General features: G+C 42.1%; 2 protein-coding genes across 3 annotated transcripts in view; both read left to right on the plus strand.

Annotated features, from left to right (window-relative positions):
- The window catches only part of LOC117493165, a 7,392-nt gene extending 6,907 nt beyond the window's left edge, over window positions 1-485 (plus strand). Inside the window, exon 4 of the mRNA XM_034143597.1 lies at window positions 75-485. Coding sequence (XP_033999488.1) covers window positions 75-419 — 345 coding nt within the window. The 3' untranslated portion in view covers window positions 420-485. The remainder of the gene's footprint in view (window positions 1-74) is intronic.
- A 41,735-nt stretch (window positions 486-42,220) lies between these two features.
- Window positions 42,221-112,425, plus strand: phf2 (PHD finger protein 2). Of its 2 annotated transcripts, none has more exons than XM_034144072.1 (22): window positions 42,221-42,575; window positions 76,865-76,950; window positions 78,406-78,520; window positions 78,811-78,971; window positions 80,085-80,226; window positions 80,306-80,492; window positions 80,587-80,749; window positions 86,366-86,453; window positions 86,751-86,857; window positions 88,016-88,107; window positions 88,194-88,283; window positions 90,204-90,575; window positions 90,783-90,899; window positions 102,724-102,839; window positions 102,925-103,103; window positions 103,735-103,802; window positions 106,138-106,304; window positions 108,113-108,399; window positions 109,054-109,149; window positions 109,232-109,341; window positions 109,421-109,730; window positions 110,534-112,425. In XM_034144072.1, exons 1-22 carry the CDS (start codon window positions 42,478-42,480, stop codon window positions 110,620-110,622), a joined length of 3,240 nt encoding a protein of 1,079 aa, XP_033999963.1. In that variant the 5' UTR covers window positions 42,221-42,477; the 3' UTR covers window positions 110,623-112,425. The 2 variants fall into 2 exon arrangements, with proteins under 2 accessions (XP_033999963.1, XP_033999973.1); XM_034144082.1 differs by having other exon boundaries at window positions 108,134-108,399.
- Window positions 112,426-144,179: the final 31,754 nt, after the last annotated feature.

Below are 144,179 nucleotides of genomic sequence, written 5' to 3' on the forward strand. Positions count from 1 at the left end.
AACTGACAAGTAAAGGCACACACTATAATAAAAATAGTTATCCTATTAAATGTGAAATTGTTCATGTATTTTAGGTGGAGACTACTGCCGAAATTCTACAACCATCACCCCCTAGAAACAGTGACCTTTCAAATGAGGAGCCCAATACTTCGATGTTTGTGACTATGTCCAACCCAAAATGCATAGTCTTCACAGACAGTGAGCTCGAACTGGCACGGCACTCATACTTCGAGCAGAAACGGCTCGGTAATGAGCATGTACCCTTATCCAAGGAGCTCTTCTGCAGACTCATAAGAAACACAATGACAAACATGATTTCAATCGCAAGAGCCTCCGAGGACTGTAGATACCCCAGCAAACATGAGGTCAATACCATGGCAAAGAGATTGGTGGAGTATTATCCAATGATAAAAAACTAGGGATGCTCTGATCGCCAATTTTGGGGCCGATCGCCGGAATCAGTATCGGCCGATACCGATCGCCGATCCGATCGAGTGGGCGGGGCCTAAACTCAGTTAATGGGGCTCATTCACTGGAGCTTCCACAAACAACAATCAACTTAATTATTACATTCAAATTATGTATATTATTCAAGTTTACATTCACTTTGGATAATACCACGGGAGAAATTAGCGGAAGCGCTCTCTCCCTCTCTCTCCCTCTCCTGACAGCCCGTCAGTATCGTCTCATGCAGCTCGCTGATCCAGTAATGTGTGAGGCCGACAGTGAAGAATAAACATATTTATAACTAGTTTAGCTTGTTCCAGAGGTAGATATAATAGCTAAGTGTGTTAGGTCTAACTCTTGTGTGTTTTGCTCCGCTCACACCGCCCATCACAGCGGGTGGAGCTGCAGGATTTCTGCTTCACACACGTTGCATACCGCTATTTTACTGTCTTTTTCGGACACCTTAAAATAATGCCAGACCGGTGAAGCCATTTTGGCGAGCTTGTTTTGCCGCGTACAGAGAAAAGTGTCATGTATTTTACGTCATGCGATCGGCCCTCGCGATCGGCATGTTTAGAGAGCACCGATCGATCGGTAGAGAGTGAGTATCGGCAGATCTCGATCGGTGACCGATCGATCGGAGCATCCCAATAAAAAACAGATCATCAAAAAATGACTGGGTAAGTGGGTTTTTAATCACAATGGCTTGATTTTAAAGTTTATGGCAAAAGTGTGGGTCTGTTTTGTCATTTTAAAGTGTACAATTTGTTTCCACCAGGAGCATGTTGCTAAAAAGCTCCAGAAGAGACTCAAATGTCAGAAGCCCAAGGAAGTCCAAAGTTCCTCCTTCAAAGAAACCACGTAGAGATCAAGAAATGGATGCCGATATTACAACAAGTGACTACGATGGAGATTCCAGCGCATCAACAATTATTCTGGAGCGGTCCCCTGCACCAAACCCCCCTGCAGCAAGCCCCCATGCTAGAGCGAGCACCTCTTTTTCAGCCAGCCCCCCTGCTAGAGCAAGCATCCCTGCCCCCCCAGTGCCAGACCGGGATAGCAGTGACAAAGCATGTATGTATTTCATTAAATACAATCAGTATGCATTTAGTACAAACCTGCATTTTTCTGGTCTGTTTAAATCAGAATTTTGTCTGTTATTCCCCTTGGTGAAGTAAGTTTGGGCAGGTGTTTAGCAGAAGTACAGGCATCAATTAACACATTCTGTGAATTCAGATGTTCCTCCACTGTAATTTGGAAAGCTAATAATTCCCCACCCTCCACTCTTTATGCCTTCAGCTGGTTCCGTTGACCTTTTCGACAGCCAGAAAACCCAGGCAAGACACTACAGGACTCTCCAGGAAATGTACAAGTCCAAGAGGCCAAATAAAGCTGCGGTGGCTCATTTGATGAACCTGGAGTTTGAGTCTAGAAGATGATTCATTACCACTGAGGTTCTAAAGGAGCAAGACAAACCGACAAAGATTCTGGAGGCTTACCCATGTTTCAGGGAATTGGATCATGTAAGTAAAGATTTTCAGCATTTACAAGTGCACATTTGAAGATGATTTATATGAAATGATTTTCATTTCCATTTGTATTTGAATGCTTCTTCCAGGTCATGGATGAGCTGCAAATAATCATTCAACCCAAAAACTTCCGTTACATCTTGGAGTTGAAGGACAGATGGGAAACTTTCTACTCAAAGGTACAGTTTTATGGTGTGATGAAGAAAGCCATGAAGCCTCCAAAAACCTTGAATGGAGGTAAGGTCTCAATACTTAGATAGATTTTTCCAAGTTTCATTTTGACGTATCATGATTAACTGATATTCATACTGCCTTATTGTGCCTTTTCTGTCAAACCAGTGGAGCATGCCACAGCCCTGCCACTTCTCTTCCCATCGAACACTGTGCCACCAAGGAAGCTGGGCACCAGCAGGGAGGCTCTCTTCCATATCCTGACGGTGAGACTTACTGTACTGAAGTATTTTTTGTTGCTGTATAGTATGTTGCAGTTATTCATGCTTGTATCCTTGTTCAGGTAAAGGGGTTTGTTTCTTGTGACGCTTCTAATCTTCTACCTTGACTTTTTTTTTGCCCAGACTTCAGAAGACCCAGCAACGTTCCTGCGCCAGCGGTCCCTGTCGTGTCCAGTTGTGCTGGTCTCTGAGGAGAACTGCATGATCGCCGTAGGAAGCACGCCTCTGACCACCTTCCAAAAAGAGCAGTTTGATGAAGGACTTCTCTACCTAATGGCTTATTATTATGCCATGCACCTTACCTACCCAAAGTGCATATCCACACTGCTGTCTGTTCTCCAAACAGAAATCCTCAAAGATGTCATCCATGAACGCGACACAACCCAAAGCTACAAAAAAGCAATAGGCGAGTGGAAGGCCTTTATTGAGTGAGTGAAATGTGCCTAATTCTGCTCTGCAGGCGTTGTTAGTTGTTTTCCTATGTAACTGTAGGATGCTGCTAAATTCATTGTGAGCAATTTCAATTGGATGGTTTTTCCATTCATCGAGGTTTAGGTTTGTTTGTGGGCCCCACACTTCACTTCCATAGAGTAGAATGGGTTCTATTATTGATTGGAGTAACTTAAATTAGAATTTGTCTTTTAATCGCATAAAATGCCCTGCCTGCTTTCTCTCTCTCTCTGTTTCTCTCTCCACCTCTCTCTCTCTTTTTTATCTTCTCCTCTCTCTCTCGCTCTCAGCTCGCTTCCCTCTTCTCTCTCTCTCTCTCCGACTCGCCGTCAATCTCTCTCTCTCGTACTCTGCATCTCTCGGTACTCTCAATACTCTCTCTCTCTCTCTCTCTCTCTCTCTCTCTCTCTCTCTCTCTCTCTCTCTCTCCACCTCTCTGTTTTTCTCTTTCTTTGATAGAATCCTTTTTATCTGTTCGATGTTAAGTGGTCCTGGACTCAATGTTGTTAAATATGTAATTGTTTAAAGGGCCCATGTCATGCTTTTCCGGTTATTACCCGTCCCTTTGTGTGTTATGAAGGTTTTTATGCATGTAAACGGTGTGCAGAGTCAAAACCCTCAAAGTACACCCTGTAGCGAGTAAAACTCTAACACAGAAAATACCTCCCCAAAACGCCTCGTTGGAGATACGTCACTGCCCATTTGAGTCTTCCATTTAGTTCCGGGTACCGCATGATGTCATGTGGTACCCGGAACGAAATGGACCAATCCCGAAGAGCTATGGCCACACCCAGCGGCGCTGGCCGCACCCTCTGCCAGCCTAACATTTACTGTTGGAAGCTCTGGTTCAGTTCACAATCGATCCAGTCATGCCAATGCCAAGGACCTGTTTCCTGAAATGTGAGGAGAAATCTGAGCTGTTTGTCCTACCGACGGAAGAACCACGACGAAGTCAGTGGTTGAAATGTCTTTTTAACACTGTTCCTTCAGAGGTTCGAAGAATGTTACTGTGTGCGCGGCATTTCACAGACGAAAGCTTCCAAAACATTGCCCAGTTTGAGGCCGGATATGCACAGCATTTGAAACTGAAGGACGATGCTATTCCTAGTTTGTTTGGACCGTTTGGAGCAGGGGAAGATTCGGGTACACAACCTGTAAGTTTGCATTGTTATTTGTGTATTTATCAAACAAGGTATCTACCACGACTGTTTAAATGTGTAAACATGTTTCGGACTGCTAAGCCAGTGCTAACTGTGCTAACTAAGTTGCTAGCGTTTCCATATCAACTCTAATATCAGCAGATGGCCTTATGGCGCGTTTCCACTACAGCGCGCAGCCCGGTTTAAGAGGGCTGTGACGTCAGCGGCCCGTCTTTGGTTGCGTTTCCACTTGGCCTAGTACCGGCCGGCGGGTCCTAATTCACAGTTTTTCTGGCCTCATAAAATCGTGGGTCCAGGGCCAGAGGCAACGAGGCTGAGTCGGGCTGAGTATGCTAAACTAGAGAGAGCGTCGCTGGCAAAGGGGCTACAACTACAACAAGATGGACATATTTGACCGTGATTTAATTGTAATACACGTTTCAAAATGATGCCGAAGTAACAACATACTGATACCGGTTAGTAAAAACCATGAATTAATGCTTTGTCAAGTCTGCAGACAGACGGCAGGGGAAAAACCTTTTAAAATGCTTGTTTTCTAAATGGAGATTGGCTAAGCTAACGCAGTATATGCTCCGACCGTCCACACTCACAACAACGGCCTATACAGACATAAATAAAGCAGCGACTGTATTCACCATGACACAGGCAGTCTGTGGTTTGTACTTGTTTAACTTTTGTCTAGTTTCTGAACATATATGAGGAGCTGTGAGCTCTGAGTGCTAACAGCTAACGGCTGTGTTGTTTTTCTGGGGTCCTCTGAAGATCACGTCACGGCTCCGCCTACACTGCGTTACTATAGATACTGCCCCAGTTCCTAAACTGTAATGGAAATGCGCCATAAAGTGAGCCAGTCCTAACGAGGCCCAGCCATACCGAGCGAGGCCGTGTAGTGGAAACGCGCCATTACATACATGTATCTCATAGCAGGAGAATGTCTGCATTCACACACGAAATACTCATAGACAGTATACTCCAGGTGATTTATCAGTCGCGAAACGTAATTACATTATAGCTGGCGTTCCGAGCGTGTATGCTACCGAGCTAAACAACAAGGCTACTAAGAGCTAGACATGAGTTTGCTCGGAAAAACATTGTTTTTATGCCAGCTACAATGAATGTAGCAGACTACCCATATAAGATTGCAATTGTAAACATGTGCTTGATAGCCTAATATGAACCACTATCTGTTGTTCATAGTATAGTATAGCATATTGAACAACTGAACAACTAGCAAACGTAGATTAGCATTGTAATCCAGCTGGCAAGCTGACGAACATCAAACAACTACGTTTATTTCACACTTCCAGCAGAGACAACGGGGAAATCCCCTCTCTTTGCCCGCTCACAGACCCCCAAAGGATGGTACATTACAGTTGGCTTTCCTCCAACGCTGATAGCATGTATAGCTAACGAGGCTAGCTATACATGCTAGCGGGAAACATTGTATTCATGCCAGTTACAATGAATGACCGAACGTAGCAGACTACCCGTATAAGATTGCAATTATAAACACGTTATTGCTAGCCTAATATGAACCACTAGCTTTTGTTCATAGTAGTTTTATTACACTCCATTATAGTTGCCCTTCCTCCGAGCTAACGTTCATATCGTGTTTGCTAACAAGGTAAACAAGAAAGCTAGGTTAGCATATTAGCTGGCAAGCTTACTGTGTTGATTAGATAGATGGATTAGATAGATCCACACTCCTACCACAACTACTACTAACGAATCTAAAACAACTAAGTTTCTCTAATATTTTGTGATTTGCATTTGATTTCGTCCAGCCAGATCCTGGCCGACAATACATGACGGGGACGGGTATCCACACTGAGGCCTCGTCCTAAAAAGCCCCGGCTGCGATAGGCAAGATGCCGACAATGGGGAGGAATGGATGATATACTGTGTATATATGTATATTTATGTTCATTTTGTACATTTCTAAAAATAAAGTTTGATGGAAATACTTAGTAGGCCTATCCTTTCTTCCCTGAATTATTTGCTCCTATAACGTATCATTCATATATAGCAAACCATGATTTGATTTCTCATCAAACAGTAGTAGTTTATTACAGGTAAAAATAACTTACTCTTCTATAACAACAGTTGTAGGTACAGTTCGGTTAGTTAGCGTATAAAATATACGGCTGTACCGACGCCATTATAAGACTGATGTTCCGAGAGCGAGCCGAAAAAAGCACTGTTAGACATGGGCGGAGCCTCTCTGGTGGTTGACTAATCAGAACAGAGTGGCCAAGCTGACCAATCGGAGCACACTAGGCTCACAGGGAGGGGGGGGCAAGAGCTCCAACGAGCCGTTTAGTGGAGAGAGTGAATACTGCTGAATACACATACTTTACAGAGATGCTGTATGCGAAACCAATGTGAGTTTGGAAAATTGCACAGTATAAATCTATTTTAGTATACCTCAACAATGTAATTATGATCAGTGGAAATGGCCATGACATGGGACCTTTAACGCTAATGTTATAATAGTCATATTGCTCTGAAGATGGGAGGGGATATTCTATTAATTTTCACGTTCACACAGTCAGTTGATTTTTGCCGGCCGTCTTTCCTGCAACGGCAGTTTTTCTGTATTTCCTCTATCCTGTAATATGACTTGATAGCTTTAAACTCCGCACACGGAGCTCTGATCGGTCAGCAGGCGGTGCTTTCACTGAGTTGATCTCTTAGCCTGCAACCTAACCTGCTCCGGAGCAGGTTAGCCGCTCAGCATAAGTTACCATGGAGATCTAGCCCGCTAAAAAGAGAACCAGCGTCGTAGGACCGGAAACCCCGAGTTTTCCCTGAAGTTAGCCCGCTAAGCGAAAATCCTGCTTCTTAGTACAGGCCTCAGGAGTTAATAGAGGTGAGATCTTGCTGACGTTGGTGGATCTGAGCCAAGCAGTAAACTTACATAGACTCAATAACTTATGTTATTATAGACACATGCATTTCCAAACATTTGGTCTACCTATGTTGTAAATCAGGGCCGAATTCACCATATACATTGGGGGGGACACATCCCATATACCCGGGGGTGTATTTCGCTGTCGCACGTCCGAGTGCAGCTTCAGTTAGTGTTGATGCTCCAAGCATAAAGAAAAAGTAAATCTGTTTACAGTTCTGTTTCAAAACTGTAAACAGATTTGGGTGTTGAGAGATGTATCCATAGATCTCTTCATTTTGCTCTCAAAGTGCACCAAATTGATGCTTTTAACTTCAACATTTAAAAGAAAATCTTCCCGGGGGAGCATGCCCCCGGACCCCCCCAGAGGAGGTTAGGTCCACCACCTGCCCACACCCCCCGTCAAATTGTCCCAACCACATTGAGGATGCTTCCTACACCCATGCCTGAGACACAGTTTCGTGAATATTGTTGTTTTTTGCCCCCACGGTCCTTTGCTGTGAAGCGCTTCGAGATTTGTCTTGGCAGATGAGAAGCGCTATATAAATTCAATTTATTATTATTATTATTATTAATTATATGCAACAGACATGGGAATAAAGCGAAATGTTTTGCACAACTGATCATGAACACTGGATAACTGAAGTCAATACCAGGCTATAAAGCACATTAGAACAAACACTATATGCAGCATATCAGAGAAAGAAAGCTTTTTTATTTTAAGAATATACTACAAATATAGTAAAAACACTGAACAGTTGTGAAATGGTCAAAAATAAAGTTTGAAACACATTATCTACCAGCTGGTAGTCAATACCAGGCAAACGGAAATAAATCACTGCACTGCAGATTTGAACAGTTTAATAACTATAAATAAAATAAACAACGACACCTGACCAACAGAAGAACATTAAATTATTGATCTACCCTGAGGCCAAGGTCAACCGTTAAAGGTATAATATGTAGGAATTTCCTAAAAAACAATGTATAGATAGAAGTGTGTGATGGTGTCTGTGGGTGTTTCTCAATCGCGAGTACGCTTGCTTGGTAGCACATGTCTGCCGAGCATCTTGCTTCAGAAGCGAGTCAAGAATACTTCCTGGCATTCGGAAAACGAAGTGTGGAACACGCTAGCAAGTGTGCTGGTGTGCGTCATATGAGAGGCCCCGCCTTACATCTTCGGCCACAGATTTGGGGAAATTGGTCCGTGCGCAAAGCATTGTGGGGATTTTAAGACCGCGAAGTCTACTCATGTGCAGACTCGATATTTCTCCAAACGGAGTACGCCGGGCTCGGTAGATTTCCAAGTATACTGGAGATTGGAACAGTACTTCGGCGGCACTCGATGACGTAGTATGCTTGAAATAGTGGCTCTGAAGCAGCTTTACTCGCGATTGAGAAACACCCCCAATCTACAGAGACCCTGCCCTCTGCCTGTATTTTCTCTTCTCCTTTTATTTTGCTGTGTTCAGGACGTTTATGGGCGTCAGCAAAGAGCCTTTGGCTCCAATGTGTGTGTCTAACCCCCAGCCAATTACCAGGGTGTGCAGCTCCATCAGTAAACAACAGCAATTAGGCTACAGAAAGGTCCTAAACTGATCTGTGGTTACCATCCCGTATGTCCTTGATAAGTCTTACAAGTACACCATGTGTTCTTGCTAACCAGTAGGTCCACTCATAAGGAGAGCTGTTTTTTTAAGGTTTTCTCAGAACGATTCCCCCGCATACGCCAAACTTCCCTCTTGTATGTCTGCCATGCTCTCTCAATATTTTGAGTATGTAGTCCTGTTTGTGGATCAACATCATTCTGGCTGTGGTTGACCCTGCCTGTAGCCCTCCTGGGAAAGACTGGCATATGCTCTCCACTCATCACTCACAACAAGACTTTGAGGCTTGATATGCTTCTTGATGATGGGAACAAGGGTCTCCTTGTTTCTTCTCTTTACTAGGCGAAGAATGGGACGTCTGCTTGCAGCTTTGATCTCGAGTATACCAAACACCCAAGATCTCTTTCTTTTCCAGGTGTTACCAAAGCGTCCTCTTCCATACTACCAAAAAACAGTGTGAACATTATTACAAAAATAATCTCTTGACTTTATGTTTAATCAATCTATTGTTAGTCAGGTGTAATTACCTTTTCATTGAAATCTGTTTTAAATTCCTTTTAACACAGTAAACATGCTTACAAAATGATTTGCTGGAAATGGATAATCTTCTCAAGGTCTAACCCGAAGGTTATCTTTTTTCTCCTCGACAGTTCATGAATTTGTGCTTTTATTTTTGTCACAATGACCACATTAGGAACCACAAAATCTTGACTGAAATTGATTGAAAACAAATCTTGTGACACTGCAATGCAATTCAATTTAGTCTTGACTCTGGCTTTGTGTGAATATTTAGTTATTTATTCAGAATGTATGTAATTTTTGAGTTAGGAACACCTGTTCCTGTTTTATTTGACTAATATATAAGATAAATACAGAAGCCTAATGCATTCACTTGAGGAAAAAAGGTTTTTCACAAGAACTTTTTCTGGAATTCTGAGATAATAATCTTGTTAATTAAGAAAAACATTATTTATGTAATTGACTTGCCCTAAATTACTTTTTTTTCAATGTGCATTTAAATAAGTAACACTTAAGCAACAATGAGAACATGTTTTAAGAACTCATTAATTTGTAAATTAATATCACATTTTCCTGAACTTTCTTATAAATACGTTTTGGAAAACTTCATGAAAATGCTTTTGTCAACGCCACGGTCATGCCACGCCCTCAAACGAGAATACCGCGGTGTGAGACTTCCTGTTCCTCTTTACAGCGATTCTTCGGCAGTTGGACACGTGTTTGCGTTGGATTCTCTTCAAATCATCTAAAACAAGTAAGCATACCACCTGAGTTATTAATTACTGCTTTTTAACTAACAAGTGTTATTTACTTTTCTTGTATTCACTGTTTTGAACGGAACATCGACATGCCAGCGCCATTACTGCTGTTAAAGTTAGACTCAGCCCTGTTGTGCTCATGTAGTCTATTTTTTCGCGCAAATGGTGTTGGGCAAAGTTTGCATCAAATGCCTACCGACACAATTATGTGGTTAAGTTAAAGGCCCTGACACACCAGGCAGTCACCAGAGAACTCGCCGACACCGACAGTTCCATCGACGAGTTCTCCTGCGTCTTGGCCATGTGTCGCACTGGAACACACCGCAAAGACTTCAGCCGAGCACGTACGAACTGCGCATGCGTGAGTGGCAATAACTCTCCTTACCAGCAGGCGGCGGTAGTGTGTATTCGTCATTCAAAATAGGCAACAACCGGAAGACAGAGAAGAAGAACAGACTGATATAAACAAACAAATAGCGTGTGCGTTCCATTTTCACTCTCGTCCATCGAAAACATGTTTTAGAATATAAAAATACATGAATGATGAAATGAGCACATAAAGTGCAGACATACTATAAAATCACAGTTAATAGACCTGCATCTGATGATCGCAGTGTTCTGGCGGGTGTGTAGTTTATTGAGTCAGCAATGTAGTAATGTAATAATGGCCACTTCTTGCTAAATTTACATTTCCATGTGATGCTTTTATCCGAGGCGACTCACAATAGGTAAATGAACAGCAGTAGACAGTATCTCATTTACTTAGACACTGTACTTAAGGACAATGTTGAGGTACTTGAGACTAATCCTGCAACTTTATACTGACAAATAAACCGATGAAAAACCGGACTTGACCAAACAAATCACGGAGCTCTCAGCAGAGGACAGCCGGGGACGTTCCCGCCAATATCAGAGATGTCCCTGCTATGTGTGGGAGGTAAGAGAGGACATTTAAGGGCTATGTTTGATGTCTTTTAAGTATCACCTGCTGGGGTTTAGCTGCTGTCCTGTGCCTTTTTAAATCGTTTGTTTACGTCCCTCACTTCCGTTTCGCTTCTCATTTGCTAGCTGAACAGCTGATCAGAGTGGTTTCTTGGCCCGATAGCTTTTGGCCGATTCAACATGTTGATTCAACATGTTGAATCGGCCGGGTGTCGACCGTGAAAGGCCAAATAATGCGGCTTTCACACCAGCGCTTTTCCCTTTTCAGCTCCCGCTCTGTTCACACTGCCCAGAGCTGCCGCTGCTGCGTCATGACGTCGCAGTTTACGTCGCTGACTTTCTCCCACAACAACAACGGGGGGGGACTGCGTCGGGTCGATGATCGTGTTGCTTTTAATCATACGAAGCCAGATTAAATTAAATAACGACTTCTCCAACCTTATACTTTTCTCCAGAGTGCCGTGGTTCATTGTTTATTAATGTGTTTCAGCGGCATTTACCGACCGCTGCAGTGCTGGCTGCACTTCCACGGGAGTTTATTGTCCCGTTAGCGCCGGGTTAGCGCACACGGCTCTAAACTATTCACTGTCTGACTGTCACACAAGCAGCTGATACATATCCCCAGTTCCCCTTAAGTGAATGTGTGTCAGTCTGAATTGACGCTGTTTGGCATCACAATGCTGTTATGAAAGTTTCTCTGGTATAACATGGGTGATGTTAGCATAGCAACCGAAGCTAAACTGACTACTTGCTAAGCCGTTTTCTACAGGCACATTTTACCGGCGTATTTTTCATTATGATTCTACTTGTGATAGTCGGACATGACAACCTGTACAGCCCATGTATCTCCACAATGATCAATAACAGCGAACGGATGGTCAAAGTAAGGTTTCCTGCACGCCTCGACGTAAGAGACGTAAGCGACGCCGCGTCATAGCTCCGAAGCTCTTGCCTCTGGACCGACAATTTTTTGGAGCTGGAAGTGAACCGCATTCCGGAGCTATGACGCGCCGCCGCTGCGGTGTGAACAGGAAAAACCGGCGCTTTTCCAGCTCCAGCTCCGAGCAGGAGCTGGAAAAGCGCCGGTGTGAAAGGGGCATAAGGCGTGTCACGGCCGAGGGTTCGGGACACACCAAATTGACTTTGGGCGATAAGGAACGCGTTGTCGCCAGACAACCGAAGACGGCCGATATCGGCCTGGTGTGTCAGGGCCTTAAGAGCACGTATTAAGAATCAACTCCGCAAACTGTTCTCCTGTGCCGCTCTAAGCGTTTGCCGGGCACCGTGATACAGCCGCGGGGCTCAGAGGCTCTGCTGCATGTTGTGTGGTAAAATACCTCGGCTAAAGCTATTCCCTACTACTTTATAACCCAGCGGTTAGGTAAGAGTAAGTCACTAATGCGCCGATTTGATATTTATTCCTTTGTATGTATTTCACCGTTTGTTTTACTGTGAGCAATTAATTATCTTTCTACAATCTTAGATGTGTACCCAATTTAAACTCATCGTCTGCAGTTACAGCATCGAGTTGTTATTATACAATATGAAGTGCAACTAAAACTATATTTTTCATGCTTATGCAACGCTATAGATGCAAATCCATGTTTGAATCTGCAGGAGAGAACGTTAGCTCTCTTCAGTTAAGGTGCATTCAGGCGCAATTCAGTAAAATTGTGAATTGGGCGAAGATGGATTTATAACGTCAGCAAGATGTGTTCTATGTAGTCCAGTAAAATGCAGTCTTTAGCGAGAAATATCAATAAATACAGTTTTATTAAGGAGATGTTTTACTACAACGTAAAATAGATATTAGACAGTATGCAAACGAGATAAAGGAGTGTATATTGAAGTAATTAGGATCTGCTGTGTAGAGAATCATGAATTGTACTGGTATCTACCAATACTATCCTTAATATATGCCATCCTTATAAATGTATATAAATACAATACCGTTTTAAATTATACTTATATTTTAATTATGTTTGATTCAATTAATTGAATTAAATATGTTTTAATGAATTCTACTGAAATGATTGTTACATTTTCATCATGTAACTATTTTGTTCTTTTATTTGCCTCCCCAGAAAACAGTCCCACCTCCTCTTGAAGACATTTAGCCTCCTGCTATGGACTTCAGGTTCACATTAGGTAAGCCCTTGAGTGTGTCAGACTAAAGTTGTTGTTTCAGAGGTTAATTCAAGACGTGTTATGTTTACATACTAATATAATGAGCATCAGGTAAACGTACCCATTTCTATTTTTTGAATCACAGGTGGGATGGAGTTGTAAACTATGCAGCACTAGTGTCACCACTCAAAGTGATATTTTAAAACATTATCGACTCCATCATGGAACCTTTGGACAGAAACGTGCCTTGCCCTGCATTCATGTAGACTGCCTGCGCTCTCACTTATCAAGATAAAAGTTGAAATAATCGTCTGTTCTTTTTATTCTAGGACCCATGTGCCACTTTATATAAATCTCTGAGCATGAGGTGGGGTTAAAAATATGTAGTTGGACATTTTATGAACTATATCAATATCATGACTATGTGGTTCATTTTCTTGCAAACCAGCCTTTTTTTTGATGGCTTAAACCCCTTGTAATGCATGTGAATAGCACCTCTGTTACCGTCTGTTAACAGCTAATGTAAACTGTCTCGTTATGATTTCAAGACGGATGTGATTTTTGTTGTTGAGGAAAACACATGGTGTGTCCTGATTTGTACTCAATTTAGTGTTTCATTTGTATACAGGGAACAGCAGAGGTCTAAGTGCAACAGGCTCGTGATGCACAGCATGAAGTTATACGTTGCCCACGAGCCAGATGCAGTTGGAATAACCATCAAGTAATAACCATGTGTCTCCATGTATGTTAATGTGTTGTGCTTTTAAACAAACTGGAAATAATCAAATTTTAATAAAATGTATTAACATATTCTTAAAATAAAAAAAGCTTTCTTTCTCTGATATCCTGCCCATAGTGTTTGTTTTACTGTGCTTTATAGCCTGGTATTGACTTCAGTTATCCAGTGTTTCTGATCAGTTGTGCATTCAATTAGTGGATGAATGTATGTGTTCTGTTGATACAGATGGAGCGTCTTATTTTGGACAGTTTGAAACGCGAGGGTCGTGATTGGTCCGTGATCGGCCCGTGATGAAGAGCCGGCCCCCAGTCTGACTTGATACCGCCCCCGTGATAAATACATTTAATTATTGTGAAGCCAGCTGCAATGGATCATTGATCCACCAGGGGGTGCAGTGGGGTTCCACACTGGAGCTCATGTGAAATCAACTTCTATACAGTAAACTGGATGTTGTGGTGCTGAGAGACGGGAGTCGGAGGCGGGGTATCAAAAGTACAAGCTAAACTTTTATTTAGCATCTGAACACACATGTAAACAACTTCATGCCCGGGAAGCGAAGACCGGCGGAAACAGCTGGTCTGGTTCACTAAAATGTCCGTGCGGAACAATACCCCAACCCATAGATCCGTGGGTGAATAATGTCAATCACCACAATGTACAGTATGTCTGGTACTAATGTATAGCGGATCTTTGTTAAGATCCATATGTCACGGATAGGATCATAGTCTGTGCTAAATAAGACATGTAATCATTTACAAAACATCACCATGTTGTTATTTAACAAAATAATGTTGTTTAGTCGAAAAAAACGAACGAGAGGAAATGCGGAGGGATCTTGATCCCTGGGTGTTATTTTTCCCCATAATGACCAAGTCGCTGCAAATTATCCCGCTTATTACATGGCCACATTCTCAACAAAGTAACGACATGACTCCCAATATTAATTGAAATGCTTTTATGGATTTAGAAAATGTTTTTATTGATTTAAAAAATAGTTGTATGTATTGATTTAAATTGACATGCATCCGCCAAGAAAAATAGTCCGTTGTTACCGTTTTTTAAACAGTCAGAATGAAACGGCAGCTCTCAGCTGTGTGTTTACACACCTAATGGCCCATCACCCACAGCTCTCTCCCCCCCCTGATCTTTCTTTTCCAACAGTTAAGTTAACTGTAGGTTACTCTGAGTGACAAGCTTACATATCACATCATAATGTATCATATATTCCTTATCTGAGTCAGCTTCTTGAGCCGTATCTGGCCGTGCAACACACAGTGTCACATACTGTATGCAGAAGTATTATTTTAAGCAACACATTAAGTTGACGAAACACTCGAGTCAAATGTAATTAAAGTCAGATCCACTCGTGTCTTATACGGGGCAGTGATATCATAAACCTGTTAATGTACGCATTCAAACGCTTTTTCTTTTACCAGCTGTATTCACCTTGCAGGTGCAGCTATGTGGCTTTTATCCTGAATAAAGTGTTTAAGTCATGGATGTTTAAAGTTTAACTTCTTCATATTTGACTAATATTAAAGTTCACTTTTCATTCAGGAAGTATGACGCTGCGCTGTCAGTACGCTTGTCCATGTTTGAGATTGGTCGAATGCTCCAAATACCACCCCTTTCATGTGAACGCGCACCTAACTAGATAGGACACGGCTGGCTTAAGCGATCCACTTGATAACCAGCGTCGTAGTACAGTTTAGCGAGAGCGCGTATGTTTCCATGGTAGCGTGTCTCTTTAGTAGCGTGCACTCCTTTCCTGTAAATTACTAAATTAGTTTTTAACTGAAATGATCAAATAAAGTCAAAATGTCACAGTGTTTACAAACATTGACCATACCGTTCACCAGCCCCCACCCCCCTATGTTGAGTAGGCTACTCTTTGTTTAAAACGAATTGGCCATCGGAATGTGTGTGTCCCAACCCCCCCTGTGATATCTCTTCTCCAGCAGTCTGTAGGTTTGTGTTCGCATATTTATGCTGTCGCAGTTCCTCTTGTTTCTATCGCGCATTGCCGGTATGAAAGGGTCTGTGCCGGAAATATCAAGATAACACGGCAGGGTCCGTTACAGTTTGTTTTCATCTGATTTCAAATAAACAAAGTCTTGGCTTTCAGAATATTAAACTTGTTTCGGCAAATTTAGATGATAAATACAACTATGAAGCTTGTAACGGCATAATTACTTAAGCGGAGAACGGAGTAATTTAACGTTACAGCAGGCATAACAACAGCCGGTGTTTATTTTATTATTATATATATAGTCGTTATTCATTTGTTTTAAAGCTCAATAAGGAAGATTTAAACTTTCACACACAGCTTTTTCCAGCGGTATCCATAAATCTCTTAATTTTGACCTCAAAGTGCACCAGATTGATGCATTTAACTTCAATATAAAGAAAAACATCTTCTGTTGTAACAACAATAACATTATAAATAGTAACATAGCTGAACATGACTGAGGCTTTTTAACATATACTTTTCCAATGTCTGAGTGTAATATCTGCATTTTCTATTTTGGTTTGATAAGGACACATCCTGGGGATTGTGTTTACAAACATTGACCATACCGTTCACCATCCCCCACCCCCCTACTGTATGTTGATTTTGTTTGCCTACATGTAAATGGGTGGCATTTAGTACCCCCCTCTGAGTGAATACTTGTTGTACCTGTCCGGGGCTAAGCCCATAGGACGATGCTCTGATGTCAACCAGTTGACAATTCACGAGCGTCTAACTCTCTCCCCCCTCCCCCGTCGCACCTTCTAACAGAGCCCCCCCACATATCAAATCCCAATTTAACCCCTGGCCTCTGGAGCAGAAATGAAAGAGTTTTAAAAATGTTTACGTTTTGGTAAGTTTTTAGAGAAATGTTGTAATATTGCAACGTTGGCCTTAGGTGGGAGCAGAATTTCTGTATTTCTACTCACATAGTCTGAATAAATATATTGAACAACTAAGGGTTAATTTGCAGGATTGATTGCTTTCTTAGCCCTATATCAGTATATAGCATGAATAATAATCACACATCACTCATATTTGTTATGAATAATCATTTATCATTTATTAAATAGTAAGTCGCTTTGGATAAAAGCGTCAGCTAAATGCAATTTATGAAAGCCTCACTCAGGATTTTTTTAACAAGTGTTTTTATTGCTCTTGGGGCATTAAAAACAAGATTTTAACTGTAATTTTTTATATAATATCTGCATTTTCTCTTGTGAAAAACTAAGTCTTAGTTTGGCCATAGTTATTTAATATATGGCGCCATCTCCTGGTTAAATCCTGAAATTGAAAATCTGGCAACGCCCTCTTGGAAAATAGTGGGAGGGCTTAACATTCCCAGATACTGGTCTTTGGCAGGTCTTAGGCAGGTAACTGGCTGGTAGTAGGCAGGAAGCTGTATGCTGGAGTCTGAAATAAGATGCTCCATCTGTAGGTTATAGACTTTCTACTGTTCTCAACTGTTTTTCACTTTAATTGGATAGTCCTAACACATGCCTACAAACGCTCAGTGGAGAACCTACTAAAAGTATACTGATAGTCAACTCTAGATTAGTTGACGATCAACAGATAGTCAACTAAACTCTAAAGTTGCTTATCTGTTGATCATCAACTAATGGTTAATGTAATAGTCAACTAAACTCTAAAGTTGCTTATCTGTTGATCATCAACTAATGGTTAATGTAATAGTCAACTAAACTCTAAAGTTGCTTATCTGTTGATCATCAACTAATTGTTAATGTAATAGTCAACTAAACTTTAGTTGCTTATCTGTTGATCATCAACTAATCAACCCCTACCTCACCGACCTGATCCACCACTACAACCCTTCCCGCAGCCTTCGTTCATCAAAAGCGAACCTCCTCTCTATCCCCACACGAACAAAGCTCCGAACCTGGGGGGACAGAGCCTTCTTCATCGCTGCCCCCACCCTCTGGAACTCCCTTCCACAACACATCAGAGACTGCACCGACCCCCCCACTTTCAAAACACTGACCAAAACACACCTCTTCAGATTGGCTTTTAATTTGTGAATTATGTTGTGTTGCTGTTTTAATATGTTTTATTCTATTTGATCTTGTTTTATCACCACTGTAAAGCGTCTTTGAGCACCTGAAAAAGCGCTTTGAAATTAAATGTATTACTATTATTAATGCTTAATGTAATAATCAACTAAACTCTAAAGTTGCTTATCTGTTGATCATCAACTAATGGTTAATGTCATCTTTAGTTGACATCTTGACTCAACAGATAGTCGACATGACCCTGTTGACTTTCAACTGACAGATTGATTTTGAGTAGTTGCTTGTCAATTTTGAAGATGTTGACACAATCTACAGATAGTAAGGTTGAATATCGGTTAATAACCTGTTGCAAAAAACATGTTGACAGTCAACAGAGACTTTTTGTAAAATCTATAGATCAACACTTGAGATGTACCTTATATTCTACTGGCAGTTAGTTAAATGCATGTTACTTGTCTGTTGAAACAGTGTTGTTGAATGTCAACTGATGACTTATAGAGTGTTAACTATGGACTATCAAAATAAAGTGTTACCAAAATGCAACACATTTGTCAAATTTAGAGCTGCAGTATTGTGTAAGTACTGTGATCGTTTCCACACTAGCAAATGGCTAATATCAGTGATGGCCCAAAAAGTTGTTAACTGATAGCAACAAATGTGTTCTTGATTCTTTTGTGTACACCCACTCTTTGCTTTTTTCTCCACGATTAAATATCTAAAGCATGTTAAACAAAAAGCTTGGATCAAGAAAACCTCTTTAGTAGCTCTAAAGGCCCTGACACACCAAGCCGATTTTGGCCGCGATAGATGTCTGGCCGTCGATGAGCATCCTGTCGCCCTACTCAGATTGGTGTGTCCCGCACCGTCGTGTCTTTTCGGCCGTGCCGACACCTTCCGCCCCCGATTCGGCAAAATAAATCACTCTGATTGGCTGTTCAGCTTAGCGAATCAGTGCATGGGAAGCGAAACGGAAGTGAAGAAGGCACACACGGACGGCTATTATTTTTCATTTTCATCTCACCTGGACGCAAGAATTTATTTTACATCATGGCGATCTGGAATGAAGAAACCTAAGACCAACTCAGTTGCCACGTAATTTGCTGCCACTCTTCCTGCATGAGGTGGACAATAGCTTCTTCAAGTATTTAACGGACAGGACCCTGGACGATGTGGCTATTCTTTTATTTTATTGTATTTTAGTCGATTGTTTACATTGTAGGCTACAGTTCTACATTTAATAATAAACCACTTTTTACCGCTACTGCAAAATACAAAACTTTATTTTGTACCTTCATACTACAGCCATTAGATAACACAACATTATAATGATGTACATGATGATACATAATTTGCCTGTCAGTGTTATGATGTTGTATATTCATATAATCTTGGATTATAATTACTGATGCATGGAATGTGGTAGCAGCAGTACTTTAAGGTTGCCAGCCACAATGCTTAAATAGTTTATTTCTGCTTCAGAGAGCTGAAGTTTGTATATATCACGCAGTCTGTCTTCCGGTTGCCTCTTTTGAATGACGAATACACACTACCGCCGCCTGCTGGTAAGGAGAGTTATTGCCACTCACGCATGCGCAGTGCGTACGTGCTACTTGGCCGTCGGCTGAAGTCTTTGCGGTGTGTTCCAGTGCGACTTTTTGGCCAAGATGCAGGAGACGTGAGGCGACACAACAGTCGGGTCCGTCGGGACCAAGCGGCAAACTCTGGGGCAGAGCCGGGAGGCCAATAAGGAAGTGCCACAAACTGCAGTTCATCTATTGGCCGATAAGCGATGACTGCAGAAAGATCAATTTCCATAGACCCCCATGTTAAAATGCCCAACTTTACAGCAGAAATAAACATGTTTCTACCCCTGGATGCAATAAAAATTATTCGGGATATAGTTAGATTCCACCTTCATGATTATGAATTGTTGAGTGAATTGTTTTCTAACATGACCCTTTTATTTATATTAGGTCTTAACGTTTTTGCATAAATTAGGGCGTGGTCACATTGAGTGACAGCTCTGTCAAGTGACTGCTGCTGTTAGCTTCTTGTCTCTGCTAGCAGCTCCGTGATGCATGCTACAGGGACTCTGCCTGCTCAGCTCATCCAGGGAACACAACTTGACCCCGGCCGTGTTTGTTTGTTCTTCATGCTTATATCGGAATATTGTGACTCGCTCTGCGGTTAAAACAGACGGTGCATGAATGCGGTTTTGCGGCAAGTGAAATTCGAGTACTTTTTGTATGTGTTTATGATTTTAATCAGCTACGTGATGAATGTTAAAGCTCCCATGTCATGCTTTTCCGGTTATTACCCGTCCCCTTGTGTGTTATGAAGGTTTTTATGCATGTAAACGTTGTGCAGAGTCAAAACCCTCAAAGTACACCCTGTAGCGAGTAAAACTCTAACACAGAAAATACCTCCCCAAAACGCCTCGTTGGAGATACGTCACTGGCCATTTGAGTTCCGGGTACGGCATGATGTCAAGCGGTACCCGGAACGAAATGGACCAATCCCGAAGAGCCGTTACGTTACGTCCGCGGAGCCGTTACGTTAAGCCCCCGCTGATTGGTTCAAATTGACCAATCCACGGACTTCCTCACACACACACACACTCTATGTGCAGGCAGCAGCTCTGCTGATTTCTCCTCCCTGGCTGCAGGCTGATAACAGACAGTTGGGATCGCGGCGAAATTCTCTCTGCAGACCCATTCTCACAGCGTTTATCAACCTTTTTCTTACTCAATATCAAGCCACACTTATTGTTTTTACTTCGGCTGTGACTTTGTGTGTGCTCAGGATGAGTTTGGCTGTGTTTCGCTGTGTATCCTAAACAAGGAAACAACACCTCCACGGAGCTCAGCGCGATTCACAACGTCCCGACCAATCAGAGCACACTGTGCTCACAGGGAGGGTGGGGGCTGGAGCTATTGGAGCTACAACGAGCCGTTAAAGGCAGAGAGTGAAATTCAGTGAATACACGTAGTTTACAGAGATGCTGTATGAGAAACCAATGTGAGTTTGGAAAATTGCACAATATAAATCTATTCTAGTAGACCTCAACAATGGAATTATGATCAGTGGAAATGGCCATGACATGGGCCCTTTAAGAATGACAGGGAAAAGTACTCCGGTGAGAAAGCGCTGTTTTAATAAGGGCCGTGTGTGTTCAGCGCTCTGCTTCCACTCCCTGCACTGCAGCCGTGCCTGCAGTCCCTCCCCTCTCTCAAGCACGCTCTAATGGCGCGTTTCCACTACAGCGCGGAGCACGGTTTAAGAGGGCTGTGACCTGGCCCGTCTTTGGTTGCGTTTCCACTTGGCCTAGTACCGGCCGGCGGGTCCTAATTCACAGTTTGTCTGGCCTCATAAAATCGTGGGTCTAGGGCCAGAGACAACGAGGCTGAGTCGGGCTGAGTATGCTAAACTAGAGAGAGCATCGCTGGCAAGGGGGCTACAACTACAACAAGATGGACATATTTGACCGTGATTTAATTGTAATACACGTTTCAAAATGATGCCGAAGTAACAACATACTGATACCGGTTAGTAAAAACCATGAATTAATGCTTTGTCAAGTCTGCAGACAGACGGCAGGCGAAAAACCTTTTAAAATGCGTGTTTTCTAAATGGAGATTGGCTAAGCTAACGCAGTATATGCTCCGACCGTCCACACTCACAACAACGGCCTATACAGACATAAATAAAGCAGCGACTGTATTTGCCATGACACAGGCAGTCTGTGGTTTGTACTTGTTTAACTTTTGTCTAGTTTCTGAACATATATGAGGAGCTGTGAGCTCTGAGTGCTAACAGCTAACGGCTGTGTTGTTTTTCTGGGGTTCTCATTGAAGATGACGTCACGGCTCCGCCTACACTGCGTTACTATAGATACTACCCCAGTTCCTAAACTGTAATGGAAATGCGCCATAAAGTGAGCCAGTCCTAACGAGGCCTAGCCATACCGAGCGAGGCCGAGCGAGGCCGTGTAGTGGAAACGCGCCATTAGTGCCTCCCCTCTCTCATGCACGCGCTAGCTGCCAGAGCATGTGAGAAAACGAGAAGCATGGCTGCAAGTGGGAGTGCAACTGCCGCTGCGCCTCGGCTTGTTGACAAAAAAGATGCCAGAAGCGCCATTTTTAAGTATTTGAGCTATATCTCTGACAGTGAGGGCAAGCCTACGGACACCACGAGGCCGGTCTGTAAGAAATGTTTTAGATCCCTGCAAACCAAGGGAGCCAACACATCAAACTTGGCTAAGCACCTCGCCGACCGGCATCCAGAGCTGTTTAAAGAATTTAAAGACAGACAGGCTAGCGAATGTGATAGGTAACATAATTACGTCATGCTCAAGCCCATGCCCTCAAATCTAAGTCAAACAAGTGTAATTTATTTTGTGACAAACGAACGTTTTCGTAGTTTGACGAGGCAATTAATGGCAATGATAACTGTCTAATATGGCTATCTTTTTAGCTAACTTACCAATGTGGCTAACATCTGCAATGTACATTTTGTCAATAATTATTTATATTACTGTACTATTACACGTTAATAAAATATAAAGTTAACTATCAAAGAAATCACATAAACTCAAGTATAAAGAAGAGACCATGTTGTAAGAAAACACTTAACAGATAAACTACAATTTTATTGATCATGAAAATAATAAAAGAAAAGTATCGAAAAAGAATCGCAATTCTTGACTTGGTATCGGTATCGAAACCAAAATGTTGGTATCGTGACAACACTATCCCATTGAGATCATCGTGAGTTTTTGGTATCGTTACATCCCTAAATAATATATTGTAGGGCTATACCTATATAAAACATGTCTGTGAAGTTTTTTTTTCAAAATACCAAACAGATCATGCATTTTAGCCATGCCTCATTTCGCTCTATTTGCTCTTTTCCAGCCCTGTTTTTGCAAGGGCTGATTCTGTGAGAAGTCTTCTTCGCTGCTTTTGTGGCAGCCTACAGCGCCACTTACAGGCCTGGCATATGTACTACAGCGTCTCCAGCGCTTTCGAGCGGCAATGGCCGTGGCCCAACCCCCCATTCCCCTGATAGGTGGAGAGTTGCCCATATAGGCGGAGCACCCCTTTTCTGACGTCAGAACAATTTCAAATATGTATCAGCTCCGTTGCAGCCCCGTTTTTAGAGATTTGGGTATGGAGGAAAAGAGAGAGGGTTGTGTTTTCTGACACTTGGTGAGTTCCCTGACACACCGGGGACACATATTCATGTATAAAAGATGTACAAAAGTGCATTTTGCATGATAGGTCCCCTTTAAAGAAGTGTTTCTCAAAGTGGGGGGCGCGCAGAGGCATGACAGGGAGAGACCAGGAGGAAAAATGGTTTTGAAAAACCAAAAAAAAAAGAAATCATAATTTGAAAAATTATTGATTCGAAAATAATATGATACAGTACAGTACAAGTACGTCTGGTTCTCTGTGTTTCATTCAAGCTCGGCTCTGTGTGTGTGTGGAACGAGCCATTTTGTGTGCGTGCGCGAGCGAGAGAGAGAGAGAGAGAGAGCGCACCGGTACCGAAGATCGTTGTTGTTAGCTTCTGGTGCTAGCGAGCTAGTGGCTGGGTCTCAAACGTTTTGGTCTTCCCAGGCGAGCATGCCCCCGGACCCTCCTATGTTAGGTCCACTCCCCACTTATAAAAATAGCACTTTACCCCTGCTTACACCTGTGAGCTGATTATCGAGCCTTCATTGTAACAGTCGTGGGTACACTGTGTATTTGCGTGTGGATTGTTGCAGTAGAAAATTCCACTGTAGCGCCCGGTACATTAATGGGAAACCCTAAATGTTTGAGCACCCTCTATGAAACGTCAAGCTACCCCACAGCACCCCCAAAAGAAATCTCTGGCGCCGCCACTGAGCCTGCAACCCCGTTTTGAAGAAATGTGCAGTGCAACACAGGCTCATTGCAGCCACCATAAGACACACTTTTTTGCCAAATATCAGCATTTTCTTTCTTTTCATTTTTTTGCACAGATTGCAAAGTGGCAAAGTATTATAACTTATTGTTCTAGCAAAGGGATTGCACAATACAATTGTGCAATCCCTTTGCTATGTATGTATGTATATTTTTTGGCCACACAGACTTATGGAGCATTGTTTTATTATCACTGTTCTAGCAAAGGAATGCACACGTTCATATTGATGTATTTTAATAAATGTTAACTTGGCCCATTACGTGACTATTTGTGTTGGGGGGGCCCGACTTTTTTTTTTCTCCAAAGGGGGGGCCTGACAGAAAAAGTTTGAGAACCACTGGTTTAAAGTGTCCAGGTGATGCAGACAGGCTGGACCAGAGAGTGAGAGACAGAACTGGACTGCTCACAGCAGTGAACTTCAGCACAGGTACAAAGACTCTTTTTTCATACTGTACAAATAATCAAGACAGATATTGGTTTAAATAAACGGAAGTATTGACTTGAATACGCTGATATACATTCCATTAAACAATACTAAATACTAGATCACCTACACATAAATGAAGTTGAGGTTTTTTTTCCATGCAAAAGGTTACATTTAGATGTTAACAAGCAATATGACTTTGTCAGCTTTCTAATTTAATGTATTGAAGGCAAAGATATTTGACACATAGTGAGAACTGCTATTTTATCTCTCAATATTGTCTGTAAAAAACTTGTTAAAACTTATTCTTTCAGTGAGACAACAGAGCAAGATTCTACAGTTGCACTACGTTTTGATAACAGTTAAAGTGGACCTATCATGCTATATTTGAAACATATATTGTAGGGCCATACCTATACAAAACATGTCTGTGAATTTTGTTTTTCAAAATACCAAACAGATCACCCATTGTAGCCATGCCTCATACTGCTCAAACCCCTCTTTTGCAGCCCTGTTATGCGGCTTTCACACCAGCGCTTTTCCCTTTCTAGCTCCTAGCTAGAGCTTTTCTGGTTCAGCTCCTGTTTCCCTTTTCAGCTCCCGCTCTGTTCACACCGCCCAGAGCTGCCGCTGTTGCGTCATGACGTCACAGTTTACATCGCTGATTTTCTCCCCAACGGAGCTCACAACAACAACGGGGGGGGGGAATGCGTCGGGTCGATGATCGTGTTGCTTTTAATCATACGAAGCCAGATTAAATAAAATAACGACTTCTCCAACCTCATACTTTTCTCCAGAGTGCCGTGGTTCATTGTTTATTAATGTGTTTCAGCGGCATTTACCGACCGCTGCAGTGCTGGCTGCTCTTCCACGGGAGTTTATTCTCCCGTTAGCTCCGGGTTAGCTCACACGGCTCTAAAGTATTCACTGTCTGACTGTCACACAAGCAGCTGATACATATCCCCCAGTTCCCCTTGAATGTGTGTCAGTTTGAATTGACGGTGTTTGGCATCACAACGCTGTTATAAAAGTTTCTCTGGTATAACATGGGTGATGTTAGCATAGCAACCGAAGCTAAACTGACTACTTGCTAAGCCGTTTTCTACAGGCACATTTTACCGGCGTATTTTTCATTATGATTCTACTTGTGATAGTCGGACATGACAACCTGTGCAGCCCATGTATTGATTCCATCCGATAGCTGCTATAATAACAAACAAAACGTCTGCCTGCTCTCCACAATGATCAATAACAGCGAACGGATGGTCAAAGTAAGGTACAAATAAACAGAATCACACGAAGCCTGGTTAGTGTTGCCTGACTTTATAAAGTGTGTTTTTTTTTATAAGTGTGTGGTTGCCTTCTAGTCACTTTGCTCAGCGCTACTGCTTGTAGGCAGGCATGACGAGACTCTTCAGTCGACCCATGGCATGTTCAGGTGAGGTGGGTTTAGTTTCCTGCACGCCTCGACGTAAGAGAGACGTAAGCGACGCCGCCTCTAGCTCCGAAGCTCTTGCCTCCAGACCGACAATTTTTTGGAGCTGGAAGTGAACCGCATTCCGGAGCTATGAGGCGGGGCCGCTGCGGTGTGAACAGGAAAAACCGGTACTTTTCAGGCTCCAGCTCCGAGCCGGAGCTGAAAAAGCGCCAGTGTGAAAGGGGCATTAGAGAAACGCGGATCTTGAAAAAAAAAAGAAGAGGAGGCGGAGCTAATGCCTGATCAGAATTCTACCGGAGATAAAGTTAAATTCGGTTGTGATAAAACGCCCTCCTGTTTAAACCACGTCAAGGATTATTTCTGAAATAGTATGGAGCTCAAATGCTTTTTCTCTTGCAGGTTTATCACAAGGTGAGTTCTTTTTTTATTTCCTGCTTTTTAAACACATGTGCTCTTCAGTACAGGTTAGCTCTGAGTGTTAGCGAGGCTTGCTAATGTAAACAAACATACGGAAGAAAAGAGAGAGGGTTTTATTTTCTGACGCTGCGTGAGTTCCCCGACGCACCGGGGACACATGTTTATGTATAAAAGACATCACAAAGTGCATTTTGCATGATAGGTCCCCTTTAAATATTATTTTGATAATAAAATAGGGAGGCTGTGGCTCAGTGGTTAGTGTGCTGGACTTCGAATCAGGGGATAGCAAGTTCGAGTCCCACGAGTCAGCATGTCGTTGTGTCCCTGGGCAAGACACTTCACCCCAAATTGCTCCTGTGGGGATTGTCCACAGTACTGAATGTATGTAAGTCGCTTTGGATAAAAGCGTCTAACAAATGACATAATGTAATATATTTCAATGTTGATGAATTGTATATTGTTATTCATTCATAATCTGATTGTCTTTGTAGCTCACTGTTGAAATAAAAAAAAAACATTACAATTACAAAATAATTATATATACAGCCCCTAAATACACAAACACACCTCTTTCATAAATAACACACTTGTTCTGTAATAATATGTTTTATGTTTCCTGTAATTTTTGTTAGGAAAGGACATGCCTGAAAGACAAGATTCAACATTTTCTCCTTCTCTGAGGGTAAAGAAGAACATCCAAGAGGAAAATTAAAAGCTGATGTTATGAGATTTTAAGACCAGTACATTCACTAAGAAACTACACTTTTATTTTGAAAACAAAGATCTGCACACCGAATATTTTTGTAGTCTATCAGGACCATCATTTGTTTGTGACGCTGCACCTCAGAGAAGGTGTGGTTATTGTCAGGCTTATAAAGTGTGGCAAAAAAAAAACATAGTCTGATCGAATGCACCTATTTCCACATCTACACTCCATCAGCTGATTATTTCTATTTGCCTCACTTTATGAGCTTCACAACACCTGTGCCTTGTACCGCAGAGTTTGCAACGTCACAAATAAATGGGGCCAATCTTCAGTCAGATGTGAATGTGTAATCTAACATTTTCAGTAAGAATAATGGACAAAAGGAGTGCAAATACAAATACAATTTATTGAAATGTGAACCAAAAGTTAATCAAAAATGTTTTAAATAAAAAGCACATATGGACAGAAGGTGTAAACCTATTAAATGTATAAGTAAACACATTTAGTCAAATAAAGTGACAGACTAGGCCTGTGCAGTTGGTATCAGCTATGCCCAGCATGGGCTCCTCCATCAGGCCTGATCCTCCTCGCAGAGGAAAGACCCTCAGTCCTCTCCAAACCAACAGACAGGACGTCCATCACACGGAGGTTTCTCCCTGAAGTCTCTGCAGCTCTCTGGACACCACGCTGTCTCAATCCGTCCATCACACGGAGGTTTCTCCCTGAAGTCTCTGCAGCTCTCTGGACACCACGCTGTCTCAATCTGTCCACACTGAATATGAGAGGGGAAAAATGAAAATATTAAATGCTTTAGACAATAAGAAATATCAAGTTGACTGTTGAGTTGCTCAGTTTTTTTAGATTGTTAATACTATTACTGTATAACTAATATCTCAGGTTAAGAGGCACATTCAAATAAAGATTGGTCTTTAAATACATTTTGTCTTTTGAATTATTTGTCTAAAGTCAAGGATCTAGAACTGGTACTTGTAGTTTTAATGATACAGTCTGGTTATAATGCTGTTTGGAGGAGGCATCACAGGTAAGAACACTAACTAGCTACCATCACATGTACCTTAGCTTGACTTAAATGTATTACACGTATAATTAAAGGTGGGGTACAGATGTAGCACTCCAGATAGGACTCCAGCTTACAGCTTCCTGCCTGCTTCCTGCCTAAGACCAGCATCTGGGAATGTTAAGCCCTCCCACTATTTTCCAAGAGGGCGTTGCCAGATTTTCAATTTCAGGATTTAACCAGGAGATGGCGCTTCATTCACAAATACAGAAAGACAACTTTTCATGGACTTTCAGTTTTGTTTAGAAGAGCATTTGAACACATCAATATGTTAGATCAAATAAAGTATATCTAATCTTGTAATTCAATAATATATAGTCTTTATATATTAAATAATCATAATAATAATGTAAATGTTTACATTACACTTCTTTATTTGTCTTGCGGTCTACCTACGCTGTAAAATGTATTATCTCTTCGATTCACACACGGCATCTATTGCACTTCTGTCCATCCTGGGAGAGGGATCCCTCCTCTGTTGCTCTCCCCGAGGTTTCTCCCATTTTTCCCTTTGAAATGTGGGTTTTTACTGGAAGTTTTTCCTTGTACGATGTGAGGGTCTAAGGACAGAGGGTGTCGTTTTCTCATACTGATATTCTGAACAAACTGTGCTGTTGTATTTGCTGTAAAGTGTCTTTACTGTAGGGTATTTTTATTATATGTACAGCACTTGCGATTTGATGCTCATACTTTTACCTTTACAATCGTTTGCTTTAATATGCAGTATATTTTTTGTATATTTTTGTGTTTGCTTCCTCCTGCTCCCTTTCGGACACATACTGTATGATTTATTATTATTATTAATATGAAGATATTATTAAGATAAGATAAGATAAGATGTTACTTTAATTGAACATTTTAGTTTAGAATGTGCTATCCCACGGTAATTCAGAAGGCTCACAGGTCACATTCCGACCATTATTTAAAACAATAGGTGCTTTCATAATAATGATGAGAAACTATGAAATAAGAAATGAATCAAATTAAAATGTAATTATCATATCATATATTATATAGTGTATTGTATTATTAAATAATATCATACATTAACCCCATTATAGCAGATGCCACATTGAATGGATGAACACATTTATGCATCAATAATTACAACAGAGTATTTCTAAATACAAGTTGTAAAAATACTTATATGTATTTAATACTAATAACATAATGATTAATTTCAGATGATAATACTTTTCAGTGTCTGTCTCATGCAGCAGCTGATCCAGTAATGAGTGACCCGGCCGACAGTAAAAATAAACATGTATAACTAGTTTAGGTAGTTTGAGAGGTAATTAAAATAGCTAAGGGTGATGATCTGACTTGAAGTGTGTGTTTTGCCCCTCCCGCTGCATCACAGCATATACTGTGTATATCACCATTCTTTAATTAAATGTTTGATAAGTGCATGCAGATCACAGTAAAGTCCCCTGGTTTGTGACAAGTTGTGAAGTCAACAGATAGTCACTTAGAGGGGGGTACTATTTCTTTTCAAATGCATATAGGCTATGTAGGCTACACTGCTATTCCCGTGAATAATTTGAATGGGATGGGGAGACGTGTGTGATTAAAAATGAGTGGCCAAACTAAGACTTAGTTTTTCAAAAGAGAAAATGCAGATATTACACTCAGAAAATAAATGGTAGACATATCAGTACTCTTAGGCCACATTTACACGAGAACGAAACGGCTTGTATCTGCATAGTTTCTCTTGCATATAGCCCTATTATTTACACGAGGCCGTAACAAACGGACCCCACATACGATAACGGGTCCCAAGGTGGATAGATTTGCAAACTAAACGCTCTGGGGGGTCAAACGAGTCCGTGTAATCGCCTCTATACGAATATTTCCTGAAAAAATAACGATAGCCCCACCTCTCCCCGCCTCTGCTGCTCACTGCTGTAGCATGGTCAGTAGCTACTGTCAGAAGCTACTGCTAGTGCTACTGCTACTGACCATGCTACAGATGTTAGTACAACATCTACAGCTCGACCATGCTACAGATGTTAGTGCAAAATCTACAGCTCCTCTACCACAACCATCAGCAACAAGTGGACATGAAGAATTACATGAACTACTACATGTGGCTAAATCCACCGCGCGGCATAAACAGAAGGGTAGCCATGGCAACATTGCTGCGGGGCTGCTCCGGGGTCTTCTTTGCTGCTTTTGGTGTATTTTGTGGCAGAAGTTACAGCGCCACTTACAGTCCTGGCATATGTACTACAGCGTTTCCAGCGGTCTCGTTTGAACAGACACGTTAAATGAAACGAATGCATGTGAACGGAAGACTTTTTTGAAAACTGTGCATAAACGCAAACGTTCCCGTGTAAAAGCAGCCTTAGTGCCAAGTTGTCTCAGACAAGAGAGAAAGAGAATTCACTGCTCTAAACAAAGTCAAAAATCAACATACAGTAGGGGGGTGGGGGATGGTGAACGGTATGGTCAATGTTTGTAAACACTGTGACATTTTGACTTTATTTGATCATTTCAGTTAAAAACTAACGTTCATATTTCTCTTTTTGAGAAGAGAAATATGAATATGTTAGTGGCTGACCCAGCCCCATGGTCTGTCACAGTAGTGCGGGAAAGAGAAGTGCACTGTTTTGCCTGGCTGGACCTGTAATTTACAGGAAAGGAGTGCGCGCTACTAAAGAGACGCGCTACCATGGAAACCAAACAATGGTGTAGCTGTATTGAAGTCTGAGTGGAAACAGTAGCATTTGGAGCGTTATGTTAGAATGAAACAGCCAGGTCGTGACTCACAAAAAAAAAAGTGTTACTTCACTAACTGTAAGCTTGTCACTCAGAGTAACCTACAGTTAACTTAACTGCTGGAGAAGAAAGATCAGGGGGGGGAGAGGGCTGTGGCTGATGGGCCATTAGGTGTGTAAACACACAGCATTCAGACTGTTTAAAAAACGGTAACAACGGACTATTTTTCTTAGCGGATGCATGTCAATTTAAATCAATACATACAACTATTTTTTAAATCAATAAAAACATTTTCTAAATCCATAAAAGCATTTCAATTAATATTGGGAGTCATGTCGTTACTTTGTTGAGAATGTGGCCATGTAATAAGCGGGATAATTTGCAGCGACTTGGTCATTATGGGGAAAAATAACATCCAGGGATCAAGATCCTGATCTGCCTGACAAGGCTCCATTAAAATATAAATATGTTTAGTGAATTACTGAGTTTAGGCACGTTAATAACGTTTTAATGAAGTTGAATACAGTATATTCATATTTGTCAGTGATTTCATGTCAATTCGGCGAACATAAACATAAATGATCGTGGTGAAGATGATGATTAAATTAGGATTAAAAATCGAGAGCCGGCTGCATTTCCTCTCGTTCGTTTTTTCCGACTAAACAACATTATTTTGTTAAATAACAACATGGTGATGTTTTGTAAATGATTACATGTCTCTTATTTAGCACAGACTATGATCCTATCCGTGACCAGAGTTGGGTGTTACTTTGTAACGCGTTACTGTAATAATATTACTTTTGTCGGTAACGGAGTAGTGTAACGCGTTACTTTTATAATTCAGTAATCACACTACAGTTACTAACATTGCCCCGACACGCGTTACTTCGTTACTTTTATAAAATCAGTCATAATCACACTGACAGACAAGAGGGGTTTCCGCCGCAGGTTTATATGTACGTAATCTGCGCGACTTGCGCGTCCACATATCCACGTGCAATGCTGCTTAAACATGGCAGAGTCAGCGATAACTTTCGAGGGGTGGAGGTATGCCCATTATTTTGAGTTCGTCCGAAGAATAGACAGGAATGTGACGGTGAGGTGCAAACTGTGTCCAGGCCAGAAGCTGTTATACACTGCTGCAAACACCACGTCAAACCTCAACAAACACCTGTAAAGAACACATGCTAAGGTGAAGCTAATAGCTAAGGACCGGACCCCCGAACCCAGAGTGAGGATGTTGTGAGTCGCCGCCGCCGACTCCAAAGCGGCACAAATTAGAATTTGGAGGACCGGTAACCAAAGCAGAGATGGACAGGCTTGTAGCATCCTTCATAGTAGAGGTAATGTTGCCCATTTGCACAGTGGAATCACCATCGCATCGTTCAGAGATATACTGCGCAAAATACAGATAGCAGGAGACAGAGGACAGCCATAGTCAGAGCTATCTGGATCAGTCTTATGCGACAATGGAAACTGAACTAAAGAGAACATTTGAAACTTTAGCAGTCTGCGTGATCTGCCTGTAGGGAGGGGCGGGCCGGCCCTGCGAGTAAAGTAACGAGTAAAGTAACGAGTTACTTTATGTAGAGAGTAACGAAGTAGTGTAATATATTACTTTTTTTTAAAGTAATATGTAATATGTAATATATTACTTTTTTTTAGTAACGACCCCATCTCTGTCCGTGACATATGGATCTTAACAAAGATCCGCTATACAGTAGTACCAGACATACTGTACATCCAGCGTACTGTATCGAAGTTGATTTCACATGAGCTCCAGTGTGGAACCCCACTGCACCCCCTGGTGGATCAATGATCCATTGCAGCTGGCTTCACAATAATTAAATGTATTTATCACGGGGGCGGTCTCAAGTGAAACTGGAGGTAGTCTCTTGATCACGGGCAGATCACGGGCAGACCCTGTGCCGACCACGGCCCTCGCGTTTCAAACTGTCCTAAATGAGCTGCTACATCTGTAGGTCATTTTGGAGAAACTCGCTCGAGTGCGCTAGAATTTGAAAATACACAGCCAGAAAAAATCTGCCACTTCCTTACAGAGCCCCTCCTCCAACACACACGAACGCGAACATGACCAATGAGGGCAGGAGATAAGTTTGTGCACAGATGGAAGGCTGACAGGCAGGTAGGCCATCCAGTTATTTTAGCCGGGCCGGCTAAAATGATTGGTCGTGCTTTTTACAGTACTACGGCTTCCACAGATTAAATATTTTGTCAAAGCACTTAAGATATTCATTGCTATCGGGATATTAAGAGCATTGGAATATAACAAAAAGTGTATCTCGAGCCGGTCTCTCAAACTTACCTACCCCACCTTTAAGTGATAGCAAAATATAAATAACTAATGTCATGCAAACATATTAATATTTGCTTGATTCCAGTGTTGAATTTAGCACAATTGCATACAAACGTCAAGGGATTTTAAGATTCTGAAGTATTATGCTAAAAACTCAATAACTTAGATTATTATTTATAGTTTTGCTGAATAGTTTCATGTCCGCTTACCTTAGAAACGTAAAATGCGACAGCAGTGTGCAGACGGGGAGCATGTTAGCTTCGCTTGGTAGCTTCAGCTAGCTCTGGAGCTTCCAGCTCGGTGGCAGCAGGTCCCGCCTCGGCTCCGCCTCTTTGCCCTTATTTGGATCAGGCTGGAGCAGGCGGGAGTTGGACTCTGACGTCACTGTCGAGCCGTTAGTGGCCAACTCCGCCTACTAAGGGCCTCTCTGCAACTCTGCAGAATCCTATGGGTGACGTCACGGACCCTACGTCCATTTATATATACAGTCTATGGTCGGGACGTGTTCTTTGGTGCCAGTTTGGTGTGTCAGGGCCTTAAGCGACACGCACGAGTTGTCTGTTGTTTGGGTATTAATCCCTCATTATACTGTCACAGCATGTAGGAGTTAGTGTAACACCTCTTCCCAACTCACTTTCTGCCTATTTAAATCCCTGCATTAATTTTTCAAAGCAGTAATGGCCCATGCACACCTTTAATGTCTTGTAGATGGGAAAGTAAGAGGAAATGTCCAGCATAGTCTCTTCTTTTGTGGAAACAGAAAGTATATGTTCCGCTGAGCTTAGATGCCCCCCCCCAAAAAAGAACTGTGGCAGTACCAAGTTTAATGTATACATAACTTAAACCAGAGTTCCCGTTAGCCGGTAATTACCGGACAATGACCGGTAAAATATGCTGAAGTCCGGCAAATCTAAATCTCTCCGGTCAAAATGTCCGGTCAAAATAATTTTCCCTTAGCGCAATACCGCATCAGTTGCGCCACTTATGTGACAGACAAGAATAGTATGTGACAGACAAAAGAGTATGTGACAGACAAAAATTGTCAATTCTAATGTCTAACACTTAATGTGGAGAAAGAGATGTCCTGTATGGGTTGATTGTGCGTTGATCTGTTGGTAATGCCTCGGGGTTCCGGTGGGCATGTAAACAAATGCATAATGCTGCGCTATACTTTGTGGCCTCATCCGGTTGCATAGCGACGCTTATTGTTTAGGTGTCTTTTAACAAGCAGGTAGTCATATCATTAGCTAGAACTAGCTAGATCTGATCGATATGGACATAAATGCGAGTAAAGTCTAATCTGACAGGAGAGAGAGATCGGCTGCTGCTGACGAGTCGACACGCAGCTCTGCATGATCCCCTGCAGCGGCGAGCAGAGCAAAACACACTTCAGGTTAGAAAATCACACGTAGCTATTTTAATTACCTCTCAAACTACCTAAACTAGTTATAGATATGTTTAGTTTTACTGTCGGGTCACTCATTACTGGATCCGCGAGCTGCATGATACTGACGGGCTGTCAGGAGAAGGAGAGAGCGCTCCGTTTATTATTCCCGCGTTTTTGTAAATTACTGTACACTTTTGAATAATGTAGTTAATCTACTATAATTAGTTTGTTTAATGTCGAATCATATCAATTTGTTTTAAAGCTCAATAAATAACAAAGAAGACCTTTAACCGGCACTTATCTAATTTTGTCCGGAAGATTTCAACTTTAACGGACATGTTGACCGGCAAAAAAATATTCTAACGGGAACTCTGACTTAAACACAGTTCTGATTCTTCTCATAGTTCACTCAACCACCATACAATTGATTGATACATTTATTTCGAACAAGTAAAATAAATAATTACAAAACAAAACAAATGTTGCAGTGCATAGTCATGTAAGAGAAATCAAAACAAAAAATGACATTTACAACAACAACAACAGCATTAGCAACATAAACAGTTCCACATCTAGTGTTCGAAAAGGAGTGAGAAGAAGTATAATTTATTTAATCTCACCCCCTTGTCCCTAAATGATTTATTTATAATCTATAATCTGCAATAATTAACATTATTATTATTGTTATTATTATTATTAATCTGCTTTACCTGTTGATTGACATATATACATATACACATATGTACATACACACATACACAAATATGCACATATACATACCTACATACTCACACATATACACATACACATAGTCAAACACCTTCCCCATCCCTGTACCTTGAGAAAATAATTTCTCTGTATTTCCACTTGAACTGGTTAATGTCTGGACATCGCTTTAGCTCCACATTCACACTGTTCCATAGTCTCACTCCACAGGCTGAGATACAAATGGCGCATTTCCACTACAGCGCGGTTTAAGCGTGCCGTGCCCGGCCCGTTTTTGGTTGCGTTTCCACTTGGCATAGTACTGGCTAGCGGGTACTATTTCACAGTTTTTCGGGCCCCATAAAATCGAGGTTCTTAGCGGGCTAACAACCAGGCTGAGTCGGGCTGAGTATGCTAAACTAGAGAGAGAGAATCGCTGGCAAGAGGGCTACAACTACAACAAAATGAACATATTTGACCGTGATTTAATTGTAATACCCGTTTCAAAATGATGCCGAAGTAACAACATACTGATACCGGTTAGTAAAAACCATGAATTAATGCTTTGTCAAGTCTGCAGACAGACGGCAGACGAGAAACCTTTTAAAATGCGTGTTTTCTGAATGGAGATCTGCTAAGCTAACCAGTGACGTGCGGTGAGGTTCATGGCTGGTGAGGCACTGACTCTTTCAGAGTCAGATTTACAAATATTATATTTTGACCTTAATCGAAATATTCGGTTATTTTCAAAAGCTTTTTTAGTCTGATGCTTCGATTCATTTTAAACAGACCGTTCAACAAAAGGATACCCAAAATCTAAATATTGGATTGTTCTTTCTTAGTAAGATCCCATGTTCATTACAATTGTGGTCTTACCTTGACTTGAAGATGAAGTCCATGCTATCCTTCTGGACAACAATCTCATTTACTTTTTTGTAAAAGTCCTCCTTATCTTCCTGTAGTTTCAAAAGTCTAGTTTGTTGTTTGCGTCTACCGTCTCTGCGTAGAATTACAGTAGCAACAAGAACCTGTGGGCTCACGTGCGCCCCCTTCTGTGCGGCAGAGGTTATGGCTGCCTCTCCTGGTGCTTTTTTCATTGCCGTTGTATGATGAGACCAGCGAGCCTAAATATCATATATACGTGAAATAAGTTATTTAGAGACTATGGATGGCGAGCATAAATGTAATAAAGGGATCTACAAACATTACATTGGTGACCTATAGTGAGATGGTAACAGGCATGCGCTTTGGGCCCGCTTTCCAGCCAGTTTCTGTGGGGTGACGCATTCTGAGGTGAGGCAGAGCTCATCTGTGCCTCACCTCACCCCCACAGTAAGCAAATGAGCCTGGCTTGAGCGCGCTCACAAAATAAGTGCCCGCGCTACATTAGTGCCCGTGCTCCAGTCAGTTACTGTGGGCTTACGAGAGGCAGAGCTCGTCCCTGCCTCACTCCTCATCGCTCCCATGTAGTTGTAGCGAAGCTCGGCCAATTCGCAGATTTTTACTATAAAAAGCGATTGGAATCATACAGAAATCACACTTACAACACAGATCAGTGGAGACATTTTATTATTATTACTATTTAGTTTTTCTTTAGTTGTTTTTCTGTTACATTGGAGTATGACAGGTGAGGCTCTGCCTCCCCTGACTGCACATTGCTGAAGCTAACGCAGTATATGCTCCGACCGTCCACACTCACAACAACGGCCTACAGACATAAATAAACCAGCGACTGTATTCACCATGACACAGACAGTCTGTGGTTTGTACTTGTTTAACTTTTGTCTAGTTTCTGAACAGATATGAGGAGCTGTGAGCTTGAGTGCTAACAGCTAACGGCTGATGTTGTTTTTCTCTGGTTCGCATTGAAGATGACGTCACGGCTCCGCCTACACTGCGTTACTATAGTTACTGCCCCAGCTACTAAACTGTAATGGAAACGCAGCATAAAGTGAGCCAGTCCTAACATGGCCTAACTATACCGTACTAAGCCGAGCGAGGCCCTGCAATGGAAATGCGCCAAAAAAGTTCTTCTGGTTGTACGGACCCTATGAATTTCGAATTGAAATTGTCTCCTTGAACTATGTCCCCCCACTCGTTGAGTGAATACTTTTTGGATGTTTCCTGGTAAAACGTTATTATTTGCCTTAAACATGATTTGTGCCGTTTGGAATTCTACCAGGTCTGTACATTTTAACAATTTTGACTGCAGGAATAATTTGTTAGTGTGATCAAGATATTTGGCATTGTGAATGATTCGTATGGCTTTTTTTTGTAGAATAGATACTGCCAGTGGCGGCTGGTGGAAAATATTTTAGGTGGGGCTGTGGAAATGGTGATCAAACAATACTAGAGGGGTCCGGGGGGATGCTCCCCCGGTAATTTTTTTTGAGAAAAAACCCCTTAAATCATGACTTCTGGTGATGTTAGAGGGGGGGAGAGGAGAGGGGGGGGGGGGGGGGGGGGGGGGGGGAGGAGAAGGACAATTTGAGGCTTAAAAATATGAGAAGACTGATCAATACCTCCATAACTTCAGTGTGGTTAGCTATGAATCTTCCAAAACTTCCAAACACCTTGTCCTGGACATAGTTTCTACAGCATAAACTGTGCAACAGTACAGTAGGCCCACACAAACTGCAGAACACCGGGGCTTTGGGAACACTGATTTAATTCCCATTTAACCTGTTAAGGGGCTTTTTTCCCCCGTTTTTTTTCTCACGAAACTGTGTCTCAGGGCTTCTTAAAATGTAATAAACTATTCATGTGTCCTACTCAGAGGAAACGCATCGAACTGATGATATGAACCATGTTTACCGAAACAAAACACAAGTCTCACAAGAAGCGTCTCAATGAGCCCTGAGCGGAAAAATGCTATCGATATACTTATCGGATATGCACAAACAAGCTTACAAGCTGAGATTCCACATATTCTAGAAATATAAGTATCATCACTGAGCGATCAGAACTCGCGACAGGGGAAGCAAATACAGACATCACACGACGTAGCTTTAGGTAGCAAAACATGGAGATATGCTCACCTTTTGCAGAATAACAATTCTGATCAAAAACGAGAAAAACGCAGCTGAAGGTTAATCCATAGGTTAATCCAATGTGTCTGTCACTTTGAAAAATGATTGATGATCCATAATTCCATTTTTATGTCAAAAACGGAGTTTTCATGAGCTGCTAATGGTAGCTTCCAGAGTGTATGACAGCTTCCTGTTTTGTCTCCTTGGATACGAGTCCAAACAACTCACAGACTGCACCGGGCGCTCACGTAGGAGCCCTGTGACCATCATATTTGACGACGCTGATTGGCTGAAATTATGTTTTCGCGGCATAGTTTACACGTTACAGATAGCAACAGTCAGCTGCTAGTGGCTGCTGCTGCACTGGTTGAGGGCTCCTCTCTTAGCGCCCAGACGAGAGAAGGTACACGGGCAAGGCCAGGCAGGAAACATGTGACTTATCAGTAACTTTAGACATCGTAACACAATTTTAAACGAGATTTTATTGTAGATTATACATTTTACTGATACCAATTATATAATATTTACCTTGTTCATTAAAAATAAAAATAAAAATATATATATTTTTTAAAATATATTTTTTATTTTTATTTTTATTTTTTAATATGGGAAGAGGTGGGGCGGCGCCCCTATGGACCGGCCGCCACTGGATACTGCATATATAGAACTTTTGTAGTTATTGCCCCAGATTTCAGCACAGTAAGTCAGATATGGTAAGACTAGTGAACAGTAGAGAATGAGAAGTGATTTCTGATCTAGAACTTGTTTTACTTTGTTTAGTATGGAAATGCTTCTTGACAGCTTTGATTGTATATGTTTTATGTGTAATTTCCAACTTATTGTGTCATCAATTATTACCCCAAGAAATTTAATTTCATGGACTCTTTCAATTTCAACCCCATCTATTTTTATTTGCATTTGTGTTTTTGTTCTATGTTTACCAAACAGCATTAATTTTGTTTTACTCAAGTTTAATGATAGTTTATTTTTGTCAAACCATGTTTTTAATTTGTGCATTTCATTTTCTATGTTCTCCACTAGCTGTTCTAAATTCTCCCCAGAACAGAATATATTTGTATCATCAGCAAACAAAACTAGCCTCAGTACATTGGATACTCTACAGATGTCATTGATGTACAGTATAAACAATTTAGGACCCAACACTGACCCCTGGGGGACACCACAAGCAATGTCCAAACATGAAGAACAGTCATTTCCCAACTTCACATACTGCTGTCTATTGCTTAAATAGCTTTTAATCCAGTCTAAAACTATACCCCTGATACCATACCTTTCTAATTTATATACTAGGATGTCATGGTTGATTGTGTCAAAAGCTTTTTTAATATCTATAAAAATCCCTACTGCATATTTGTTGTGTTCAAGGGCATCTGCGATATCCTCAATTGATTCCATAATTGCCAGTGATGTTGATCTGTTTGATCTGAATCCGTATTGACTGTCCGTGATTAATTTGTGCTTTTCTATGAATGCGTCTGTTGTTGAATACTTTTTCTAGTATTTTTGAGTAAAGAGATAGGTCTGTAGTTTGTGAAGTGGTGCTTGTTCCCAGTTTTGTATACAGATATGACTTTAGCTATTTTCATTTTGTTTGGACAAGTACCGGTTTGGAATGACAGGTTACAGATGTACGTTAATGGTTTAGAAATCCCCCCAATGACCATTTTTACTAATGTCATATCAATGTCATTATAATCAGTAGACCTTTTATTTTTACATTTTTGAACAATATCTAATATCTCTCTTTCATCAACTGGTTTAATGAACATTGAGCAGGGGTTTCTCTCCAATACATCGTCTTGATGTTCCCCAGTTGTCCCTGGATCAGGGAGTTTTCCCGCCAAATTGGGTCCAACATTCACAAAGAATTGATTGAAGTTGTTAGCTACATTATATATATATATTATACTTTTCATTATAGTTATCAGTAAAATACTCAGGATATCCTTTTTGTTTAGAGTTATTTCTTACAATACTGTTAAGTATATCCCATATTCCTTTAATATTGCTTTTGTTTTTATCTATGAATTCCTTATAATAGTCTTTCTTGCTTGTTCTTATAATATTAGTCAACTTATTTTTATATTTTTTATATTTATCCTCTGCACCTTGAGTTCTTTGTTTAATGAAGTCCCTATATAGTGTATTTTTCTTTTTTGCAGGCATTTTGTAATCCCTTTGTGATCCATGGACAATGAATATATTTTTGTTTTCTGCTGTATTCTTTAATTGGGCAGGTTTTGTCATATAATGACCTAAATATCCTTAGAAAGGTTTCATAAGCAGTATCGATGTCTCTTTCTTGGTAAAGTTTGTCCCAATTCTGTTCTAGCAATTCATTTTTCAGTGCGTTGATTGATTCCTCTGATCGCATCCGTCTGTATCCTTTTTCTTTGTCTGGCTTATTTTTCCTGTAGTTACTGTCATAGACTGTGAACACTGGCAAGTGATCACTGATATCATTGATTAATAAGCCACTTACTGTGTGGTTTTCAATGTCATTGTTAATATATATTATCTATTAGGGTGGCACAATGGGATGTCACTCTACTGGGTCTAGTTATTTTCGGAAATAGGCTCAGACTATACATTGTATTGATAAATTCATCAGTAGTTTTGTGCTTGTTAGGATTAAGCAGGTTAATATTAAAATCTCCACATATGAAAATAGCTTTGTTATTTATTTGAGAAAACATGCCCTCCATCCAGTCTGTGAAAGTTTCAATGCTTGACCCTGGCGTCCTATATATACAGCTAATTATGACATTTTTATTTTTTTCCTTGTAGATTTCTAGTTATACTTTCTAATAGGTTGTCAACCAAAGTTGTCATACTGTCCACCACACTAACGTGCAGAGTTGCATCCACATAGATGGCAACTCCTCCTCCTCCTCCCTTATTTGGTCTATTTTTGTATCTGAGCTCATATCCATCCAGCTCAAAGTCTATGTCCTTTTCGTTGTTGATCCAGGTTTCAGAAATAGCAATAATGTTGAATGGATTAGTAAATATTCTCTGATGTTGTTAAAGTTTGCATACAGGCTTCTGCTATTAAAATGGATGATTGATCATTTGCCATTTGATTCGATGTTCTGGTTGTATTGTTCATCAGTGTAGTAGTAACAGATGTTGTTGTTGACGAAAAAGTTATTGTCCGGATCAGTTTCATGTTCCAAGTCATGTAGCTTGTGATCAGTGTACTCGAATGTTTTTAGTTCCAATTGATCATTATCCTTTATCCTCTGAGTTATGTCACTATTGACTTCAGATGTATATGAGCAGGTGTCGTCAGTGTGCGCCATGGCTTTGTGTGTGTGTTACCTCACAGTCCGGTGTATGATGATGATCACTGGTATCTGTCCAAATCCATGACGTTCCTGATGACCAGCACTTTTGCTTCCTCTGGTGTTCCATTTAGTTTAATAAATATTTTGCAGTTTGAAGTCCAAGTGTTTTGAATTTTTCTCTGTTTCTTTAGGTAGCGCACTTTTCTAGCTATGTCAGCGTTGCGCTTAGTTAAATTATCATTCATATAGACATCTGATCCTTTCAGCTTTCTTCCCTGTTTTACAATAGCAATGCATACAAAAATACTACATATTCTAGAGTCTAGAGTAGACTAATGGGTGTGGGTGAACTTTGATCTGCAGCATCATTATGAGACCCAACTTTAAAACAAACAAATCATTTCTGAGGAAACGTGCAGCAAGGCCATTCTGTCATATAGAGGTTAGATATCATAATGCCTCTAAAAATGAATGCATATTAATTATGAAGCCAGAGATGTGACTACTTTTCATTTAATAATTCCTGATCAACTCTTAAACTGTAACTCAAAACAATGAGGATCGCACACGTTCTTTTTTTATTTACCTATAAAAACACATAAGAAACAAATATAGCCTAAGTGCTCAGCTTTTAAAAATAACAATGCAGACTGTATAAATCCTAATGGTACAAAGACCCTATGAGAAATCATTAGAAAAGTAAATGACTTAGATTTTCCCATATTTAACAAGCACGACTAAACAGTGAATGGCTTTTGTAATTACATCATGTCATATTTTTTCTTAATTGAAGAAACATTATTATAACTAATCTAACAAATTATGATATAATGTAGGATTTCCTACTTTTTTATTAATTTGCTCCTTTTTAATGAAATGTAGATTGATTTAAGATTCATCACGTAATAATAAAAGCAATTATGTAATTGCAAATTATTTATTATGATTTGATTAAGGCTACCGTGTTTTTTTTTAAGCAGTCTCTGACGTAACTTTTACTTTATTTCTTTATGAGTCGACGATACATTTTCTAGTGGCTCCTCTTATGAGCGCCTCGGTGCCGCGCAGTCACCAGGGGGCATGCACATAGTAATAATACAAATAATAATAATGATGATAAATGCATTGAGGAAAGCCTTCGACACAAGCCTCCGTCGTTTCCAGCCCCCAGCCGTGTTGTGATGGAGTGGTGCGTTTAGGTTCATGTGTCCGACCGGCGGCTCTGCCCCTGGCTTTTTTTCTGGGGGACATCATATTGGATCATATTGTTTGCAGGACGTTGTTCCTCCTGCAGCCCCCCCAGTCTATCCCGACGTAGTTGTGAATTGAACATGGCGACTGTAGCAGTATATTGCATCTGCAGATTACCTTACGACGTGACCCAGTTTATGATCGAGTGCGATGCTTGCAAGGACTGGTTCCACGGCAGGTAAGCCCACATTGCTCACGTTGTGTTTTTGTGGCGGGTTGCATTTGCTGGAAACAAACAAAAATGGCGAGCTCTCGGCGCGTTTGACAGCTTTGTGGCTCTCGCTCGGCCGTGTACATCTGAAGAGAGGCCGCTGGAGAAGAAGGGGAAGGCGGAGTTAAATATAGACAGACCAGGCTGTGACATTTTTTCGCAAATTAGATTCCCTTATTAAAAGTTCCGTTGAGTTATAAAGCTCTGTCGCTGTGTGCTTTGTCTATTATCTGCACTTTGTGTGTATTTGACATCCCGCATAGCCTACACGAACCCTCCCCTGTTAGAGAGCGGGCGGGCGGCAGAGGCAGCGAGGGAAGCCTCGGCACACTCGCTGCTCATTTGTCCCCCATTCCCCCTCTTAATAGCCGCTTTCATGCCGCTTTTATTTTGTGTAACCGTTGTTCTGTGCGAGCTTTCACCGAGGAATTATACAGCACACGGATGGAAATCACGACCCGAGTCTGAACCGAGCCTCTGCTGCCTTCCTGCCAGGCGGTAGAAGCAGCTATGGCTGACAATAGCCCGGACTGGAGCCCTGAGCTCCAGCGGGAACAGACAGGCTCAGTTCTTATCGTCCAGTAAGCAGTATTGACACAGTTACGCTATTTCGAGCTGCAAATAATGACTGTTTTGTTTTACTGTGATGAAACGGGCTCATCACTTTCCCCTCCGTAACGTGAAATACAGTAGCCCGCGCTGAAGCCTGTGTCAGCGGGCTGTAATGATGCGTGTATCGCCGGGCTTTATGCCTTGCTGCCGCTGTATGTTTGTTGCCTTTCGGCGGCACTCTGCTAGTGTTTTTGGGGAGACATCAGGTGTTAATCGTGCTTCGTTAGGTGAACAATCCCCTTCAGATCAGAGGACAGTAGGCTATTTACGCGCCTGAATGTTAACCCTTTAATGCTCCCCCTGGCTGCTTGGCTGTACTGTATAGCTTTATCACATTAAGAAGTGAGGAGTTAAACGCTGGGAATGAGCCATGACCTCCACTCATGCATCAGCAAAGCCAAACAAGCAGTATGATAAAGAAGACCCTTCTACAAATGTTCCCACATCAGCTTGATGCTGTTATTACAGAAGAGTTCAAGTCTGAGAGGTTTACAACACATGATCAATAGGAAGCAAAAGGAAAGTGTGTTAAAATATATTTCCCTTACATCCCTGCTTAGAATACAAAATATAAAATATCATTCAGCAGCATCAAACTAAATGAGGTTATTTAACTTAAAATACCTATAACTATAATAGCTGTGTACGTTTAAAATGAAGACAAACAAAGTTATCCTTACTGCACTAACTTATTGTTCTTAAAGGAACTGAATGTGTGGATCTCAGTTCAGAGATAGTCGCTGAATGTTATTGTATCATTCCTTTTTAGCGTGGTTCATGTTCAGCACAGGTCATGTGATGTAATACAGAGACAAAGTGTCACCGATGACATCAACAAACCCAGAAGCATTGAACCATAATGAACCCTGGGGGGTCTCATCTACCTAAATACTCCACATACAACAAATGTGGCAAAGAGTAGCACTTTGTTGGACGATGCGTTTTGATGTTTGACACATGCATGTCACAAGAGGAGGTGACATGCTAGGGTTGACATCATATCAGAAATGTAGTGGTCAGTACCAGTTTCACCGAACGTCCACGATTCTCCATACCAATTTGAGCATGCTAAAACAAACAAACACACAAATAATCCAATGTACTTTGACACACTCCTCAATACCAGTTTGCATTCGGATTTTTTGTCTGTTAAGAAGTTAAAGATGCTTCAAACAACAGCTATATTTATGTTTCTTCCAGATTACATTTTGATCATATCACAAATGGTTTACCTTCACCAAATGCTACATTTTAGTATGCCACGTTTTCAGCATTTTGGCATTGAGGAGCGATTGCAATAAGGTTGTTATATCTTCTATTTTGGATGAGGAAATACGTAATTTGCATTAGTCGCCTTTTGTGTTTGAACATTTACAGTCAAAACCTGTGTTACTGCATTAGATTTTTCGGTAACCGAAATATGGTTCAAAGTAAGGTTCTGCTTATCAGTTTCTAAATAGGCACTTTCTCTGGACTGGGTAGCACTCATACGTACATTTTGCTTATGTTTTGTCTCAACATTATGGGAAGATTAATAAGAGTTGCGTGCACCAGGGGCTTAAGGTTTTTATCTGAACCCGTCTTTGATTTTGATTTGTGTGCGATGTGTTCTGGGTTAAATAGTTAAACTAAACTAAATAAGAAGGAGGCAGTACTGTGTCTCTTCTTCTTTACATCTTTTAAGTATATGAACAAATCATCCACCTTGTATTTTTTTTTTGTGTGACAGTCTGCTCTCCACTCTGTCAGCTTCTTTACAATAAATACAAATACAAACTTAGATTTAATAGATATTATAAAACGATTCAATTTCATATGCTTAATAATAATAATATCATAGCCAAATGAATCACAAAATCTGAAATAAGTTAAAAAAAAAAATTATACAATTAAACTCTAAGATTAAATTGATGACTAGAAAAAACCCTAATATTATTTATTACTGTGTTGTTTCTGTGTGACAGTCGGCGCCCTGATAAATCATCAAAATAAAAATATTGTACTAGGACAGTGATTGGTAAACTAGTTGGGGAACTTCTTAAAGGGCCCATGTCATGCTTTTCCGGTTATTACCCGTCCCCTTGTGTGTTATGAAGGTTTTTATGCATGTAAACGGTGTGCAGAGTCACAAACCCTCAAAGTACACCCTGTAGCGAGTAAAACTCTAACACAGAAAATACCTCCCCAAAACGCCTCGTTGGAGATACGTCATTGTCCATTTGATTCTTCCATTTCGTTCCGGGTACGGCATGATGTCAAGCCGTACCCGGAACGAAATGGACCAATCCGTGGAGCCGTTACGTTACGTCCGCGGAGCCGTTACGTTAAGCCCCCGCTGATTGGTCCAAATTGACCAATCCACAGAGTTCCTCACACACACACACAGTGCAGCTCTGCTGATTTCTCCTCCCTGGCTGCAGGCTGATAACAGACAGTTGGGATCGCGGCAAAATTCTCTCTGCAGACCCATTCTCACAGCGTTTATCAACCTTTTTCTTACTCAATATCAAGCCACACTTATTGTTTTTACTTCGGCTGTGACTTTGTGTGTGCTCAGGATGAGTTTGGCTGTGTTTGGCTGTGTATCGCTAACAAGGAAACAACACCTCCACGGAGCTCAGCGCGATTCACAACGTCCCGACCAATCAGAGCACACTGTGCTCACAGGGAGGGTGGGGGCTGGAGCTGTTAAAGGCAGAGAGTGAAATTCAGTGAATACAAGTAGTTTACAGAGATGCTGTATGAGAAACCAATGTGAGTTTGGAAAAATGCACAATATAAATCTATTCTAGTAGACCTCAACAATGGAATTATGATCAGTGGAAATGGCCATGACATGGGCCCTTTAAAATAGCCTATATTCTCCATTTGCACAGAACTAATTGGATATCAGTGTTTCCCCTAGGATGAAGTCATAACAGCGGTGCTAAAGCACGCGGGCACAGCAAAATGTGAGCGCGGACCGCGTTGAATTTTTTAGTGTGCGCGCGTGCGAAGTGCGCCCCGCCAATATGTTTCTATGTGTCTGCCAGCACAAGAAAGGCTCTTGAGGCCTAGTACATACAGTGGCAATGTCTCAAGTCATTGCCACTGTATGTACTAGGCCTCAAAATGTGTATTTAGCAAAATCTTGAAGATTTTGCAAAATACACCTTTATTGAACATACAGTAACACAAATACTACAAATCCACATAACAAACAATCAAAATAAAATGTATGCAATTTAATTATTTTAACCTGCTTTATTTGGGGGTGGACCTCACATCCTCTAGGGGGGTCCGGGAACATCTTTAGAATATGATCACAACCAATAACAAATCATTTAAACTTGTTTATTCTTATCTTATGTTACCTATAGCATTCTTTCTTTTTATTTATGCATATTTTACTAATCACTCCCCTTTTAAACTTAATTTTTTTTACTGTCCTATATATATATATATATGTCCTATATATATTAGGGCTGTCAGTCGATTAAAATATTTAATCGCGATTAATCGCATGATTGTCCATAGTTAATCGCGATTAATCGCACATTTTTTATCTGTTCTAAATGTACCTTAGAGGGATATTTTTCAAGTTTTTAATACTCTTATCAACATATGAGTGGACAAATATGCTGTATATGTTTGTTTATTATCATTTGAACAATGACAAATATCCTCATGAATATTAAACACAACAACCTCTGAACATTACAAATATTCGCCTCAATTCAACCTGGAACCTCTCTCATACAATAATACTGTGTGTGTGTGTGTGTGTGTGTGTGTGTGTGTGTGTGTGTGGTGTGTGTGTGTGTGTGTGTGTGTGTGTGTGTGTGTGTGTGTGTGTGTGTGTGTGTGTGTGTGTGTGTGTGTGTGTGTGTGTGTGTGTGTGTGTGTGTGTGTGTGTGTGTGTGTGTGTGTGTGTGTGTGTGTGTGTGTGTGTGTGTGTGTGTGTGTGTGTGTGTGTGTGTGTGTGTGTGTGTGTGTGTGTGTGTGTGTGTGTGTGTGTGTGTGTGTGTGTGTGTGTGTGTGTGTGTTCAAGGTTTGAAAAGTGCTTGAATTTTGGGAATGGTGCTTGAATTTGGGATAAAGTGCTTGAAATTGTAAATGCTTTACTTCGCTTTTTAGATTAAAAGAAAATAAAGAAGTCGGAGTGCGCTTAATTGCTTCGCTTTTACATAAAACAGCTCCGCTCCGGCCTTCCCGCGCAATGCGCGTGACCGGCAAGTGTTTTTGTTACGTGTGTGACCTGGGCATTCTGATGAGAGTGATAGATGACAGTATGCCAGGAGGTTGCCGTGTCAACGAGCGTTGGCTAGCAGAAGACAAATACAAGCCATGGCTAAGACGAGGGTCAAGCGAAGCCCAAGAGTAGCCTCCTGCAAAGTGTGCAACAATAACGATGCGAGAGTCTGCGCTGACGAGCCACACACCACACGAAAGGTACGCCATCGTAGAGCATTTTAGATTAGACTATCGTTGCATGTAAAATACATGACACTTTTCTCTGTGCGCGGCAAAACAAGCTCGCCAAAATGGCTTCACTAGTCTGGCAGTATTTTAAGTGTCCGAAAATGACAATAAAATAACGGTATGCAACGTGTGTGTGAAGCAGAAATCCTGCAGCTCCACCCGCTGTGACGGACCGGTGCGCAGAGCAGAACACACATTAAGAGTTAGACCTAACACACTTAGCTATTTTATCTACCTCTGGAACAAGCTGATTCCGGCGATCGGCCCCAAAATTGGCGATCGGAGCATCCCTAATAATTGTATATGATATGTTTTATAATGATTGATCATGAAAGTGTTATCAAAGCTGGTAAAGGTGCAGCTAGTTTGAATGACGTTGTATACTACAGAGTAGCTTGTGAATTTACTCCAGGTGGAACTAAAGTCTGATTCAACACTTGATTATATTTCACATCATTCATCCACATCTGTAAAGTAACTAAAGGTATTACATACATGTAGTGGAGTCAAAGTACACCATTTACCTCTGACTTGTGTTTACTGCCAACCTAAAAGTACCTCAAAAATAGTAATCAATAATATATTGAAAAGTTATTTGGCTGATTGTTTTATATTGGCTCAGCCAGGTTATATGGGATGCCCAGTCTACGTACAGATGGGTCACTCATTTTGAAATATTAAACTTAGTTTTCTTTTCTAAAAATTTAAATTGTTCATCCTCATGTAGAATGCTATTATGAAACACACATTTGGTTGTTTATAGCATAAAGAACATCAGATTTAATGTGAGGTAGGGAAATAATCATTTGAGTATAAGTATGTGTATATAAATATGTAATTTACAACAGCTGTAAGATGCTTGAAAAGCTTGAAAATGCACCTTGAAAATGCTTGAAAAGTGCTTGAATTTGACTTTGGAAAAGGTGTAAGAACCCTGTATGTGCAGCTCAAGGCATCTATGCTCGAACGGGAGCTGCCTGGACGCTGCAATCATGTTGCGCGTACTATCCGTGCTGAGTGTGCTGACTTTTCGTACAATGTCCCACTGTCTGGCTACCTGCATAAAGTCAAGTGCTCGGCGCAGTTGTCGGCGAAATGTCATTGAAACAGCTCCTTATATCCGTTAGCGCAGCTAGCTAGCACCAGATGCTAACAACAACAACAACAACACGTAAGGTGTGCCTCGCTCGCGCGAGTCGCGCCACACATACACACTCCCTCCCGGTCCTCCCGATGGCCAGTCCGGGCCTCCCGGTGAGCGTGGAAGTGTGGTCTGCCACAAGCGGGCGGCAGACCGCTTGTAGATGGTAGATGGTAGATGTAGATGGTATTCTACACTCGATGCGCTCTGAAACTACGGCGGCCGAGGACAAAAAATACACATGCGTTAATCGCGTTAAAATAATTAGTGGCGTTAATTTTTTTTTGCGTTAACGTGTTATTAACGCGTTAACTTGACAGCCCTAATATATATACATTGGAATGATTTCTTACTTTATTTTTCACAACTATATTAAATAGATAAAGGTGTGCTCTCTCGCTCTCTCTCTGTCTCGCTCGCTCACAGAGGCTGTGCTCCTCCGTGGCGATGACGGCTTGCGTTAAAAATAATAATAAACATATTTGTAAAGTGGGGGGATACAAACGGGATTTCGAAAAGTGGGGGGGACATTTCCCCCATGTCCCCAGTGGAAATAACGCCATGTGTATGTGTGCGTCAAGTGCAATAAATATATATGCAAGTTGCAACACACACACAGTAAAACTGCCCCTCATGTGCTGTATAGGCTGGCATGACTAGGTTGTGTTCAATGGGGCTGATGTGTTGTGGAGATTCTGCCAGAAGGAAAGGTCAAACTCGCGTCAAACGTGAGCGCCACTTATTATTATTCTAATTTATTTAAAAAAAAAAGAAATATATATTTTTTGGTACCTGGCTGGCGCCCCGTAGCGAATGAATGTGAATGTATATAGGGGAAACACTGGATATTATATACACCTAGATTAAACCTGTAGATTACATTTGCATCACAATAAAAACATTTACAACTCACTTTATCAGACGCAGACGCACCCCACACACAGCTTAGCTTACACACACATATTCATAACACGCACACACACACACACACACACACACACACACACACACAGGTAAGAGATAAAACATACATAAAAGCTTAAAAATAATCATCGGGATTGTTTTAAAAGGGCATGCCAGAAATGCATGTATTTATTATTAAATAAATATATGCCTGAAATGGCTACTATTGTGATAGTGTAAAAGCGAAATTCAAATTAAAACAAACCCTGACTGAGGTTGGTTGAAACACTGCATCTGCTGAGAATTATATCATTTGTGATTTTTGTAAGTGCAGTTCCTGTGCTGTGTTTGGAACAGAAGCCCAATTGAAAGGGTTCATAAAAGTTATTGGAGTTGAGATGAGATGAAATTTCAGTTGAGCAGCAGCTGCTCCACCAGGATTCTGGACAGAAAACGGATGTTGGAGATGGGCTGGAAGTTGTAGGGAATGTCAGGGTTGAGTCCTGTTTTTTTAAGTAAGCAGCAAGCTTGAGGGAAGAGGTTACAATGCCAGTGGACAGGGAGGAGTTGATTATGTCTGTAATGATTGGGGAGGGTGAAGGGAGGCAGGTCCTGAAAAGGTAGGTGGGAATAGGGTCGAGGGGACAGGATGAGGAAGGATTAGTTGCTGTGATTTCTCGGAAGGATGAAAGTGAGTGGCTTGGAGGTGTGGGGGTTTGGGTTGAAATATAGTTGTGGTGATGGAGGAGCAGGCGGCCAGTTGTTTGTGTATTGTGTCAATTTTGGAATAAAAAATTGAAAGGAAAGACTTGCATTTGTTAGTTGTGAAGGAGTTGGAGATGGGCTTGAGGAGTTCTTAAAATGTATAAACGAACAAAGAGTGCTCAATAGAAAGAACATAATTGAGAGAAGAAAAAGAGATGTTCTCTAACAAAACCCAGTTTGATTAACATTCCCCGGATTGCACACTTTGTTTGTGTGTGTGGATATGTACGAAAAAGCTGTTCCTGCTGACAGACATTAAATCTGTCTCTCTTTAATTTGATTGTGTTCATAACAAAAATGAATTGGAGATCATGAGAAAATGTTCCCTATAAATGAATAATATTATTTTTGTTCAGTTATATCACATATTTTCAACTAGATGATACATTAATAACTAAAATAACAGTATAAAATGAGGAGTGATTACCTTATAATCTGTTATATTCACTTGACTGTTAGACTGCTCTCATGTTAAGAAGCATCAGATCAGTGCATGCGCTGCACCATCCAATCAGTGACGGATACACAGTAAGGGGGCTGGGGGAGTGGTTGAGGATTTCACTGAAGGATGGTCTGGTGGTTCCTCAGTTATCGCTCCTCGATCCTCGCTCCTCCGGGCACAAATAAGCGCCATGGGACGCTCCTTAAAGGTCTCCTATCATGCAAAATGCACTTTTTGATGTCTTTTATACATAAATATGTGTCCCCGGTGTATCAGGGAACTCACAAAGTGTCAGAAAACAAAACCCTCTCTCTTTTCCTCCGTACCCACATCTCTAAAAACGGGGGCGCGACGGAGCTGATCCAGATTTGCTGCCGATATGACGTAATATCGGAAATGTGGGCTGGCTTTACACCCACGGCCCTATCAGAAACGACGCTATCAGTAACAATGTGCAACGTTTTGGACGTAATATGGACTTTGTTTACATTAGCAAGCATCGCTAACACTCAGAGCTAACGCTGTGCTGGAGAGAGTATGTGTAAAAAAAGCAGGATATAAAAAGGTACTCGCCCTTCTTGTGGTAAACTCGCAAGAGAAAAAGCATTTGAGCTCCATATTGTTTCAGAAATAATCCTTGATGTGGTTTTGAACATGATATGGCGTTTCATCATGGCAGCATTTAGCTGAGTATCTGCCAGTAGAATTCTGAGCAGGTATAAGCTGCTCAGAATTCTCTATTTATTTTTTTTTAAATAAGATCAGGGGTTTGGGAGCTGACTGTTTAGACAAGGTGTCCAACTGAGGATGAGGTGGGAATGGATATTGCTGTGGTTTCTATTGAACTTTGCACAGTGTTTTATCTTTTGTTAGTTTTTTCAAAATGAGATCAACTTTACACATTAATTAAAATACCTTGAAAAAACAATCTTATGATTCCTAGGCTCACCTCGCGTCTGACTAGTGCAGTGGTCTTCACTATTTTATACATGCGAGCCGCATTGATAGGACAAAGTCAATAGGTGAGCCACTTATACCGCAAAGTATGAAAAGCTGCATACAGTTATAATAAGCATGTCTGTCTGCTTATTAATCTGTCATCCCACCCAGAACATACAATGTGCAATGCAGCCAACCAATACTGTAATGTAAAGCATCTTTGAGCACTCGGAAAGGTGCTATATAAAATAAATGCATTATTATTATTAATAAGCAGGGGTGCACATAACTTTCTTAGTGAGTTACTCAGATGAGTACCAGGAGACAGCGTTTGGTACTCACCCCACACGTAGCGTGGTGTTAATAAGTGCAGTCTTCCTCACTGTCCTCCTCAGTGTCTCCTTCACTGTCCTCTATTTACACTTCTTGCATGGTAGATGATGAAGATGCACCTCCCTGTCCCTGTTTAAGCCTCCAATTTGCTTTCTCCAAAACTTGTTGCCAAAACTGTGAAGTCCTTGCATTTCCTGAGGCCAAGTTGAAGGATCAAATACTAATACATTATCACATGACTTGAAGTCATATCCGATTTCAGATGTGGGAAGTAACTAAGTACACTTATTCAAGTACTCTACTTGGGTACAATTTTGATATACTTGTACTTTACTTGAGTATTTTTATTTTATGCTACTTTGTACTTCTACTCCACTACAGTTCAGAGGTAAATGATGTACTTTTACTCCACGACATTCATTTCATACCTTTAGTTACTTTACAAATTTGGATTGATGATGTGAAATAAAATCAAGTCTTAAATCAGACTTTAGTTACACCTGGAGTCAGTGGCATAACAAGGTTGTGATTGGCCCCGGTGCAAATATTGTTTTGAGCCATTGAGCTGTGGTCCACAATAAGCATCTTGGTCATATCCTTCACAAATGGTTCTTTAGCTATTTTAGTCTTAAAGCAGGCTCTGAATGCAAGGAGTTGCACTGGGAAACTCGGGGATAAATCCCTGCTGTAGTGGTCCGCAAGGTGCTGCGCGTGCTGGTGAAGGGCATTATCCTGCGCACGGTTCAATGTCCCGGGGTGGATAGCCTGGAACAGTTTGTTCGTTTCACGCATAGAAGTGAACCTCTGTGACAGCTGGCTGTTAATGATTTCCAGGCTGGCGTTGAACACTTTAATTCTGAAACGGCTCTCGCTATCACTAAGCCTCTCATCTTGACTGAGTTCATCGAAGTGGCGTTTTCATCCTTCTTTTGCGAATTTCCGTGGACTCGCTCTGCGCTCCCCATCTCTCAGCAAGATTTTGAGCGGTGCGTTTGACCTGGTTAAAGTCATCTCGGTATGCAGATAGGGACTGGATTGTGTTTTGGAGGAGACCAACAGCTTTGTGGATGTCTACATCCTTTGCCTGCAACATCTTTGACACTGCATTCACTTTTTCCAGTGTTTTTGTTTGTTGCACGACGAGAAAAATAAAGCTGAATTTTTCCATATGTTTTTTTAGGGCTGTAGCCTCATCCCGTTCCTCCCTCTTTTCGCTGACCAGAGCGATTCTAGTTAGAGCTTTCATGATATCTACATACCGGTATCTAATGGCAGCAATTGCATCATGTCTTGAGCACCACCTGGTGGGGCAGAGGCGTTTCATGGTAACGTTACCATGCTCTGAGAGTTCTGATGAAATGATACCGGAAAGAAGTGACCATCTCTTAATACTTTGGCTGTATAACAATTGTATTTTTAAAAATTTAAAAATTGTATTTAACCTTTATTTAACCAGATAAAAAGCATTGAGATAAAATCTAATTTACAATGCTGACCTGGCCAAGAAGGCAGCAACGTTACACATTATTACACATAACACAGACATATAAAATACAGAGAACACAACTAAGTCAACAAAAAGATGAAAAGCAGTCACTACATTGTGCACATTAGGGACAGTAAGAAAGGTACACTACTTATTACTGCAAGAGCAGCTGGTGGTAAGGACCTCAGACAACTTCAATTTAAAACAGGCTATAGTGACAAGTGCCATCAGTTTGAGGCTTGATTGAAGGTCATTCCAAGACCAAGGACCATAATAAAAAAAGACTCCTTTTTCCAGCCTCAGTCCGCACAGCAGGTACCTGGAACCGTATCCAGGCACTGGATCTGAGGTTGTAAGAGTCACAAACTAGAGCAAATCTGGCACATATATACAGTGGAAGCTTACCTAAAATGGCTTTATACATTAATAAAAACCAATGCTGCATCCTACGCATACTAAGTGAGGACCATCCAGTTAGGCTATACAGTTTGCAATGATGAGTCCTATAGGGTGCATTTGATATATAACGCAGTGCAGCATGGTAGAGTGGGTCAAGTTTGGCCAAAACAGTGGGACAGGCAAATTTATAAATTGTATCACCGTAGTCCAGCTGGGACAGGAATAAGCCAGAGACCAACCTTTTACGGGAAGAAGTTGAAAAACAACGTTTGAGTCTGTAAAGGAAGCCAAGAGTAAATTTCAATTTCTTTGTTAGAACTTCAATATGGTGTTTAAAGTTCAGATTACTGTCCAACCAAAAGCCCAGATATTTGTAGGTATCAACAAACTCAACAGAGACGCCATCAAGGGTGTCAATGGAGAGGCAAGAGGACGCTGACTTGGGAGCAAAAAGCATTGCTTTGGTTTTCTTACTGTTCAATAGCAGTTTCGAATCAAGAAGCGCATGCTGCAGCGTGATACAATCTGATTTTAAATTGGAAACGGCCATATCCAGAGAAGGAGCACATGAGTATACAATAGTGTCATCAGCATACATATGATAGGTAGAAAATTGCATCTGATTACAAATATTGTTTACATATAATAAAAAGAGCAAGGGTCCCAAAATAGAGCCCTGTGGAACTCCCTTCTCCAAGGTGACAGGGTCAGAGACAGTACTACCCAACCTGACGCATTGAGTACGGTCGGTTAGATAACTCTGAAACCAGCAAATGTTATGACCGAAACGAGACACCAACATAACATTAGACAGAATGTGGTGATCTACAGTGTCAAATGCTTTGGCTAAGTCAATAAACAATGCAACACAAAAATATTTTGTATCCAAAGCAGCCTTAATATCGTCTAAGACTTTCAGACTGGCCGTCACAGTACTGTGCTTTGATCTGAATCCAGATTGCATAGGGTTGAGGATGTTGTGTGAATTTAAAAAAAGTTTTAGCTGAGTAGAAACTAGGGACTCAAGAATCTTTGATAACACAGAAAGATTTGAGATAGGACGATAGTTATTCAACTCAGTGGGATCACCAGTTTTCAAGAGGGGCGATACAAGAGCTTGCTTCCACACAGTTGGCAGTGTGTGAGTGGACAGGGAGAGATAAAAAAGACTTTTTAGGATGAATTGAGTGCAAACCGTGTAAGACTTCAGAGACCGAGAAAGAAGCGAAATCAAAAACAGGGGAGTTCATCTCTTGACTAGGGCTGTGAGTACGGCCATGCAGAGAGTCATGACTTTGCTCATCAAAAATGTGACCAGCCTTTTTGAAGTGAGCATTAAAGGCATTAGACATATCATTTGTATCTGAAATAAAAGAATCACTGACCTTCAGTTTTTGTGGGAAACTAGAAACATTCTTGTTCTGAAGTGATTTAATTGTTTTCCAGAACTTAGAATGGTCGTTAAAACAATCAGTGGTTAAGCTCATATAGTAATCAGCTTTAGCTTTTTTAATAAGGGCTGAACATTTATTTCTGAGGACACGAAAAATAAGCCAGTCATCACTAGTGTTAGACTTTCTAGCTAAAGACCATTGCTTATTTCGATCATGAATGAGATCAGATAGTTCTCTAGTAAACCATGGAGTGTTCCTATTCTTAACTCCGAATTTTCTATGGGGGGCATGTCTATTAATAATCGATAAAAAGTGATCAATAAAGAATTGGACAGCAATATCGACAGATGGAATTAACGCTATGAAGTGCCATTTAACCTCCGCCAGATCGTTTAGGAAAGCCTGCTCAGAGAAGTGTTTGAAGCAGCGCCTGAGCACAATAAGGCCCTTGGCTTTGGGCAACTTAGTGCTCCTAACGCAAGCAATAGTGCAATGGTCACTGATATCATTAGGAAAAACACCAACAGACACATACTTATGAGCTGCATTTGTTAGAATGACATCTATAAGGGTATCGTTTTTGGGTTTGGCAGTAAGCTGAGTTAAGTTCAAAGAATCACAAACCTGCTTAAACTGTGAAGATTTATCCCTCAACCAGTCCCAATTTAAATCACCCAATAATATGATTTCAGAAGAAAACTTAGAGAACAATTCAGTAAGGCTAGTAGTTGCATCAATGATGTTCCGATGGAGGCCTATAACAGTGAGAGGAGCATTTGCTATAGTTATTTGGACTGCTAGCAACTCAAATTGCCTTGGAATTGAAATCGAATGAAGGACAGAGCACTGTAGTTTCTCAGCAGTGTATATTGCAACACCACCAGCTCTGCCCTTACGATCCATTCTGAATACATTATATCCATCAATGTGAATAACAGTGTCAGTGACAGACGGTTTTAACCAGGTTTCAGAAACTACAATAATATCAGGCTTAGCAACTAAAAACCAGGTCTTGAAAACATCTAATTTGGGCACTAGGCTTCTAGCATTAACATGCAGAAAACCCAATCCTTGCCTACAGCTAAACTTATTCGGAGTTGGCAAATGCTGCAAGGAAGCAGAGAAACACTCAGGACCAGGGTTAATGTTAACGTTACCAGAGAGTAAAAGCAGTAACAATATTAACAGTCTGGAAGATGATTTTTTCACATGGGCTCTGGACGCGTCACTCCTCAGGGGGGCGGGGCTGCTCCGATCCTTCGTTATTAGCGAGTCCAGAGTCAAAAGGGCATGCGGGAGAGCGCATTTGGTGCCATAAAACGTCTGATGGAGTCAGCGCTCCAGAGGTTCCACCATCCGAAAGTCCGAAGTGAACAGAGACATCACTGGGAGGCAATCCCTCAGCTTTGCCGACATGTGGGCTGACAATTAATCCCAGAATAAAAGCGAACACAAGGGTAGCTTTAGGCAACATTGTACTGCAGGGCTATTCAATTACAAATTCAGTTGGGCCAGATTTTATAACTACTAAATTCAGCTGGGCCAGACATTCAGCGGCCTGTAAAAAGCGGGTAATGACACATTTTAAACCAACACATATTACTGCGATGAAAAACATGCAATTTTTATTCATCCTTCATCTAACAAAGGCACGTCAAAAAGTGCATAAAAACACAACAAATTAGCATTAATTTAACAGAATCTGAGGATTCTCAAAGTGCATAAAAAACAAAAAGTGCACAGTTGTAGCATTACATTTGTTCGCTTTAGAAGTAAAATATTCAGGTTTTTTTTTTTTTAACCAGGCACATCACAAAGTGCTTTTAACCGAATACAATAATAGCAGTCTTAATAAATGTCTTCATACATACAAAATAAAATTGGATACATATGACACATGCACATCAAAAAGTGCATTAACAAACAGTTAAAGAGCTCCAATGTAACACAAAGAGGTAGTACTGTAGCTAGCAATACTATTTTTTCACTTTTCAAGTAATAACAAAAAATCATAAGTTTTGGTCACATTTGACCCAGACACATTACAAAGTACATTTAAATGAATACAAAAAGAACTGTCAAACCCTTCAGTGCACAAACCCATAACAAGGGATAAAGGCAACTAACATGAATGAATACTACACTACACGTCTACTTTAATAAACTAGGTGCTTACTATCACCTCATTTGTGATTTGTCATCGCTGACTTTCTCAATGGGAGAAGTAAAATGTTTTGTTTTGAACAAGAGCAGTGATTTTTGGCTCATAGGATGTCAATGCAATCCTAAAACATTGGTGAAGAGTGCTGTCAGTCAGGGAGCAGCGAGTGGTACTTTTTATTGAGTTAATGTGTGAAAAGCTTGATTCACATGTGTATGTTGATCCAAACATACTGAGCACACAGATCGCTACTTTCTGAACGTTAGGGAACTGCTGTTTGTTGACGTCACTCCAAAACTTTGCTGGCCCGTTAGTGCGCTGCTCTTGTGCCATGGTTACGGATGACTGCATGTCAATAAGTTCCAGTATAAATTTCCCCTCATCGATGGAGGGGACCACTTCCTTTGCTCTGGTGGATACGTCCCCCTCTATTGCAACAGTGAAGGGGTCTCTGACAAAGCCCATCACCTCTGTGGGCAGAGCAAGTCCATCCAATCGACCGGCAAAGTTCTCTTTCAACCTCGCAATGAAATCTGTCATCACATCCGTGATTTGTGCCGGGGATGTGATGTGTTTGTGGACCGTCGGAAAATGCAGTATCCGACCCGTGCTCAAGTCGGTCGCGAAAAGGTCCAGCTTGACTTGGAATGCGCGCATCTGCTCCACAAGATCAATGACCGTTTTGTCTCTGCCTTGCAGTCCCACATTTAGGTCATTCAGATGTTTGAATATGTCGCTCAGAAAGCAGACATCTGCCATGTAGCTGTCGTCCAGTATGCGTTGTAAATTTGCTTCTGCCTTCTTTTGTTTGCTGCTGCGGAGAAAAGTTATAATCTCTTCTCTGAGATCACAGAAACACTCCAGTGCTTTGCCTTTGGACAGCCACCTGACATCATTGTGCAAAAGCAGGTCGTGGTGCTCAGCTGACATCTCTGACAGCAGCTTACGGAATAAGCGGTGTTGGAGGCTTGATGTGCAGCGTATAAAATCAATAGTAGCCATCACATTGTTCATTGTCGTTTTGAGCTCCCCACCGAGTTTTGCGCCGTCTGATGCACAATGCAGTGTAAGGAAGTTAACCGGGGTGCTACAGCGGACCAACGTGCTGCTAAACCACTTATTTTCCCTGCCATGGATGGAGCCCCATCTGTCACAAGCATGCACACACGCTCCATATCCAGACCATTGTCTTTGAAAAAGGCTGAAAAGACTATCTCGCCAGTTGGGTGTCCTTCTAACGGCAGTAAGCCAAGCAATTCCTCTCGGAAGCATTTGCCGTCGAAAAAACGGACATATATGCACAATTGTGCGGTATCACTTTTGTCTGTGGACTCATCGACTGCAATGGACATGACATCGGCTTTCTTCAGTTCTTCCAACAGCGTTCAAACACATCTGTAGCAAGAGTTTCAACCCTACAGATGTTTGACGTGTCAGACAAAGGAACATTTTTAATAGCAGATGTCACACACGTTTTAATTTTGTCGTCATTTATCACTTCATCCACGACGGCCAGCATACACTCTTTCATGGTTTCAGAGTCTGTGAATGGCCTTTTATTTTTTGCCAAGATCCATGCAACACGGAGGGAAGCAGCTGTAGCTCTTTCTTGGGCTGTGAATGTTCGCACCATCGTGGTAGAGCTCCGGTTGTAACATGAAATCAAACTCTGCACTTTTACCGCCCTCTCCTGAGATCCTTCAGGGAAGTTTGTTCGGAAAGTTGGGTGTTTCTCATTGTGGTGCCTCTGGACATTGTAATCTTTAAGTACCGCAACGCACTGATTGCAAATTAAACACATCGGCTTGGCGTTTGGATTTGACGGCTGAATAAACAAGTATTTGTCGGTCCAGGCTGGGTTAAACTGACGGTTTTCATCGTCAAGTTTACGCTTCAGAGTTGAGAGAGACATATTTTAGAGTTGCTATCATAGGACCACTAGATGTACTTTCAAAAAACGCGCTGCGTTGTTGTTGTTTGGTGGTTTCTAGGCAACACTGAGTGTTGCGTTCATGGTCTGTACTAGTGTAGGAATTTGGCCACGGGAGGCTGGGCCACTCGGGTGTTGCGTTCATGGTCTGCACTAGTGTAGAAATCTGGCCACGGGAGGCTGGGCCACTCGGGAGTTGGTTCTGGGCCGCATCTGGCCTGCGGGCCGCCATTTGAATAGGCCTGTTGTACTGCAACACACCTAATTCAGGATCAGCAGCTCAGGTCGATCAGCCCCCGACAGCACGACAGGACAGACAGCAATCCAGAGTCCGAAAAAGCGACAGCTCAGGCAGAGAGCAAACAATCCAGTCACAGCGAGGCACCGGCACAAAACGACGCAAAACAGCCCAAAAACCTTTAAAAGCTTTTAAAACTTTTAAAAGCGCAGCAGACCAATTAAAAAAACGGGTCTAAAAAGCTAAATATAAATGATAAAATGTCAGTATGCACAAGAGGTAGTCAATGCCAAAAAACGAGAATGAGACAAATACTAACAGAGACAGAGACAAATCAACGTGCTGCCATCTTGGAACACACACCTGTGTCTGATAGAATAAACAAGTTATTTGTTTATATACAATATTATAAAATTGGCGCAGCTCTGCTATATTCTTTATGGAGTCATTCAGTGTCAGATTTAAATTGTGTGCAGCACAGTGTACATATTTGGCAAGCGGTTCCATCTCCATGATCCCGACCTGCACACCTGAATAGACCCCACTCATGTTCGCCGCACCATCGTATCCCTGGCCCCGAGACTTTCTCAGATCAAATCCGTTACTCTATATGCTGTCCAGGATTTTCTTTTGGAGTTCACGGGCTGACGTGTCCACTGTTTCCACGAACCCCAAGAAAGCTTCGTTTATCAGAATATCGTTTGCGTTGTCGTTTTCATCCCTCTGGATTGTCACATATCTATACACTTGGCCAATTTGGTCTCTTTTGGAAATATCTTGGGTGGTGTCCATGATCGCAGACAAAAACTGAGCATTATTTATTTCTACTTGAATGTCGCACTGCACCCGCTTTGCGATTATGTAGATTATCTCATTTTGAACAGCTGGACTCAAGTATTTCACAGAACCTTGAGGTAGCTCAACAAGTTCTTTCAGAACCGGATCGTAACATGCTAAAAGTTCTATCATACTGAGAAAGTTCCCACTGTTGGGCTGTCCCTATGTCCTCTAAAAGCCAAGTTACAAGTGGCCAGAGTGATTGTAACGTTGACAATACACTCAAGTACCTGTCTCCATTCCTCTCCATGTTTGCATCGATTCTCCCGTTTCTCTTCCACTGTTCATATATGACACACGCTCCGACATGGACCTGAGATTGTGCATGCGAGTCAATCCTCGCCGACAAATGTTGCCAGTCGCGAACTTCTTTGACCTACGCATCAGTGTAGAACGGTGCACCTCGGTCTGCAAACAGCCAACACGGCTCACAATAGGCACAGTCCAGGGTGGGGGAGTAACACAGCCATGTCCGTGGCAGTTTGATACCTGCTCTGGTAGTGGTGGTGTAATACGTCTAGGAGAAACACCTGTTTCCTTGATGTTTGTCTCTGGGGAATGGGCCGGTAGGCCTACATGGACCGGTTTTGATCTTGGCGTCGGGGGTCTCAATAGCGCCATAGAGTCCCCTATCGGTTGGGGCCCATGGGGGGACTGTAGGACCACCGCCGGGCACAGCCAAATCCAGCCTCTCCTCCTGGCTGGCTGGAGAAGAAGGTCGCACAGCCACGGCCACGGATAGAGGGTGTTTCTCAATCGCGAGTAAAGCTGCTTCAGAGCCACTATTTCAAGCATACTACGTCATCGAGTGCCGCCGAAGTACTGTTCCAATCTCCAGCATACTTGGAAATCTACCGAGCCCGGCGTACTCCGTTTGGAGAAATATCGAGGCTGCACATGAGTAGACTCCGCGGTCTTAAATCCCCACAATGCTTTGCGCACAGACCAATTTCCCCAAATCTGTGGCGGAAGATGTAAGGCGGGGCCTCTCATATGACGCACACCTGCACACTTGCTAGCCTGTTCCACTCTTTGTTTTCCGAATGGCAGGAAGTATTCTTGCCTCGCTTCTGAAGCAAGATGCTCGGCAGACATGTGCTACCGAGCAAGCGTACTCGCAATTGAGAAACACCCACAGCTTCACTTGTGGAGCTAGATGGCAATAATGGTGGTGAGGCTGGTGAGCTATCGTTAGCCTCCGGCTCCGGCTGCCGCTGCACGTCAACATTGACATTAACGTTAGCGTTCGATTTCGAGGACGATGTGTGACAAAAAAAGAGTCTAATTTTGTCAGTTTAGCCATTACATCTCCTTGTTCTCTCTGGTCCTTTCTCTTTTGAGTGCCGCTCTTGTGCTTTGGTTTGCTGTACATTATAAATGCAAGCTATTCCGTTTTTTATAATGAACAAGCTTCACAAGTCCATCGGTTATGGCCTGCGCGGCTCGGCCAGCACCCAGTTCAATCAGTCCAAGAAAGTCAGAAGATTTTTTGCAGGGAGCTAAACGCCAAAGTGGCTGCTTAATGTATTTTTGTTTTTTGGACATGTCTAATAATATGTGTTTTGTTTTGATGACCTATCAGGTACGCAAAGGCGTGTAGTGACACAAGTGACGTTACGCATTTCAGATGTTTGCAGCGCATGCGTACCTGCGTTATGTGCAGTCGGGAGGCTGTGGCGCAGTTGACAGGTTCAAACCCCACTGCAGTCAGCATGTCGTTGTGTCCCTGGGCAAGACACTTCACCCCAAATGGCTCCTGTGGGGATTGCCCACAGTATTGAGTAGGGAGGGGTATCATTAGGATTTTATCGATACCGATACTGCTTATCGATACCGGTATTTTTCGATACTCTTATCGATACTTCTCAATAATTTGGTGCTCAAAATTATAGACATGAATACAAGATGTGAAGATTAAACAGTCATTTTATTGTGATTTTCTTGCAGAAATAACTGTATAACTTATACATTAGCTTCTCAGAAGCAGACAAAAATAGATAAAATAACTTAAAGGGCCCCGCCCTATCATGCTTTTTAGGGTTTTCCCTCAGACAGAGGATGAAAAGAGGTGCTGCTGCACAGGCAGTATGAGACAAGCATTTTTTAATCATTAATACATGGAAACATGTCGAAGAATGGAAACTAAATACCCCCAAAAAATGAATGCTGCACTCAACAGTTTTTGTTTAAAAAGATAAGCATGTTCACTTTCTCCGGGAGAAGCCGAGATCTCTCCTTACTGAGAATGTCGCCAGCTGTGGAGAACACTCTCAGCAGGTGTTGAGGAAGCCTGAACACAGAGGTAGATGGTGGAGAGCCGAGAGAGGATAGGAAAAGTTTCCTTCTTACTCCACCAGTGGGCAGGGTCTTCTGATGTAGGGATGGGAAGGAGGCCTCTGTAGACTGACAGCTCATTCCTGATGTTCTCAAGGATTGTTGGCGCAGTTTTTTGCTGTTGAATAAGGCTCCTCCGCAGCTCTTTATCATCTTCAGCGAAGAGTTCCTCCAGTGCAGAGACCCTGGGTTTCTTGACAACATGACGCTGAAATATAATATTTACCATGTAAATGTAGTCAGGCTTATTGCTTTTGTTAGAACATATACCATTGGTATTACAGAAGCATGTCTTACTTGCATTGTCCTCCTCCTCCTCTTCATCCTCTTCCACTTCCTGAGCCTCCACTGGCACTGCATCCTCCTCCCCTAACATCTGAGAGGGATATCAACATATTAATGTTGCTATGCACATTATTGCAATACAAATAAAAATACACTTTGTAGTAAACATTGCAAACTTTTTCTTAGATATGTAATTTTGATAAATACTTACTTCCCTCAATGCTGCTGCCTTCAGTCGTTCCCAAACTTCATCAGTTGTCAGCTTTCCCTTGAATCTTGGATCCATAAGAGTGGCCTCCTCCAGAAAGGCCATTATGTCATGATCCTGTACACAAGAAAATAATAACACTTCACATAACACTTCACAGTGAGTGAGGGTATATATTGTTACTCATTATAAGGGAAAGATATGCAGCTGTGCCTGGTAACGTTTGGAGAGGTCACCCCAGACTTTTTCTTTTACCGTGGCCACAAATGTGGAATCCTCCTCTTTAATGGTTAAGTGGGTCTTCAGTTTTTGCACAATAGGAATGATCTGGCCACATGTAGAAGACTTGTTGCTTGACACACACAGGGTACTTGTATACTAGGGATGCTCCGATCGCCAATTTTGGGGCCGATCGCCGGAATCAGTATCGGCCGATACCGATCGCCGATCCGATCGAGTGGGCGGGGCCTATGGGGATCTTCCATTTAAAGTGATGTTTAAAACTCAGTTAATGGGGCTCATTCCCTGACGCTTCCACAAACAACAACCAACATAATTATTACATTCAAATGAAGTACATTATTCAAGTTTACATTAACTTGGGATAATAACACGGGAGAAATGAGCGGAAGCGCTCTCTTTTCCTCTCTCCCCCTCTCTCTCTCTCCTGACAGCCCGTCAGTATCTCATGCAGCTCACTGATCCAGTAATGAGTGACCCGACAGTGAAGAATAAACATATGTATAACTAGTTTAGCTAGTTCCAGAGGTAGATAATAGCTAAGTGTGTTAGGTCTAACTCTTAGTGTGTGTTTCGCTCCGCTCACCGGTCTGTCACAGCGGGTGGAGCTGCAGGATCTCTGCTTCACACACACGTTGCATACCGCTATTTTATTGTCATTTTCGGACACCTGACTGGTGAAGCCATTTTGGCGAGCTTGTTTTGCCGCGCACAGAGAAAAGTGTCATGTATTTTACGTCATGCGATGGGCTCTCGCGATGGGCATTTTTTTAGAGAGATTAAAATGTATTTATTCTTCCTGTCCTGTCTGAATTACACTAAACAATGAGGCAAAGTTTCGTACCCAGGAGACGCTGCTTTTCTTTGAAAATTGTCTGCCGGTCCGCTGCAACTCTTACTACTTTTAAATCCAGGCTGAAGACTTTTCTTTTTGCCGCTGCTTTTAATTTAACTATTCATATCTTAAACTGCACTGTAACTTTTATCCATGTATTTTTTCTTTTAATGTTTATTTTATTATCTTTGCTTTTTAATGACTGATTTTAAATGCCATTTTCTTAATGTCTTTCATTTTTTGTAAAGCACTTTGAATTGCCTTGTGTTGAAAGGTGCTATATAAATAAACTTGCCTTGCCTTGCCTAATGATTGAGGATCTTTTGATCCAAACAATCACATCTCAAATCCTTGCTGACCACTTAGAGATAGCTTGCACATTGTACACCTTTTGAGCCCCAAGGTTTAGAGCAGGGTTACTCAAATACAAATCTTAAAGGTCCAAAAAAATGTTTTCAATAAGACAAAGGTCCGTTTATTACGGTCATTCAAACTTTTAAACAATTGCAACAAGATTCTTAACACGAGGTTGCAAAAACAAAAATAATCTGTATGCAGCAGTTTTCATTGTTATTGTGTCTGTGCTTGATCCCTCAGAGTCGCAGTGTGAGAGCTGCACAGTTATGAATAAAGGCAGCTGCACCCTATTTCATTCAGCATTCCCATTATTGCTTTATAAATGTCTTGCCCCCTTGTGTGTCCACTGAGGTTCGTCAGGCCCAACACATCTTCAACAAACTCCCCCTTTGCCTCATCATAAAAACTCACAAACACCAGAAACTGAGCATTGTCAGTGGTGTCAGTGGACTCATCCACAGCTAAGGAAATGCACTGTGCATTTTTTATTCCATCACAAAGCTGATTAATCAAATCACCAGCCAGTATTTATGTTCTTCTGGTTGCTGTGGAATCTGAGAGGGGGATTTGCTTGATTTGACCTGTTATTTCCTCTTTTTGTTTGCCTTCAAACATGGTCTCCATCACTTCAGTCATGCATTCTTTTATACTTCAGTTATTATCCAGTGGAATGCCCTTACCTACTGGCCTAGTTCAATCAAAGTGGTTACTTTCTGTTGGCTGGGCAGTGTAGTTTTACACACCGTCTTATTTGACAGGGCAGACCCCCACAAAGAAAAATATATATTTACACACGTAAGGTCATCATCTTAATAGTTTTGTATGCTCATCTGTGAGCAGAGCATCAAGTTGACATGTCTATTACAGCTGAATGCGGCGATTACCATCTTGTTCAGCAAAACGCCTCACAAACTTATTAAGATCAACAGCTTTAGTGCGTTTTGATTCAATGCTGAGTACAGCCAAACTTGACAGTCTCTTCTCTGTCATTGTAGACCGCAAATACCTCATTCCTTCAGTACTTGGGTCCGAATGCTTCTCGTTTTGCGCCGTACCGTTCAAATGAAATCGCCGCCAATCATATTTCCACGCTCGCGCCAGGGCCGGGGGAGGGGTTACAAGACGTGCGTCTTGTGCTGCATTCACTTGCACTCGGACATTAGAGACTTTCTCTCATAAATGTCCGATGAGCCACAACTTTTCTTTCAAAACAAAGCTGCCAACTGGGGTGGCAGCTGCATGCCCCGGTAGGTGAAACTAGGCTACTAGCTACAGTACAGATGCAACTAGATGAGCTGTTAACTCTCGCTCCCCTTTTTTTTTTCAAACACACGCATTTTTCCCACCCGCATTCCGCGAAGACCCGCCCTACTGTGCCTCTGATTCGCAGACTGTTGGTGGGGGAAAAAAACGCTGACGGGATGCTGAATGTGATTGGACCAATGCGTTGACAGACACACACACAGACAGTGGAACAGTCGTACATGCAGAGCGCCGTTTGCAGTGGACATAGCGGAGAATTTTGACTCGTTGCGTTGTGGCGATGTCTCACAGATAACACAGATAACACAGATAATACAGCTAATACATATGAAAAGTATAATTTGCTCATAGTCCAGAGACAGTTGTGGCTCGGTCCGGATCCGGACCGGAGTCCGGACTTTGAGGATGCCTGGTTTAGAGTATGCGCAAAGCATCCAAGCTTTATTGTTTGGCGCTGTCGTACAGCCACATCCATATTTGGAGCGTTGTCGACAGTTATGGCGACGACCTTCTGTTTTACCCCAAATTCAGCCAGGACTTCGTCTATTTGTTCAGCAACAACAGGCCCACTCTGAGACTCGTATACTGCCTGTGTCTTAAGGACTTTCTGCTTCAACTGGCCTTGGTTAATGTAGTGGAGTGTGACCGTTATGTAGTGGTCCTGTGCAATGTCATACCAAGCAGGTATGAGTGTGTTAGACAGTGTGTCTCTGGAAGGGGGGCGGTAATTTGGGTTAAGGGCTGTGGTCATCTCCCTACAGTTGGAAAAATAACAACAAGCATACATATTTAATTATATACATGTATATTGTAACTTATTACATCACTTAAACTGAATAACTTACTACACTCTGTAAATAATATGCTACATCTTTGCACTTCTGGTTATATGCTAGCTACCAATACTCTATGCTGTAGCTTTTTCAGAACATCCAATTTAAGAAGACGTAACATAGAGTGCAAGAATGCTCACAACGTCGTAGTCTGCTTATATTCAAACGTTGGGCATGTCAAAACTAGGGCTAACTTACCTAACAATTAGATAGTGATTTATGCTAAGCCAGCTACCGGCTACCAAACGTACCTAAACCAACTGGACTCCACTGCACTGAAGGCAAGGCAAGGCAATTTTATTTATATAGCACTTTTCAGCACGTGGCGATTCAAAGTGCTTTACAGATTAAAAGCAAAAGACATTTAAGAACAAATACAGCATAAATACATTATTAAAAAGGCATTTAAAAACAGGCATAAAAAGCAAAGATAATGAAATAAAATAAATAAATAAACACAGCAGGTACAGAATACATGACTAAAAAGGCATACTGTAGTGTGAGTATGGGCAGCTCAATTAAAAGCAGCGGCAATAGGTGCGTTTTTAGTCTGGATTTAAAAATAGGAAGTGTTTCGGCGGACGTGCACGATTTAGGCAGTTTGTTCCAAATTGTTGGGGCATAATAACTAAAAGCTGCTTTTCCATGTTTAGTGGTTAAGGTGAAGGGCTGCATATCCTTCACAATATACTTTGCGACAGCCCTATGACATGTTGCTTTCTGATCCTGTGTCATTATCCCTTGTTTAGCTATAGAGAAAGACAGGCCATCGCTGTCTGACTTCTCCTAACGTTATCCTGTGTGGATGCTGTCGCTGCCGCTTCTTGACTGACGTTGTCTATGGGATTATTTAGGAACATACATTAGAAGTTGCTTACTGTCTCCGAGTTAATAATCGCAGAGTTATTAAAAGAAACAAATGTTACCTTCACTTGTCGTCGAGGTCGAGGCAGCCGCATTTGTCCCGCAAATCGTATCAGGTTGCACTGAGGAGGACGTTGTTAGCGTGCTAGCACTATTAGCAGTATCGCTAGCAGCCACATTGTTTAAGCAGTCAAATACGCTGCACCGTTTAGATTCAAAGAGTGTCTTGTTTGCAAATGCTTCATTAAGTTGCTTGTGTTACCCCCTTTACAAGCAACTAATTGGGTACATAGATTGCACCTTGCACTATCACCACTACATTTTTTAAAGTGCACCCAGACCTTCGATCGCTTCGCTCTGTCAGCCATGCCTGCAGGAGTCTCACAACAATAATAAGAGCGCTGTTGAGAGAGATGACGAGTGGCATTTACAGTGGCCAATCAGAGGGCTCTCAAACCGGATACATCACACGGGATGAGGGTTCCCAACCAACCAGAATGGTTTATACTAAGGAAGTAGCGTAACACATATACCGATAGCAGCACCGTTTGTCCAGCGGCTTAACGGTATATCGATACCATCCAATCGGGTACCGGTACTGACTTAGTACCGGTTCTCGATACCCATCCCTAGTATTGAGTATGTAAATCCAGGGTTCCCACGGGTGCTGGAAATCCTTGAAAATGCTTGAAATTTTATGTGGTGTTTTCAAGGTTTGAAAAGTGCTTGGATTTTGGGAATGGTGCTTGGATTTGGGACAAAGTGCTTGAAATTGTAAATGCTTTACTTTTACAATAAATTGCTGTCGCTTTTTAGATTAAAAGAAAAGAAAGAAGTCGGAGCGAGCTTAATTGCTTCGCTTCTACATAAAACAGCTCCGCTCCGTCATTCCCGCGCTATGCACGTGACCTGCAAGTTTTTGTTTTACGTGTGACCTGGACATTCTGATGAGAGTGATAGATGACAGTATGCCAGGAAGTTGCCGTTTCAATGAGCGTTGGCTAGCAGAAGACAAATACAAGCCATGACTAAGACTTGGATCAACCCCGCGAAAAGCCTCCTGCAAAGTGTGCAAAAAAGACTTTCAGTTATTCACGATGCGCGAGTCTGCGCTGACGAGCCACATGAAAGGTACGCCGTAGTAGAGCATTTTGGATTTGGCTAACGTTGCATGTTACATTTGTTTAAGCTAGTAACGTTAGCAAGCTGAATAGCAAACTCGATCAGGGATAATTGCTTATGCAGGTGACAATAATTTCAGAGGAGCGTACCTATGTCAGTACACCACAGGATGGTTACAGTCGCCATCCTGTGGTGTTCAGAGGAGGAAGCACTCACTGTTGTAATTAGACATTAGCTTGTTAGTATGTTGCTATAAATTATAAACTGAGGATTTGACCGCGTCTCTATGGTTGATAATTTTAGAAACAGGCTGTTAAATAAAGTCTTGTAGTATTATACAAGTAAAACTACATTTTGCTTTAATCCCACGTAATTGTAGAAGAAACACAGTCTTCCTTTGAAAATGTATAAGACAGGTGTCTTGAGTAGTCAGCATTACCTACAAATCATTGTACACATTTGTAAATATTATTTTCCACTTGTTACCATTGTGAGTCTATTTTGATGCAGCTCTTTTTGTGGCTACAATTCAGTGGAATAAGTAGATCTTGTACTTAAGTAAAAGTAGAAGTACCAGAGTGTAGGAATACTCTGTTACGGTAAAAGTCCTCCATTCAAAATGTTCCTCAATTAAAAGTAGAAAGGTATTGGCATCAAAATATAGTTAAAGTAGCGACAGTAAAAGTAGTCGTTATAATAATAGTTAGAATAATATATATGATATGTTTTATAATGATTGATAATTAAAGTCAAAAGTCAAAGTCAGCTTTATTGTCAATAATTCTACATGTTGTACATCCAGAAATATCGTTTCCCGCAGTCCTACAGTGTGACATATATACATCAAACAAAAAACAAAAAGGGCCTAGATAAACATGGTATACATTAAACAAAACAAAGGGCCTAGATAACCGGGGTATACAGTTGCAAGGGTAGGGTAGGGTAAAGGTAGGGTATGCAAGTTTGAGAAACCGGCTCGAGATACACTTTTTGTTATATTCCATGGAATGCTCTTAACATCCCGATAGCAATGAATATCTTAAGTGCTTTGACAAAAAATCCATAAAAACATTTCATCTGTGGAAGCCGTGGTACTGTAAAAAGTACGACCAATCATTTTAGCCGGCCCGGCTAAAATAACTGGATGGCCTACCTGCCTGTCAGCCTTCCATCTGTGCACAAACGTATCTCGTACCCTCATTGGTCATGTGCGCGTTCGTGTGTGTTGGAGGAGGGGCCCTGTAAGGAAGTCTGAAGGAAGGGGCAGATTTTCTCCGGTTGTGTATTTTCAAATTCTAGCGATCTCGAGCCTCTTACCTACCCTACCTTTAAAGTGTTCTCAAAGCTGGTAAAGGTGCAGCTAGTTTGAATGACTTTGTATACTGCAGGGTAGCTTGTGAATTTACTCCAGGTGGAACTAAAGTCTGATTTAACACTTGATTATATTTCACATCATTCATCCACATCTGTAAAGTAACTAAAGGTATATGTAGTGGAGTAAAAGTACACCATTTACCTCTGACTTATGTTTACTGACAACCTAAAAGTGCCTCAAAAATGTTAATCAATAATGTATTGAAAAGTTATTTGGCTGATTGTGGTATATCGGCTCAGCCAGGTTATATGGGATGCCCAGTCTACGTCACTCTATGAGTGACAGATGGGTCACTCATTTTGAAATATTAAACTAGGTTTCTTTTCTTTAATTTTTCATCCTCATGTAGAATGCTATTACGAAACACACATTTGGTTGTTTATAGCATAAAGAACATCTGATTTAATGTGAGGTAGGGAAATAATCATTTGAGTATAAGTATGTGTATATAAATATGTAATTTACAACAGCTGTAAGATGCTTGAAAAGCTTGAAAATGCACCTTGAAATTGCTTGAAAAGTGCTTGAATTTGACTTTGGAAAAGGTGTAAGAACCCTGTAAATCACTTTGGATAAAAGCGTCTAACAAGTAACATGTAATGTAATGTGAACACCTGTCTATCACCCCTTTATTTAGCCTACTGCCAGGGTTGGGTTGTAACGGAATACATGTAACGGCGTTACGTAATCAGAATACAAAAATCAAGTAACTGTATTCAGCTCGCGTTACATTTGAAAAACGAGTAATCTGATCATAGTTACTTTCGTAAACCAGAAGTGAATACATTTTGGAATACTTATTGGAATTATTGGTGGAAAAGTTTCCTCACAAAATGTAATATTCATTACCGGCAGATCTGTGTAACGTTTATGTAGCATTTCTTTATTGTCGAAATGATGACATTTCATAACGGGATAAAATCAAAGTGAATGGATTGCTGCTGCTGAATGCATGGGGCAAGTGACTGGAAACAGTTTTAAAAGTTATTACGTCGTTTCAGATAATAATAATAATGATAATTAATTCTATTTAGAGGCGCCTTTCAAAGCAACAATTCATAAAATATTCTAAGGAAAGGTTTAAGACAGTACAAAGAATGCAGTCCGGGGGATGTTTTTTATGTGGGGTGCAAATGAGAGGGAGCTGTCCAGAATGACACCAAGATGTCGTGTTTGAGTTGTGCTCTTGATAAGCCATTAAAACAGTAAAATACGTGTTCACCAAAACATACCCATCTGTTATGGAAAAATAAAGTATTCCAAAAGTATTCTAAAAGTAATCTGAATACGTTTTAGACACGTAACTGTAACTGTATTCGGGTTACTTTCAGAGCCATGTATTCAGTATTCAGTAACTGATTACATTTACAAAGTAACCCTCCCAACCCTGCCTACTGCCATGCGAGCCACCAATTAAAGCTTGGCGAGACGCATGAGGAACCCTGGACTAGTGTGTGCAGTCTAGCTCTAGACACTTCTGTTTGGTTAACCCTTTGTGACCTGGGTTACATGTGCACAAACAGAAATGTATTGATTTGTGTTAGGAAAATATCACTCGTCACCTGCTTGGTCTTCAATATCAGGATACATGTATTTATTATCCTTGCAAGAATGGAAGTAGTCATCACACACAGGGCTGCGTGGGATAAATAGTTCTCAGAACAGTGTCCTTCACATGCCTTAAATACAAGAGAGGCTGTTACAGTCACAATATGCAGAATACCGGTTCAAAGCAGTATTCAACGTTTAGTTCAGATTATCTAAGGCCTGCGTAAGCAATAAACATGACAATCATATGCCTATCTCCATAGAGGCTGAATCATCATGTTAATCACATAGCTATCATATGCCTAAAACAGTACTGACGCTCTTCTAAATAATCATACATCCTGTTACGTACACAGCTATGTAGGGCCTTTGTTATCATGTGCGAGAGTACATTCAGTATTTTCCCAACAATTTGTTAAAAAAAAATTACAATAAAAAAAAAAGAATCGCACTTATACAATAGAAAGGAAAAAGAGCAACGGATTGGAATTTGAATGGATTTTTTTCCTCTACTTTTCTGAGCAGTGATGCGGGCAGCTGGCTCATTGTACTTGCTGCACGATGTACTGTATGTTGGACCCAAAGACTGTTTAGGTGGACCCTGTCTGTGTCACAGCAGGAGGTTGCAGTGCTACAGTTACAGTCGGGGAGACCAAGGGAATTTGCACATCTGAAATTGTACAAAAATAATGCAGCGATTAACATTGATTAATTTTAACAGAAAATTAAACTGTATGCAATTAATTTGAGGTGAATTATGAATATGAATGTAAGTGGTGGTTCACATTAAAAAGTTGGGTTTTATTTGTTAACTAGTGTGCCCTTTTTGGACCCCCTATAAATATGGTGTCAGATCAGTATCAAAATAAATAAAGGCACACAGAAGGATTCACAAATGTAATTTGCGTAAAAAAGCTTTGTGTGTGTGAATCTCTGCATTTGTGGATTTTTGAGACTCACCTGACGACTCTAAATTCACAAATGCTTTTTTTTAATAGAGGGAAGTGTCTGTAGCCAATCAGATGTCTGCTTCATTTTAAGCCAATCACATGAGACCCCACGAGGGTGTGCCATTGAACCACACCCACTTCAGCATTAGCGTAACTCTGCTGACTGCATCACAGGTGTGACCACAGAGTTGGTCCTCCATATTGAGTGATGCAGTGATTACGTATTTTTGTAGGCCGACCCGGAAGTAAGCTGCGCATGGGTTTTCGACCAAAAAGCAATGGGATTTCTCCATAGGATTTTGGAATATTGTAAAAAATAAGATCTGTGGAAAACGAACCTGTTTGATAAATGCACGTTTTGTTCAGCCGGATAATCTCCACATGTCTACCCTACTTTTATCATTTTCGATTAGAAAATTCCAGAACCCCCTTCGGTGAAATCCTCAGCCACTCGCTCCGACCCCTTACTGTTTACAAGTCACTGATTGGACACTGTTACTTGACACGCCCCCTTTATTTGTATCCGTCACTGATTGGACGCTGCAGAGCATCACTGATCTGATGCTTCTTAACATGAGAGCAGTCTAACGGCGGAGTGAAGATCAATCAATCAATCAATGTTTATTTATATAGCCCAATATCACAAATGTTACATTTGTCTCAGTGGACTTCACAGTTTGTACAGAATATCAGTATGACAATACGACACCCTCTGTCCTTAGACCCTCACATCGTACAAGGAAACACTTCCAGAGAAACCCCACAGTTTAATGGGGAACATGTGAGAAACCTCAGAGAGAGCAACAGAGGAGGATCCCTCTCCCAGGACGGACACACGTGCAATAGATGCCGTGTGTAAATTGAAAAGATAATACATTTACAACATAGGTAGTCCAAATGTTTGGAAATGCATGTGTCTATAATAAGAAGATGAATCCACGAGGATGTCAACAATCCTGTGGGAGCCATCAGGGAAGTAGTATGATGAGAGTCAGGCAGGACCGCAGAGACAGGTTCAGCCACGACTCGAAGTCCAGGACTCAGGATGCAGGATCCAGGACTCAGGATGCAGGATTCAGGATCCAGGACTCAGGATCCAGGACTCAGGATGCAGGATCCAGGACTCAGGATACAGGATCCAGGACTCAGGATCCAGGACTCAGGATGCAGGATCCAGGACTCAGGATCCAGGACTCAGGATCCAGGACCACAGCAACAGGCACAGCCACGACTCAAGATCCAGGACACAGGACCACAGAAACAGGATCAGCCACGACTCAGGATCCCGGCGTATATAGACACCAAAAAGAAATTTGGGGGAAGCTGGGTTATTGGGAACATGAGAGTACACAGGTACAGACAGAGAGAAGGAAGAAGCAAGGTGTCCCCTGACAAACTAAGCCTATAGCAGCAAAACTAGGGTCTGAATCTAATCAGCCCTAACTATAAGCTTTATCAAAAAGGAAGGTCTTAAGCGCAAGATAACAGATTAAAGGGAATCACTCCTCAGTTTATACTGTTATTTTATTTATTAATGTATAATCTAGTCAAAAATATGTGATATATCAAGTGGACAAACATTGTGTTCATTTATAGGAAACATTTCTCATGATCTCCAATTCATTTCTATTATGAACACAATCAAATTAAAGAGAGACGGATTTAATGCAGGAACAGCTTTTTTGTACATATCCACACACACAAACAAAGTGTGCAATCCAGGGAATGTTAATCAAACTGGGTTTTGTTAGATAACATATCTCTTTTTCTTCTCTCAATTCTTTTTATTTCTTATGTGCACTCAAATAAATATTAATCTATTGTTCGTTCATACATTTTAAGAATAGCTTATCAGTTTAAAGGAAAAGAAAGATGTTCCAGATGTGGATGAAATCATGCTTTTGGAAAATGTGGGTTAGATTGTGGAGGAGATCACAGCTCAGTTTATGGAGGATCGTGATGTACAGGAACATGCAAGAGAAATCCAGAATGTTAAGATGTTAAACAAAGTTTCATAAGCAAAGGCAAAGTTTATTTATATAGCACCTTTCAACACAAGGCAATTCAAAGTGCTTTACAAAAATGAAAGACATTAAGAAAATGGCATTTAAAAACAGTCATTAAAAAGCAAAGATAAAAAATAAACATTAAAAGAAAAAATACATGAATAAAAGTTACAGTGCAGTTTAAGATGTGAATAGTTCAATTAAAAGCAGCGACAAAAAGAAAAGTCTTCAGCCTGGATTTAAAAGTAGTAAGAGTTGCAGCGGACCTGCAGGTTTCTGGGAGTTTGTTCCAGATATTTGGAGCATAATAACTGAACGCTGCTTCTCCATGTTTTAGACTCTGGGGACAGAAAGCTGACCAGTCCCTGAAGACCTGAGAGTTCTGGATGGTTCATAATTTAGCAGGTGGTCAGAAATGTATTTTGGGCCTAAACCATTCAAAGCTTTATAAACCAGCAGCAGTATTTTTTAAATCTATTCTTTGACACACCGGAAGCCAGTGTAAAGACTTCAGAACAGGAGTGATGTGATCCACTTTCTTAGTGTTAATGAGGACTCGTTCTGAATTAGCTGCAGCTTTCTAATAGATGTTTTAGTGAGACCTAGGGATGGGTATCGAGAACCGGTACTAAGTCAGTATCGTAGCCGAATGGACGGTATTGGTATACCGTTAAGCCGCTGGACAAATGGTGCTGCCATCGGTATATGAATTACGCTACTTCCTTAGTTTAAACAATTCTGGTTGGTTGGGAACCCTCATCCCGTGTGACATATCCGGTTTGAGTACCACTCTGATTCGCCACTGTGAATGCCACTCGTCATCTCTCCTAACAGCGCTCTTATTATTGTGAGACTCCCGGGGGCAGACACAACATCTTGCAAGAAACAGCGTCTCAAGGCTTCTTAACATTTAACAACCTATTAATGATGCATACCCACTTAACGGGAAGAAACTCAGCTAACAGACGATATTAACCATTTTACCTACACGGAACTGAAGTCCAACACCAAGAGTCTAAAATCAACACTTAGCGAAACGGGCTAACGGGGCTAATGGCTACTTTAGCACATAACTGGCAAAAGCGATCTTTTCTACGTCATTTTATCTGACATGTTCTTTCTTAAGTGTTTACCGCTAGAACAGTGCCATTATATGTATTATATATAACAACTTTACTCTAAGTCCCTCCTGCAGACATCCTGCTGAATACATAGACACACAGCTGGGGGAGGGGATTCAGCTAGACCACTGTATAAGGAGATGATAGGTTGGGACATATCACGTGTGCCACATTTCGCCATTGACGTCAGAGGAGAAAAATACTGGATCTGCTCGTTTGCACCCCCGTTTTTTAGTTTTTTTTAGAGATGTGGGTAAGAAGGAAAAGAGAGAGGGTTGTATTTTCTGAAACTTTGTGAAGTCTCCTTACACATCGGGGACACATATTTATGTATAAAAGACATCAAAAAGTGCATTTTGCATAATGTGCTTAAGGCCGCCAGCAGTGCGTGTCTTTCTCAGTATCAAGCAAAATAAGAGTTTGATAACCTTTTTTTTTTTTTATTCAAGCAAAGATAATGTAATCTCAAAAGTATAAGTATATAATTTGTGTAATCATGTTAAGTATTTTTTATTTTTCTAACATCTCTTATTGTTTGCAGTTGCCTTTGCTTCTTTCTCAATGATCAGACGTTTGCTCTCTATGGGGGCTCTGCGGTTACGCTGCAGCTCTCTCTTTGGGCTCGGTCATTTTTTGTTTGCGATTCTGACACAAACCTCTCAGGTGGGCGGGACTTTCAGGGTGTGTCCCCATTGGCTACTCAGTTTTCACAGCCCAGAGATGTTTTGATCATTAAAATAATGGTGACAACTGAAACATGCATGCTGTCACCATGACAGCAGGCAGAGACCTCAGAGCCCAGCAGCGTCCACATGCTCTGCAGAACGCTCTTTATGCTCACATTCCTAACCTTTAAACCATGCTTCTGTTTCAGCTGTGTTGAGGTGGATGAAGATGACGCTCCAGATATTGACATATATCACTGTCCAAACTGTGAGAAGAACCACGGCAAATCCACCTGTAAGTAGCAAGTAGTGCTAACTAGCTCAGAGTTCCCCTCCAAATCAAACTGTGTTTCTAAGAAAAACATTATTAAATGTCTTAATATTAAATAAAATGATGTGTTCAGGGGCCTCATTTATAAAGCCTTGCGTAGGATTCACGTGGGAAGGTTGCTTACGTAGGACAAAGCAAATAAATACGCACAGACATTTTCCGATTTATAAAACACTGCGTGTTGCCTTTATAAATCACAATCAACTCGAAATGTGGCGCAGCTTTTGCGGGCTTCACGTAACGCCCATATTTTCCTATAAATAGTCAAAGAAACGCCCCGTATTAATATTCATTTTGACTGACTGCATGAAGAAGATCGCAGGAAATGACGACAGAACAGCTAAAAAAGACATCTCACACCGTGTCAGATTTTGGTTATTTTGGGGAGGTCGAGATAAATCATATTGTTTGGTGGATGCAGTTTGAACCAGAGTAGCAGCATGGAGGTCGGATCGTCACCAACATAAATAAATAAGTGGTCTGAAAAAAGTTCATGACAAAATACACATAACCTTCCTCAGGCAGTGTGTCAGTGTGTTTGTACCGGGGACAGGAGACCCCCCCCCCCATGATGAGCAACTGTAAGAAAGTATCGGGGGATCCCTGCGGAGTAGAGTCAATTCATGTTTATTTTTTTATTTGGTGGTTTGTGTTCCAGCTGTCAATCAGCTGTCGATCAGCTGTGCGCAGCGTCTCCACTGCAGCCTGTGCATCTCAACCCCCCGCAGCAACTCTATATCCACCACTTAAATGAAATAAAACAAAATGTTGTGTAATATCAGCTGCCAAATATATGGTGTTCTTAGTTTCCATACCTCCTGCGTTTTAGCAAACGGCATAAAACATGATTAAACGTGATAGTATATAAAACCATGCTCGTATCTACAACCTATAGAAATGCAAAACGGCGTCAGTTTAGACGTAATTCTGTCCTCCTGCTTACCGCATCATTTATGAGAAAACATTTCATAACATTAACACAACATATTCGAGGTGGTTTTAAATAACATATCTGTATATATTTATTTCTCCAAGTTATGTTTTTGTGTGCACTGAGGAGTCTCAAACGGGTTTGTTTAATCATTTTAAGATTGACTTCAATCAGTTTTTGCGAATTAATTCTTAATATATGATAAATGAGAGGTAACATTATATTTATGGTATTATTTCCACATATTTCTCTCCATTCTTCCTTCTGCCAACGGTGTCGCAGTTTCTCGTCTCTCCCGTTTTTGTGCTTAGTGCGTACGCATGGGTCAGAGTTTGCGTGGAGGACCGCACATTTTCCCGTCAAGTTTGTTGGCGTACGCCATCTTTTGAGCGTACGCACCGTTTATAAATGAGGCCCCAGGTCATGTCTTGCTGTGTTGTTCTGCATTGTTACTGTTCTTGAATGTCATTTGTTTTTCTGTTTTTCAGTGAAAAAGAAAAAGAACTGGAGCAAACATGACACAGGACAAAGCACAGATATCAAAGCTGTTCAGAACGGCAGCCAGGTTTTCATAAAGGAGCTGCGCAGCAGGACCTTTCCAAGGTAAAGACATGACACACATCCTGCTGTCCTCATGTCTCATTACTGAACTACAAACAGAGGAGTCCTGTGAGATGAAGTGGGAAACGTTCTGTATAATCAGAATCAGATTCCCCATTTAATACACTCTATTTAACTGTCAATGTTGATTAGGCTTCTTGAAATGTCATTAGTGACTCTAAAGAGTTGTCAATCTCCCAATGTATTCCTCACTTAACAATAAGACCACTAGGGGGCAGTATCAAATAACTTTTCAAATTCTGCCTTCAAATTGTTGTGTGTGTGTGTGTCAGTGCTGATGATGTTGTGGTGAAGCTGAGCGGCGGTCAGCTGACCATGGATTACCTTGAGGACGGGGGCTTCAACGAGCCCCTCCTGGTTCTGAAGAAGGAGGGTCTGGGCCTGAACGTGCCCCCCCCCACCTTCTACATCAGTGATGTGGAGAACTACGTTGGTAAGAATCTGAGCAGCTACTGCAGTACTGCTCTCTGCTAACTTCTGTTAGCTAATGACTTAACTACTGTTACTATAACTACTGCAGTACTGCTCTCTGCTAACTTCTGTTAGCTAATGACTTAACTACTGTTACTATAAATACTGTAGTACTGCAACTACAACATGTGCTATTACTACAAGCATTACTTGTGTACTAGTACTACAACCAGCCTACTGCAGTACAACTTCAATGAGTTCTATCATCACTACTATTACTGCTGTATATTGAATGCAGTAATAGTAGAGTTTGGGCCCTCCCAGGAGAAATCAGCGGTATGCAATGGATGCATACCAAAAGAACGTGAGGTCTGTAACATATTTAGTGAAAATAAACGTGTGTGAGATAGTCGCCACCTAACAGCCTGTCAGAATAAACGGAGGTGTGTTTGTGTGTGTGTGTGTGTCTGTGTGTGTGTGACTGTGTGTGTGTGTCTGTCTGTGTATGTGTGTGTGTCAGAAGAGGAGCTATGGCAGAGCATGAACATTCATTCAATTTATATTTAATCTTCAAAATTCACATGCGTTTGCGGTAATGTTACACATTGACATTTTTCAATGTTTGAGTATGTTCTCTGCATGTAAATGAGGCCAGAATGTACAAAAATAGAGCATGTTTGTCCAAAGAATTCCCGGAACCCCTTACAGAGAATATATCGGTGATGCTCCGGGAAATGTCGTTTAGTTTCTGAGATGCACTTTAACTATGTTGTTTTCAGCTCAGTGACATTCAAGACGCTCATACGATTAGATACAGATATATGCTTGTAATGAATCAGCAAGATTCATTTTTAAGCAATTTTGTTTACACATGGGCATGCCCTCACATATGAAATGTCCACCCAAGGATTTAGGTCTGCCGCCCAGTCTGTATTCAAAGTGATCCTTTCAAACTGTTTGTGTTTTATTAAGTAAATAAAAATACTGCATCAAATAAACGTTTTCAATGGGGGTAGGTACATGTGTCTTCATTGCCTCTGTGTTCACGTGTAACACATGGACAGAAGAAGATGTTTAGCCAGTAGCGGTACATTTTTCTTCAGCTTTTATCATGTTTTGTCCCCTTTCTTCTCAGGTCCAGATGTGGGTGTGGACGTGGTTGACGTCACCAAACAGACCGACAGCAAGATGAAGCTCAAAGAGTTTGTAGATTTTTACTACAGCACAAACAGAAAGAAAGTGTTGAATGTCATCAACTTGGAGTTCTCTGACACAAGGTAACATGCTCTTTACCTGATTTTTGAAATGAAGTGAAAAAGTCCTTGTACTCATCTCGTTTCTCTTTTGCTGCGTCAGGATGAATACTATGGTTGAAAGTCCACACATTGTACGTCAGTTGTCCTGGGTAGAAAACTACTGGCCTGATGATGCTCTGCTTGGGAAGCCAAAAGTCACAAAATACTGTCTGATCTGTGTCAAAGACAGCTACACAGACTTCCACATCGAGTGTGGTGGCGCCTCCGTCTGGTACCACGTCCTGAAGGTCTGTCACTCCCAGCGTCACGCCTGTTGTGAAACATCAAACTTTATCTCTCATACGATAGTGATGGTGCTAGAACATGTGATTGTGTTTGCAGGGGGAGAAGATCTTCTTTCTCATCAAGCCCACCTCTGCCAACCTGTCTCTGTACGAGCGCTGGAGGTCGTCGTCCAATCACAGCGAGATGTTCTTTGCCGACCAGGTGGACAAGTGTTACAAATGCACTCTGAAGCAAGGGCAGACGCTGTTCATCCCATCAGGTATTTTTCCAATATAACAAACCAGGCAGAAAGAGTTCAGACCGGGACCAAAGGAAGTGGAGTCTGTGTGTATCAAATAGAGGAGAAAACATTTATTAGCACATTTTTCAACGTTGAGAATTAATGAATCAATGCAATAAAGCGAAACATACTTCCAGCTTCTTGTCACTTTGTTTTGTCTCTGTAAATGGGATGTCTTGTGTTTATGCTTTTTAATTCAAGGTAATATGTAATGTTAATTCATTAAAAAAAAGCGTGTATTTCAAATATGGTACGTTGTGATAAAGAAGTAGCTTAAGATATTTGTTAATATAAATAAATAATATTCAGTTCAGCTCTGTCTGATTTAGCTGAATCAGGCATAAATCAGCGTGGATGAGCAGCCTGTAACAGAAGATGATTTACAGCCTTGTTTCAAAGCCTTGGTCCCACGAGGGGCGGGAAACTCCATTAATCTATTCATCAATAGAAAATTGAAATCCTCAAAAGTTCATAAATGATACTTAATGGTAATAAGAGTTTGTGCAAGTGTACAGGGTTAGAATGATGCTGTGGGTGAGGAAGGGCAGATCACAACTTAAAGGTCACCTATTGTGCAAAATCCTCTTCTTCATGTCTCTTCTACATCAACATGTGCCCCCTCTTCTTCATGTCTCTTCTACATCAACATGTGTCCCCTCTTCTTCATGTCTCTTCTACATCAACATGTGTCCCCTCTTCTTCATGTCTCTTCTACATCAACATGTGTTCCCTCTTCTTCATGTCTCTTCTTCATCAACATGTGTCGTCTCTTCTTCATGTCTCTTCTACATCAACATGTGTCCCCTCTTCTTCATGTCTCTTCTTCATCAACATGTGTCCCCTCTTCTTCATGTCTCTTCTTCATCAACATGTGTCCCCTCTTCTTCATGTCTCTTCTACATCAACATGTGTCCCCTCTTCCTCATGTCTCTTCTACATCAACATGTGTCCCCTCTTCTTCATGTCTCTTCTTCATCAACATGTGTCCCCTCTTCTTCATGTCTCTTCTACATCAACATGTGTCCCCTCTTCTTCATGTCTCTTCTACATCAACATGTGTCCCCTCTTCCTCATGTCTCTTCTACATCAACATGTGTCCCCTCTTCTTCATGTCTCTTCTACATCAACATGTGTCCCCTCTTCCTCATGTCTCTTCTACATCAACATGTGTCCCCTCTTCTTCATGTCTCTTCTACATCAACATGTGTCCCCTCTTCCTCATGTCTCTTCTACATCAACATGTGTCCCCTCTTCCTCATGTCTCTTCTACATCAACATGTGTCCCCTCTTCTTCATGTCTCTTCTACATCAACATGTGTCCCCTCTTCTTCATGTCTCTTCTTCATCAACATGTGTCCCCTCTTCTTCATGTCTCTTCTTCATCAACATGTGTCCCCTCTTCTTCATGTCTCTTCTACATCAACATGTGTCCCCTCTTCCTCATGTCTCTTCTACATCAACATGTGTCCCCTCTTCCTCATGTCTCTTCTACATCAACATGTGTCCCCTCTTCTTCATGTCTCTTCTACATCAACATGTGTCCCCTCTTCTTCATGTCTCTTCTACATCAACATGTGTCCCCTCTTCCTCATGTCTCTTCTACATCAACATGTGTCCCCTCTTCTTCATGTCTATTCTTCATCAACATGTGTCCCCTCTTCTTCATGTCTCTTCTACATCAACATGTGTCCCCTCTTCTTCATGTCTCTTCTACATCAACATGTGTCCCCTCTTCTTCATGTCTCTTCTACATCAACATGTGTCCCCTCTTCCTCATGTCTCTTCTACATCAACATGTGTCCCCTCTTCTTCATGTCTCTTCTACATCAACATGTGTCCCCTCTTCCTCATCTCTCTTCTACATCAACATGTGTCCCCTCTTCCTCATGTCTCTTCTACATCAACATGTGTCCCCTCTTCTTCATGTCTCTTCTACATCAACATGTGTCCCCTCTTCTTCATGTCTCTTCTACATCAACATGTGTCCCCTCTTCTTCATGTCTCTTCTACATCAACATGTGTCCCCTCTTCTTCATGTCTCTTCTACATCAACATGTGTCCCCTCTTCTTCATGTCTCTTCTACATCAACATGTGTCCCCTCTTCTTCATGTCTCTTCTACATCAACATGTGTCCCCTCTTCTTCATGTCTCTTCTACATCAACATGTGTCCCCTCTTCTTCATGTCTCTTCTTCATCAACATGTGTCCCCTCTTCTTCATGTCTCTTCTTCATCAACATGTGTCCCCTCTTCTTCATGTCTCTTCTACATCAACATGTGTCCCCTCTTCTTCATGTCTCTTCTTCATCAACATGTGTCCCCTCTTCTTCATGTCTCTTCTTCATCAACATGTGTCCCCTCTTCTTCATGTCTCTTCTTCATCAACATGTGTCCCCTCTTCTTCATGTCTCTTCTTCATCAACATGTGTCCCCTCTTCTTCATGTCTCTTCTACATCAACATGTGTCCCCTCTTCCTCATGTCTCTTCTACATCAACATGTGTCCCCTCTTCTTCATGTCTCTTCTACATCAACATGTGTCCCCTCTTCTTCATGTCTCTTCTACATCAACATGTGTCCCCTCTTCTTCATGTCTCTTCTTCATCAACATGTGTCCCCTCTTCTTCATGTCTCTTCTACATCAACATGTGTCCCCTCTTCCTCATGTCTCTTCTACATCAACATGTGTCCCCTCTTCTTCATGTCTCTTCTACATCAACATGTGTCCCCTCTTCTTCATGTCTCTTCTACATCAACATGTGTCCCCTCTTCTTCATGTCTCTTCTACATCAACATGTGTCCCCTCTTCTTCATGTCTCTTCTACATCAACATGTGTCCCCTCTTCTTCATGTCTCTTCTACATCAACATGTGTCCCCTCTTCCTCATGTCTCTTCTACATCAACATGTGTCCCCTCTTCTTCATGTCTCTTCTACATCAACATGTGTCCCCTCTTCTTCATGTCTCTTCTACATCAACATGTGTCCCCTCTTCTTCATGTCTCTTCTACATCAACATGTGTCCCCTCTTCCTCATGTCTCTTCTACATCAACATGTGTCCCCTCTTCTTCATGTCTCTTCTTCATCAACATGTGTCCCCTCTTCTTCATGTCTCTTCTACATCAACATGTGTCCCCTCTTCTTCATGTCTCTTCTACATCAACATGTGTCCCCTCTTCTTCATGTCTCTTCTACATCAACATGTGTCCCCTCTTCCTCATGTCTCTTCTACATCAACATGTGTCCCCTCTTTTCATGTCTCTTCTACATCAACATGTGTCCCCTCTTCCTCATCTCTCTTCTACATCAACATGTGTCCCCTCTTCCTCATGTCTCTTCTACATCAACATGTGTCCCCTCTTCTTCATGTCTCTTCTACATCAACATGTGTCCCCTCTTCTTCATGTCTCTTCTACATCAACATGTGTCCCCTCTTCTTCATGTCTCTTCTACATCAACATGTGTCCCCTCTTCTTCATGTCTCTTCTACATCAACATGTGTCCCCTCTTCTTCATGTCTCTTCTACATCACCATGTGTCCCCTCTTCTTCATGTCTCTTCTACATCAACATGTGTCCCCTCTTCTTCATGTCTCTTCTACATCAACATGTGTCCCCTCTTCTTCATGTCTCTTCTACATCAACATGTGTCCCCTCTTCTTCATGTCTCTTCTACATCAACATGTGTCCCCTCTTCTTCATGTCTCTTCTTCATCAACATGTGTCCCCTCTTCTTCATGTCTCTTCTTCATCAACATGTGTCCCCCTCTTCTTCATGTCTCTTCTACATCAACATGTGTCCCCTCTTCTTCATGTCTCTTCTTCATCAACATGTGTCCCCTCTTCTTCATGTCTCTTCTTCATCAACATGTGTCCCCTCTTCTTCATGTCTCTTCTTCATCAACATGTGTCCCCTCTTCTTCATGTCTCTTCTTCATCAACATGTGTCCCCTCTTCTTCATGTCTCTTCTACATCAACATGTGTCCCCTCTTCTTCATGTCTCTTCTACATCAACATGTGTCCCCTCTTCTTCATGTCTCTTCTACATCAACATGTGTCCCCTCTTCTTCATGTCTCTTCTACATCAACATGTGTCCCCTCTTCTTCATGTCTCTTCTTCATCAACATGTGTCCCCCTCTTCTTCATGTCTCTTCTACATCAACATGTGTCCCCTCTTCTTCATGTCTCTTCTACATCAACATGTGTCCCCTCTTCCTCATGTCTCTTCTACATCAACATGTGTCCCCTCTTCTTCATGTCTCTTCTACATCAACATGTGTCCCCTCTTCCTCATCTCTCTTCTACATCAACATGTGTCCCCTCTTCCTCATGTCTCTTCTACATCAACATGTGTCCCCTCTTCTTCATGTCTCTTCTACATCAACATGTGTCCCCTCTTCTTCATGTCTCTTCTACATCAACATGTGTCCCCTCTTCTTCATGTCTCTTCTACATCAACATGTGTCCCCTCTTCTTCATGTCTCTTCTACATCAACATGTGTCCCCTCTTCTTCATGTCTCTTCTACATCAACATGTGTCCCCTCTTCTTCATGTCTCTTCTACATCAACATGTGTCCCCTCTTCTTCATGTCTCTTCTACATCAACATGTGTCCCCTCTTCTTCATGTCTCTTCTTCATCAACATGTGTCCCCTCTTCTTCATGTCTCTTCTTCATCAACATGTGTCCCCTCTTCTTCATGTCTCTTCTACATCAACATGTGTCCCCTCTTCTTCATGTCTCTTCTTCATCAACATGTGTCCCCTCTTCTTCATGTCTCTTCTTCATCAACATGTGTCCCCTCTTCTTCATGTCTCTTCTTCATCAACATGTGTCCCCTCTTCTTCATGTCTCTTCTTCATCAACATGTGTCCCCTCTTCTTCATGTCTCTTCTACATCAACATGTGTCCCCTCTTCTTCATGTCTCTTCTACATCAACATGTGTCCCCTCTTCTTCATGTCTCTTCTACATCAACATGTGTCCCCTCTTCTTCATGTCTCTTCTACATCAACATGTGTCCCCTCTTCTTCATGTCTCTTCTTCATCAACATGTGTCCCCTCTGTGTAAAGAGACTCTGAAAGTTTCAGGAACAAAGATTCTCTCTCTTTTTGATCCATTTTTATAAAAACCTGTCTGAAAATGAGCTGATCAGATTTTGGCCACGTTATGTTGTCATAACGATGTGTTGTCTTGTGTAACCATTAGCCAATCAGCAACCAAGGTAACCCCCCCCCCCCCCCCCCTTATCACCTGAATCTCCTCCTAGAGCACCATTGAGTTATTTTTAACCAAATATCTCTCAGAGGGGCGTGGGGAGGGGCTCCTTATTTTCATCTAAAGTAACAGACAGAGAATCAGCACTTTGGAAACAGGGCTGAATCAGAGGGGATTATGGGATGCTGCATTGATCTGTTTGGTGTTTCAGACAAACACTTCAGAGACATGTTTGTATATATCTGAGACCTATAATATATTGATGAAAAACAGTATAATAGGGGACCTTTAATGCAATAATGTTTTCTACCTTTCAACAGACACAATAAATATCCCTACAGTTTTCTTGCGGTGTTTGAACTGTGATTGTGTCCTCAGGTTGGATCAATGCCATCCTGACCCCGGTGGACTGCCTGGCGTTCTCGGGACACTTCGTTCACAACCTGAGTGTGGAGATGCAGATGAGGTGAGGACTCACTCATCCTTTACGCTGCCTTGTCATCGTCAGGTTTATATGTATTCTTTATTCTAATTGCTGTCGCCATGGCTCCTGCAGACAGTCATGTCCTAATTTGGGGGATCGGTGTGACTTGACATTTCAGATTTGTCCTTGGCTGAGCTTTTCTGGCGTCTCCTCATTAAGGACTTGTTTTTAGCTCCAAATTCCACCAATCTGATTATGAATTGAAATTGTTTGTTGCAATAAGATTGTTGATAATGCATGTTAATGTTGAGCTGAAACATCTTTGTTTATTCTGCTCAGAGCGTATGAAATAGAGAAACGGCTAAAGGTCAAAACTCTCACCCCCTTCCCCAACTTCGAGACGGCGTGCTGGTATGTCGGACGACATCTCCTCGAGCGATTCAAGGGTAACCTATCAACACAGTTGGATGTATTACTAGATCTCATTTTTTATATTTGAATGTACTTTCTCACTCTCAGAGATAAGTGTGTGAGCATGTCTGCTGCACAGATGAAGAGCACAATGCTCTAACATGAATTCCCTCACTGCAACATGTTTGGCCCAATCCCCTCCATCACTGCCTTCTGGCTTATGTTTCCTCTCTGCTCTGTGGATGTGTAAGTGGTAAAGCCAGACTGGTTTTGTGTGTGGTGCACACAACGTGTAACACACCATATAACAACAGCTTTTGCAGTGCTGGAAAAAGGCTGCTGGTACTATAAATCATTAAGATGAACCTTTATTGATCCCCCTAGGGGGAAATTCAGTTTTCCACTCTGTTTATATATGTTTTGGAATACACACACAGTACAAATACACACATGCATTGGAATACAGGTGTAGGTGCAGACATTAGAGAGGTGCCAGTCAGCCCAGTCCACACTGGTTTTTGAATGGTCTGAGAGGGACTTGATTAAGACAATGCTGTTTTGCCATAAAACTGAATTTAAAGAGGAATTCTACAAAAGCTTATTTTAAACCAGGGATGGTTAGTATTTTTCAAAAAAATACTAACCAAAATAATAAATAATAAACACAACACAAAACATAACTAAAATAGTCATGTATGTGATGAGGAAGTTGATGAGGAGGGGTGTTAGTGACTGAAAGGCCCTATCAAGAGCCTCCCACAGATATCAGTATCTGCAGAGAGCCCTGACAGTACCTACTTCTACTCCATACATATCTTAATTACAATTCTTGAGAAAAGATCATACATGTTGTTTATGTAATCTGTTCATGTCTAAAAAAATGATTATTGGCCGTTAAACATTCTTGTTATCTGATCTTTTTAAAACTTTATTGGAACAAGAGGCCACATGTTGGACAAGGCGTCCAGTCGGCTGCACTGCAGCTTCTTAATGCAAGAACACACAAGCTCTCTTTAATATGCCCAGTCCTCTTATAGTGCAATACATCACTCTGAATGTGGAGTGAGAGACATCATCATTGTGTTGTTTGGGCATTTTAGGAAGATTTAGATGAAACATGCAAAACTGCATTAGCGTACAGTGAAAATTGCACAGTTTTCCCAATGATAACATTTGCATTTCTTTTTCTGCAGGTTTACATAAAGCAAATAAGCAACCAGCCCCATACCTAATACATGGTGCCAAAATCATTAACGGAGCCTTCAGAGCTTGGACTAAGAAACAGGTATGAACACACGCACATCACTATATGTGTCTCTGACCATCCATGCTGTGGTGGAAAGTATAAGCGCTTTGTTCTCCTCCCAACAGGCCCTATTAGAACACGAAGATGAGCTTCCAGAGAACATGAAACCATCACAGCTCATCAAAGATCTTGCAAAAGAGATCCGACTCTCAGAGGTATCATATTTCATTTTTGACATCGAGAAGAAGCCATTGTTGGGATGTGCGATCTGAGAGCCAGTCCAAAGATATCTCAACCGCTAAAATAAATCTACTGTGTACACTCATGACAGAGAAGTGGTCTGTCCCAGGCAAACACACAAACACTGACCTTTTAAATCGCGTTGTTCGTATTCAGTTGCAATGTTTTATATTGCCCTAAGCTGTCACTGCAGCGGGAAAATATTCTCTCATCTGCTCAATCTGTTGACCATAGACTGTAGCTATATAATAATAATAATAATAATATATAATAATGATTTGCGGAAAGAGTTATAATAAAAATCATTTTCTTATATGTGGCCTATAAAATCCATAATCTTCATTATTTAAAGGTTATGTACACTCACTGGCCACTGACACATAAACATAAACAAAACGGGTCAATCAACCACATCGTGAACTATGTCGTTACACATGGTCAAGACCACCTGGTATCTTAAGGTATAATGTGTGACACATGGTTTTATAGTCATGGTCTAATACAGGGGCGTCAAACTCAATTTCATTGCAGTCCACATTATGGTTGCACTCAAAGGGCCGGTTGTAACTTTAAGACTGTATAAATATACATATATTAATATATAATATATATTAAAGGTCCCATGTCATGCTTTTCCGGTTATTACCCGTCCCCTTGTGTGTTATGAAGGTTTTTATGCATGTAAACGGTGTGCAGAGTCACAAACCCTCAAAGTACACCCTGTAGCGAGTAAAACTCTAACACAGAAAAGACCTGTCTATGCTGCCCCAGAACGCCTCGTTGGACATTTCTCTTTTTCTTCCTGGGTACAGTGACGTGCCCATACCCAAATGGACCCATTGGTCCAAATGGACCAATCCGTGGAGCCGTTACGTTACGTCCGCGGAGCCGTTACGTTAAGTCCGTAGATTGGTCCAAATTGACCAATCCGCGGACTTCCTCACACACACACACTCAATCTTTTCTCAGCTGCAGCTCCGCCAATTTCTCCTCCCTGAGACGGCGCGACTTGGCGCGGCTGTGAGTCTGTGTGTGAGCACACACACAAACTCCCAGCCACCCAGTGTGTGTTCGGGCTGGGTTTCGCTGTGTCTCGCTGTTTCGCAGACGGCCACTGGGCTCATAGGGAGGGGGGGGCAGGAGCTCCAACAAGGCGTGTAGGACAGAGAGTGAATACACATACTATACAGAGATGCTGTATGAGAAACCAATGTGAGTTTGGAAAATAGCACAATATAAATCTATTCTAGTAGACCTCAACAATGGAATTATGATGAGTAGAAATGGCCATGACATGGCACCTTTAAATGTGATTATTATCAGTTCCGGTAGTAACTTCATAAATAACTATGTCTGAAAGCACACGTCTAGGGAAAATCATTGAAAGCATACATTCAACAATTACACCTATTGTATTGTATATTATATTCTTTGCAAACTCTTCCGGGCCACATAAAAAAGGGCCTTGAGTTTGACACAGCTCATGTCGCAGGCTCACAAAACCGACACTGTACCAAAACTCAACCATGTTAGCCTTTTACTTCTGCAAATAATATTGCTGTCACACAAACCTTATTTAAAGTTAATGAAAATGTTAGCGCCTCTACTCTCTTCCTATTGGCTCACAGGGCCGAGGTTCTACACACCAGTAAAACACCCAAACCATCAGCACAATAAAAACTGAATAAAGGTATCAAACACGATCAAATATGGTTTAATCCATCTATTTTTACACTGCATTGATTTTTCACTTTTTCACCCATTTATTTGTGATCTTAAAATAAATAAATTGACATATCATTTCAGCACTAGTTCAGGGGAACTTAAATAGTCTCAAGAGGGATTTAACTGCAGATTAAAATGTATACCCTTTACGTTCCCTGTGTTTCCTTTAGAATGCAACAAAAGCTATTAAGAGTGAGCCCAGCATCAAGGTTCCAGTGGAGGAACCCCCATCCACACACTCGGATCCTGAAGAGCCTGAAGAGCCCGTCTCACCGGCCCATGTCCCCTCGCCCAGCAGAGAGAAGGCCAGAAAGAAAGCTTTCAAACCCCCCAAGCCTCCGAAGCCTCCCAAACCCCCCAAGATGCCTAAGGCCCCCAAGCCTCCAAAGGTGCCCAAGGTCAAGGAAGGAGGAAAGAAGAAAGCGAAGAAATTGCAAGAGTCGTCGTCGTCGTCGCCGCCTCCCAAACCCTCCAGCTTTGCAGCTCTTGAGTCCCATGCCAAAGACATCTTGAGCAAAATGGACCAGCCGAAAAAGACGAAGGTGAGTGTGTGGTAATGTAACTGTTAATGATATTGTTCTTATTTTGTGGAATGATTATTTGTATCCTTAGTTGTGACTTCACTTAGGCCATTTTGTATTCCATTAAGCAGAACGCTTTATAAATATCTTTATTTTGCTTCCAAACATGCAGAAAAGAGAAAGAACCCACAGTCACTTTTCACTTTTGATAATTGTGTCTCCCTTCAGGCTGTGAAAAACGTCCTGAGTATATCAGAGAAGGAAATATCAAAGCAGAACAACGCAGAAAAGTTTGAATTCAGAGAGCAGAATAAAAACAAGACTGAAGCAAAATGGAAGTATAAGGTAAGCTGATAAATTGATGATTGATGATTTTTTTTTTAAACACTTTCTTTAATTTGTTAGCATATATAGACAATATATAAGACAGTACACAAACATCCACAAGACATAACAAAATGAAGTACATTACAAGTCACGTTTGCGTTGCAGCAGCATAAAAAACACAAGGCAATGTACATAAGAGAAATTAAGACACAAGAAATAAACAGTCCAAAATATTTCAGAAATAGAAATAAAATAGCATTAAAAAATGTAAAGTTTAAGAATATAAAACAAAAAATAAACAATATATATACATGTGGAAAATATACAAGTGGAAATACAAATTTCCAGTAACGGGCCGTCTCCACGGCAGCGTTAAAAAAATCTTGGAGGTGGGCGTATCTGAGGCTTGGGGATTTTTTTGCGATCAACCAATCACATGAATCTCCCGCCCGCGACATATGAAGCCAAAAAGCCTGAAGTAAACTGGATATAAACTCCCCAAAACAGGCGAAAACATACCACTGTCTCTGCCACCTCCCTCCATGCCTGGCTCCTCCGGTTTATATCCCGGTAGGTCTGGTCATAAAGCACCGGGTGATTGATTCGCTACCGCTAATTTCTCCTCCATGTTTTGGAATATGAGGAAATGACCTGCGGTATTTCTCTCCCAGCATACACGCCGTTTGATTGGCTAGAGCTTGAACTGTCAGATTTGCGTACACGGGATTTGATTGGCTGACGCTTCCTCCTCAGCTTCAAAAGTTGAACATTGTTCAACTTTGGATCTTGAAAATCCTGAGAATCTCCGCTCGCCTGCCCACAATGCATTTCGGCGAAAGCGAAAAAAAGTGACGTCACCCCATTCAAAGTGAATGGGCAGAAGCGTTTCAAGATTTTTTAACGCTGCCGTGGAGACGGCCCGTGACACATATAATGCAGAATATTATTATGCAAGAAAGGTATTATTCAAAATGAAATAGAATATGAATGTAAAATGTACAGTGGGAGTCTAAGTCCAGTAATCAAGAGAAGCTATGGAGCAGAGAGTTCTCTGCCAGCCAGAGGTGATTTGTTGTAGAGTGTTATTGCAGTGGGCAGGAATGTTTTCCTGTATCGGTCCTTGTGTAGGCAGATATGAAAGGCTTCCATCCTTCCTCCAGCAGAGGGACATTAATCATCTCCAGTTTGCTGACCCAGAGTACTCTCTAGATCTGCATGTTCCAGATAGTTAAGGAAAGGGCCCCATACTTTTTTTAATAGTTCTTGTTTTCCTTTAATTGAATAGGTTATTTTCTCTAATGAGACACATGCAGACAGTTCTTTTAGCCATTTTCCAATACTTGGACTGTTACATTTTTCCATGAAAGTGCTATCATGCGTTTTGCCTGTAGCAGACATACATTTAAAAATATTTGTTCTTTCTTCCTTATGTTGTGTTCTTTTGGGTAACACCCTAACAAAAAAAACTTGGGCTCCATGGTTAACTGCATTGATAAAATATCTTCTATCATAAATTTTACCTCTTCCCAAAACGTTTTTATCTTGGTACACTCCCAAACACAATGAAAACCTTTTCCCTTACATTTTCCACATTTAAAACATACATTTAAAACGTATGTTTTAAATGTGTCTGGGATATTACCACTAAATGTATTTAACTTTTCTGGAGTAATATATATACGCATCAGCCAGTTATATTGTAAGAGCTTAAGACGGGTATTCACTGTTTGTGATTGAGCTTTCTTAAAGGCACCTTCCCACTCATCAATTGTCTTCCTGCAAATCCTACCTCCAATTTCTAAGTTTAGCTTCAGAGGACTCAGGGGAGCCAGATATAAGCAAGTTATAAAGTGCAAAAATTAAGTTTTTCCCCTACAGTCCCTTAACATTATTTTCTCTAGTGGTGAGTATGGAGGTATAGTTAGTAATTGTTTTTGGTTTGCTCCAATATAGCTTCTAATTTGTAAACATTTGAAAAAATGCTTCCGTGAAATGTTGTGCTTGATTGTAAGCTCCTCAAACGACATCAGTTTATCATCATTGAGCCTATATAGATCCTGAATTCTCTGTACCCCCTTATCTGACCAAATCTTAAACCCACTATCAGCTCTGCCTGGAGTAATGTCATAATTTCCCCAAATTGGACTAAAACGTGAGAGAGAGAGGTTCGCCCAAGTACTTCCTCACTTCATGCCAGACTCTAATCATGTTCCCAGTAATAGGGTTAGTTGTTTTTTTTAAGTTTCTTCACACTAGTTGAGTACAAATACATGGGAAGAGGTAACTCTAAACATTGGGACTCCATCCCTCTCCAGGCAGGGGGGTTGTCGTTTGTAAAATAAAACATAATAGTCCTAAACTGAGTTGCACAGTAGTACCAGAGAGGGTTAGGACAGGCTATCATAGGGCATATACAGGAAGGCCAAGCGAAGACGGGCTCGTTTGTTGTTCCACAGAAAATTCAAAAATAATTTCCTTAACTTTGAAAATAGGTTTGGAGGAGGCAGGTGGATGTTTTGGAATAGATACAGCAACTTGAGGAGTATGTTAACTTTTTATATATTAATTCTCCCAATTAAAGAGATCAGCATATGCTTCCATCTATCACTTGTGCTTGTAATTGATTCCATCATAGGATCGTAATTAGAATTCACCTGGCTTATTGGTCTTATATTTTCGCATCTATTGCAGGGTTTCCCTGGTTTTGGTAACAATGTAATGAAGGCTTCTCTCAGTGATGGTGGAAGAATTTCATTTTTTAAAGATTCTAGCAACACATACCTGTTAACACTAGAACCGCCAATCGGGTCAATTTGACCCAGAGCTGTTTTTTATTGCGTGTAACTTTTTTTCAATAAAATATTAAAGTCTTCCAGTCCGTGACTTTTCCTGAAAGTGTGTTATGTAGCACCCTATGTTGTTAAAAATTGTCAATATGAAGTCAGATTGAAGAAATCGCCCAAAAAATTGCCATTTATACCTATTTCCGTCCATCGGGTAATATTGACCCCACCCCTTTTCATATAAACATGACGTGTTGCTATAGCAACGCCTTTTGTCTACTGCGGTTCCTTATAGATTGAGAGATAGATTGAGAGAGAGAGAGATGGATGGATAGATATATTGATAGATAGTTATAGATAGAGAGAGAGAGAGAGATAGAGACAGTCTGTAGTGAAGGAGTGCGCTCCCGCTCACGGGAGACTGCTCGCGCTGCGCTCCGCAGCAAACAGCTGTGGGGCGAGTTGAAAGTACGTTATGCTGGCCGCGGTGTCTAAATAATGCTTCCGGGCCAGCGGGCCATTTATAATGTCGAGCCCTGAGAGTCCACAGATTATATTGGTATACGTTTCATCCCTGTGCGATCAAAACTCACTGCTCAATAAAAGAACATTTTACCTTGAAAATCAATGCATTCTAATAGCGGGTCAATTTGACCCAGGTGGCGGTTTTAGGTTTAAAAAATCTCTGGCGGTTCTAGTGTTAAGAGGGGAGTTTGTATTTTATATTTAAACTTTGTGTAGATATCTATAGGTAGGCCATCTGGCCCTACAGCTTTCCCAGATTTCATGTAATCAATTGCATTAGAGATCTCTTCTAATGATAATTCACCTTCCAGACTAGGTCTGAGTTCTGCTGGGATACTAGGTATATGTTATTTTGACTTGTCAGATCTGAATTTATGTCAGTCGTATAGATTTTTATAGACATTTTTAAAAGCCTAATTTATTTCTATAGGATCGACTATATTATCTCCCTTATTGTTCTGTATTGACGTAATGGATCTTTCAATTTGTAATTGTTTAATGCGCCACACTAATATCTTTCCAGGCTTCTCTCCTTGATCGTAAAATGTTTGTTTGAGTCTTAGTAGACTTGCCACTGCTTTAGAAGCTGATCATTCATGATACTGGGACCTCAGTACTAGCAGTTCTTGTTGTACTTTAGGGCAGGGTTTCTGAAAGGCCTCACTCTCCAGGGTTTTTATTTTTGATTCCAACATTGTCATTTTATGACCAGCTTTTTGGGATTTAGAGCTTGTGTAGTTAATAATTTGGCCTCATATAAATGCTTTAAAAGCTTCCCATCTTATAGATGCTGATGTTTCCAATGTATTTGTCTCAAAATCTAAATCAATTGGTTTGCCAAGATATGGGACACAATCTAAATAAATTGGTTTGCCAATATACGTGACAAAATCTGAGTCTTGCAACCATTTTTGTTGGATTTGCCATTTAGAAGAATCTCTCACCAGCCTTGAGTGAAGCAGTGAGTTTGGTGCATGGTCCGAAATAAGGATTCCATCATAAGTGCCGTCTTTGATTTTAGAAGCCACATTTACTGATATCAAAAAGTAATCAATACGGGAATACGATTTGTAAGAAGCAGAATACAAGAATACTACAGCATCAGGCTTTAATTCTCTCCAGATGTCCTTCAAATGTAAATCTTTCATAATATTAAAGGGGACCTATCATGCAAAATGCACTTTTGTACGTCTTTTATACATGAATATGTGTCCCCGGTGTTCCAGGGAACTCACCAAGTGTCAGAAAACACAACCCTCTCTATTTTCCTCCATACCCAAATCTCTAAAAAAGGGGCTGCAACGGATCTGATCAAAACTGATCCAGATTTGAACACTGTCCTGACGTCAGGACGGTGGCGCTACGGTTATTGGGCCAACTCTCCACCTATCAGGGGAATGTGGGGTTGGGCCACGGCCGGCCATTGCCGCTCGAAAGCGCTGGAGACTCTGTAGTACATATGCCAGGCCTGTAAGTGGCGCTGTAGTCTGCCACAAAAGCAGCGAAGAAGACTTCCCGCGCATGGTTGCCATGGTTGCCCTTCTGTTTATTCTCCGCTGTGGCTTTCTTTCTCCCTCCCCGAGGCAAGCGTTTGCTCCTGCTGCTTTAATTCAATGCAATCCCTCCCCGTCGAGGCAAGCACTGTAATTCTCTCCGGTTAGTCCACCAGCAGATGACAAACGCCCACCTCTCCGCCTCTTCCAAGGAACGAGGGGACCGTGCGGCAGAGTTTCAGTTAGGTTTTCTTTCGCCGGTCAAGATGTCCGTTAAAGTTTAAATCTTCCGGACAAAATTAGAAAAGTGCCGGTCAAAGGTCTTCTTTGTTATTTATTGAGCTTTAAAACAAATGAATAACGACTCTATATAATAATATAATAAAACACGGAGGACGGAGATCTATTTTTCTCCCCCTCTTCTGACTTGATCAGAGCGCGCTCCCCTCTCCTGCAGGGGGGCATGGTCAGCTGCAGCTCACAGAATCAGCCCCCTGCAAAAACAGGGCTGGAGAACAGCAAATAGAGCGAAATGAGGCATGGCTAAAATGCATGATCTGTTTGGTATTTTGAAAACAGAAACGTATAAATATACCTTATATAGGTATGGCCCTACAATATATCATTTAAATATAGCATGATGGGTCCACTTTAAGTAAGACTTCCCTGCTTTTGGTGTGTGGTTTATCTATGCCCCCTGACCGATCCTTTGTTGGATCCAATACACAATTAAAATCCCCTGCTATGATGTAATTACCAGTAAATGTTGAAAGCGTATAAAACAGGTCCCTAAAAAACTTCGGATCCTCATTATTGGGGACATATATACATTAACTAGATTCAAGTTCAGAGTACCCTGAACAATTAAGTATCTACCAGCCTTGTCCTTGATTACATTTGTTACCTGAAATGTTACTGATTTAGGAATTAGCGTCATAACACCCCTTGCCAGAGTAGAAAATGTTGCTGAATACACACATCCCACCCACCTCCTCCTAATTCTAATATCAGCCTTTGGCAGTAAATGTGTCTCTTGCAAAAAAACAATTTTAGATTGCAGACTTTTTACTTTTTTTTCTACTTTTTTACTCTATTCATAACCTGTTTAATTGTTTTACGTTTTTGCAGGCCTCTGCAATTCCAGGAAGTAAATGTAACCTCCAAACCCTGCGACATGATCTTTGACACAGATTAGGTTACCCACATGTACATAAAAATAAGAAATACATTTAAAAAACATTAAGAAACATAACACGGTTGTTCCAAACCACATCCAAACATGTGAACTTTAACCCCTTTCCCAAATGCATCCACCAAGGCCGCACCCCCCTCCTCATGTTGACACTTCCCCTTATAGCTGACAGTCACTGTACTAATACAGCACGTGCTTCAGCTCGAATATGCTTCTATTCCTAACCTTTGTTTTACATTACTAACCGCCATGTGATCATAAGAAATCCCACCTAAAGTAGATCCACCATACCTATCTAATGGGCAGTGAGCTCAGGAGGAGCCAACAAATGTTATACCGCAAAATTCAAGATTATAAAAGTACCTAAATAAAATGAAAAGATGCGTTCATTCTTCAATTTTAAACTGAAGGCTCCACATACCCTTGTCATAAAATGACACTCACCCGTTTTGTTAACCAGCCATTGCAGGGCTTAACACAAATATAGCTGAATAGCTAATTATCAGAGCCAGATTTAACTTAAATCAGCAATCTCCATAAGAGCTGGCCTCTACAGTACTTATTAACTCAACCTCATAAAGCTATTGCTTTCAAACTTTTAACTGAAATACGCCATGCAACGTTGGCGAGATACTGAGACGTATGGTGTGAATATAAACAATTAAATTAAAAAACCCAGAAATAAAAGCTAGGTCAGGGCTAACGTAATTAGCGACTCATGTGTGATATCAGACCCCAATGTTATATATTGTTAGAAAACACTTGTGACCAGCAGAACATATAAACAAAACATTTGGTCACTGTCAGTCATCAGTTGCAAGCTTCAAGTAGCTCGATATGTCCAGACATATCCAAGATGCCCGACCGCAAATATATACTTAAAGAAAATAAGTCATGATACCTGCACATACAGTTAGCCCATGTTAGCCTTTTAGCCGGGCACAGCCACAGGTTACGTTGATACATTATAACTTGAGTCATGACAACTGGCGTCATTCTATTATTTTAGACAGGGGCGTGGCCTTTGTAGAATAACCAGGAAATACACATTTCGATCGCTTCTTCTGTCGTTTACATTCATCTTTTGGTATTTGGGTCCATAGGAACACTTTGATGCACATTCAGTACCAGTGTGTGAGGTTGTGGTTGCGATGCCGATATCCAGACGCGTACAGCGCGGACTACAAAAAGACACATGAGGTGACTGGGGATGTCTGTTCAAAACATTGCAAGCTTGAATAAATCATTTAAACCAGTTATTTTTGCCAGACTTATTACTGAATGTCATTGTTAATGTGATACCAAGTCCATCTGAGACCTGTGTACACCTTCAGACAGCCTCCAAGTGAAGCGTACGTTGTTTACTCACAGTTTGAAAGCAGCGTGGAGAAGTCTTCAGCTGTGGAGAGCTCCGCCCAGGATAAATTGTGATACGACTGCTGTGGCTTGTTCTTGTTGTCAGTCTTATATTTGTATCATATATCGTTATTAATATGATGTCGAGTCGATTTGAGACCCGTTTATACTTTCATACAGTCTGTTAGTGAAACATACAGTCTGTCTGAGTTGTTATTATATTCATTTCTTGTTATTGTTGTCTTTCCATCTGTCGGTGATGATTGTCATTTACCGACATGCTACTGCATAATGAAACACATGGCCTGATTTGCATATTTGAACTTAAAGGTCCCATGTCATGGCCATTTCCACTGATCATAATTCCATTGTTGAGGTCTACTAGAATAGATTTATATTGTGCAATGTTCCAAACTCACATTGGTTTCTCATACAGCATCTCTGTAAACTACTTGTATTCACTGAATTTCACTCTCTGCCTTTAACGGCTCGTTGTAGCTCCAATAGCTCCAGCCCCCACCCTCCCTGTGAGCACAGTGTGCTCTGATTGGTCGGGACGTTGTGAATCGCGCTGAGCTCCGTGGAGGTGTTGTTTCCTTGTTAGCGATACACAGCCAAACACAGCCAAACTCATCCTGAGCACACACAAAGTCACAGCCGAAGTAAAAACAATGAGTGTGGCTTGATATTGAGTAAGAAAAAGGTTGATAAACGCTGTGAGAATGGGTCTGCAGAGAGAATTTCGCCGCGATCCCAACTGTCTGTTATCAGCCTGCAGCCAGGGAGGAGAAATCAGCTGAGCTGCCTGCTCCCTGCACACAGATGTGTGTGTGAGGAAGTCCGTGGATTGGTCAATTTGGACCAATCAGCGGGGGCTTAACGTAACGGCTCCGCGGACGTAACGTAACGGCTCCACGGATTGGTCCATTTCGTTCCGGGTACGGGATTACATCATCCCGTACCCGAAAGAATCAAATGGACAATGACGTATCTCCAACGAGGCGTTTTGGGGAGGTATTTTCTGTGTTAGAGTTTTACTCGCTACAGGGTGTACTTTGAGGGTTTGTGACTCTGCACACCGTTTATATGCATAAAAACCTTCATAACACACAAGGGGACGGGTAATAACCGGAAAAGCATGACATGTCTCCTTTAATGTGTGCAATAGAATACATTTATATGTGAAATGACCACTTATCACAACATAATGTGGACTGATAAACTAGGATATCTGATCTCGGTGGGTCTTAATGAGGCTTGATACAGACCTCAGTCAGTATAGTATTTCAAAGCAAATGCCTACTATAATATTTATATTATGTGGCTTAAAGTGTACATAAATTCGCTCACATTATAAATGATGGTCGGGTTGAATTTTTCTGAATCTTTTAACAATGTCAATGTAAGAAATTCAGCTGTGATTATCAAATATTTCGTATTGATCCGTAGCTCACTCATAACGCGCAGGGCTCGAGTGATTTTTGCTGTTGGGAGTGCTGTTTGAGTCCAGCATGAACTTTTTAGTTATTTTCATGTCGATGAACACTGAATAATATTTTTGAATAGAGGATTCATAATATTGTTTGCCGAGACCAACATTAATGATCAAGCAGCATTTAAAGTCTAAATATCCCTGCACATGTAGCAATGACATTTCTGCTGCTATCTTTGCAAAAATGATTTATTCAAGCTTGCAATGTTTTGAACAGACATCCCCAGTCACCTCATGTGTCTTTTTGTAGTCCTCGCTGTACGCGTCCGGATATCGGCATCGCAACCACAACCTCACACACTGGTACTGAATGTGCATCCAAGTGTTCCTATGGACCCAAATACCAAAAGATGAATGTAAACGACAGAAGAAGCGATCGAAATGTGTATTTCCTGGTTATTCGACAAAGGCCACACCCCTGTCTAAAATAATAGAATGACGCCAGCTGTCATGACTCAAGTTATACTGTAACAACGTTAATCAGCCTGTCCCTCCTCTCTTGTAATCCGCTCGATGAAGTTCTCCACAGCAGACGGGTTCTCAAAAGTGTGCGACTTGTCCTTGTAGGTTACCAGGAGCCGAGCCGGTAATAGCATGCCGTACCGGATCCCCAGGTTCAGTAGTTTCTGACGGACATTATCGAACGTCTTCTACCGCTTGTGCACTCCTGCAGCCAAGTATGGGTAAAATCTCACTGCTGGTCTAGGATCAGTTTTTTTGCCCTGGCTGCCTTCGTTACAACCATCTTGTCCCTATAGTTTAGGAATTTCATGATAAATGTTCTTGGTGGGGCATTAGCATCCCTCCTCTGGCCGATTCTGTGAGCTCTCTCCAGTATAAACTTTGAACGTAGCTGGTCCAAATTCAATACGTCTGGGATCCAGTTTCCGAGGAAAGCACAAGCATCCCCTCCTTTGGCGTCTTCTGGCAGATTCACCAGTCTCAAGTTGGATAACCTGGATTTTGCCTCCAAGTCTTCAACGTTATCCTCTAGCTTGGTGTTTTTAGCCTCGAGTGTTTTCACCTGAGATTCTTACTTCATCCTCTGCAATTCGTTCTGAGCATTCACGTACCTCCTTTCTCACTCCCTATAATGCCATCAAGTCTTGTGGAAAAGTCAGACTTTAGAGAGCCTATGGCAACCAGGATTTTCTCCGAGCCAGCTTCCCCCAGCCCGATCTCACCCGTCTCAACAGAGGCCATGGCCGGCGCTATGCTAGCGCTAGGAGAACTTTCTTTAGCTTCCACGTGTAGCTTGGATGCTCCGAAGTTTTCTAGTTTAGACCGAAGTGATTTTGTTCGTCCTTTAGTCGATTTTCCGGCTGCATCCGACATTTCACTCTCTTTTCCGTAGAGTAGATACAATGGGTTGTCATAAAACGTGGGTAAAACAGTATTTAAGATAGAAATTGGCGGAGCACTGATAGTTGCGTCTTTCTAGCAAGCCACCATAACCGGAAGTCGATGATTGATGATTTAAACTAATGGCTGCATGTAAAAGTCAAGAATATCACAAGCCTTTATAATTTCAGACTTTTGGTAAAAGGACTCAAAGAGTTTTCACTGGTTCAAGTTGAACAGGAACAACATGTAAGATCCTCCAAAAGTATTGTTGAGTTCACCTCATGAAATCACACCTCGTGCCCATCGGCCGCCTTCAATCCAAGTAGTTACATGTGCCCTCTTCTTTAAAAGGGTTTTGGTTTCATGGAACATTCCATGCCAAACTGCTGGAATGCTCCAAGGATCTCCTCACATCAAACACTTGCAGCTGGAGCAGAGACCCTGAGGTCCCTGATGCTCTGCTGAGTCATCAAGATCTCTGCTGCAGTGAGGCAATGCTACATGTTATCCTCAGTGAACAGAAAGCATTCTGGTCACAACACGCCTCACATGCCTTTTATTTAGGAGACAAAATGGTTGTAGAGGGAAAAAGAATATTCGTGGATCACAGTTAACCACACAGTGTGCTCATTGGTGATTGTCAGGCCATTCCTGCATTCCTACATTTAGTTTAGGTTGAGTTGGCTCAGAAAATATCATGCGTGATCATTCTGATATCACTCATCTCTTTTAAATACAATCTCTCCATCACAGAAGGGGGATTGCATTTTGTGTCTTGCAATGAGTTGATGAGACTGGTACTGATCATCCATCCTAAGTTGAAGTCAAATAACAGCAGTTTACATCCGATATAACTGCATATGTTACATCCGTACATGTGCTGATTCTAGCCATTTGGTGGCTGCTACAGTGCTAAGCGGCATTTTGTGTTGTTTGACATTTTGACATTTTTCTGAGAAACATCATTACAGGACATTTAGCTGATGCTTTTATCCAAAGCCTCTTACAATAAATGCAATCAACTATGAACATAAAAAACTCAGAAACAAGAAGCAAGAATCCTGGAAGAACAATAGCTTTTGGTTAGCCAAACCAGTGTACGTGCTACTGTATTGGCTTCAAATTTTGGTCCCATGATTTATTTTGAAAATGTTCCTTTAAATTGAACCCATTGTATCCCAGGTATTGTGTATTGAGCATGGCCTTTTACAGAAATGGATAGTCGTAATTAAAAGATAGAGAAACCGTACATTCATCTTCACTGTAAATGAAATGAACTATAAAAGCAACTAGTACAATATAATGTATGAATGTCAGGAAAATAAAAATCAATCCTATGAAGCTTAGAATAAACATCTGAACTAAAGACTTCACTATTAAATAAACATAACGCGCTAAACGGCAGGACTGAATGGGCAGTGTGAAAGCCGCCAGCATGGATTTCATTGATTTGATTGTTTCTCTGGAGGAAATACAATTAGCTGCTAACACCACATTAACTTTAAATCATCTTATTTAATTATTATCTGAAACATTACAAATAATAAATGCTCCACCATGTTCACCAAGTTGATGACAGCTGCAAAACAAAGAGCTAAAACGTAAAAATGCTATGATGTGAAAGTTTACTTAAGATATGTCCTGTGTAACTTTACAGAATAGTAAACCAGATTCCCTGCTGAAAATGGAAGAAGATTGCAAATTTGACAGAACACCACTGTCAGGCAATAAAGACAGATTCAGCTTCACCATGTCTCACAAGAAGACGCTGGGGTATGTTTGCCCCGCTCTCAGGTGTTCTGTAGTGATCATAGCAGCAGCTCCAACACTGCGTCATTATCCTGTGTTTGCTTTTCAGCTCCAAGATGCTGAAACCTCAGACCAACTCAAGTGTTTTTGGATCATTACAAAACCTAAAAGAGGACAAATCCAAGCCGGTGAGAGACGAGTACGAGTACGTCTCGGATGAGGGGGAGCTGAAGATTGACGAGTTCCCCATCAGGCGGAAAAAGAACGCGGTCAAGAGAGATCTGTCCTGTGAGTGTCCCTTTGTAGCAGGGATGGAGGCCTTGACCTCACGTTCACAGTACTTATGTAAACATAGCCTTTTCTTTGCATTTTGGCCACACCCACACAGCGTTTAGGTCACAGAGTTATTGTGTGTGTGTGTGTGTGTGTGTGTGTGTGTGTGTGTGTGTGTGTGTGTGTGTGTGTGTGTGTGTGTGTGTGTGTGTGTGTGTGTGTGTGTGTGTGTGTGTGTGTGTGTGTGTGTGTGTGTGTGTGTGTGTGTGTGTGTGTGTGTGTGTGTGTGTGTGTGTGTGTGTGTGTGTGTGTGTGTGTTTTTTTATGTGTAGACATTTATTAAACTGTGCTTGTGTGAACAGCGTTTCAATAGAATGATAAAACCTGTGTATATGGGGACTGGGCACTTTGAGACATTGTCTTCCTAGCTAGATAACTAGAACCACACAAAATAGCAAAGTGAGACCCTGTCAAAGACATTTCAGATATGTTAGAATGTGTATTCACCAGAGTAAAGTATAGATTGTTGTTTTGGTCGAGTATGGTATTAGCACTAACAACCAGCCTTACTGTCCAAAATGAAGCAATATTTCCATTGCATCCTGTGTTTGAGCTGTTGCTCAATGGTCAATGTTTTTTCTTCCAGTTTTGTCGGACATTAAAGAACCCATTCAACCAGCCAAGAAACCAAAGTTTCAGCCCTTGGTGAAACCGGTACGTATTACAGATGGCAATCCTTCCCTCCTGGCCATCATGTTATCAAGCTTACCATGACAAGACCATGCTGCAATGCTCCTTTAAAACTCAAATTCAAGTGTAGAGATACAATGTTGTGAATCTGAACAAGAACCCTCTAAGCTGAAAGTAAAAGGTGGGGCATGAATATGAAGCAGGTGCTTGTGTGGTCACTGACACCATACCATCATAACCGCAGCATAATCCTACAGACCGTAACGTAGTCCTACAGACCGAAATGTAGTCCTACGTAGTCCTACAGACAGTAACGTAGTCCTACAGACCGTAATGTAGTCCTACAGACCGTAATGTAGTCCTACAGACCGAAATGTAGTCCTACGTAGTCCTACAGACCGTAACGTAGTCCTACAGACCGTAACGTAGTCCTACAGACCGAAACGTAGTCCTACAGACCGTAACGTAGTCCTACAGACAGTAACGTAGTCCTACAGACTGTAACGTAGTCCTACAGACTGTAACGTAGTCCTACAGACTGTAACGTAGTCCTACAGACCGTAACGTAGTCCTACAGACAGTAACGTAGTCCTACAGACCGTAACGTAGTCCTACAGACCAGACCGTAACGTAGTCCTACAGACCGTAACGTAGTCCTACAGACCGTAACGTAGTCCTACAGACAGTAACGTAGTCCTGCAGACAGTAACGTAGTCCTGCAGACCGTAACGTAGTCCTACAAACCGTAACGTAGTCCTACAGACCGTAACGTAGTCCTGCAGACAGTAACGTAGTCCTGCAGACCGTAACGTAGTCCTACAGACCGTAACGTAGTCCTACAGACCGTAACGTAGTCCTACAGACAGTAACGTAGTCCTACAGACCGTAATGTAGTCCTACAGACCGTAATGTAGTCCTACAGACCGAAATGTAGTCCTACGTAGTCCTACAGACCGTAACGTAGTCCTACAGACCGTAACGTAGTCCTACAGACCGAAACGTAGTCCTACAGACCGTAACGTAGTCCTACAGACAGTAACGTAGTCCTACAGACTGTAACGTAGTCCTACAGACTGTAACGTAGTCCTACAGACTGTAACGTAGTCCTACAGACCGTAACGTAGTCCTACAGACAGTAACGTAGTCCTACAGACCGTAACGTAGTCCTACAGACCAGACCGTAACGTAGTCCTACAGACCGTAACGTAGTCCTACAGACCGTAACGTAGTCCTACAGACAGTAACGTAGTCCTGCAGACAGTAACGTAGTCCTGCAGACCGTAACGTAGTCCTACAGACCGTAACGTAGTCCTACAGACCGTAACGTAGTCCTGCAGACAGTAACGTAGTCCTGCAGACCGTAACGTAGTCCTACAGACCGTAACGTAGTCCTACAGACCGTAACGTAGTCCTACAGACAGTAACGTAGTCCTGCAGACAGTAACGTAGTCCTGCAGACCGTAACGTAGTCCTACAGACCGTAACGTAGTCCTACAGACCGTAACGTAGTCCTGCAGACAGTAACGTAGTCCTGCAGACCGTAACGTAGTCCTACAGACCGTAACGTAGTCCTACAGACCGTAACGTAGTCCTACAGACAGTAACGTAGTCCTACAGACCGTAATGTAGTCCTACAGACCGTAATGTAGTCCTACAGACCGAAATGTAGTCCTACGTAGTCCTACAGACCGTAACGTAGTCCTACAGACCGTAACGTAGTCCTACAGACCGAAACGTAGTCCTACAGACCGTAACGTAGTCCTACAGACAGTAACGTAGTCCTACAGACTGTAACGTAGTCCTACAGACTGTAACGTAGTCCTACAGACTGTAACGTAGTCCTACAGACCGTAACGTAGTCCTACAGACAGTAACGTAGTCCTACAGACCGTAACGTAGTCCTACAGACCAGACCGTAACGTAGTCCTACAGACCGTAACGTAGTCCTACAGACCGTAACGTAGTCCTATAGACAGTAACGTAGTCCTGCAGACAGTAACGTAGTCCTGCAGACCGTAACGTAGTCCTACAGACAGTAACGTAGTCCTACAGACCGTAACGTAGTCCTACAGACAGTAACGTAGTCCTACAGACCGTAACGTAGTCCTACAGACCGTACAGTGTGCATATTTCCAAATACATTTGTGTTAAACTAAATAACCACAAAGAGGTGGTCAGTAGGGGTCCAAAGCTCAGTTTTGTCTGTAAGAACTGCAGAAAAACCTTCAAAAGTAATGAACAGGCACAACCTGAAAAATGTGATCAGAGAAGTCACATTGAAAACAACTTTGGCTGCAAGTGTCTTAACTTTGAAGCTACACCATATTCCTCTGTGTGTCTTTTGTCTCTTTCTCCTTAGAGTGTGGACTCTTCAGATGAAGAGACTCTGCACATAGACACAGAGGCCAAGCCTGAGGTGAAGAGTCGCAACTCTAAGGTCAAGAAAAAGGGCGGAAGCGCTGCAGGGATTCTTGACCTACTGCAGGCGAGCAAGCAAGTGGGAGGGATTGACTACAGCACCAACAGGTAGACTGAGCTCCTGCAACACTGCAGTGTTCCTCTTGTTTCTCCTCTCAACAGAGTAGGGATGTGCATCTCCATCACTGAGGCCGATGCGATGCGCATCTCAATACGTTGCCAACAATACGATACATTAATGATACATTTCAAGCACCAGGCGATGCGATACGATACAATTCACCCCTGTTGCGATACAGTTCGATACGATTTGATTCAACATTATGCGATTCGGGGCGATACGATGTGATTCAACACGATGCAAAATAATGATATTTCAATATGGTACGACAGAGGATTTTGTTTTATTCCTTATATGCAGCAAATCATACATTAACAAAAAAGTGCTTTACATATTTGCTTCTCTCTACTAGTACTGCACATCCCATCATGCTGTTTCTTTTTTACCTTACAAACAGGTCTTTTCACAAGTGTAGTAGTGCTCTCTGTCTCCAGAGTACAGTACAATGTTATAACACCTCACAGTTAAACAATTTACGGATGCATTGCCCAGGATTAACAATGTGCAAATAACAACTACCATAGTGTCCATACAACTGCCAGCCTGATGTGCTTAACACTCACTCATAGGCTAACTCACCAGAGAGCAGAAAGCATTGGTTTCTATAGGAACAATAAAGAAAATAACCTTTCACAAACAGGTATTTCATAACTGCTTACAATTGTAAGGAAGACATTTAAACTATTATTGGCAGTCACAGTCTGTTGTAAACTAAACACCACTCTCTCTGACAGAACACCTCACTGAGTGATTTAACTCATATGTCTAACTTTCAGGTTTCTCTTTTCAGCCGCAGACCCCACGTCGCCTCTTTATGTGCGTCGCTAAGTTCCTCGTACTACTTGTGTACTTCAAAGCAGCACGGCATCGTTTACAATTTGTGAGCGTTTTTTCAAGTTGTCCGTCTTTCTTGAAAAATCCGAAGTGTTGCCAAACGATTGATTTGTAGGTATTTTTCGGTGCGCTGTGTTTCTCTTTCTCCTCGACTTCCATGTGTGTTGATAACTGAGACTCTCGGCCTCCGTAGTGCGAAGCAAAGATCAAAGATCGTCTCTGCTGAGTGCTGACAAGATGAGGGGATATTATGTGAATGAATCGTTTTTTTACCGATGCAAAGACGCTACAATCGATGCATCGCGAGTTCAACCCAAACTGTAGCCGATGTGCACTCTTTCAACCGGTGCACTCGCATCTTGAACGTTTATGCCGGTGCACCGATGTGAATCGGTGAATCTTAACATCCCTACAACAGACACATTCTAGGTCGTATGCTCCTTCATGGGCGACAACTGGCAAACAAATGTCTTGCTCAACAACGATGTAATTGGATGAAAAAGCAGATCTTTTATATCTTCGCTTGGAGCTGAAAAATCAACTAGCAAGTGAAGCAGGTTCTGTCAGCAGTCGGTTGATTCATGGGGGCTCCTGGCTCCCCCCCCCCCCCCAGTCTGCTGCCTGCTGCAGCTCGTGATGGTCTACTTTTTACCCTGTAAAATTGTTTCTGGGCTTTGAAGAACAACGTGGTGAGTGCAGAGAATAAAGAGATCGCACTAGGCTCCATGTTCAGCCTAGCAGCTTCATAGTGTAATAGGTGTGGGAATATATTTCCATGGAGAGTATTATTATACAGATTAACATTTTATTATATTTTGCTGGTGTCAAATGATAATAATACAGCAATACTGCTGACATTTCCATGGACGATCATATCTCTGAGTTACTCTTCACCTCTGCGGCGTGCTGACTGCTGTGTAATGGCTGTGTTGTTGTGTATTCTTTATTGACGTACTTACAGTCAGCCACCTGCATCTCCCAGCACACAGGAGGCCATTCAGGGCATGCTGTCCATGGCCAACCTGTCGTCTTCAGACAGCCTGCAGCAACCGTGGAGCAGCCAGTCCAAGAGCAACTCTCACAGCACGCCGGCCGGCAGGAAGGCGGGCGGGGGGGCGGGCGGTGGCAACAGCAAGCGACCCACCAAACGGCTTCCTAAGAAACCCAGGAAAAGCAGCAGCATTGAGAGTTTGGATTACGATGACGACCAGGACCACATGGACGCGTGTTTCAAGGACTCTGATTATGGTAAGCTGTCCTATTTTAGTTTAGGAAGATGTTGTTGATGTTGCTCAGCGTGGTCAGGACTGATCCTCAGTGCACAGGTGCTGTTACAAAACCAGACCCATATGTGGCTCTTCCATTCCTTTTCATTACACAGAGTACACAATAGGGTTTATTTTTTGTGCCTTCTATTCCAAATTTGCCTTTCGTGTTTTTCCAAGTTGTGTTTTTTTTTCTTTGAAGTGTTTTCTTTGTGAGTCCAATCCAAACAGTTGTTCAGCTTGTTAGTAAGCCATTAACATGAGCTGCCAATCGTTCATTTACATCCTTTTGAACTTTTAATTAGGGTCTAATTAGTTGTATGAATCACAAATCTTCAGGCCAGTGTGAAGCACTGGCACTCATTTCTTTCTTTGTAAACAGGCCATTTTTTATCTTGATTATCCTATTGTCAGACACGAGAGCTCTCCTGTGCAGTCCACAGCTGTCTCACAGCTGTCCTGCATGCTGTCAGTGGAAACTTCACATGCATGGAAAACAGAAAGCAGTGCACTTTAGTAACACTCAATGTTTTACATTTGTGACATGATTGGCCGGTACTGTTACGTTGTCTACATCCTTTCATCGGAAACCTACCCGCCCAACTTGTCAGTAATGCTTTGCATCTTTCGGTTTTAGTTTATCCCTCGTTGGAGTCTGAAGAGGATAATCCGGTTTTCAAATCCAGATCAAAAAAACGAAAAAGCAGTGACGACACTCCCTACAGCCCGACAGGTACATTCTTGTATTGCTGAAAATGGAAGTTCTACTCTAAAAGGCATATGTGTTCTAAACCTCTGAATGGGTGTGATTTAAGCGCGGGTAGGACCCTCGGTTCCTCGGCAGGAGAGGCCGGCGAGAGACGGGGCGCGCGTGGCCTCCATAGAGACGGGGCTGGCTGCAGCTGCAGCAAAGCTTTCTCATCAGGTATGCCACTGCAATAGTTTTACATAACAACAGCAACTATTCCTATAAGCATTGCTCAACCATATGTCTGCGTCAACAGGAGGAGCAGCAGAAAAGTAAGAAGAAGAAGAAAAGCACCAAAAAGAAGGCAATAGTAATAGAGGAGCCACCGAAAGCGTCTCAGGACAGCAGCTCGCCGGAGCACAATGTGGACGACGGCAGCCTGACGGACCCTGAGTTCAACACAGGAACAGTAAAGTCGCCGGGGGGGCCACAGCCCATGGCGCCCGGCGTTTTTCTGAGCCAAAGGCGACCTTCGATTTCTTCTCCCAACAACAGCAGCAACCCCATGAGCACCACAAGCAGCAGCATGGCCAAGGTGGAGCGTGTGGTGTCAGCAGACGCCAAAGGTGAGCCTGAACCAAATGTTCAGAGCCGTTATGTGTGGATTTGTTAGCCGTGCTATCGAACTAGCTGCCCTCCATTTGACCAACGCTAACAACAGCTGATCCTCCAGCCTGCCTCAGCATCAGAGACCAATAGCTAAGACCCTTTGCAGTTGTGCTAATAAGCTAATATTAGCATGCTAAGGTTGGCTTGTTTTCTGATCTTTGAGACATTTATAAAACCTAGAAGACTGTCCCAATCATTTCTCAAGAAGCTTCTTGTAAGTAACTGGTAACATAATTAAAGTCTGTGAGTCAGTAAAACAGGCAAGCAGACATTACAAATATTTATGATGAATAAAAGTTCCAATCACAAATGAAAAATGAGTATAGACTAAGCCTTCCTACAGTCAGTGGAATCAAATATGGAATTAGTGGCTTTTATCAATGAACAGGTGCAAAGTATATTCATCTAGTTAGACATGAGAAAGAGCTGTAGATGTGTGTTGTCATTGTGTTGTCATTGTGTTGTCATTGTGTAAATGATTGGTGCTGAAGGTTAGTGCAGTCACTTAATACCTGCATATGCATATTACATGCAGTGATCTGAGAATAACAAATAACCCCCTCCTTTCTGTTGAAAGCAGCATCAGTAACATGATGACAATCTGTTATTATACACATCATGTCGTTCCACTGTCGGGCAGTTGGTGGCACTTATGGGCCAGGAAACAAAGCCGTTTTGACCTTGTAGCATTTAGCTTAAAGAAGTGAAGTGGAGGTGATCCGAGCAGCGGAACACTCACCCTGTCTTCTTCTCTTCACAGCGAAGCGGCTAAAGAAAGGCATGGCAACAGCCAAACAGAGACTTGGAAAGATTTTAAAGATCCATCGGAATGGAAAGCTCCTCCTGTAGCATGCAGCAGAACGCTGCTGCCGGACTGGGACTCCATCCGGACCCCCCCCCCCCCCAAGATCATGCATTTTTCAATTTCTATGAAGAACATCACTCAAATAGGTTTTTGCCTCTACTTATACTTTATAACTTTCAGATATTAAGATGTACAGAACCTACTATAAATATTTTTTAAGAGAACATGTCTCATTTTACTACAGCTGTCAGTTTATCAGGGGTTGCAAACAGATGAAGTAAAAATACATTGCAGTCATTCCAGGATTTGAAAGTATCCCTTGCATGTATTAAGTTGCATGTGCGCTTGAGGCAGGGTATGGGGATTTGACTCAATCATTTCTCCTATATGGATGCAGCTTATCATTGCCACACTGATGATTGCGCCCAACCCCCCCACCCCCCTGCAGTTTTCTCTTTATGTTAACACTTAAGTATTTATTGGATTGGAGTCATAGACAGGAAGCCTACTTCAACTGTAAAGCACAAGTGTCTGGACATGAAAAGCATAGGATGTGCGACAGTAGGTGGCGCTGTAGCCAATGATAAGCCTCATCTATGTCAGGTGTGCAGTCACATGGGGATACTTTCTCTCTTCTCTTGATTTCCCAGGCAGCACCTTCACAAAGTACAGTTTATAGAATGTAGCTTGTACATAACCTGTTAAATGACTGCTTTTCTATCCTTCCTTTCCCTTAAGGCTTCATTCTACATTTCCACCACATTTCTTTTGTTTTAATTTGCTTTACTTAGATTTGTATTAACATTTTTAAAGGCAGAAATTCATTTTGAACCCCCATTAGATTTAAAGGTGTTGTCTGGAAAACAACTGAAGAAATAATACATTGTATTGTCATATGGCCTTACATACACAAAGCTAATTGTATTGTGATTCTGTTTGAACAAGAGACACAGCTTGGAGGACATTGATATAACAGGAAAAAAGGAAACTGTGTTTCTGCGACCAGCCTCTTGTTCCACTTGTAGTATCATGAAGGCTTTCGGAATTATTTTACTAGCACCTTGTGAAGTGTTTATGTGTCAGTGATGTAATTTATTAATGTTTGTAGCTTTTTATACTTGTAAAATTCTTAAGAATATTCTTTTTAATTATTTCATCAACTTGTGAAATTTCCCTTAGCAGACAGTTGTTGTTTTTCCTTCTTCTTTTCCTTTCCTTTTCTAGGATGCGTGTGTGTTAGGGGACATCAGGAAAATTGTACACACGAGAATCTCCATTAGCACACATTTTTATCTCCATACTGTCTTCTCTTAATGTCAATGTTATGATAGGAAACATGTCCAATGTGTTATTATTCTTATTGGTAATATTCCAGTTATAGTCACACCCTTTTCTTCTGGTCAGGCCATGTTCAGTGTAATGCGCTGTATACTGTATAGCAGCAATGTTTTAGTCACACATTTACTCCATGCGTCCACTTCTCACAGATGAGATGCGCTCCCATCGAACTTTCAGCGGGGCATATTTTCAGGTTTTTATTTGTACAATATTTGTGTTGTTTTGTTGTGATTTATTTTTGTATGTCCGACCTATTAAATGCATCCGCTGTGCCAGACAGTGGATCATACCTGTTGTAGCTGTCTTCCCTTACTGTTATTTGCAGTACTAGTAAGTATTTACAATCCTTTTTGACCTGAATCTATATTTTTCTGTATTTAGACTATTCTGTTTGAGATCATTGCTCACTTTTTTAAGACATCGAGAAATCCTGAAGAACAAACATATTGTTGTTAATGATATGATTGTCCGCCTTGTTTACTTTTGCAATACAGTTACTGTGTAAAACCTACCTTGTAATGTGTTCCTCGCCCACTTGCAACCTGACGGCGTCTTTTTGACGACTAAACAAGTTTCCTGCTTTGAGGATGCATCAAGTGATCCAGGTTCTGCACTCACTTCAGGGTCTGGTCTCCCGGAGCTTAAGCAGCTGCTTTAGCCAAGTCATTAATTAAAACCAAGCCAAAGCCAACACCATTAAAAATGTATTAACGTAAAAGTGCTCTGCAGTTTTTTACACCATCCTGAGCACGAGTGTTCACATACATTCATGGAAAACCCATTCCTCATGTTCCTCTGACTGAGCTGGGCAGTCTGAGCGTCAGACAGCATGTCTCCATGGTTTATGTATTTGTGTAAATATATATATATATATATATATACATATACATATACAGCACACATGGAGCAGCAATATTTGAGTATGATCTGCATATTAGAACTCAAAGTTAGAACACACTCAGAGTTCATTTTTAAGCCACGTGTTGGTCCATATCATTTGAAGAGGAAAGGGAAGCCCGGTTGAAGACGGGCTGTGAACATTAATGAGGACGTTCTAAGAAAATGAATTGTTGCACATTCAACACATGTCTCCTACAATAAACTAAATGAGATAACAATTACTTCATGTATTTCTGAACTGATCCTGTGAAAATAGAAGTTATGTGAAGCCTCCACACATTAATACTGTTAATAATCATTTGTATACCCCCTAATTAAAATGCATCAGGACAAAGTTGATTCGACACTTATGGCGATCTTCATGGGAATGTGCATTTCCCCATGTTGATGTTTCATTTAATTTCTCCATCAGATCTGGGATTGTGTTAAAGGTCATGACCCTGTTTCCACCCTGGTTAGCATCAAAGTGAGTTGTTATTGTTAGCTAATTGTTAGCACAAGCTCCGACATCAGCCAATGAACCACGTGTCCTCAGAGACACTGATTTCACTGGAATTAAACGTAGCCTCTTTTCTTTGTGCTCTAATTTAACATTTTATGTCCAAATCAAAGCAGTTACTATTAATATTTGGACAAATTACCATTGTGAGATAAACAAGTGAACTGAAAAAGAAGTGAGAAATGTGTCCATCGTTTCTCATGAATGTGTCCAATTTTAGAATTTTGTAACAAATTTAATGCAAAATATTTTAATGTTAGGAAAAAAAAATATTTCCCTCCTAGTTGCTTTGCCACTTCCAGCAGTGCAGTTGTTCCCCTCCAAAGGGCAAGTGGGATCACAATTTAAATGTCAGTGTATTAAAAACAATGCCTGCAGAGTGTTCCAGGCTAACTGCCTTCATGGCCACGCTGCGTGGCTCAGTGATCACAGATGTGAACGGGTTGCTTTGAAAAGCCTCCGGTCCTGTATGGGAGTCCCAAGTGGTCAAGAGAAACGTGCCATGTGAGAGATGTGTTAATTACACAGGAATGTCAGGTTAGCTTTGCCTTTGTGTGGCCGTGCAGGGATGCAAAGTTACTCAAAGAATTTGGTTTAACCCCCCCCTGCTCTGCCATTTATGCATCCCATTCTTCTGAGTTCAGGGGTGTCATAAGTAATAATGTGTGGTGATTCCTCTGCCAACAGACTGGTAAAGCTTGAGATCTACGAATGAGTAGGGGCCCCGGGGCCACTGCCTTACTGACAGTTTGTAGGCTGTCTGGGGGGGGGGGGGGCGCACTGATGAAAGGTGGCAGACCTGCAGCTGTTTAAAGCTGCTTGCCTCTACGTGGATTACCTGCTCTGTCAACCATAGGAAGTCCTCTCTCTCACACACACACACACACACACACATAAACAGACACACTAACACACACACAAACACATACACCCTTTATTCCTGGAAGTATAAAATGATTTGACTGTCATGGTGCATATTTATATTTGAGCAGGGATGTCACATACTGCGGCTCCAACAGGTAGATGAAGGATTATTCTTCTGAATTTGTTGTATTTTTATTTAAGTGCTTATAGATTTTCCAGCTCTTTTAAAAAGCAATGTTATACAAAACACAGTGCTGCGCCAGCATAAAATGGAAGTATGGATGATGGAGAAGTAAACGACAAACACTGAGGCTTGTGTTATGGTGCCATGTTTCCTTAACCTTTGGTGAGCCTGAAAGTTTGAAAGTGGAAAACAACACTTCATCGTTAATCTTTGACACACATCAAGGAAATGACTGTCACGAGTGAAGTGAGAGCCCACCCAACTGAGAGTATTATTAATGTGAGCATGATCAAGGCCTGCTGGAAAAGTTGTTTAATTCTCAGACTGCAGAGAACACTCCATCTACATGTCAAAAGCACACCAACGTTTTTTTTAATGAGTTTATTAAACCTTTGGACGTTAACCATGTTTTTACGTTTTTTATTCTGCCCAACAATGCAAATTGGACTACCTACATATTGATCATGTAATACAAAACCATGGTTACATCACCTGCTGACAGCTGAATAATGTATGTTTTAGTATTACTAAGTAACTCCATCATTGGTGTATTAAGGCAAGAAATACAAAATCATTGCTCGCAGTTACTAATGATTATTCCATAATTACATTTCTTCCATAAAAAAATGTATGTGTATGCCCAAAATCTTTGGAAAGAAAAAGCAGAAGGCACAAATGAGATGCCAGGTAGGACTCCTGATTGTAGTAGAAGTAGAAGTCATTATGTGGTAGCTAGCAGAAGATGGTATTTATTTCAAAGAAGTAAGTGTTGAAATTATTTTCTACAACACACTTTTCAAAGTCTGCCTTTTTTGCCTTGTCATTTTCTTGTTTTGCATCTGTGCAAAGTAGATGCTGGCCAGCTCTGTTGTGATTGGCCAGCAGCTTAGAGATGTCCTGCCCACTTAGCAATAGAATAGAAGCATGTTTCAGGCAGGGGGGAGGAGAAACTCCCTCTGGAGGGAACACAGGGATTTTAGACCATTTATATGCACTATAGAACACACTACAGGAAAGGGAACACTACAGAAAGCATCCCTAATGGACCAGACCGTTTTACTCCAACCATTGTCCTAATTACTGCCCTATAATTAATCCCCGTCAAGAGACAGACACAAATTGAGCAAGCTGATGAGATAGCGTTAACTTAATGTACTTATCAAATATTCCTAGCTAGTAATAATTCTATAGTAATAACCTGATCATTCTGTCTGGGAATATATACATATTTAAATGAATTATTGTAAGGATCTATTTAGGTATAATTGCCAGAATTAGTCAATACAGAAATATACAGCAAAAACAAAAACACTTCTTCCCTGCATGTGTTCAGGTATACATATCAATAAAGCCTTTCCTTTTCTTAATAAAACCTCCTGGATCATTATTTGTCTTCAGAACACATGTCAGCATTGGGCAGCTCTGCAGTCACCTGGTAGTCCTGACTGAAGTGTTAGTGACTGTAGCCGAGACAGCCTTAATGCTAATGAAGTTATGAATTGTTATTAATATGACGCAGTATTTGTGGTGTGATGAGAAGGTGCTGCTCATGATGGTTGTTCAACACCAGACATTGCTTCTTGTCACAGATCTGGATAAATACTGCCAATAACTAACAAACAATCATATCAAGTGCCTAAGATGTGTTTTATTAATGCATATCTTTTGACTGGTGACATTATAAATCAGGACACATCTTCCATGCGGTTTACATAATTTAAAAGACTTTAACTGTTAAAAAGTATTTATTTCATTTGTTGTGTATTAAACCAACGACTGCTTTTATTATGATTATTTAGACATCGCTGCATATTCTTTGTGTACACATTTTTATAAACAAATGAGATTTTAAATAGTTTGGTCATGTTATGTGTTCGTAATAGAAAATTATATGAGTATACTTGCCAATATATAATTAATTCGTTTTTTGTAAATTATATTCCAGTTGGAGATGGGCTGTTGTGGCGCATTTCCACTACACGGCCTCGCTCGGCCTCGCTCGGTATGGCTAGGCCTCGTTAGGACTGGCTCACTTTATGGCGCATTTCCATTACAGTTTAGGAACTGGGGTAGTATCTATAGTAACGCAGTGTAGGCGGAGCCGTGACGTCATCTTCAATGAGAACCCCAGAAAAACAACACAGCCGTTAGCTGTTAGCCCTCAGAGCTCACAGCTCCTCATATCTGTTCAGAAACTAGACAAAAGTTAAACAAGTACAAACCACAGACTGTCTGTGTCATGGCTGGTTTATTTATGTCTGTATAGGCCGTTGTTGTGAGTGTGGACGGTCGGAGCATATACTGCGTTAGCTTAGCCAATCTCCATTTAGAAAACATGCATTTTAAAAGGTTTTTCCCCTGCCGTCTGTCTGCAGACTTGTCAAACATTAATTCATGGTTTTTACTAACCGGTATCAGTATGTTGTTACTTCGGCATCATTTTGAAACGTGTATTACAATTAAATCACGGTCAAATATGTTCAACTTGTTGTAGTTGTAGCCCCCTTGCCAGCGATTCTCTCTCTAGTTTAGCATACTCAGCCCGACTCAGCCTCGTTGTCTCTGGCCCTAGAACCACGATTTAATGGGGCCAGAAAAACTGTGAATTAGGACCCGCTAGCCGGCACTAGGCCAAGTGGAAACACAACCAAAGACGGGCCGCTGACGTCACAGCTCTCTTAAACGGGGCTCCGCGCTGCAGTGGAAACGCGCCATTAGTGGTGATATCATGACCTCCCTCATTGTTTGCATGCAGTATGGAGGGAAACAGTTTGAAAGCGCTCTTTAAACTCAAGCTTTTGTTGCTCTGCATAAGCTCAATGTTTACCTGAGTAATCTAGAGAAACTCAAGCCTTACCACACATCAACAAGTGTCTTAAACATCTGCACAAATGGCCTGTTTTTAGCCCTACTGAGGCAAATGCTCCCTTAATCCTCCGGAGAGGCTCCTGTGATAGCTCCCTTCATGAGGCCTCTGTAACAAGGTGCTGAAGTCACTTAAGCACTGAGTTAACACAAACAGTCCAAATGATTGGCTGCATTTCCTTCACTCACTTCCCTGTACAACAAAATGCATCTACGGCTGCTGTGTGCTCATCTGTGTGTGATTATTGGAGCTCTAACTGAATCCAGTGACGTGCAGCGCCACCCCGCTCTGAAACAAGTGGGGTTTATTTTCGAACCCCTGCTTTTTCATCACGGCCAGATTGCCCGGAGAGATTGGCTTCCCTGGGCTGTGTAACAGATACCATCTAAATCATTAGGGCTCATTCATTGCCATGTGCCACACTGCGGCTCAGGTTCCTGCAACCCCGAGGTCAAGCGGCTGAGAGCTCCCTGACCTCCAGCACTTCCTCTGAATATTAACAGGGTAGTTATGTAGTCAAAAGCCCTGATATAGAACATTGGTTCATTTAGATAATAGCCAATCAGGCGCAGCGGCGAGGAGTGCAGTGATCTCCACATTAAACTGGACAGGATGGCTGGGCCTTTATGTGGCTTACTGAGGGCATAATGACAGCAAACAGAGGAAGCGTAGGCCTCTCTGGCTAAAATTACGCGGTCACATGCCTGCTGGCTGGATGCTTTCCTTTAACTCTAAGTTGGGCTCCTTATGGGGGACAAATCCAGCCAGGCTCCATTATCAAGATGAATGTTGTGCAGTTGCAGACATTAGGGCATGACAGAAAAGTTTAGAGGCCAGGCTGGTACAAAAGGCATTTACCACGCAACCTCTGCACATGATGGCAATTTAAATCATCAGGGATTACATTTACAATTGATTTTCTCCTTTCAAATCAGTGCTGGGGATCCAAACTGGAGTCCACGCCAGCATCACTCATGAATAATCACAACTAGCTGCTCTGACACGCCTGCCTTTAAAAAAAAACCTGTGGCTATTAAGTTGCATCAATGCGATCAGTGATGCGTCAGTAATTCATTTGGACGTTATCTAGTCAATATGCCTCATCTTTCCTTTAGGACTCCCACAGTATTATGGCGCTTTTCCACTGCAGGACCTAGCACGGCTTAGTACGGTATGGTTAGGCCTTGGTAAGCCAGCAGCGCCGGCCCGTAGCATTGGTGTTATAGATGTTCGCCTAGGGCGCCAGATCTGGGGGAGGCGCTGCGCTGGTAGCTCTGGGAGGGAAAAAACATTTTTGACCGTTGGCGCTCATCCTAATTTTCGGCCTTGACAACATTCATAATTAAGAAAATGTAACACCCTTTTCCCCCCGGTTACACTTTTCATTTGCCCTGTACGATGGACGCTGTAAGTGATGAAAGTGGGGGATGTTGGCTTATCAGGCGCCCGCAGCTCACAGCCAAAGTGCGAGTGAGCGAGCGAGGGAGAGAGAGAGGGCGCACCGGTACCGGCGCTGTTGTTATTAACATCTGGTGCTAGCTGCTCTAACGGATATAAGAAGAAGATGTTTCTACAATGATGTGGAGGGAGAGTCCTCTCCAGTCAGACTGAGAGGCTGATAACTACAGCTCAGTGAGGTAAAGGACTCTCTGAGTGTGAGGATAGTTCACTTTAGTCTAAGTTATCTCAGTGGGTCTCAAACGGTTTGATCACAATTGATGTAAACACATATCTCCAAGGCACTCCTTTATCATTATTGGGATAAAACAGGTTTGAAATCATTTCAATGTATACTATAGGACAGTAAACCAAAAATATCGTTTAAAACTGGAGAGATAAAAAAATATGCATTCAGCTAAAATCTCGCCTAGGGCAGCAAATTGTCTAGAGCCGGCCCTGTAGGCCAGGCTCACTTTATGCTGCGTTTTCATTACAGTTTAGTTACTGGGGTAGTAACTATAGTAACGCAGTGTAGGCGGGGCGATCGGCTGTTCTGTTCAGAAACTGGACAAAAGTTAAACAAGTACAAACCACAGACTGTCTGTGTCATGGTGAATACAGTCGCTGGTTTATTTATGTCTGTAGGCCATGTTGTGAGTGTGGACGGTCGGAGCATATACAACGTTAGCTTAGCCTGATCGATCCGATCTCCACACACGCATTTTAAAAGGTTTTTCGCCTGCCGTCTTGTCTGCAGACCGAAATCAGTATGTTGTTACTTCGGCATCATTTTGAAACGTGTATTACAATTAAATCACGGTAAAATATGTTCATTTTGTTGTAGTTGTAGCCCCCTAGCCAGCGATTCTCTCTGACCAATCAGCAGTCGAGATTGTTTACGTCATTAGTTTAGCATATTCAGCCCGGTTGTTGGCCCGGTAAGAACCTCGATTTTGGAGGGCCAGAAAAAAGGTGAAAAGGTAGCCCTGAGCCGGAACTACCCCTAGTGGAAAAGCAAAAAAACGTGCTACGTGCTGCAGTGGAAAAGCGTCGTTAGTGAACCAGTTTGTTCCTCCACAGCCAGGCACCAGGCCTTTAATCAGGAGAGCGCTGTGGTGTGTTTGTGGAGCTGAAATGGAGCGTGGCCACCCCCCCCCCCCCCCCCCCACTCGCTAACAGCACTCTTACCCTCCATCCATCCGTTGCATTTGTAGATTAACAATATAACATATGATGCCAGTGCTCTTTCTGCTATTTAAAACATGCTGTCTGTATATTGCAGACATCCAAACTTGAAAATAAAAGTTTAATTGAAAATGTCTTAGCTTAGGAATTTTGGACCCTATGATTTAATGTTTTAATCTGTGTTTCCATTATCAAAGTGGAAGCACCATGAAATAGAAAACCTTCTCCACATGAAACCATTTAATGATGGGTTATTTCTAAACGTTTAGATTGTAAACTCAGTTTCTGAATTGTTCCAACGCACAGTAGACAAGCCTCTATACAGCAGAGCATGGGAAGCCGTCAGAGAACACAGGATTGTAAGATAATGAGCAGAGCCCGAGAATTGTCATTCTAAGCCTGAATGCACGTGAATTACAGCCGTATTCTCCTGGACCTCAGTGAGTAAATAAACACCCTGAAACTAGGGGATAATCATCACGGACACTTCTGTCTTATTGCAGAATCCAGAGGACTATAAATAGTTGGCAGCAATCAAACATAATAAATGAACTGTCAGAGCACAACAAGCACAGCAGAATTTTAAGTAATTATAAGTAAATTTGTTGCATTTCTGAGTAAGTGGTAGCAGATAGGCCTCTGACAGGGAGCCAATGGTGTGTGACGGCTCTCCACATCCCACAGCCACCACATCTCAATGGGGAGGAACGCTAAAGACATCTGGGGGGCCATTACACACACTTAGCTGCACCAAGGAACACTCCAGCTAAACTTCCCTCCAAATGGCTATTTGTTTGTCTCTTAATTATCTTCCGTCCTCAGGGCCTTTTTAGGGGAATTTAAAATGTTGTTTATGGAAACAAGTAAAAAAATTAAATGCGTAATGGAAAATTGCATAACACTATCCCATGCTCATTTGAGATGACCCGCCACAATACCATATTTGTGGACCATGTGATTTATAGACAATGAAGTGATCATTTACATCATGTTGGCCTCATTGATGTGGCTTGGCTGATTACAGAGAGACTTGTGCTGCTAAAACAATGTGAGCGCAGAGAGACTCTTTATAATCATAGGCTAAGAATACGTCTCAGGGAGCGTTGGATGAACCTGTTACCTGCACAGAGTTCACAGAGTTGGACTGTTTAACTAAAGAGTGTAAACGTGGCAGTAAACCCCCCCACACACACTTTTTAGGCCTAGTCAATGTGACAATAACCAAATGACAGATAAGGAATGATTTTCTAAAAGCAAAGCCCCAGAAACAAACAAACCATTACGCCGTGCCACAGAGGAGCTGGGTTAGCGCTTGTAATTCAGGTGAATTGCAAATGTCCCCTGGCTGGCACACTTACAGCTGCAATAACACCGAGAGCCGGCTGCACAGTGTCCACACACAGTGTCCACACAGCCAGTCTCACAACACCTCACATTGCACACCTATGCAGGGAAAATAGCGCAAACATTATTAAGATGTTTTACAAAATGTAACCTCTTTTTACATTATGTAAATGGTGTAAATAATGTGTTTCACTGCTACGTGGGACTATCCTAAACACAAAGACAGTGTGGGGTCAATTCTTCCATGTTTTCTTTTACCACGAGCGGCGTGTCTATTTTTTCTCGGGTTTCAAAGCGTGGGCACAAAATGCAAAGGAAGCTCAAATGATTACAATTAAAGTTTGATTCAACACTGTCTTTCCTCCCTGTGGCACAAATATTTGCACTTTAGTCCTTTTATGGTGATGTAAATGACATGTTGGCAACACTTGGCTTTAAATGATGTGTTACAGGGACTAAACTTCAGATAGTTTGGCCTCACAGCCGCCCTGACTCAGATTATGTTAAACAGATTTAACAGTTTTAATGTTTACAGTTAGCATTTGAAGCTTTGAGCGCTCACAAAATCCATTGGTTACGACTAAGCTGACTGAATGGTACTCAAAGAGGAATCTGCAGAGAGGCTAAAAAGCTTCCAGAAGTAGAATCAGGACATATTCACTTTAAATCCCCATCATCAGGGCCACACACTCTCATGTATTTTCACCATGGCACAGTCTGAGGCTGAGGAAAGCTTGCTCATCAGCGGGCTCTAACCGGCGTGTGTTGTGAGCGAAGGCCGAGCAATGACACGGTCCTGAGCGCCTGATTGCAGCCATCTTGAACAGATCTGGCTGGCTCTGGCTCACCACAGGTCCCCTTTCAGTGGGCTGTCATTACTGCAGAGGTGAGCTCTCACACGCCGACCCACACACATTGAAACACACACATGCTAGGGGGCCCGCGGAATGAATGAGCACACTGAGACCTGGGCCTGATCAAGCGAGCAGCGGCCGGGAGTTGTTGTAAGAAAATCCTCTGCTGGGACTATCAGAGCACATTAGGCTGAGCAGGCCGCTGCCGCAGAGCACACTGAGGCAGTATTTCAGCTGAGCAGGGCTACAGTCATAATATTACTACGCTAGCCAAAGGGCCTTTGTTTACCTTATTCACAAATATTCTATGTAGCAAGGGTGAATGACTTGTCCAGACGTTAATAATGGAATAGGAATGTGAGGCAGAAGCAAACACGAGTCAGCCCTTTCTCCTGCTGACAGCGTGGATCATCAACAGCGCAGAGCTTAACGCCCCCCCATAGAGTGACAGGTGTGCTGCTCACCTCCATGCAATCACACGCTGTTGGTTAACAGTTTGTTCGCTTCTTGGAGAACAAGGGACCTGAAACATTTGCTCAGGGAAGAGAAATTGCAGCAAAACAAAACAACCTAATTTGGCAATAGGCTTCAGCATGCATGCTAGAGCGAGTGTAATTGCTGGGGGAGGGGGTCGCGCTTTTTGTTTACTATCTCTGGGCATTCCTTCCCCTAATAACCACTCCAAGTGAAATCAAACCGGCTCTGTATTTGCTCCAAGAGGTGATTAGCCGGGGAAGTTAGGATTTAAAATGGACCTAATTGGGCTGCTCTATTTATGTTAGCTTGAGATTTATCATACCATTTGTGATTCATTTGAAATGGATTAGCCCTACGCATTCTATTTCTGAGTAATTGTGCTTGTAATTGGAACATGCAAAGCAACAGATTGGTTTGGTTGAATAGTTTCATAATTTAAATGGTTTGCCATTTGCACAACAACAAGAGTGTAATGTCCTTCTTTTGTTGTCATAAGAGACATGAAGACGTGTCCACTGCCTGCTGGCAACACACACACACACACACACACACACACACACACACACACACACACACACACACACACACACACACACACACACACACACACACACACACACACACACTCACACACTCACACACTAGTTAAATTGTTCCTGTTACTAGTTATATGACAACACCAAGCTTGGGGAGTAACGGAATACATATAACGGCGTTATGTTATTTAGGATACAATAAACATTTTTAACTGTAATCCATCACAGTTACAGAAAAAAAAGACGTAATCAGATTACAGTTACATTTCTAAAGATGGGGATTACTACCAGGATTACAATGCTACAGTGCAGTTGAAAATTGAGAACGATATAATACACTTCACGAGACTAACAACACCAGCAAACGACTCTAGCTAATCTTCCAGTCATCATGGACATTTGGCCAGTTATTGAGCACATGGGAGAAACAGCATTAAGTGCAAGCTTTGCCTGCCAGCTGTGAAATGTAGCATTTAGGGGTAAGTCCATCTACTAACCTGTAGACTAACTACTAACTACTGATGTTACAAGCTACTGAAAAAAATCAAGTTTGAGTGTATGTGTGGATAGCATACCTAACAAAGTATATTTACGTGCATAATGACCGCTATTAATCTGACAAGTGATTATCATAACGAAGGAAGGAATACCTGGAAACCAATTGAACATTGAACAGACATAAACATTATATTAGGCTAAACAATTTTAACAGCACAAATATTAGTTGGTAAAGTAGTGGACGGAACATAGCTTGCTTAAATACTTCATCATCAAACTCAGTATTGGAGTCCAATACTTGGAATAGTTTGCATATTTGCATATTGATATTGAGATATTCCAAAAGTAACGGAAAGTAATCAAGATTCATACTTTTAATATTGGGTTGATTAAAATACATTACTGATTACTTTTTTTAACAGGTAATTAGTGACAGATTTTACATTTTTTAAGTGACCTTCCCAACCCTTGACACCCCAGTAGTATGTTAAACTTACATCTTAGGTATGCCGTGCTAACGTTTCATTACCAATATGCAAATTGTTTGGTATTTCAACATACTAAGGCCTACTGTTAGCACAATATACTGCAAGTCAAATGTAAGCTACAGGCTTTTTGGTTTATGGATGACAGCAGATTTAACATATTTTAACAGACACACAAGTGTTTGCTGAGATAACAAAGCTCACTTAAATCTCAAATATGTCAGGCAAAATCCTGTGTAAGTATGTGTAAAATGATGCACTCGAATTATGACTCATGAATACATATTTCTTATTTAAGTGGCATACCCCAAGTGCACAACCCAAATTTGATTAAACACTTTAAACAATAATCTATTGTTAATAAATTGAAAAACCACATAGTGTATCAGCAAAGTGTATATGATGTTATACACTATGTGCCTGGAAGAAAAACATTTGTTGAGTAGCAATAATCAACAAATATATCTTCATAGCTTCCTGTTATCCCACTGCAGCCGTACAAGGAGACCCCCCCTCTGGAGCTGTTTGCTGGGCGTGATGAATTGGCTGAACGCTTGAACCCAAAGGCTGGCAAATGAGCAGTTAATTAGTGGTTGATAGATGACAGAACTAATTTTTTAATTTGTGCTCCAAAATACAGAAAAACAAATAATAGACATTTTGTTTTAAGGTACAAATCTGTTTCCTCCCCTGCCATTTGCTTTACTTAGGTAGATTGTTCCAAATCAAAAATAGCAAAATGACACTTCATTCACCTTAGCATATTTTCCCCTGCTACATAAATGTTTTGTGAAACATGTCCTGGACTGATTTTGAGTCATTCATGTTTCAGCAGTGAGGGAGTTAGAGGAAACAGCAGCATGTATGTACATTCATTACGGCAGACTTGGCATGTGGGGAGAAATAATGTGTTTCAGCTCAGTGAGTGACAGAACAAAGCACATACAGTATTGGAGCTGGTCTTGGAGGGCTGTGGCTATTTACTGAAACATTCGAGCTGGAGTTTTATGTGACAAAATCATCACAGGATATGAATTCATGTGGCTTGTGTTTAAAGATTAAGAAAACAGTTAGTGGGAAATTAAAGCAATCCAACTAATATGATTAATTTCACCGTTGTGCATTTTGTCCTTGAAACATATCTTTTGAAAAGTCTTATCGAGGACATATCATTCATCACTTCAGAATTAGTACCAGCGACAAAAATAGCAAAACAGGCTGTCCAGTGAGCAGAGACCTTGCAGACCTGAGAGTTTATCATTATGGTCGTTCCAAGTCCCTGAGTGATATCACTCGTGTTTGCTGGCCCACAGATCTGCAGCTTCATGTGGAGGCTTATCGCTGTCGGGCAACGTAGAACCACACAAAGCCTCCTACTGCAACGGAACAATCCACACACAAGCTTCCAAATGGTTGTATCAAAAGCTGTTTGTGTTCAAGTTTCTGGGTGCTCAGAAGCAGCATGATTCATTCATCGCTAATGTCAGGAGAATAATTGTCATTATTTCATGGTTAGTTTGACATACGGCTAATATTCACAAGGCAGGAGTTGAAATGAGCAGGCTAAGGAATAGTGAAAATATGGTAGGAGGTCGGCATGTGGTGTGTGTGTGTGCGTGCGTGCGTGCGTGTGTGTTTTAGGGGAGGGTTCCTGACCATGCCTCTCAGCCGTTTCCTTCAAACAGCAATCAGGCAGAATCAAAGCAGCTGCTCTGTTCTTGAATTTTCCAATTGCACTAATCAAGTCAGTTTAACGGCTCCACAAGCTGCTGCACTAAACTGCGTAACACACACACTTACACACACTAGCTGCTGTCGGCTCAGGCCACCATTCTACAGTCCAGTCAGAGATAATAACACTTATTATTTGGGCCTGTTGGAACACGTGTTGAGGAGAATGGAAGTGTTGAAATGTGGATTGTTAAAGATTCACACAAATCATCAGTGGAGCATAAAAATGTGCAACATGCGATAATGTGGTGGGTAAGGGAAATGATTCTCCTTGACCTGTTACTCTGCAGCAACAATTGTCTCTATTGTATACGACCATTCCAGCCTAAACAACATAGCACTAATCCCCCAATTTCCATTCACTCAGATGACAACAATTCAGGTTCATCTTGTGTGTTGAGAGCTACGCAGCAGAGATCCAAACAGCCGTGGATGCTCGGGGAAAGAAAACAAAGCTAATTGTTCTGACTGGCCTAGAGATTCAGTAAGCCTGCAAATTTCATTTTGCTGCTCGCTGTGATCACCATTACATAAATCCTAACATTAACCAACACAAAGCGGAGGAAGTAAAAGCACACAGAAAGTGTTTCAATGTGGTCTGGCTGCGCAGCCTTGGCCCTGGGAGAGACTTCCTCTGTGAAGTATTTAATGTTGGAAGCTTTCCCTCTCAAAACACAGAGCACCTGGGACAACAGCGCGCTCCAGAGCCGGTGTTAATCAGCAGCAATGCAGACTGGCAATCAGTGGTACCCACAAGAATACAATTAAAACGGTATGCCGGCTCTTTATACAACCATGCCGCCTTACTTATGAAAACAAAAATTACAGCTTAAAACTGCTCTAAACATTTGGTAGAAGCTGTGTGGTACATCCCGAGAAAAACGTCTTGATTGCTAAAAGTATTTCAAAGACTTTGGTTGGAAACCGGATAAAAGAGGGGGAAATCAGCAGCTTTAAAAGCATTCTTTGCTCCACTGCAAACAATTATTTTCTTCTGTTTCAGTCAGAGCAAACACGTCCTCTGGATTTTGATAAGTGTCACTTGACATTACTGGAGAGGATTTCAGAGGTAAGCTTGATTACTTTCACTTGCACTTCCACTGAAGATGGGCAGCAAGCTAGGGGTAAGCGGGGGGGGAAAGTAACACACAAGATGAAATGATCAACAACTCACCTGTGTGTTCTGTTAATACCAGGTGCTATTTTGTACAAATGTTTGGCATAATTCAGTTTTGACTTTAAGTTGCTCATGATAACTTTTGAACCCGTCAACTGTAGCTGGCTTGAAGTGTTTATTTTTGTTTTAAATACACAATCTCAACCGATCGAACCACAAGAACGTTCCTCTCTTTTTTTCCTGGTCCAACTGTTCAAAGGCCCAGCAAAGCACTTCATTAGCTAGCCACGCCATGACTGTTTATCTTAGCACAGATAAAGCAGCCTCTAACATTAAAGATCAATCATTACATTGACAGAAGTATTTGAACTTCTCAATGTACCTATAATGATTGAATTTAATGTTACGGGCTGCTTTATTTTTGTAATGTCTGGATTGGCTTAACGATAGTTCCTTTAGTGTTAGTCCAACTTTCTCTCTCTTGTATCTCTGTTTTAGTTTCACCAAAGACTGAAGGAAAGGCTATCCGTGTCTTTAGCTGCTAAAGTATTTGCTCACCAGCTAGCCTCTGGCTGTGTGTGTCTGCTGTGTGAGTTTGAAACAACGCTTTGAAACAAAGTTGATGGGCGTGTCAAGAGTACAGTTACAAGTCTTCAAACAAAATGGTGGGCTGAAAGAAGCTTCAATGCTCTCAAGAGCTAAGGGGAACTGCATTAAGCTGCTGAGCCATTTCCTTACACATATTAGTGCAGCTTTAAGAGGTCCAACTCAGTGGAGTTACAGTTGTCATGCATCTCATCACCTTAGTAGGATCCTGACATTAAATATTTCCATGGCTTGAAACCTAATTAATTGAATGTTATATTATGATGAGATATATAACCTCAGAACAGGCCAAACTGCAGGCACTTCTCAACATTGCAATATCCAAAAGGCTGAGGACTAATGGCCTGCTTAAAAGTGCACACTGGCATTGTTTTAAAGTGGTCAGTTTTGTCATTAAGTGAATGCTTGTCCACAGTTGGGTCTAAACACAGAGCCTTTTATGGAGTTACCCTAATTAGTGTGACCATTAGCCTTAATGGGGAGTAATGGCCAGTTAGATGTTATTTGGTAAAACAACACGCTAGAGGCTGGAGGTGTTTTATTACAGCTCTATATTAGGCTCATTTCTGGAAGGTAAAGAATGTTTCCAGATTTCAGGCGAAACTGTCCGGGCACTAATTCAGTTTCCACAGCTAGCAGAGCAGGGACCACCCACCAAGAAGTATACTTGCTGTATGATTATAATTTCACTCAGCTTTATGCTCACTGGCCTACTAAGCTTGACTGTAAACTCTTCTGGTCTGTTTCTGTCACGCTAAAATGTGTGGATCAGTTTTTCTAGAATAACTCTACATATTATTCTTTTTTTAAAACATTGCAGATAACCTGGTGCATTTATTCACAGCAATGCATGAGCAGATTAAACTAAACTGTGCTTACACTATTTGACCAAAGGGCTCCTTCAGGGAATCACACCAGTCATCTTTGCAGAATTTATTGTAACAAGACAAAACAAACAGAGTATATTTCACTAAGACTTCAATCCTAGTGATGAAGTGTTTAGTTTAGCAGGGGTTTGTAAAATGAAGCCTGTGAACAAAATAACCCTTGGCACTGATGTGATGGGGACCAACATTAAATGTTTTTAATATTTGCTGTTAAAATCACAAATGGGCAACCTGGGCAACGGAAAACACACTGTAACACAACTTGACTGAAGTGTAAGTTCCTCTTCGAATGATTTCCAGATCCCGCAGTAATCACCATTTCCAGGGGAATTCCTTCACACCAGAGCTTCTGTAAACATAGCCAATAACGAGCTAATTGCTTTACAGGGTGAATGATAACCAGCTATTTGGCTGCGGTGAAGTCTTAAGGGCGAAGTGTTCATACTGTGTCACTGCATACTGGCTCCAGGAGATTTATAAGCATCTACTAGTAGTTTCATTCTAGTGTCAGTGTTTGGCCAATTACTTTACACAGGCAATTTTTCTTTAGCTGAATACCGTCCGTATCTATGAACCATGGTTATGGCTAGAAAGGATCCGTCTAGTGTAAATATGACGTTACGTTCTCGTTGTAACTCTCGTTGTAATCGGAGCGGCTCGGAAGCGCTCGGAAAGGGTCGGGGTGCAAGACGCGGGAAGATCGGCCAATCGCGGGTCTGAGAAGAGGAAGGATGCATGACAGACAAGTTCGTCAGTTGAAATGTCTAGAACATTTAAACAATAGTTTGAGCATATATGAGCAGGAAACAAAGACCACATTTGTATCAACAAAGAAGGACAAATGTTTTGGCAAAAGAGGTGAGTTTATAATTGATGTTAGCTTTTAAACTGTCAGACATTTCAAAGGTTGACTAAAAATAAATAATCATGTTGTCCTTCTCAGATTTGAATTTGAATTTGAGCTGAATGTTATGTTCTCCGATGGGTACCGGAAGTACAACACAAACCTTCCACAGTACCTCCAAAACAGGCCACGTGCCATTGCACGACACATCCTGGACAGACACTTTCGGTCACTCGACTACAAAGGAGCCGTCACAGGACGAGAAAAAGGAGTGTTCTGTGTGAAAAGCCTGACAACATCAGCCACACACCTGGTGTCTTTTGGCCGCGGTTCCATCAGTCCATCATGTACCTGCCAAGACTGGCAAAGACATTTACTGCCCTGCACTCACTTTTGTGTGGTGTTCAACACAATTGAGGGTTGTGGTTGGGAGAGTCTCAGTGAGACCTACAGGGAAAACCCTCTGTTTTCTCTGGATGTTGTTAGCTTAACTACATCCCAAACAGATTCAATCACTCCCTCCTTAGAGGATGCCCTTGTCTGCATGGAGGACACCCCCAACACCCCTGTCTGCACGGAGGACACCCCGAGCACCCCTGTCTGCACGGAGGACACCCCCAACACCCCTGTCTGCACAGAGGACACCCCCAACACCCCTGTCTGCACGGAGGACACCCCCAACACCCCTGTCTGCACGGAGGACACCCCCAACACCCCTGTCTGCACGGAGGATACCCCCAACACCCCAGACTGCACGGAGGATACCCCCAACACCCCAGACTGCACGGAGGATACCCCCAACACCCCAGACTGCACGGAGGAAACCCATTCCAAGAACAGTGTTAACCACTCAAAGTCCTCAAGAGATAGGAAACGACAGCAGTGTGGGACCTTATTGCGGGAAATGACTGAGCACACATACCACCTACAGGATGAGACGTTCATGTGTACGGTGATATTAAGACTAAATGATCTTTTGGAGGACGTAAAGCAACACACCCCACATGACAGTAGTCTTCCTCCCACCTTCATGCCCCCCAAACACAAAAGGCAGAAGAGGACCATAACACCTCTCAGTACCAGCCATCGTAGACACCCTTTTTCAGGCCGGGTGGGTCATAAAGCTGAGGTCATGAGGTCCAACTACAGAGTGGACAGCTTGAACAAGATTTGAAAAGCTAAGTCCCCAGAGTCTAATGCGGGAGGAGCAGGCAGGGGTACGAAGAGGAGGAGAGATGCTTTAGGTATCTCCTCTATATTCACACAACACAGCCAATCATCCATTCCAATCCTATGTGACATGGCACAGTTCATTTCACATGAAGTTGTATGTTGTCTCCAATAGAAATTGGTATAAAAGAGACCATTAGTCCTCTCATTGTGCTTATTGCTGTGGATAAGTGTCAACTCTTGTTGCATTGTATCATATCACAAGTTGTTTTCATCTAAGGCACCACCGCCAGGTGAATGTCGGAAGCTTGGAAATTAATGGAGCTGTAAAGAGTTGGTAAGTAAAACAACTTTTTTTATGCATTGCATGTGATTGATGTAGTTATAAACATATCTAAATATCTAACAGCAAAAGCATCAAAAGGAGGAGAGTCTGAGGAGGAGAGGAGGAGAGGAGAACAGAGGAAACAGGGAAAGCAGAGCAAACAGTAGCAGGGGAAGTAGAGGAAATGTAAAAGTCACTTTGAAAAGTATCAGCAAGAAGATTAGAGTTGCATAATGTTATTTTGTTTTATTCGTTACTGTTATATTAATGTTGTATGTTCATTTGTGTACATAGGATAATAAAGATGATCTTAACTTTGAACTCGATTCATGACTTCATTTCATTATTAAAACCTTCAAATTAGGATGTCACACAGAACTGCAAATGCAAACAGAGACAGATGACTAATGTTCAGTCAATAAACTACAAAATGCTAGTGCTGAATCAAATAAGTGAATCAAGAGCAACTGTGGTAGTTTCAGTAGTCATTGTGCAATGTCAGTTGCGTCTAACAATAGTAGTGATGAGACACATTAAAGAGGAAAGAATGGTTGCTAGGGACAAGTGGAGATTAAAACCTTAATGGAATGAAGAAAATAATAAGCTTACCCAGGTCTTCATAAAATAACTTTGTATTTAAATGACATGGGGAAATCATTCAGATTGATCAGAAATAGCTTTATTGGCCAAGTAAGTGTGTACACATACAAGGATTTTGACTGTTTGTTCTCACTCTCAATGTACTTGCATAGAAATAAACAACAGCTAAAAACAAGGACAACAAAGCTGAATGAAGTAAACATAAACATTGACTACTAGTATGTACAGATATTAATATATATTCAATTGGATATTTACTGTTCCTGTGTCTGGTACTTTTGCATACTTTATTTTGATTTATATTTTGGAACTTTTCATTATTTTATTAAATCATCATATAGCTAAATCAACAAATCAAATACACAATCCTTAGTTACATTGTTAGTTTGCCTCTCAATATGAGATATTGGTACACAAAGCAGTCAGTACATTTACTAATACCGAGGCTACTTAAGTACATATTATAGGTACTTGTACTTTACTTGAGTATTTCAATGTTATACTACTTCCACTACATTTAGTTACATGACAGCTTTAGTTACTTTTTAGATTACAGTTTTTCATCCCCTTCCTGTCCTATGAAAACCACGTATCTCCAAATGTGTTGATGTTGAATGTTTGTGATAAACTGAAGGATAAAGTGTTCCTTTATGTGTTGAGAAAATTCCCCTCCTTCTTAAGCCAAGTAAGGTGTTTAAAAAGCCTCTTGGATCAGCTGGAAAAATGCACCGTCACAAAGCTGAAAACAGCTGTTTTTCTGAGGAACTCTTGAAAAGTTTACTTTTGAAAGATACGTGGTTCTATATCGTATAAGGCTTCGCCCTCTAAGGCTATCGCTATTGGGTAATCCCACTGTACGTGTGCAGCACTGACAGACTTAATCCACGCCCACCTATGACGTGGGCCCCACCTACGGACTCACTTCCGTATAAATAGGAAGTAGGCCCTCCAATCTGCTCCCACTTTTCTTCAGCACTCCGTTGCAGAAGCATTGTCAGGCAAAACAAGTTCTTTTCAGAGCTACTTACTAAGAAGCAAACATTCCTCTAAAAAGCTTTGTTTCTGGTAAAATGGAGACTGGGCAGGAAAATCAAGGTTGCGTCAGGGATTGCCTTTCATGCGGGACGGGCTACATTATGAGCTTTGACAGGCACTCACCGTGTGAGTCCTGCCTGGGAGTAGAGCATGCGAAAGCTGCTCTCACTCCCGGGGTGTCATGCTCACATTGTGCCCGTCTCCCTCTGGCCCTCAGACAGCAGAGAGTGGACGCTCTCGCTGCTGCTGCGGCCGAGGATGATTGGCCCGTCCAGGAGGCTTACTCCATGGACAAAGCCCTTGATTTCCTGGATCCGAATGGCGGGCACGAGTCGGATGACTACGTCCCCTCCATTCATGGATCACCAGGTGATTCGCTCATCATCTCTCCCCTCCGGACGGAGGGGACAGATATGGGTCCCGGCGTAGGTCCGGCGTATGAACCAGTGATCCCTCTCTCCGCCGCCACGGCTCTGCCGTCGATTGGCGGAATTCTCCTGGAACTCCCGGAGATCATCTCTAAGGCGGCCGTCTGGAGAAATCTCCCCGTTCCCCTAGCTCAGGAGAGCTCGCCTCCGGATGACATGTCCGGGGTGTTCTCCCGGGTACACAGGGTCAGGAGTGACCCGATCTGGCCACGCTTCCCGGCCATTAGGAAGTACCAATTGGGGGCGGATCTACTAGAGGCTCCAATCCCAGTTCCACACCATGGTGGAGGCTATGAAGTCTGCGTCAGAACAGGCAGACGACATAAGGCGTCACGCTAGCTGGCTTCAGGACAAACATCCTCAGTGACAGCAGCGACAGCAACGACAGCACCCGCAGCACCCGCAACAATCTCAGCGGGGGCATCGCGGGCAGCGGCGAGATCAGCAACGGCGTCAGAATCGCCCTTCGGCAGCTGCAGGGGCACCGTCCCAGGTCTCCGCTCCTCCGCCACAGAGACAGGATCTGCAGGCGACGAGTCGGAGGGGAACGAAGAACCCCCGCTCCTGGTCTGCTCCTCCGAGAGAGCCTCCGAGGAAGCAGAACCGAAGATGACTCTTTGGGGGGGTTATGTGGGAAGAAAGAATTGTGAATAAAAATGATTCAAATTCCAACAGTGTGTCTGTAGCATCTGTTTGCTTTTCATATGCTGACAATCAAACAGGTAATGGAGTGTGTTCACCAGGGGGATTGGTGCACCTCCAGAGACCTGAAGGACGCTTACTTCCACATAACCATCATCCCGAAACACAGGAAATTCCTGCATTTCTCATTCCAGGGAATAGCGTACCAGTTCAATCGACTGCCGTTCGGATATTCCCTGGCTCCATGCACTTTTTCAAAGTGTGTGGAGACGGCGCTGGAGCCACTACACAGAGGAGGGATGAGAGTGTTATTTTATCTGGACGACCTGCTATTGCTGGCTCGCTCCAGGGAGGAAGCTGCTTTACAGACGGTACAGCTCGTATCTCATCTGTCAAGCCTGGGTTTCATCATCAATTGGAAGAAGAGCTGCCCTCTTCCCTCCCAGGTTATCATTTATCTGGGAGTGGAATTCAACTCAGCCCGCATGAGAGCACGACTCTCACAGCGGAGAGTGGAGAATCTGACAGCTCTCCTCCGGCGCGTCACACCCCGCAGGGTGGTGACAGCCCTCTCCGTGATGCAGCTGTTGGGCATGATGTCAGCTGGTCACGTGGTGATCGCCCTGGGTCTCCTTCACATGAGGAGACTTCAGAGGTGGTTTATTCGCCTGCGCATCGACCCCGTGCGTCAGAGGAGACGCATGGTGTACATTCCTCCGTCCGTGGGTTTAGATCTGACCTACTGGAAAAATCTCCACGTCCTGTCAGTGGGGGTTCCCCTGGGCAGAGTGACGTCACACACTTCGGTGTTCACAGACGCATCTCTCTCAGGGTGGGGAGGAACGTGCATGTCACAGGCAGTGGGGGGACATGTCCCTCCATATAAACGTGCTGGAGTTAATCTCCGTATGGAGAGTAATCCAGCACTTCGCCCCGTTACTGTATAATCAACATGTGTTGATTCGAACAGACAACAAGGCAGCGGCAGCCTACATAAATCGTCAGGGAGGTGTACGATCAGCGCAGCTGCTGAACACAGCCAGGCGACTGTTGTGCTGGGCGCGCACACACGTACTCTCTGTCAGAGCAGTGTATATTCCCGGCGAGTTGAACAGAGGGGCAGACCTCATGTCCAGAGGAGGTCCTCGACAAGGGAACTGGAGCCTCCACCCCGAGCTGGTCTCCCAGATGTGGAGCAGGTTCGGGAGAGCGGAGGTGGATCTGTTCGCTGCACGCGGGAACGCGCAATGTGCTGTCTGGTTCTCCCTGAGAATGCAGGATCACCCCCCCCTGGGGGTGGACGTGTTCGCACACAGACCTTGGCCCAGGGTGTTATTGTACCCTTTCCCACCAGTCCCTCTGATCCCTCGGTTCCTGGACCGAGTGCAGGAGTAGCGACTAACAGCGGTCTTAATAGCCCGGAGCGCACGGGAGTGTCCTGGTTTCCATGCATACAGCGGATGCTGTCAGGGAGACCGTGGGAAATTCCGTGGCGCAGGGACGCTCTCTCCCAGGTGGAGGGAGCGATCAGCGGTCACCCAGTATTAGGCCAACGTTTGTGGGCATGGCCCCTGAACGGGAACACTTTGAGGGGCTTGGCCTCTCTCAAGATGTTGTGAGTACCATTCAGGGATCAAGGGCCGCGTCCACCAGGGCGTCTTACACAGCCAAATGGACAGCGTTCCAGAGTTGGTGTGTAGGGAAAGGCCTGGTCCCCATCACGTGCCCCCTGCCTTACGTGCTGTCATTCCTCCAGCTGTTGCTGGACAGGAATTTGGCCTATAGCAAGGTCAAAACATATGCTGCTGCCATTTCATCTTGCCACGTAGGTTTTGGGGTCAGCACGGTGTTTAGTCACCCGCTGACAAAACGTTTTCTACGTGGAGTACAGAGACTCAGACCGGTGTCACGCGCTTTAGCGCCTCAATGGGATTTGGCGTTGGTGTTACGCGCACTGAGTAAAGCTCCATTTGAACCTTTAGATCAGGTCCCCCTAAAAGTTCTTGTCAGCCAAAGTAGCTCTGCTCTTGGCTCTGACATCAGCTAAAAGGGTGAGTGATTTGTCTGCTCTCTCTGTGGCTCCGTCATGTCTTCAGATCCAAGGAGATGGCAGCTCAGCTGTTTTGCGCCCTAACCCGGTTTTTATGCCAAAGGTGATCACAAGCTCTTTTAGATTGAGAGTGATAACTTTGGATGGCTTCTTTCCCCTCCTCACGCATCGGAGGAAGAAGCCACATCTCATCTCCTCCGTCCCGTGCGCGCGCTGTCATGCTATACGGCACGCACGGCTGCTTTACGCAGGTCCCAGCGTCTGTTTGTGCATTACAGAGAGCGCTCATTAGGGCAGCCTCTGTCTGCACAACGCCTGTCACACGGGCTGTGTCACAGGCGCATGTCTCCTCGGGGGTGGATCCCCCGGAGAACATCAAACGCACAGCACCAGAGGAATTTCAACCTCTACGGCGTTGCACGGAGGAATGACAGTGGAAGACATTTGCAGTGCTGCATCTTGGTCTTCCCCCTGTTCTTTTATTCGCTTTTATTTGAGGGATGTCTCCCATTCCTCTCTGACACACTCGGTACTGAATATCCGGTCAGAGTGAGTAATGTCGGGGTCTCAATTGCGTGCCCTCTCTCCTGCCTGTCGGCAGGGCTGGACTGGCCATCTGGCATACCGGGCATTTTCCCGGTGGGCCGACGTGCCTTTTGGGCCGACACGTCATTTTTTTTTTTTTCTGAAGTCACCGCCCATAAAACGGGTAGATTGGCCCTCTGTTTAAATGTTTTTAGTAATTGACACTGGGCCGGCCCAATCAAATCTTTAATCACCTCCCCCTTTGGGCCGCTCGGTGTGCATCATTAATCACGCCCCCAGGAGGTGAGCCGGCCGTTGAAGCCAAACTGCCTTTTTTTTCGAGGCAAGAAAAAAGCAGGCCCTTCGTGCTGATGCTGCCGCTTGTGTCAAAATAAGCGACATGTTTAGTACAGGTGCAGGTCCATCTTCAGCACCCGTGGCCGATATTGGTGGTGAGGAAGATGATGAGAGGGAGAGAGTGCAGCGCGAGTGAGGAGAGGGAGGAGAACTCGCGGTAAGCAGAAGCTAAGAAAATTAGGAAAAGATTATTATTAAGGTTATGATACTCTGTAGTTCTGGAACCCATTAATATCCCCTTGATGAAGCACTAATAAGACAAATATTATAAGAGAAACATTCGTTAGCCTACAAGCTAGTAAGCTGGCTTTTTTAGGTTTTCCCTGGCAAGTTAAAATATAGCTCTGATACGTTGGGACTCTGATACGTTGAAAGAATGTCATTATTTTGTTAACCACCATTCATGAACAATTACTGTCAGATGGCAGCTTATTTTGTTTAGTTTATTTACTTATGTGGTTATAAGGGCAACAGTGTCTTTTGGTACTTGAAAAAAATGTTTATAGTCAGCTTTTTGTGGTAGTTTTGATTGACAATATATAGAATGAATAATATAGAAATAGATAAAAAAAATTGAGGCACACATGTAGCTTTGACCATTAACTGTGTGGTATTGTTATGTCAATGCCTATTTGTATGGACCTCTATCAGGGACCAAAGAGGTCACCTGCATCCTTTTTGACTCTCCCAAAGCCCCCCAACTACACTCACACATGCAAACACACACACACACACACACACACACACACACACACACACACACACACACACACACACACACACACACACACCGAGGAATGGACGCTGGACATAGTGCCCCTCTCCACAACAAGCATTCATTTGAGTTATTTCAGTCTAGTATATAAGTTACTTTGTGTGTACAGTATATATATATACAGTATATATATCTTGCTAGTTGTGTACTTTTGTAATTTATGTGGGATTTCTGTCAAATGTTGCTTCAACTCTCTTTGTAAATTTAAATCTGTCTCTTTCAAACCTATTCTCAGGAAAAAAAATAAAGACAATGGATAGTATTTTTGGTTAAGCCTGTGTTCCTTCAGTTCTGTGTGCTCTGTGAGGTTCTGAGAAACCAGCCGCCTAAGACTTGCACCATAGCCCCTTGCGTGCGTCAATCAATCAATCACATTTTATTTATATAGCCCAATATCACAAATTACAATTTGTCTCAGAGGGCTTCACAGAGTGTACAGGTACGACATCCTCTGTCCTTAGACTCTTGCAGCGCTCAAGGAAAAACTCCCCAAAACAGACCCCACAATTAACAGTGGAAAGTAGGAAGAAACCTCTGTGAGAGCAACAGAAGAGGGATCCCTCTCCCAGGACGGACAGACGTGCAATAGGTGTCGTGTGTACAGATGAAAAAGGCAATACAATTACAGCGATTAAAATAAGGATGGAAAAATTAAATGAAAGCGTCAATGTATATAAAAAAGATGCCGTCGACTCATCCTGTAGACTCATCTGGTCCTATCTCTATTGTGTTGCTCATAGAAAGGGGAGGCAGGGCACTATAGGGTCCCCCCCCCCCCCCCTAAATTCACTAGAAGTCATCATTTAAGGGGTTATTTAAAAAAAAATTCTTCTGTGGGGGGCATACCCCACCAGACCTCCCTATTAGTGCTCGGTCACTGTTCGCTTTGTGAGAGGGTTTGAAGGTCTAATTTCTAATGATTGATAGTTACACATACTTGTGGTATGTATTAGTTTTGTTTGCCCCTGGTACGTAAAAAGGATAATAATAGCGTTTTTTTTAATTACACTGAGTTATTCTTCTTGTCAGGAACCGCTACTATTCGTTTGTTTTATGGATTTGGGCCGGTCTGGGTCTAAATGCCAGGGCCGATTTGCTGTCCCAGTCCAGCCCTGCCTGTCGGCACTTAGAGAGCTGCCCTTTTTTCCCCCTCTTTGATCATTTTTGTTAGTGGTCTCTACTTTTTATAACGACAGGTAGCCTATTTTAGCCTACCTTCATTCCCTGATGGAGAATATTCATTTTTTAATGCTATATTCCCTGGGAATGTGATGCTCCATTACGCATGGCGAAATGGACATGGGTTATTAATTGAGTAGGTGTGTTTTGTGCTTCTGGTTACGGACGGACCAGTGGGGCGTAGACTACATCCTGCTTCGTCCTTAACCCAATAGCCTTATACGATATAGAACTAGGGTTACGTACTGTAACCCAGTTTCTATGAGTATAGGCGCAGCCCTCTAAGGTTCGGGCCCCACTGGCTCCGCGAATAGCTGAAGAAAAGCTGTTTGTGTGGGAGCAGATTGGAGGGCCTACTTCCTATTTATACGGAAGTGAGTCCGTAGGTGGGGCCCACGTCATAGGTGGGCGTGGATTAAGTCTGTCAGTGCTGCACACGTGCAGTGGGATTACCCAATAGTGATAGCCTTAGAGGCAGGGCTCGACATTAACGACTGCCCGATGGCCCGGGGCAATCTAGTATTTAGCTCGGGCAATGAAGCCTCACCTGCTGGTTGCCCGATCGGGCAATCTATTATGGCAATTGTGGAGACGTGTCAGTGCCTGACAGCGGTCAAATCGGTTGGAAAAAAAAACGTTGCCAAAAGTCGGTCAACCCGTCTTTCTTCATGGACGTCGCCCAGAGTTCCCGTTAGAATATTTTTTCACCGGTCAACATCTCCGTTAAAGTTGAAATCTTCCGGACAAAAGTAGAAAAGTGCCGGTCAAAGGTCTTCTTTGTTATTTATTGAGCTTTAAAACAAATTGATATGATTCGATATTAAACAAACAAATTATAGTAGATTAACTACATTATTCAAAAGTGTACAGTAACTTAATTTACAATAACACGGGAATAATAAACGGAGCGCTCTCTCCCTCTCCTGACAGCCCGCCAGTATCATGCAGCTCGCGGATCCAGTAATGAGTGACCCGACAGTAAAACTAAACATATCTATAACTAGTTTAGGTAGTTTGAGAGGTAATTCAAATAGCTACGTGTGATGTTCTAACCTGAAGTGTGTGTTTTGTTCCGCTCACCGCTGCATGTGATCATGCAGAGCTGCGTGTCGACTCGTCAGCAGCAGCTGATCTCTCTCCCGTCAGATTAGACTTCACTCGCGTTTATGTCCATATCGATCAGATCTAGCTAGTTCTAGCTAATGATATGACTACCTGCTTATTAAAAGACACCTAAACAATAAGTGTCGCTATGCAACCGGATGAGGCCACAAAGTATAGCGCAGCATTATGCATTTGTTTACATGCCCACCGGAACCCCCAGGCATTACCAACAGATCAACGCACAATCCACCCATACAGTCTCCCAGACTAACAGTAGATAACATTACAAACATTTTTAACAGGGGCCATAATAGTGTAAATAATGTTTGTTTTGGCAGTTATAACTGAATGTAATGTTTTCTACTTTTTTACATCTGGGAATGCATTTGCCTTCATCAGATGGAAAGTGTCTTGACCAACAAGTTAAAGGACACCTATCATGCTATATTTGAACAATATATTGTAGGGCCATACCTATATAAAGTATATAAATATAGTTTATTTTCAAAATACCAAACAACTGCAAGACTGCTTTGAACATACAGCGTGGGACATATTTGAACAGACAGACTTGGAGGAACACACAGAGGCTGTCTTATCCTACATCAAGTTCTGCACAGACACTGTAACTGTGGAAAAACGCATTCGGGTCTACCCAAACCAAAAACCATGGATGACAAGAGCGGTGCGGTCTCTCCTGAGCTCCCGTGACACAGCCTTCAGGTCAGGGGACGCAGCCCAGTACAGCACGGCAAGGGCGAACCTGAGGAGAGGCATCAAGGCTGCGAAGGAGGACTACAAGGGAAAAGTGGAGGAGAATTTTGCTCATAACAACGCGCGGTGCGTTTGGCAGGGCCTTCAACAGCTAACCAACTATAAGGGCAAAACACCTGGCACTACTAGAGCTGACGCCCACCTCGCAGAGGAGCTAAACCACTTCTTTGCCCGCTTTGAGGCCAGCAGACCCCCCCACTTTTCTACTCTGCCTCTGTCCCTGCAAACTACCAGCTCCATACCACCTCCCACTCTCAAAGAACATCAGGTGAAGCAGACGCTGAGGTCTGTGAATCCCGGAAAAGCCGCAGGACCCGATGGAGTACTCGGCAAAGTACTCAAAACTTGTGCTGACCAGCTTTCAGGGGTCCTGACCAGGATATTCAACCTGTCCCTGTCACAAGCTTGCATCCCATCCTGTCTGAAAACGGCTACCATCATTCCTGTCCCCAAAAAGACACCAGTCACAGAGCTCAACGACTACAGGCCCATAGCCCTTACATCGGCGGTGATGAAATGTTTCGAAAGACTGATAGCCGACTACATAAAAGCCAGCCTCCCACCCTCCCTCGACCCTCATCAGTTTGCCTATAGAGCCAACAGATCCACGGATGATGCCATCGCCACGGTCCTTCACACAGCTGTGAGCCACCTAGAAGGCCCAGGCAACTATATAAGGATGCTGTTTGGCGATTTTAGCTCAGCTTTTAACACCATCATACCTGACATACTAGTGGAAAAACTGTCAAGCCTAGGTTTCCCCTCCATCTTATGCGCCTGGATTAATAATTTCCTAACAGACCGTCCTCAGAAAGTGAAAATAGGCCCTTATTGCTCCTCCACCCGCACCCTCAGCACTGGCTCCCCGCAGGGCTGCGTGCTGAGCCCGCTACTCTACACACTCTATACACACGACTGCTCTCCTACCCACCCCTCCAACTCCATTATAAAATTTGCAGATGACACCACGGTGGTCGGCCAAATATACAAGGGAGCCGACGAGTCGGCATACAGAGACGAGATCCTGAAGCTGTCTGCGTGGTGTTCAGCTAACAACCTACATCTGAACACAAGCAAAACAAAAGAAATCATCATAGACTTCAGAAAGCACCGTCCAGAACACGCCCCCCTTCACCTCAACGGAGAGAGAGTGGAGAGGGTCTCCACTTTTAAGTTCCTGGGGGTTCACATCTCGGAGAGCCTTAGCTGGACAGCACACACCACTGCAGCAGTTAAGAAGGCCCAGCAGCGACTACACTTCCTGAGGGTGCTTCGGAGAAACCGACTGAACAAGAAGCTGCTGGTGTCCTTCTACCGGGCGACCATCGAGAGCGTGCTGTCATACTCCATCTCTGGGTGGTATGCAGGATGCTCAGCTGCGGACAAGAAAGCCCTGCAGAGAGTGATCAGGATGGCAGAGAAAACCATCGGCTGCCCCCTGCCCTCTCTGGAACACATCTCCACCTCCCGCTGCCGCAACAGAGCTAACAAAATAATAAAGGACAGCTCTCACCCAGGTCACAGACTGTTCTCTCTCCTGCCTTCTGGGAGAAGATACAGGAGCTTCGATTCACGGACAAACAGACTCAAAAACAGTTTCTACCCCTGGGCCGTCAGGCTGCTTAACCACCACACATCATGCAATAACCATAACCATTCTCACACATACACACACTTTTAATGCACTTCATATACTATTTTTATATCAATATTTTTAACTATTTATTCCCCCGTATGATTGTTTATGGTGTCTGTCCTATGGCCGTGTTTTTTAGTGTTCTTTATGTGTTTGTATTTTTTGCACACCGGGATAGAGTTGCACTCTGAATCTCGTTGTAGTCTGTGTACAATGACAATAAAAGGCTTTAACTTTAACTTAGATCCTGCATTTTAGCCATGCCTCATTTCGCTCCATTTGCTCTTTCCAGCACTGTTTTTGCAGGGGGCTGATTCTGTGAGCTGCAGCTGACCACGCCCCCCTGCAGGAGAGGGGAGCGTGCTCTGAACAGCTGCTGGGCTGTCAGAAAAGGGGGGAGATCTCCGTCCTCCGTGTTTTATTATATTATTATATAGAGTCATTATTCATTTGTTTTAAAGCTCAATAAATAACAAAGAAGACCTTTGACCGGCACTTTTCTAATTTTGTCCGGAAGATTTAAACTTTAACGGACATCTTGACCGGCGAAAGAAACTGAAACTGAAACTCTGCCGCACGGTCCCCTCGTTCCTTGGAAGAGGCGGAGAGGTGGGTGTTTGTCATCTGCTGGTGGACTAACCAGAGAGAATTACAGTGCTTGCCTCGACGGGGAGGGATTGCATTGAATTACAGCAGCAGAAGGAGCAAACGCTTGCCTCGGGGAGGGAGAAAAAAAGCCACAGCGGAGAATAAACAGAAGGGCAACCATGGCAACCATGCGCGGGAAGTCTTCTTCGCTGCTTTTGTGGCAGACTACAGCCCCACTTACAGGCCTGGCATATGTACTACAGCATCTCCAGCGCTTTCGAGCGGCAATGGCCGGCCGTGGCCCAACCCCACATTCCCCTGATAGGTGGAGAGTTGGCCCAATAGCCGTAGCGCCACCGTCTTGACGTCAGTAAAGTGTTCAAATCTGGATCAGTCTGTATCAGATCCGTTGCATGCCCGTTTTTAGAGATTTGGGTATGGAGGAAAATAGAGAGTGTTGTGTTTTCTGACACTTGGTGAGTTCCCTGGAACACCGGGGACACATATTCATGTATAAAAGACGTACAAAAGTGCATTTTGCATGATAGGTCCCCTTTAAGTATTTCTTATACTGTAGCTATGCAGGGCATGCAAACGAGCAAACACAAACAAGAACTCATGCAAACAAACAAGTGAAATGAAGAACAAAATTGAAATTGTACAATATAATATTGTGGTGGTTCATCTTATAATTCAGTCTAGAGAATGCACCAGACAGCATCTAAGACCTGCAAAAATCTAAATTTTCTAGGGGGAGGCCCCCCAAACCCTTCGTGCGTCATTTCGCCCGCGCGCATTTTTCAGGGCAATCTCTATTGGGCTCAGGGCCATCTGTAAATTAGCTTAGATGGCCCACAGGGCTCCCAAAATCCTGCTTAGAGGGCTGCGCCTATACTCATAGAAACTGGGTTACAGTACGTAACCCCAGTTCTCACAGGACAGAGACAAAGCTACACATATATGATGATCTTATAGAATATGATGCATTGCTGCAGATTAAACTACCCAACGGGATATAAAGGAGGTAAACACATCTACAGCAGTAACATGCAACATACACATTAATGCAGCAGCAATATTAATAGAGAAACATCAGATATAATAGTAAAACACTGAAAGGGAACATTTGATTGCACCAGGAGCTATCTTGGGACTTTTACTGCGACAACGTTGACTTGCCTGTGAATAAAAAATAAACCATAGTGTTGGTGATCTACAGTGTTGTCATTCTTCTTTCAACAGCAAGACCGCTAACACCCTATTTCAACAATCACACTCCCTGTAATTGACATACTTAATATAGTTTAGCTTCTCGCCATAATTTGCTGTGGCCCACTGATGTTAACGATCGTAACTGAAAGGCTGCCTGCCAAACGTAAACATTCAGCCACGTGACTTACAAACTCTCGAGAGAGTTTTACACAAGCCAGATCCTTTCTAGCCATAACCCGACAAAAAAGCAATGGGATTTCTCCGGTTATAAACTATTGTTTAAATGTTCTAGACATTTAAACTGACGAACTTGTCTGTCATCCATCCTTCCTCTTCTCAGACCCGCGATTGGCCGATCCAGTGTTGCCAACTCCATAGTAAGGAAAGTAGCTATTGGCTGTCCTAAAAGTAGCTAGAAGTCGCTAAATGACGTCATCGCCGAATTTGCATAATTAGCCATTTGCACGTAGTTGTAATGGACGCTGAAGGAGAGACAAAAAGTGAAAAAAAAAACACCCTTAATGTGTTTAGAACTACAAATGAACT

The sequence above is a fragment of the Trematomus bernacchii genome, unplaced genomic scaffold, assembly GCF_902827165.1.
Source record: "Trematomus bernacchii unplaced genomic scaffold, fTreBer1.1, whole genome shotgun sequence".
In the NCBI taxonomy this organism is placed as follows: domain Eukaryota; kingdom Metazoa; phylum Chordata; class Actinopteri; order Perciformes; family Nototheniidae; genus Trematomus; species Trematomus bernacchii.

Bases quoted from the DNA above. Each gene is read 5' to 3' on its own strand.
- phf2 (XM_034144072.1), top strand. From the start codon at position 42,478: ATGGCGACTGTAGCAGTATATTGCATCTGCAGATTACCTTACGACGTG. The intron at 76,951-78,405 runs GTAAGTAGCAAG...TCTGTTTTTCAG, and splicing joins GAACCACGGCAAATCCACCT to TGAAAAAGAAAAAGAACTGG. The intron at 102,840-102,924 runs GTATGTTTGCCC...TTTGCTTTTCAG, and splicing joins TCTCACAAGAAGACGCTGGG to CTCCAAGATGCTGAAACCTC.